The sequence below is a fragment of the Sminthopsis crassicaudata genome, chromosome 5 (genome assembly GCF_048593235.1).
Source record: "Sminthopsis crassicaudata isolate SCR6 chromosome 5, ASM4859323v1, whole genome shotgun sequence".
NCBI classification, from domain to species: domain Eukaryota; kingdom Metazoa; phylum Chordata; class Mammalia; order Dasyuromorphia; family Dasyuridae; genus Sminthopsis; species Sminthopsis crassicaudata.
The window spans coordinates 260,728,753-260,872,931 of NC_133621.1; positions in this window are offsets into that span (position 1 = coordinate 260,728,753).

The following is a 144,179-nucleotide window of genomic DNA, read 5'->3' on the forward strand; positions in this document are numbered from 1 at the left end:
GTATTCAATAGGTAAAACTACATATATACCACGAAGGGTATAACATCCTCCAAAATCTACAAAGAAAAAAGGAGGAAGGGGTAGGTTAATGGGGAAGCAAAGGGTGAGGGAAGAAGACAAGAGAGGGAACTTTGAGTAATAGTAAGCCAAAATGTAGAATTTAATGAAAGAGTCATCAGGGACAGGAAAGACATGTAAATATGGGGTATAGTGTGAATTTATGTATGTATGCATGCATATATCTACATATTTGTACATAAATGTCTTTTCTTAACTATAGCTTGCTTGGGAGTTGGGGGGATAAAAAGGAGACACACTTTCTTAATTATAACCTGCTTTGAGATAGGGGGGATGAAAGAGGGAAAAAAGTTAAAAAAAAAGTGTAAAAACAATTTACAAGAAAGTAAAGAAAAGATGCACATATATATATATAGTGTGTATATATATATGCACATATATATACACACACATATATATATATATAATTTGCATATATATATATATGTATATATATGTATATATATATATATATATATATATATATATATATATATACAAATACCAATTTAAGAAAGTTTTTGTATGTATATATAAACTTTCTTAAATTGGTATTTCTTGTTATATATTTTGAATCCTTTCTGATGTTTTGCTGGGCATATAACAATGCTCTATTTGGTTTGTTTCATTTTATTTTTTATAAAAATGATTGTTTGAAAAGCAATTTTTTCTGTTTTTGTTTTATTCTGTTTCTCCAAATAAAATAAATTTGAAAAAAAAAAGAATTTAGAGTTAAAGGACTTGGTTCTGAAGTATACTGTTTATATGATCTTAAGCAACTCATTCATTTGTAAAAAAAAAAAAAAAAAAAAAAAAAGGATTGAACAGGATAATCTTTAAATTATTCTCTTACACTTTGGTCCTAAGGTTAGCAGACAAAACTTTCAACCAATATAATGGGCAAGTTGTTCATGCTTTGGAGTGGGGATGAGGGGACAAGAATGGAAAGTCAAATAATAAGCTTAATGTCTTAAAATGGTAATTGCAGCAGTGAGCCTTAAAACCAATGACAATGATTTTATATAGAAATTTTTGTTTTTGTTTTTTTTTTTTTTTGCATTTTGGGAAAATTTATTTAAGGAAAGTTTCTCTCAGTATTAATCCCCGATAGAAATATATGGATAATTAAGAATCATAGATGTATGTGACAAAGAATTTAGTAGGCTTATAGTCCAATCTCCCTTTTACTTGATCTGAAGATGAGATTTTTGTCCATGGCTTCCCACTAACTACCTAAACTACAAATTTTTATTTCTCTTAGCACCTCATACTTATTTGGCTGGGTTTATCCAGCCCTTTAGCTTTTGAAGGTCCCTTGACTCCTGACAGTTTAACTAGCTATGGAAATTCATTCATCTTTTGATGTTTCCATGTCAGTATTTGCAAAATGGAAATAATGAAATCTGGATCACCTATCCCACAGTGGGCTATTACCTTCAGAGATGATATTAGCATATGTCTATTCACTTTAAGAAATAGTTAATTGCTTTATGTTAGGTGCTAAGTAAGTGGAATTGAGGAGACAGTGGTTAAATCTGAGTTTAGCATTGATTTAATCCTACAACAAATAATGGTTTCCTAGTGATATAATGAATGGTGTATACTCAATGTGGAACATATAAGGAGGAGCTCTCAGGACCAGAAAGAACAAGCCCACTAGAAGCTCTGGGAGTCTCAACCAGGATTCAGTCGAGGAGATTCAGAAGCAAGAGAAGGCAGCTTAATCTCTACAGAAAGCCTCTAAGAAAAACTAGTCAAGCCCCAAGTGAAGTAGACAAGACTTTGAAGGAGACAATAAAGGATTTGAACTTTAATACCTTGGCTGCATTTGAGGCGATTACACTGAACTGAAACTAAGACTGCCTTCAGAAGCCCCCCAAGAAACCTGTTCCCAGAGAACAATATATTTTAGAGAAGAATATTACAGCTTTACACAAATAAGGTGTCGATATTATCTTGTATGTGCTACTTGGGGCTGGGTCAAAAAAGTCAGGAAAATTAAGCAGAAAGGAAAGGAAACTTATGTGATGTATAATCCCTACTGAGAGCTAGGGAAGGCAAGTCTGAAACAGAGAGAGCAAATGTAATTCAATAGTGGACAGAGTAGTCTGTTATGAGGGTGGCTGCAGGGGGTTGATTCCCAAAAGCTAGAAGTGAGTGGGTGAATGAATTTCTAGTCAGAGTTCAAAGCCAAAGGAATGTGTTAAAGATTAAAGTTATAGAGGCTAGACAATAGCACATCATCAGAACTCAAATTGTTTTCTGAAATTTTAGGCTTTATTTTATTCTTGAATTCTTCATACCACATACTGTCTGGTTGATGTGTTGCGTGGTCCCAAATGGTCCCCTGCTACATCCTGCTAATTCAACCATCCTCAATGAGTAAATAGCAGGATCTTTACAATCATTATTTGTGCTACAACTGCATTATTTCTTCTCAACAATCATTTTAATTGTGGTATCTTCTTACTTAAAAGCTTCAAATATTCTTTGTTCATGACAAGAGAAAATCCAGATTCTTTAAAATGATATTCACAATTCTCAATTAGCTTCCCAATTTTATCTCACACCATTTCCCTAATAACTCATCTGCCCCAACTAATTTATACTGGTTTAAAGATTGTGCTCATTCCAACCTTTAAACAGCAAAGAAAGCTTGGATAAAGAAGGAAGTTTGACTTTTATTTTTCTTCTAATACAAGGCTTTACACACTGTCTTATATTTTAAATATTACATGTTTACTTGAAATCTGAATCTAGTAAGCTCCTTATGTGCATGGATTGCTTTATTTATTGTACTTGCATTCCCAATAACTAGCATACTACCTACTATATACCAGGTGTGCAATAAATAATTATTGGTTGCTTAAATGATATCTGAAGCAGAAAGAACAGGGAACATAAACTTACAACTTCTATTCAATGGGAGTTATTAGGTCAGTAATCTCATTTCCCACCTGGTTGCCTAGTTCTGGGACTTCTCTGAATTCTTTCCCATGCCTTGCTATTGGATATGCTTCCTTCCTGCCCACTCTCCCATTTTCTATTTCTTATTATCTTCCCACACTAGATTAGAAGCCACTTGAAAGCAAAGACTTTCTTTAACTTGTATCTCCAAAATATAGCATAATACCTGGCATATGGTATATACTTAATAAATATTTATGTTTATTAATAAATATTTAATTTACTATTGAGTCCCTAGGACTATTACTTGGAATAGCTTCTCTTGTCTATTTAGTTCATTTTCATCTTTCAAAGTGAAACTCACTTTCCACCTCTTTTTTGAAACATCTCTTGACATCTCAAATATTTAAAAGTGATAATGGATCTGAGAACACTTTGTGATGAAAAAATCTATGTAAATGTGTAGTGGAGAACTGGGTAAGATTTTATGGGCATAAGTACTGTGTTCCGACTCACATAATTCCCCATGTAAATATCAAAATATATTTGATATTCTGTGATTATTCTTTGAAACTATCATTTAGTTGGTGTAGTGATTAGCATCTATATAGCATCTACATAAATTAATGTTTCCTCAGAAGATATTAAAAATGTGATAAGTATCAGAAATAGGTTTTCCACAGATATTGTCAGAAAAGAATGATGGGGAGGGATTAAATATCTTTTTAAAAAATATCTCCAACCAATCTCCTGTGGATTAAGGAACTAGTTAGACAACTAAGTTCCTGATAAAGGGGCTTAGCTTTAAAATGACCCAAATTAACTGTGCTCAGTTACAAAGGCAGAGTACTTTGGAGGGTGGGAATATAATCCAACCTAATTGCTATTTGGAAGGTAAATATGAACAATTACAATCAATACTGACTGTAAATCCAACCAATCCCAATCTTGAAAAGAGGGAGAAAGAATAGTTACCAGTATAAAGTTTACTCTCCTGAAATACTTGGTGTTTCTCATCCATGAATACAACAATTTCTCATGAACATCACTGAATAAAAAATTCTTCTCTAGTTCTAAAAAGGTTGTAAAAGTACTCCTGGACCAGCTTGTAATTGGGGAAGCAGTGGTCAATGGCGGTTCATGCTGGGCTTACTCCCCAATCTTTCTGAGTTCCAAGGAGTCCTTTGATAGCAGCAAGAATAAAACAAAATAACCCTCTGAACCATGGCATTTTCCCCGTTTCTGTACTTTAATTCCTAGGCAAAATGGCTTTCTAAATATAGCATTTTCTACAAAATGTTTGTCTAATCAAGGTCACGTCTAGAACAGTCTAATTGTTAGAAGAATTTGCTTCCTTTTTTGAAGAAAATATCTCAATATCCACAGCTTACAGTTTTACCCATCAGTACACTTGACTTTTCTAATTGCTAAACTCCAGGTGTTTTCTGGACTTAAGTTCCCAATGCAAATTAGTCTATTATTTTCCTTATTCATGTGGAAAAGAATATGATCAATAGAAATAGAAGCAATAACAGAATGATATGCTCATGATTTTATCTAAACTGGCTAGAAAGAGCAGACCACTGGCATTTTTACCTTCTGCAGATTTACAGAAGTTATTCTATTTCAGTTAGGATGTAGCCAAGATGGAAAGAGACCATACTAAAACCTTTAGAAACTTTCACATCTTTGAGCTTTAAAGCTCAATTCTGACTCGAAAAACCACTTTTAAAATTCTTTGCTCACCATGAACTAAGCAGACAGAAAACATTCAGAAAATATTTGCATGTGATCTGAAATCCTGTGTGGAATCATATGATGTCATATATTTTATCTAATACATATATTGGAATTACTCTGCATTAGTTCCTATAAATTCCTCCATATCCCTCTAATTTCTTCATTTCATATGAGATGGTGATATCATACTGTATTCATGAACCCAAATGTGTTTTGCAATTCCTCAAATGACAAACAAATATTGCCTTTTTTTTTTGATGAAAAAGACTACAATTAATACTTCATTAAATATTAGACCTTGTTGTCATTCTTTTACAATTTTAGACATTGCCTAAGAGTAGCATTTCTGGATTAATTATCACATGTATAATAATAATAATAATAATAATAATAATAATAATAATAATAATAATAATAATAATAATACAATGAATGTATAATAATAATAATACAATGAATGTATAATACAATAATAATAATACAATGAATGTATAATAAATACATTATAATAGTATGTGAAGAATAATTATAATCAAAGTACTTTGTGCATGCTCATAAAGATTATGGTTTTATTTTCAGATTATCATTAATAAACGTTATTATTATAATATTCAGTGTCAGAGAACTACAATTGGGATAAAGGAGCTCAAAGGTTATCTAGTGCAACCACTTTTTTTATTTTTCATTTTATAAATTACAAAAAAAAAAAAAAAGATGCACATATGTCATCTTAGTTGTCCAAATTCATCAAATCAATGCACATCATTGCAGGAGGATTTGAATCCAATTCTTCAGTCTCCAGAGTCAGTATTCCTTTCCAATATAGTCTTCATGTATTATCTGTAACTCAGATTTATCATGGAATCAGGCATGCTGGTATCGCCTTCATTGTTCTTTAATTTTGCATGTGCTCATTTATATTTTTCTGCTGCAACCTTTTTTTTTTCATCATTTAGTATTTTATTTTCTTCAGTTGCATGATAAATAATTTTTAACATTAAAAAAAAAACTTTTGAGTTCCAAATTATCTTCCTTCCTCTCTCATCATCTCCCTCTCATTGAGAAAACATGTGAAATCATGCAAAACATTTCCATAAAATTCATGTTTTGGAAAAACAGACCACCCCCCCCAAAAAAAAAACACTCAACAAAAAAGTTTAAAAAAGGTATGCTTCACTCTGTATTCAGTCACAAGCAATTTTTTCTCTGGGTATGGAGAGCACTTTTCATCATAAAGTCCTTTAGAGTTGTCTTGAATCATTATATTGCTGAGAATAGCCAAGTCATTCACAGCTTATAATATTGCTATTTGTAAACAGTATATCTCATTTTGCATCATCAGCTCTTGGAAGTCTTTCCAGTTTTTGTTGTTGTTGTTTTCTTAGAGCATTCTGCTCATTATTTCTTGTAGCATAATATAATGTATATACCAAAATTTATTCAGTTATTACCCAGTGGATGGACATCTTCTCAATTCCGAATTCTTTGTTCTGATAAAAGACCTGCTATAAATATTTTTGTACAGATAGGTCCTTTTCCTTTTAAAAAATATTTTAGTTATATGCCTAATAGGGCTATTTCTTCATTCAAACAATATGCATGTTTTATACCTTTTTAGCATAGTTCCAAATCACATTACAGAATGGATGAATCAGTTCACAATTCCACCAATGGGGTTATCATTTTTATTTTTTAGTTTATTAGCCAATTTAATAAATATGATATAGTAACCCAGAATTGTTTTAGTTGCATTTTTCTAGCCAATATTGAATTAGAATATTTATTATCATGTGGCTATAAGTAGCTTTGATTACTTCATCTTTTGATTATTTATCAATTGGAGAATGGCTCTTATTTTTTAAAAAATAAATTGGCCTAAGTTCCCTATAAGTTTGAGAAATGAAGCATTTATCAGGGAAATTTCCTGCAACTAATTTTTAAGGCCAAATGACCAGTTTCTGAATTGTGTATTTAATACACAGGATAAATTTCATAGAATTAGAGTACAAGTCTAATTGTCAGGAAGCCATTTGTACCAAAAAAAAAAAAAAAACTGCCAAAAATTACAAGTGTGATTCATTCTAGATAACTAAGTTAATCTTTATCAAAATCTCTTTTTAATATGTAAAATTATTCATGACATGACAATGAGGATTCTTTAATGTTTCTGTTTTATGGCCTTCTACTCTCTTTCCATCCAATTCTCAGTCTTTTGCAATCTGACTGCCACTAAAAAAAATCAAATTGTTCTCCCAAGGGCTACCAATGATCTCCCAAGTAGCAAATAAGTTGCCCCTTTCTTAGACCCCTCAATAGAATTTTATTCTGTTGACAATTTTATCCTGTCACTTTAATTCTATATCCCATATAAAAATAAACAAAAAACAAAACCTGTCATATGTTCCCCTTTTCCAATTTTTTTCAACACCAATCTCCTTCACCCATTTGATTTTACAGTCAAATTTGCCCATTTACTACAACATGTAAATTCCATATAGAGATATGTTTTCTCTAATATTTTTGAAAGCTTATGTTATGCCACAGTCTCCTTGAGCTGTTCTGCCTCAGTCCCCTTAGTTGTATAACCCCCTGGTTCATTAAGACTGAGGACCATTTGCTCTAAGGTTTTAAATTGTCAATGGGAGATAAGGAGCAGATCAGACATCCTGGCTCCTAGCTCCCTCTGCCTTCAAAGAATTTCTAACACTGTCCCTCTAAGAGATAAGATCATCCCGGATACTTCAATTGATATCCTTACTTATGTTTCCTGACTCTGGTTTTCAGTAAGAGTTTATTTCTTTCCCCATCCTGACAGAACCAAATGGGCCCTGTAAGAACTTTTCCCACTCTTCTTCTTTTCTTTGTCTGAAAGCTATAAAAGGTTTGTCATTCCCCCATTCATCACTGGAGAGTCCTGTCCAGTCAATTAAACTCTCCAATTAATAAAATATTAAAAACTCTCTAATCTCTATCTTGCCTCAGTTTCTCCGGCATTACACTTACCATAATAATCTACTCATTCCTCTTAAATTCCTAGTGTCCTTCAACTCTTCGCTCTATTACCATTTCCTAGACAGCTAGATACCATATGGTTAGATGTTTGAATTTTTAGTCAGGAAAACCTGAGTTTGAATCCTACATTATAAGCAGCATGATCATGGGTAAATCAAATGACCTGAATTAGCATCAGAATCCTCCTTTGTAAAACTGAAATATTAGTAGCACCTAGCTAAACAAGTATTTCTGTGAAAATCAAATAAGATAACACATATAAAGTATTGTGAAAGTCAACATTATAAAATTCTATCTCTTATTAAAATGTAATCTTCCTTTTTCTAAGAATCTGTACAGTTGTTTTCTTCATCATCTATTTAACTTTAATTCTGTTGGATTTTTCTTTTCTTTTGCAAGTGTAAGTATACTAGATTTTTTAATGTTTTTTTTTTTTAATTCGGGCACCATGCACTTTAATTTGACATAAGGAAAATGAAAAATTGCAGACATATATGAAGTAGATAATGTTGCTTATTTGATTTTATGAAGTAGTACACAGTGTAAAGAAATTATTGGTTTTTAGTTTCTAAGCTCAAGTAGATTTGTACAGTAGATGCTTATTCACTTGTTGACAACAGAACAGATGCTTATTCATTTTTAAATGATAAGCTACATCTTAGGAGTCATAAAAAACAAAGTGATTGCAAAATAAATATTTTACCTTTTTCTCATGTATATTGATTAATGCATTTTCTACATTAAATATACTCATATAACTATGGGAAAAATCCCCTTCCACATTTAAATTTGAAAGTCACCATTCCCCAGTAATTTCTTTATTTTTTTTTTTTTGTATTTAGTATTTACTTCTCTCTATAAGTACTGTTCCTTTAATTTGGACAATGTAAGCTTTTTAAGGTCAGAGATTGTTGAATTTTTGTTTTTGATTCCCCAGAGTCTACTATAATGCCTGGCATCAATATGAGCTTAATTGTTAAATGAATCAATGAATGATTCAATGGAAACTTTCTTACCTCTCCTTTAAAATGGCATTTATATTCAGGAAGGTAAATTCAACTTTTATTTGGTAAGATTCATTTTATATAAATATGAAATCTAGAACAATGGGTGGAAGAAAAATTAATAGATGAGTAAATGAGCTCTTTATCTGAGGCCCAGAAGTCTTTCTAGTATTTTTGTTTATTTGTTTGTTTTTTGGAGAAGAGTTAGGGTTAAGTGACTTGCATAAGTGTCTGAGATTATATTTTAACTCAGGGGCTCCTGACTCCAGGGCCATTGTTCTAGCTATCCTTTTTTTGAGAAGAAAAACAATGATCTTATCAGAAGGAGTCTCTAGGCTGATAGGTGACAGGAATTCAGGGACATGCCTATAATTCTAGTCTTTCTATCATTTAAAATGTAATACTTGTCTCATGCCAGTCTTTCCTTACTTTTTTACTGAAATCCAGCCCCTCTCTAGACAGCATCAAGATCTCAGCAGTCTTTCAACCAATTTGGAGTCATTTCTGCTTCCATGTACCAACTAGAGAATTACAGGGTTAAGGACAACTAGATAGCACTTGTGGTTGGTGCACTGGCCCTGAAATCAGGAGGATTTCAGTTCAAAGGCAGCCTCAGACACTTAACATTTACTAGCTGTGTGATCCTGGGCAAGCCACTTAATCTCAGTTGTTTTGAGAAAAAAAAGAAAGCCATACCAGGTTTGATGAAAAACAAAGTTACATAAATAATGGCTTCTTAATGGGTAGAGATGTTCAAAAAAGAATGAACTATCTTCACAAGTAATGGATTTCTTACTCTTGAGGTCTTAAAACAAAGTCTGTACTTCAACAACTTAGTGGCTAGGATCTCAGTGACGTCAGAGGCAAATTAAAATATAATTGGAAAATATTTAACAAAATTAAAATATGATACAACAAATATTTCATTGTAAAACCAAGTCAATATACAGCCATTATGGATCTTAATGCAATGATAAGTTGTCCCACTTCTATTTGAGTTTGATATCACAATTGTAGAAAGAGCCTTTCTCTTTACTTTACTTCCCTCCCTCACTTTATTTTAGCTTCCATCTTGTCAGTTTGCTTCCAACTTTGATATATTCTGGTTATGTTACTTTCAAAATGGATTTACTTATATTCTCATAATTCCTCATAATTTTTTGAGTGAGTACTTTATAAAACTTAGAACATTATAGGAATTATCATTAATTTGTGGAATCAGGTCCCAGAACACCTATTTTTGGAGGGTAGCTATCTTTGTACTGTTTATGTATAGTTCTAATTCATTCTCAATGTGAAGATACTATTTCACCAAGCTATTCTTACATTGTATCTGGATTAATCAGAAAAAGAAGGGAAAAATTATCTAAGCTATTGTGATTCAATGAAAATTTAATTCAATCACAGAACTAAAAACTCTAAGCATAATAACACTATAATCATCTTCATGGATGGATGTCCCTATGGGTCATCAGAAATTGCCTTTATTCTTTAGCAATAAGCAATGGAACTAATTCATACTGAACCATGGATTCTACAAGCTGCCAAATTCTTGTTCACTAATTGACAATTAATGAAGGCTATGCTCCCTACTTGGCATATATCATAAGGAAAACTCATTTTTTTCCAATATGATAGTAGAAATATAGAATTCTACTTGAATAATCATAGCCAGCAATAAAAAAAAGAAAATTGTATGTGTTCTTTTGTAAAATAGTAAAAATAAATATTTAAAATATATAGGTAATTTTTTAGATCATAAGATCATGGAATTAGAGTTGAGGAAATCTTTAGTGGTCATTTGATTGAACCCACTTTCCTTACAGATCAAGAAACAGAAAGGATAAGTTTACACAAATAGTTAATGGCATAGTCATTATTTGAAACGACGTCCTCTTATTTCAAATCTATTGTTCTAGATTGCTATTATTACCAAATGTATATAATTGATTTTATAATAAATATTTAAGTATATACAATGTAGAACTTTCAAGTAAAAGAGTAAACAGCAACATTTTAAAGGAGTCAACTTTAATCATGTCAACAAAATCAATAATTGCATATACAACATATATCTATGATCAATGAAACTAAACAGAATCCACCAGAAAAACCATTTGCCCAGTCCAGAACTGTACATGAAAATGGATAGAAGTCTGTCAGTGCTTCAATAAAGATTGTGTTAGGAAAGGAGAAGTCAATTCAAGTCCCTATAGATGGCATTAAAGGGAGTATAGTCCAGACCATATCTTGTGAGAGCAACAAGGTATAACACCAGATCACAGTTCACACAAGAAGAAGACAAAACCCAGAAGCTCATGTATGCCTTTGTCTTCTTCAAGTTAGTGCTGCTTCTGAGAAATAGCAGAAGAAAAAAAAAAAAAAAAAAAAGAAAAAAAAGAAATAGCAGAAAAAAGTACTAGTACCACCCTTGGGCAGCTTGTGTAATATCTTTCAAAGTTGTTAAGATTTATAATTTTCTTAATAATTTTAAAGAGTTATTATTCTGGTTCTATTTCTACTCTGCATATATTCTTATGACTTCAAGGATTTGTCTGAATTAGTCCCAATCATTAATTTGTTTTGCAGAAAAATATTCTCTTAACTTACGTGTTTTAGTGCTGTCAGCAGGAGACATTTGCCCACAAGAGTCAAAAATAGAGGGAAAAGGCCCAAATGAATACAACTACTTATAGCATCATTGTGTGTTGTTAAAAGACTTGAAAATAAAGTAGGTTATTGTCAATGTGTAAATTATTGAACAAATGATGGTATAATAATTTGGTGATCAACACCAGAATAATGAATTAATTAATGATTAGAGAAAATGTAAAGGCAAAAACATTGAAATATTCAAGAAGTCTTATCAATAGACTTACCAACCACTGTAGAAAACTAATGATAAATTGATAAATTCTATTATATGGTTTGGGGGAGACATGTGTTGACTAAAAATAGAATATATATATATATATATGAGTATATGCATATAAAGGTATATATTTATGTATATGTGTATTATATGTCTTGGGACAGTTAGGTGGCACTGCAGAGTCAGAAAGATCTGAGTTCAAATCTGTCCTCAAACACTTAACACTTACTAGCTGTATGACCCAAGACAAGTCACTTAACCCAATTACCTCAATTCCCCCCAAATTACGTATGTTTAACATGTGGTTTGCATAGATGTAATAATTTATTAAAATAAGAGAAAGTTTTTGGATGTCTTAGGAGTATAGGGAGTCCTAAACATGGAGGGATGTTTAATGAGTACTGATTTTCATACAAATAAATAAATAAAAAACCACCAATGAAAAAATTTAAAAACACACAATAAATAGTAAAAGTCCAAAAGAAAAAAAAAATAGAAAAAGGCATTATTTCAATTCAATATTTTTTAAGGAATGAGATATGTATGATGAAGATTAAAGGTTTTATATATAATTTTCTTTCCCCCACTTTATCAAAATTTTCATATGTTTAAACTAATAGGAGCAAAAAAATCAACATAAGGTAATAGAAATGACAATGTAAAATTTAAAGGACAATATTTTAATTCTTTCTCTATTTGCTTTGTCCTTACTGTAATAGGAAATGCCATAAGCAATACCTGAATTTCCTGTTTTTAGTACAAGTTCTTATGAGATCTGCTACCCATGAATGACTGATTTAGATTAAAGAAAGATTCAATACAGATGTGTTGATACCTGAATATTGCAAACATATGTGGAGAATCTGCCCCTAGTCCTATTAATGCCTTTCCTTCAATAGGGAATACATTAAGAATCCATTTTATAAATATTGAGTTAGTTACTAATATATTCACCTCTTGTCCCATGTTTTTGACATATATATGTGTGTGTGTGTGTGTGTGTGTGTGTGTGTGTGTGTGTGTATGTATATATATGCCTTTTTCTATTTTTTTTTCTTTTGGACTTTTACTATTGTGTATTTTTAAATTTTTTCATTAGTGGTATTTTATTTATTTGCATGACAATAAATTACACACACACACACACACACACACACACACACATATATATATATATAATTTATTTATTTTTATATATAGTTTATTTTTCAGGCAAAAAGTATTATCAATTGTTTTGGGACTTTAGGATTTCTGTATTCTGTTTCTAGGCATATAATCATCCTTTTTGACCTCATGTAGGTGTAAAAAATGTATTTACTCAGATACAATGGAAAGTCAGCCCTCCTGGGTTTTCAGAGGTACTGTTCCAGTTTTGGCTACACAGCTGATTAGAAATGCTCAACTACATGTTATTATCCTATTCTTTGAAATTTGGTTCACAGAAGATGAGATAAATTAAAGAGTGCTAAATAATCCTTTTCCCCCCATAGATATGTGTCAATAAAGTATCTATGAAGTAGTAGTGGAAAGCCAACTATCTTTGACTTCCAAATATTTAATTAAAATTCCTGCTTCAGACATTTACTGTGTGAAGTTGACCAGTCTTGTAACTTCATTGTTTCCAAGTTTTCTTCACAAATACACAATTTATTGGTATCTCCACAATTTCCAGTTTTTGCCACTAAAAAAAAAAAAAAAAAAAAAAAAAAAAAAAAAAAAAAAAAAAAAAGTTGTTCTAAATACTTTTGTGCATGTCAATACTTCACCTCTCCCTTTGTAAATATTTTGGGGATATAGACCTCTCAATAACATTGCTTGATCAAAGGTTATGCACAGTGTTTATTACTCTTTGGGCATGGTTCCAAATTGTTCGCCAGAATATTTGGATCAATTCATAAGCCCACCAATGATGTTCCAGTTTTCTTGAATATTCAACATTTATCATTTTCCTTTTCCGTTAGCCAATTTGACAGAATGACACTTCAGAATTGTTTTAATTTGCATTTTGCCAATCAGTAGAGCATTTTTTTCATATGTCAACATATAGCTTTAATTTATCTGAAAACTACCAGTTTGTATCTTTTGATTATTTATCAATTGAGCAATGATTTTTATTCTTATACATTTGACTTAGTTCTTTATATATTTTTGAAATGAAAACTTAATCTGAAATATTGTCTGTTAAAATTGTTTCTCAGCTTTTTGTTTCCCTTTTAAATTTGGTTGCTTTGGCTTTGTTTACACATATACTTTTGAATTTAATGTAATCAACATTATCTATCTAGCATTTCAAAAATGTTCTCTATCTTCTCTTTGTTCATAAATTATTTCCTTTGTCATGGATCTAACAGGTAAATTATTCTTTGCCTAATGTGCTTGTGGGATTATGCTTTATGTCTAAATCTTGTACCCATTTTGTCTTAACTTCCCTAAGAATGTGGATACTATACTACTTATTGGATATATATTTGTAACCTCCCACCAAAGCTACTGATTGCCAAGGCCATACATACCAATCGTCCCCAGAGACACATGAAGACGAGCAGATGTTAAGGAGCCAGACAGCCTTTCTTTATTGGTAACCTCAGCAGGGGTTAGCAGAAAGCAAGACCAAGTGTATGTACGTCTCTGCATCTCTCTTTCTGCATCTTTGAATCTCTCTACATCTCTGCCTCTCTCTACTTCTCTCCACATCCTTCACCTATGGACTCAAAGCTGGATGGATATTTATATTTACTCTCCTCTGGTATTATTCCCATGCCTTACCTACTCAACACCATTGAGGTAGATCCTTAAAAGGGAGACACCTGGAGTCAAGGCTTCTAAGAAAGCTAACCAGGCCCCAGAAAAGGAGACAAGATTTTGAAAGAGATAATAAAGGGTTTGGACTTTTAATATCTGGGTGTACTTGTAGTGATTATACTGAACTGAAATGAAGACTGCTCCCAGAGAACTCTAGGAAACTGAACCAGAAAACATTACAAAGAGGCAGAGCCAAGATGGCAGAATACTTATAGTTGGGGTCATTAGAAGGATCTCTGAAAACAGGTGAAAAAACTTCTGATCCTTGGGACAATGTGTACTCCACCCTGGAAATAAAGCCCTACTTTTTTCATATATATATGTGTGTGTGTGTGTGTGTGTGTGTGTGTGTGTGTGTGTGTGTGTGTGTGTATCTGTGTGTGTGTGTATATATATATATATATATGTATGTATGTATATATATGTGTGTGTACATATGTGTATCTATGTATAGATACACATATATGTATGTATACATATATCTATATGTGTATATATATGTGTGTGTATATGCACATATATGTTCAAAATTTTAATAATAGTTTTTTTTTTCAAAATACATGCTAATACAACCTTACAAAATTTTGTGTTCCAAATTTTTCTTCCTCTCCTCCTCTGCCATCCTTTACTATATAGCAACTAAACCAATGTAGGTTAAACATGTGCAATTCTTCTAAACATATTTCCACATTTAACATGCTGCACAAAAAAGAAAATCAGATCAAAAAGAAAAAATAAACAAACAAGCAAACAACAACAAAAAAGTGAAAAATGCTACCTTTCAATCCACAATAAATCCCTATAGTTTCCTTTCTGGATGTAGATGGGCTCACTCCATGACAAAGTCTATTGGAACCGGCCTGAATAACTTCATTGTTGAAAGGAGCCAGTTCTATCATAATTGAACATCACATAAACTTGGTCCTTTGTACAATGTTTTCTTGGTTCTACTCACTTGCTAAGCATTCATGATGTAAATCAAAAGAGCCTTATTTTAACAAGGGGTTAAAAGCTAGAAAAATGAGGAGGAGAGAGAGCCAAGATGGTGGAAAAGGCACACACGACTTTCTCAGCTTCTCTCATACCCTCATTACTAATTATTAAAATCAGCCTCAAAAATAACATTTGACTGGTAAAATTCATGAAAATTGGAAGTACAACAATTTACCAGCCGAAAATAATCTGGAAGATCGCCAGAAAAGGTTTGGTCTGAGCACAAGCTGGAATAGAACCAGAGGCTAGCTTCTGGAGCAGACCAGAGGCAGGGTGACCTCCATGGTTGGAAAATTCAGAGAGGACTCTACCATATATTTGGCTGTTCTGCTTTGGTTGCAAAGCAGTAGACCAGCAGAGAAATTAAAGCCAAAGGTAGGATGTACACTAAAAAACACCAGGACCTAATAGGATCTGGCTATATCTACCCAAAATCAGAAGTGAATGAACTAGAATGGGCCACCACACAGCTGTGCAGTTGCATTCTGCAGCAGGGGCTTTCACTGGGGTAGCCACATATCCCCATTTAGGGGGGTTCAGCCCGGGGCAGCCTCTAATCTGCACAATGAGGGCCTGGCCTGGGACAATAGCATTTCTGCACCATGACTGTGCTCGCCAGGCAGAGATACTTCAGGTGCAGTGAAGGGTATGGCAACTGCTAATACCAAAGTGGGCTTTGGGGTGGGGTGGGGGGCAGTGACAATTCCACTGCTCAGCCTCTAACCCTAAGGCAATCCCTAATCCTCACAACAGGGTTCTTTGCAGGGCACTTCCACAGCTCGGCCTGGGCTACACAAACTTGAGTCAGAGTCACTTCCAGTGTGGAGGTTTTCCCAGAGCAATCCTGCTGCTCAGCCACTTTTTGCAGCTTGATTGCAGAAAAGTTGTTGTCCATATATCTATCCCTACTCTGCATAGGAAGCTGGTAACATTCTTGCCTTGAAGGCAGATTCTACAGGCTTTAAAAAATGAATAAAAAAGTCAAAAGGATGATCAATAGCTTCTATACAGAAAGAGAGGAGAAATTAACAATATTGAAAGTAAAAAACTATTGAATTAATAAATAAATAATAAATAAAACTAAGAGTTGGTTTTATGAAAAAAACAATAAAATAGATAAATCTTGGTAAATCTGATTAGAAAAAAGAAAGAGGAAAATCAAATTGTTAGTCTTACAAATGAAAAGGGGGATCTTTCCATCAATGAAGGGGAAATTAGAGAAATAATAAGGAGTTACTTTGCCCAACTTTATGCAAATAAATTTGATGACCTAAGTGAAATGAATGACCACCTCCAAAAATATAGGCTTCCCAGATTAACAGAGGAGGAAGTAAATTTCTTAAATAGTCCCATTTCAGAAAAAAAAAAAAAAAAGAAAAGAAAAGAAAAGAAAAGAAAAGAAAAGAAAAAAAAAAAAAAAAAAAAGAAATAGAACAAGCTATTAATCAACTCCCTAAGAAAAATTCCACAGCACCAGATGGATTTACGTGTGAATTCTACTAATATTTAAAGAACAATTAGCCCCAATGCTATATAAACTATTTGAAAAATTAGGGAATGAAGGCTTCCTACCAAATTTATTTTATGGCATAGACATGGTACTAATACTTAAACCAGGTAGGTTGAAAACAGAGAAAGAAAATTATAGACCAAACTCCCTAATGAATATTGATGCTAAAATCTTAAATAAGATGTTAACAAAAAGACTACAATTGAAAATCATGCCAAGGATAATTTACCATGATCATGTAGGATTTATACCAGGAATGGAGGGCTGATTCAATATTAGGAAAACTATTAGTATAATTGACCATATTAATAACCAAAATAACCAAAATCATATGATCATCTCAATAGATATAGAAAAAGCATTTGATAAAATTCAGCATCCATTCCTATTAAAAACACTTGTGAGTATAGGAATAAATGGACTTTTGCTTAAAATAATCAGTAGCATCTATTTAAAACCATCAGTAAATATGATATGTAATGGGGATAAACTGCAACCATTCCCAATAAGATTAGGATGAAACAAGGTTGCCCACTACCACCATTATTATTCAATATTGTATTAGAAATGCTAGCTTCAGCAATAAGAGTTGAGAAACAGATTAAAGGAATTAAAGTAGGTAATGAGGAAACCAAATTATCACTCTTTATTGATGAAACTTAGAGAACCCAAGAGATTCTACTAAAAAGCTATTAGAAATAATCCACAGGATTAGCAAAGTTGCAGAATACACAATAAACCCACATAAGTCATCAGCATTCTTATATATCACTAATAGAATCCTACAGTTAGAGTTACAAAGAGAAATTCCATTTAAAGTAACTACCAATAGTATAAAATATTTAGGAATCTATCTGCCAAGGGAAAGTCAGAAACTATATGAGCAAAACTACAAAACACTTTCCACACATATCTAACCAATTGGAAAAATATTAAATGTTCTTGTATGGGGAGAGCAAATATAATAAAGAAGATTGTACTACCTAAACTAATCTATTTAGCACTATACCAATCAGACTCCCAAAAAACTATTTCAATGACCTAGAAAACATAACAACAAAGTTCATGTGGAAAAACAAAATGTCAAGAATTTCAAGGGAATTGATGAAAAAAAAAAATCAAATGAAGGTGGCCTAGCTGTATTAGATCTAAAATGATATTATAGATCAGCAGTAACTAATACTTTTGGTATTGGTATCAGTGGAATAGGTTAGGTTCAAAGAACAAACCAGTCAATAACTTTAATAATCTAATAATCTAGTGCTTGACAATCCCAAAGATCCCAGCTTTTGGGATAAGAAATCACTGTTTGACAAAAATTGCTGGGAAAATTGGAAATTAGTACGGCAGAAACTAGGCATTGACCCACACTTAATACCATATATCAAGATAAGGTCAAAATGGATTCATGACCTAGGCATAAAGAATGAGATTGTAAATAAATTAGAAGAACATACACTAATTTACCTCTCAGACCTGTGGAAGAGGAAGTAATTTATGACCAAAGAAGAACTACAGATCATTATTAATCACAAAATAGAAATTTTTGATTATATCAAATTGAAGTTTTTGTACAAACAAAACTAATGCTGACAAGATTAGAAAGGAAGCAATAAAGTGAGAAAGCATTTTTAATAGTGAAAGGTTCTGATAAAGGCCTCATTTCCAAAATATATAGAGAATTGACTCTAAATAAGAAACCAAGGCATTCTTCAATTGATAAATGGTCAGACAATTCTCTGACGTAGAAACTGAAACTATTTCTAGCTATATGAAAAGATGCTCTAAGTCATTATTAATCAGAGAAATGCAAATTAAGACAACTCTGAGATACCACTACACACCTGTCAGATTGGCTAGAATGACAGGGAAAGATAATGCACAATGTTGGAGGGGATGTGAGAAAACTGGGACACTGATACATTGTTGGTGGAATTGTGAATACATCCAGCCATTCTGGAGAATGATTTGGAACTATGCTCGCAGTTATCAAACTGTGAATACCCTTTGATCCAGCAGTGTTATTACTGAGCTTATATCCCAAAGAGATTTTTAAAGAAGGGAAAGGGACCTATATGTGCAAGAATGTCTGTGGCAGCCCTCTTTGTGGTGGCCAGAAACTGGAAACTGAGTGGATGCCCATCAATTGGAGATGGCTGTATAAATTGTGGTATATAAATATTATAGAATATTATTTTTCTGTAAGAAATGACAAGCAGTATGATTTCAGAAAGGCCTGGAGAGACTTACATGAACTAATGCTGAACACTGGGAGATTATTATATACTTCAACAACAATACTATATGATGATCAATTCTGATAGACCTGGCCTTCTTCAACAATGAGATGAACCAAATCAATTCCAATAGAGCAGTAATGAACTGAACCAGCTACACCCAGCGAAAGAACTCTGGGAGATGACTATGAACCATGACATAGAATTCCCAATCCCTCTATTTTTGTATGCCTGCATTTTTTATTTCCTTCACATGCTAATTGTACACTATTTCAAAGTCCAATTCTTTTTGTATAACAAAATAGCTCTATGGACATGTATACAATATTGTATTTAACTTATATTTTAACATATTTAACATATATTGGTCAACCTGCCATCTAGAGGTAGGGGTAGAGGGAAGGAGGGGAAAAGTTGGAATAAAAGGTTTTGCAATTGTCAATGCTGAAAAATTTCCTATGCACATATCTTGGAAATAAAAAGCTATTATAAAAGAAAATCCCAAAAAGTAATTCAAAAACCTACTGGAAACTATTCATAGTTTTAATAATGTTGCATGATATTAAATAAACCCAATTAAATTATCAGGATTTCTTTATATTACTGACAAAGCTCATCAGGAAGTGATAGAGAAATTCCATTAAAAATTACTGTTGACAAAAATAAAATTTGTGGCAGTCTACTTATGAAGAAAACACATGAACTATGTGAACATAATTACAAAACACTTCTTACAAAAATAAAATCAGATATAAACAATGAGGAAAATATTAAATGTTCATGGCTAGACCAAGCTAATATAATAAAAATGATAATTCTGCCTAAATCGGTCCACTTGTTCAGTGCCATACCAATCAAACTACCAAAATATTATTTTTTAGAAATAGAAAAAAATTATCTGGAAAAAATAAAGGTCAAGAATATCAAGGGAATTAATTAAAAAAAAAAACACACAAAAATGTTGTTTTATAAACTATATTTTTTTTGTTTTATAAACTATATTTATTTGTTTTATAACTATATTATAAAGCAGAAATAATCAAAACCCATTTATTACAGGTTAAGAAATAGAGTTGCTGAAATATCTGGAAAATAGTATGTCAGAAAATTGGCATAGACCTACATCTCACATCCCATACCAAAATAAGGTCAAAATGCATACAAGATTTGGTCATAAAGAATGATATTCTAAACAAATTAGGAGAACAAAAGATAATTTACCTATCAGATCTATGGTGAAGGGAGGAGTTTATGACTAAAGAACTAAAGAATATTATGAAAGATAAAATGGATAATTCTGAGTACATTAATATAAAAAGATTTTGCACAAACAAAACCAATAGAAACAAGATTAAAAGGGAAGTACAAAGCTGGGAAAAATTCTTTTTTTTTAATTTTGCATTTCTAATTTTTATTAATTTTATAGTTATAATTTTTTGACAGTACATATATATGGATAATTTTTTTACAACATTATCCCTTGTATTCACTTCTTTTCCAAATTTTCCCCTCCCTCCCCTAGATGGCAGGCAATCCCATACATGTTAAATATGTTACAGTATATCCTATATACAATATATGTGTGTAAAACCAAATTTCTTGTTGCACAATATGAATTGTATTCTGAAGGTAAATGTAACCTGGGTAGAAAGATAATAGTTTTGCATTTCTAATTAATAATAATAATAATAAATCACTAATTAATAAACCCCACCCTCAACTAAGCTGATTAGGGGAGGGGCAAATCTATACAGCATGTCACCTAACAAAACTGATCCTGGATTGGTATAGAAAGTGCTGACTCAGTCTTTCATTGACTATGTTGTAAAGAGTTTAGCTTATGGAATGAATAGCTTTTAGAAGCCTTAGAGAGGATACAAATGATTCCAGATTATTTCAAGGACCAGCTTAAGACATGAGGAAAGATAAAAAAGAATTCTGAAGAAGAACATAGCAGAAGCCAAAAAATGAGATCTTCCTGATGTTCAGATTATCTCCCTAAGTGCTACATAGAATTTCCCCCTGTAATGAAATAGAGGACTCTCTGGAGCTGACATAACATCTCATTCTAATCTAAAAGCATTCATTTGCTTTTTTGGAGGAAAAATTCTTTACCCACAGTATTTCTGATAAAGGTCTCATTTCTAAAATCGATAAAGAACTATCTCAATTTTATAAGAATGAAAGCCATTCCCCGATTGATAAATGGTCAAAGGATATGAACTAACAATTTTCAGATGATGAAATTAAAGTCATTTGTAATTATATGAAAAATGCTCTAAATCACTATTGATTAGAGAAAAGCAAATTAAAACAACTCTGAGGTACTACTTTACCACCTCTCAGATTAGCTAAAATGACAGGCAAAGATAGGGGGTATGAGAAAACTGGTACATTAATGTATTGTTGGTGGAATTGTGAAAATAATCTGGAGAACATTCTGGAACTATTTCCAAAGGGCTATAAAACTGTGCATACCCTGTGACTCAGCAGTGTCATTGTATCTAAAGGAAATACTAAAAGAGGGAAAAGGATACATACATGCAAAAATGTTTGAAGAAGCTCTTTTTGTGGTAACAAAGAATTGAAAAAGAAGTAGATGCCCATCAATTGGGGAATGGTTGAACAAATTATGGGTGGGTACATGAAGATAATGGAATATTATTGTTCTATAAAAAATGATGATCAAGCTGATTGTAGTCAGGCCTGGAAAGATTTACATGAACTGAAAGGGAAAGAAGCAGAACTGAGAAAATTTTGTAGATAAAAACAGAAAGAATGTGTGACGATCAATTATGAAATGCCTGGTTCTTCTAAGTGGTTCAGTGATCAAAAGCAGTCCAAATAGACTTTGGACAGAAAATGCCAACTGCATCCAGAAAAAGATCTGAGGAGACTGAATGTAAATCAACACGTGCTATGTTCACTTCTTTTTTGTTGTTTGTTTTTAATGTCTCCAATGGTTTTTCCTTTTGCTCTGACTTTTCTCTCCCAACATCATTAATAAAGCAATGTGTATTAAAATAATAAACTTACCAATAAATAAATAAATGTCTATCTGTATATGCACACGTGCATGTATGAGTATAGATTCAATATCATTGACTTGTCCAATAAAACATAAGACCCCTGAAAGCAAAAAAATATGCAATCTATTATGTACATACTAATGTGAGATGATCAATAGCAATACAGTGCTCTAAGAATACTGTGAAAGACTTATTAAGAAAAATACTATCTATACCTATAGAAAGAATGGATTGTATCTTAATATATATTGACATATTTTATTTTTGTTTACTTTATGATTGAAAGTGTTTTGTTTTGTTTTGTTTTGTTTTTTGATGAGGGGCATCAATGTTTTATTTTGCTACATGACTTTTGCAGAACTTTTTTATATAACTTCACATATGTCTTCTTAAGGGAGGCTAGGGTTGAAAAAGAAGAGAGAGAATTTGGAACTCAAAGTTTTAAAAACAAATATAAAATTGTTTTACATGTACCTGGGAAAATATTAAATATCAAATTTTAAAATATGCTGTCTAAGCTCTTTTTTTATTATATCTTTTAGACAGTTCAATAATTCTTAAAAATATCTCTTCTAAATCTCTTTTCTAGATCACTTGTTTATCCAATGTGATTTTTTATATGTTCTTCTATTTTTTTCATTCTTTTGGTTTTATTTTAGTTATTTTTGGTGTCTCAAAAAGTTTTTAGCTTCCATTTGCCCAATTCTAATTTTAAAGGAATTATTTTCATCAATTAACTTTTGCATTTTCTTTTCCATTTGGCTAATTCTACTTTTAAAGGAGTCATTCAGTGTAGTATTCCCCATGGTCAATTGTAATTTTTATTGAGTTGGGGTTTTTTTCATCATTTTTCCCTTCTTTTTCCCAGCTGTTGACTCTTTCTTGCATACCTCTCATTTTCCTCCAGTTTTTTCTTCTATCTCTTTTATTTGACTTTTAAAGTACTTTTGGGGATCTTCCAAGAAGATTTTGGCCTTGAAACCAATTCATGTCTCACTTTCATGTTTCACATTTTATTCTGTAATGTTCTTTTCTCTAAATTGTAAGTGTTCTATGGGAGCAGATTTCTTGGAGGGCTTCTGGAAACATGCTTAGTTTTAGTTCAGTTCATAAGCCCAAATGCAGGCAGGCGTTAAAGTCCAGATCATTTACTTTCTCCTTCAAGACTTGTCTCCTTCCTTGGGCCTGGTTAGCTTTCTTAGAGGCCTATCTCTCTCATTGGTTCCCTGAGAGCTCTTGTCACTAGTTCTTTATCTCTGCCAACTTTAGCCTCTCTTCCTCCCAATGTCTCCAGCCAGCACAAAGGTGGAATTTGGAATGACTCTTGACTCCTCCTTCCAGAGAATGGGCTTCTGGGTTTCAATGGGCTTGTGGATCTCCCAGAAGTGAATCCTAGTTGTGAAACTCCCACAGTCTATCCTAGTTGTGAATCTCCTAGAAGTCCATGAGCAGGCTTTTCCTTTCCTCCTTATATATGCTCTTTAAAGATGTGAAGTCTAATGTATGAACCAATGAGTGAACTCCTTTAAAAGTATAAACTCCTTTAAAGGTGTGAACTAAGTATATTACCTTGCCTCAAGTTCTGGACCATAACATCTCCTTGTAGGGTCAGTTCAATCATACTGAACCATGCTAACTTAGATAATTATACTCTCTTATCCATTCCAGTGACTTAGCACCTTGTAAGAATCCTAACATCTTCTAAGTTGGTGTTTTGATATCGCCTGTCACCACAGTCACCACAAACTTCTTTTTAGTTTCTTACACATTGTCTCCCTATTTCATTGCTGTTAAAGTTGAGGTCTGTTCCTAGGATACAGGGGACATTTCTAAACTTCTTGTGCTGGGAGACATGGACAGCATCATTGGCTTTGATTGCTGGGGCTTTGGGTGCTGATGTGTCCAGATAAGTATGCAAGAAAAATAATAAAAATTATATTATCATCAAGAATCAGATAAGAATCAGAGATTCCCCTAATGCTAGTTAACTGACATGTAGAAAAGCATCTCAGATAAAGCAAAAGACAAATCCAGAAAACACTAATAAAGAAAATAAGGAATGAAATTCCATTTAAAAACAATCACTCTTTGATTTCAAAGAGGCCTGGAGAGACTTACATAAACTGATGTTAAATGAAATGTGTCTAACCAGGAGAGCATTATAGCAACGAGATTATGTGATGATCAATTCGGACAGATGTGGCTTTTTTCAACAGTGGAGTAATTAAGGCCAATTCCAATAGACTTGTAATGGAGAGAGTCATCTGCACCCAGAGAAGGTTCTGTGGGCACTGAATGTGGATCATAACATAGTATTTTTACTTTTTTTGTTCTTGTTTGTTTGCATTTTGTTTTCTTTTTCATTTTTTCTTTTTTGATTTCATTTTCCTTGTGCAGCATGATAATTTTAGAAATATATATAAAATTGCATAGTTCAACATATATTGTATTACTTGCATCTAGGGGAGGGTAGAAAGAAGGAAGGGAAAATTTTTTGGAATACAATGTTTTGCAAAGTTGAATGCTGAAAATTATCTATCCATATGTTTTGAAATAAAAAGCTTTAAATATATATATATATATATATATATATATATATATATTAAAAATAACTTTTAACAAAAAAAAAAAGAAAACAAAAGAACTGTCAGGTAGAAAAAGATACATTCCATTGATCTACTTTGTCTCTAGTAGTTGGAAGTTGCAGAGAAGCAAATATAGGCTTAAACTAAGGGAAAACTCCCTAAAATTATAAATGTGCAAAAGCAAAATGCACTTTTTAAAATTATTTTCCTGAAGAAAATGCATTCCCTTCAGCAAAAGCTAGATAATTGCTTATTTGACTTGTCATAGGGAACATTCTTGTTCAGAGCTAAATGATCAAATAAATGCTAAATGCTTGATTAATGAGAAGAAAAAAAAAGCAATCTGCTGAAAGCAACAAACCATTTCATCATTTTATCTAATTTTTGCCTATCTCAATAGAGAAATGCACCAACTTGCCACGTGATTTTTCGCCAGATATTCTACTTCTAAACAGCACACTAATCACAGGCTTTTCCATCATTACATATTAAAGAAATCTTGGGTCTCTAACTTTCTACATGAACTTTTGTGAGCCAACTACAACATGTTGCTTATATTTTTCTTCTATACACATTTCCCTCCTGTGCTGTCACTGTTTACATTTAATTTGACACATATGTATTCTCTTAGTATATCAAAACTCCTGACCACCCACTTTGTGTTTCCCTATGGTCAGTATATGTTAAGAGGTAGTTAAAGTGGATAGTAATTGATTTTAAAATAGTACATATGCATTTATTTCTATTTTTCCTCAATTATACATAAACAATATATACATATATATATGTATATATATATAATTTTGTTTTTCTAATTTTCTGCTCCAAATTATCTTTCCTTCCTTTCTTGAAAAGACACTCAATTTGATATAGGTTATACATGTGCAGTCATGCAAAACATTTTCACATTAATCATGTTGTAAAAGAAAACACAGACCAAAACCAAAACAAAACCTAAGAATAATATATATATATATATATATATATATATATATATATATATATATATATATATATATATATATATATATATATATATATATATATATATATATATATATATATATATATATATATATATATATATAGTATTCTTCAATCTTCATTCAAACTTCATTAGTTTTTGTTTTGTTATTGGTGTTGTGGTTTCCTATAGAGGCAGATAGGGTTTTTCATCATTAATCTTTCACATCATTGTATTGCTGAAAATAAGTAAGTCATTCACAATTGATTATCACAGAATATTGCTATTATTGCTTATAATGTTCTCCTGTTTCTTGTCATTTTGTATCAGTTCATGTAAAATATTCCCAAGTGTTTTGTTTGTTTGTTTGTTTTTAACCATTCTACTACATCACTTAATAACAGGATTCATCTAGACAATTTTTTTTTTTCCATTTAATTGATTTGGTAATTGAAACTCAATTAACTGACACACTATTCAATCACTGGGTCATAGGCGGTAGAACAATAATTCATCCTATGATTTTACATTCCCATTGACCCCTTCATGCTTGCCCATTCCTTTCTATATGGAAAGACATTTCAAACTATAAAAGTTTTGACAGAATTGAGAAAGTATTTTATTTCACTAATCTTTGTGCAATTTCTATTTCACTAAGTTAACCTATATGAATAAGCAATGAAATTCTGCTTAGATTTTGCTTTTCCTTTTTCTCTTTTCTAAGGATTGAAGTTCCACAATTTATCTGGATTTTGAAAAATGAACAGATTTAAGAGCATCTCAGGAAAATTGATGAAAATATTTAAAAGAACAAAGGATTGGATTTGCATTGAATAGGAATGACTAAAGAAATTGTGGTATATAGATATGATGTAATATTACTGTGCTATAAAATTACAGATGTAAAGAGTTCAAAGGAAAAAGCTATTAACAGATACAGTGTGAAGTAGAACCACAAAACTTTTACACAAAATGACTATAGGATGAAAATGAAAAGAAGAAGAAGAAGGAGAAGAAGGAGGAGTAGGAGGAAGAAGAGGAGAAGGAGGAGGAAAAAACATATGGAATTTATATATGTACATGTGTATATTCATATGTACACATTCATGTATATACACAATACATAGGCATATGAAGGTGCACATACATATGTATAGATTCATATATATATATATATATATATATATATATGTGTGTGTGTGTGTGTGTGTGTGTGTATATGTATATAAATACACATACACAATACACTACACATATATAATGATAAAATGCCCTTACTTTTTTTTGCACAAATGGAAAACTATGAATATGAACTTTATCAGACTTGATTAGATGTTTTATGTCTTTGTCTCGCTATTATTTCTTTGTCTCGCTGTCTCTGTCTATGTCTCTATCTCTTCTTCCCCCCCCCACCCCGTTTCTGTCTGCTTTTTTGTCTTATTTCTCCTCCCACTCTCTTCTTTAATACTCTGTTTTATAAAGCATAGATTTTTGAATAAGGGAGAAGAGAAAGATACTTTGAAAATAAAAGTGATATAAAATACATGACTATACATTTTAGAAAAATCAAAGTATTTAAAAGAATTTCAACAAATTTTAATATACATTTGGGGAATAAGATAGGAGAAGAGATCCATAATGGAAATCCTTTCCAGCAATGCAGATCTGCAAGTCCACTGTAATGAATTTTCATAGAAAATTATCTCAAGATCCTGAGAACTTAAGCATTCTTTACATGGTAGAACTATGTTTATATCAAGGGCAGGACTACAAGTGATACGTCCCTGACTTCACAACTTTTTCTCTATCTATGACATAATACAACCCCTCTTTTCTTTTAGAGAGAATATCCATGAATCATTAGTCATGAATAAATTTTCAAATTATAAATCATTTTAAAAGTTTAATAACCTCTAATAAAATGACTTTTATTTAAAGTAATTATCAAAAAAGTGTAGAAAAAAACTTAAAAATAGCCTTATCTCAGAATATAGGAAGAAAATTATGAAAAAAAGTATCATATTCTATGCTTATATTAAGTGTTTAATTAAGGAATTATTTAAAACAATGCAGTTTTTAATGCCATCTAGTGGATTTATTAATTTAAAAAATGTTCATCTGGTATCTATGTTTTTTACCCAAATATGAAACATGTGAAAAGAAAATTTTAATTTCTGTATCCTATTTTTAGGGATAATAAAATTAAATACATACTTAATGTTTTATCTATTAACTTACATAAAGATAAATGAAATATTTAGCCTAGATTCAAATAAAATAACTTCCTCTACATTTTTATTATGTGTTTAATCAAATTTAAAGGCTATTCTTTAAGATCTCTGGCGGTGTCTTCATTATACTTTGACTTGAGTTGTTATTATCTAGATGAATAGTGCTTCCTTTGGACTTTCTTATTGGGCATTTTTTAATCAAGAAATCATTAGGTTTTTTCCTAATGCTGAGAGAGAAACAAAATTCCAAAAAATTCAAGGCCCTGTTCTTTTTTTCTTCTTCATATTTACTGAGAGTCTTGAAAGCACTAGAATAATCTCCCTATTATATTGCCAGTTGATTTTTATTAAAATCTGAGACTACTTGATATAATCATTTAGCAAGTAAGTCATTAATTTATAAACTCCTACTACTATTTTCCCTTTGAGATTAAATCTCATTAAAGAGAATAGGCATCAGGTCCAAGTAACATATATTAAGATGCATGGAGGCCAGAAGAGAAGTATGTCACATCTATCTACTATTTTTTCAGCTACATTTATATTTTAGTAAAATATAATTTTGTTGAGAACAGGGATTGTTTTACATTTGATCTTTGTATTCCCAACACATGACATAGTTCATTAGAAAATAAGCATTTAATAAATGCTGATCAGATACTGTGATTCTCTTGTCCATTCTTTGCTATAAATGAGAAAACCTTTGGCATCTCTAGTTATTCCTATGAGTCTGGAGTTTTAAATGTTGCTCTATGACATTTAAAGGATTTTTTTTTTAATTGCCAATTTCCAAGGAGGAAAAAAGAAAGAGAAACAAGATTCCAAGTACCTTATATTCTCTTAAGAGTGTTGAGGTGGGTGTCAGAAGATCACATGCAAAAGAAAAAAAAAAAAATTAAAAGTAAATTAAAAGTAACAGGTATAAAGATTTGGCATTTTATTTATTTTGCTTGTTTTCAGAAAGATGAGTGATAAGAACTCAGGAAAGATCTTTAAAAGAAATATCTTATTATTTCTTTGAAAATTTGAAAATAAGGATTTCAGGAAGCAGAGATATGGAGAAAGAATATCCATATGAAGGACAACCAACAGAAATGTATATCTAAGAGTTGAAGTGTTTAGTTGTATAGGCAATGGAACAAGGGCCAATTGTATTGGCATGTAAGATATATGAGGGAGAACAATATGAATTAATAATAAAAAAAAGCTATCTGAGTCAGAAGGTAATTAGCTTAAAATGCCAATCAGACAAATTCTCTAATTGATCATTATTAGTTTTTGTTATTTTTGCTTGTTTGTTTTTTTAAGTGGTTTAAAAATTACACAAAACATTGGTATTTTGCTTTCTCTATCTTAAAGATATTTTCTTAACGAAATCCCAAGAATACATTGCAGGGGTTTTGTGTGTTTCTTTATTTTTTATACAACAAAGTAGTCATGGAAAACTTTCATTCTACTTAAATCGGCTGATATTTTCTAGATGAAAAGCTAACTAATTAGGTCTATTATTATAACTTTTTATTGACAAAACATATGCATGGGTAAATTTTCAACGTTGACCATTGCAAACATTTATATTCCAACTTTTCCTTCATTCCACCCCCTCCCCTAGGGGAGTGGGGTGGAGGCAGTCCCATACATGTTAAACATGTTAAAATATATGTTAAATGCAATATATGTATGCATATTTATATAGTTATCTTGTTGTACAAGAAAAATTCCAGTCCCATACATGTTAAACATGTTAAAGTATATGCAAACAAACAAAAACAGAAAGAGTGCAAATGTTGTGTTGTGGTTTAAACTCATTTCCCAGTGTTCTTATGCTGGGTGTAGCTGGTTCTGTTCATCAATGATCAATTGTAATTGATTTGGATCTTCTTATTGCTGAAGACAACTACACGTCCATTAGAATTGATCCTCACATATTATTGTTATTGAAGTATATAATCTTCTGATTCTCATTCTTTATGTCTAGATCATGAACCTGTTTTGACTTTATCTTGGTATACAGTGTTAAATGTGGGTCAATGCCTAGTTTCTGAAATACTAGTTTTCAATTTTCCCATCAGTCTTTGTCAAATAGTGAATTCTTATCCCAAAAGTTGGGATCATTGGGTTTGTCAAATACTTAATTGCTATAGTTATTGACTATTTTGTCCTGTGAACCTAACCTATTCCACTGATCAACTAGTCTATTTCTTAACCAGTACCAAAAAGCTTTGATGACTGCTGCTTTATAATATAGTTTTAGATCAGATATAGCTAGGTCACCTTCAATTGATTTTTTTTCCACTAATTTCTATTAAATTCTTGACTTTTTATTCTTTCAGATAAATTTTGTTGTTGTTGTTTTTTTTTTTTTTTTCTTTAGGTCATTAAAATAGTTCCTTAAGAATCTGATTAGTATAGCACTAAATAAATAGATTAGTTTAGGTAGTATTGTCATTTTTATTATATTCACTCAGCCTATCCAAGAGCACTTTATTTTTTCCAATTGTTTAGATTTGACTTCATTTGTGTAGAAAGTGTTTTGTAGTTTTGCTCATATCGTTCCTGACTTTCCTTTGGCAGATAGATTCCCAAATATTTTATACTATTTAAAATTATTTTAAATGGAATTATCTTTGTATCTCTTGTTCTTTGATTTTGTTAGTGATGTGTAAAAATGCTGAAGATACATGTATCCTGCAACTTTGCTAAAGTTGTTGTTTATTTCTAATAGCTTTTTAGTAGATTTTCTGGGGTTCTCTAAGTATACCATCATATTTGCAGAGTGATAATTTGGTTTCCTCATTACCTTCTCTAATTCCTTTAATCTCTTTTTCATCTCTTATTGACAAAGCTAACATTTCTAATACAATATTGAATAGTAATGGTGAGAGTGAGCAACCTTGCTTCACTTCTGATTTTATTGAGAATGGTTCCAGTTTATCACCATTACATATGATGCTTACTGATAGTTTTAAATAGATTCTACTAATTATTTTAAGGAAAAGTCAGTTTATTCCTACACACACACACACACACACACACACACACACACACACACACACACACATATATTTCCCTCCTTTTCTTAAACCTTTCCCTTAGAATTTCTGTATTCCCTTCTTTTTAGCCTACTCCTTCTCTTTTCACTTTTCCTCTCCCACTTTTCAGTGAGGTGAGGAAATTGTAAACTGCAAACCAAATATGTCTAATATTTTCTCTTTGAGCCTATTCTGATGAGAGTAAGATTCACACTCCCTTCTTTCCTTCAGATATAATAGGTTTCCTTTATCTCTTTGTGAGATGTAGTACCTCAATTTTTCCCTTTTTCTGGTACAATTTCCTTTCTCTCTAGATCCTTTTTTTATATTCTAACAATAAAACCAAATTATACATGTACACTTTATGTACTCATAATAGAAATATAGTTCTCAAGAGTTCTTTTTACATTGTTATGCTTCTCTTGAGTCTTGTATTTGGAGGTCAAACTTTTTGTTTAGCTCTGTTTTTTCATCAGAAATAAATGAAATTCACCTATTTCATTGAATGTCCATCTTCTTCCCTTGAATAAAATTCTCAATTTGACTGGATGAGTTATTCTTGGCTGCATACCAAGTTCCTTTGCCTTTCTGAATAACAGATTCCAGGCCTTTTAAACCTTTAACGTGGGCACTGATAGATCCTGAGTAATTATTGTGGCTCCTCTGTATTTGAATTGTTTTGTTGTTGTTGTTGTTGTTGTTGTTGTTGTTGTTGTTGTTGTTGTTGTTGTTGTTTGTTTTGTTTTTTTTGTTTTTCTGGCTGCTTGTAGTATTTTTTCCTTAGTCTGATAGTTCTGGAATTTAGCCACAATATTTCTTGGAGTTTTGATTTGTGGATGTCTTTCAATAGGTGATCAATGAATTCTTTCAATGTCTATTTTTCCTTCTATTTCTATTATATCTGGGCAATTCTCTTTTATGATTTGCTGAAAAATAGTGTCTAGGCTCTTTTTTTCAATCATGATTTTCAGGGAGTCCAATAATCCTTAAAGTGTCTCTCCTAGATCTATTTTCCAGTCTGTTGTTTTCCCAAGTAGGTATTTAACATTTTTTCTTTTCTTTTTTTTTTTTTTTTAATTTTGCTGGACTAATTCCTGGTGTCTCCTCGAGTGATTAATTTCCATTTGTTCAAATATGATTTTTAATGAATTATTTTCTTCATTTTCTTTTTACATTTATTTCTGTAATTGTTCAATTGAGTTTTTAAATGAATTTTTTTTCATTTCACCAATTTCATTTTTTAGGGAGTTATTTTCTTTTTTCCAATTCACTAATTCGGTTTTTCAGGGAGTTGTTTTCTTTGTCCACTCTCTCTTTTAATGAGTTACATGTCTTATCCAGACCTTCTTGCAAAGCTTCCCTTTCCTTTCCCCATTTTTCTTCTATCTCTTTTTAAAGGATCTTTTTAATTTCTTCTATGAGAGCCTTGTGTGATGGAGACCAGATATTATCACCATTTGGAACTTCATCTAAAGACAATCCGTTTTTAGTCTCCTCAGAGTTTGAAGTCTGTTTTCTTTCATTATAGAAGCTATCTATCATTAGAGCGCACTTTGCCTTTTTACTCATTGTAACAAAGAAGAAGAAGAAGAAGAAGAAGAAGAAGAAGAAGAAGAAGAAGAAGAAGAAGAAGAAGAAGAAGAAGAACAAGAACAAGAAGAACAAGAAGAACAAGAACAAGAACAAGAACAAGAAGAACAAGAACAAGAAGAACAAGAAGAACAAGAACAAGAACAAGAACAAGAAGAACAAGAACAAGAAGAACAAGAACAAGAACAAGAACAAGAAGAACAACAAGAAGAAGCTGCAGTTGGCTTTTGGTGCAATGGGACATTACCAAGCTTCCTCAACAGACAATAGGAAGTAGCAATGAAGCAGCAGTGGTACTGCAATAGCTATGTTGGGATTAATGTCTATGATGGGATTAGCATCTGAGCTGGGGTCAGTGTCTGCAATGAGTGCTGAGATTGTGCTGAGTCCCTCCTGGTGCTGGGTGGGTGTAGACAGGTCCCAAGTGACTCTAGTGTTTTGGGGTTATATTCTTTTCCCCCTGTGTTTATAGCTTCTCTGCTGATATACTGGACTGCTGCCAGAGCAGAGTAGCTGACACTTTGGAAAAGTTCTCCCCCAAAATTTTCAGCCTGCAAGGACCACACCCCACCTCCCTCTGGTCTGCTCAGTGTGAGCTGCTTCCTGGGCTTTCACTGCCTTTTTGCCTGTGTTTTCACTTGGCTTAGGCCTGGTCCATCTCCTCAAAAAAGAACCTTTTCTAGAGATTTTCGAGATTATCTTCTGTTGGTAATGTGTTGTACTCCCAATATTCATAGGTTTTGACAGTCAAGCACTAATTCCAAGGCTGTTTTTCATAAAAAATAGTTTGAAGATAAAGGAGAGCTCAGAAAGACTTGAGTGTCCTCTGTGCCATCTTGGCTCTGCCCCCCCCCCAATTAAGTCTTGACCATATTGTACTTGTGAAATAGATTTCTTCCACAAAGTTTAATGGTTTATATTTGCCATGCAGTATTGCATAATACTAGTTTCAATCCAATTTTCTAGCCTCATAAGAAACATTTATATCTTTATTTTTTCACACAATGTGGTAATTATCCCTCCTATTTTTGTGTTATATAAAATTAGATAAACACATCATCTAATTCAAGTTATTGCTAAAAATAGAAATAACAGTGAACCAACCACAGACTTCTGTACTATTCCATTGGAAACCTCCTGTGAATTTGTTATGAAAACCTTAATGACTATTATTTTAGTCCAACCACTTGATTAGATATGAGTGAATATAATTGTACTATTGTTTAGCCCACATTTATTCATTCATAAGAATATCATGAAACACATTACTAAGTGCTTTGCTAAAATATCAGTAAACTTTTGGTACAGTATTCAGTAAGCTGCTAGATTCATAAGTAGTTGGGAAGAAACAAAACACAGAGGAAAGGGAGGGAGGGAAGGAAGGAGGGAGGGACAGAAGGAGGAAAGAAGAGAGAGACAGAGACAGAGACAGAAAGAAGAGATAGAGACAGAGAAAAATATGAATGGTCTATTGTAACCTATATATAATATATGTAAATATAGATTCATATTTGTACATACATATATACACATGTATTTATGTAAGCATGTATACACGTGTTTGTGTGTAAATATGTACATATAGAAAAATCTAGAATTAGAGGGATATCTATGTATATCTAAATTATATATTATATATGATGATTATAAAGGAATATATATTATATATATTTACTTTTTTAAAAAATTAAGAGAAAAAAAAAGAAGTGATGAGAGGAAAAAAAGAAAAGGAAGGAAAAAAAAAAAAAGGTGAGAAAGTGTGTTACCCGGACATCCAAAAGACATTTTAGACACATTGTTATATTGCCTCCTTATGAAAATATTTCACAAATACACTACCTTTTTATCTTTATCACCTTGTTTTGTGCTCGAAGATTGCATCATGGCCTCCAAATTTTATGTAATTATCTTTTCTTTGGAAACATTTTAAAGAAAAAAATTAAAATCAATTACAATCACTTCTTTCCCTCCCCAGATAGTGAGAAAAAAATCTTAACATTTGAGTAGACAGATTCTGTCTAACTTTGACTTTATATTTATTTCTAATTATTTCCTAATGTCTTTATGTTTTGAATAATATCTAAATTATTGGAAACATTGGATTGCGAAGGAATAGATTACATTATGGAATAGTGGAAAAGGAAGTTGGTTAAATAACTGAACTTTTCACAGAATTTTCATTATTTTAGGACTTCCTGCTTGACACAGTCTCTCAAATCAAGACTTCAAATTTTCTATCTCTAATTCTGAAATATCTCCTTCCTTTTACACTATTTCTTTAGACTGTGACCAGTTCTCTTAATTAATGATTTTATTGATTCAAGGACATGTACACATCATCATCCTCAACATCTTCATCATTTTTTTCTTCTCCTTTTTTTTCCTCCTCCTCCTCCTCCTTCTCCTTTAACATTGTATGTATGACAGGCATTGTGTTAAGCATTTTACAATTGTTATTTCATTAGATCTGTGAAAAAATACATATATAACTATATGTATAAATGTATGCACATAATAATATTTATTATCATTGTTATTTTATTTAGCATCTATTATGTCAGGCTCTGCACCAAGCACCTTACAATTATTATCTTATGTGATCCTTACAACACTCTTATGAAATATGTATATTATACATGTATGTGTATATGGACACATTTATATGCATGTGCATTTGATTAATTTGATGTTTTTAATATATTCATCCAGTTACATATTTCTCACATTATAGTCCCAGGTTTGTTTATATATATATATGTATATTATATATTTCTTAATTTCATTCTTAAATTTCCTATCATTCTCAGAAGACTTCTATAGAATTATAATTTTGCTAGACTATATATTTGTCCTATGAATACTAAAATCTATGGTACATCCTAGACTATATTTAGCTTTCTCCTTCTCTATCACCACTTGTATGCAGGAGTAATCACTTTCCCCAAAATTTCCATCATTTTCATTTTATAAATCATTTTTCTGCATGTTAGTAAAAATGAAATCCAGAATAGAATTTCCCTTTTTTATTGGTTATAAGACTTATATGTTATAGTTAATAACATTTGGCTGGTTCCTTTAAACTAACACAATGTAAATTTAATTTATACCTATTATTAATTATCCCTATGCATCTTATTTTAGTCCCTCAGAATAGAAATAAGAGATGATTTTAGTGGCTAAATTGTACGAATAAGCTTAAGCTCACCAGTAGAAGTTAATGGAATCCTGCACATCTGTTTCAGGTTGATTCATCCTGGGCTGTAAATACCAGTACCATTAAGTATCATCTAAGCTATTACTAGAGTAGCAAGGATCACACTGAGTGGCTTGTAAGATTTATTTTACTCACTTCTAAAACAAAATTATGGGAAGCACATTGAACATTGACTTGGGAAATTCTCTGGAAGAAGAATGAGAGCAAATAGGACCTGGAAGAGAATCATTTGCCTTGAGGTTTTCAAAGAGATTAAAAAATGTGTGTTCTTCAGCCAGAAAGAATGATGTTAGGGGAAGAACTTGGGCACTAAGTACATTGTACAAGGACAAGCAAAGCATATATATAGAATAAAATCAAAGAAGGTTGAGGAGTTTATGAAGAGGTAAAATGATGAACAAGCCCCCAAGGAAACTTGATATTAATATGCATAGTAATATATTCAAAAGGCTAGCATAAGTAGATGAGGAATGTTGAGCTTTTGGTGCACAGAGCCATGAAATCCCCAAAGCTGGCAGGGAGTTAACCATCAGACAAAGCCTGAAGTTGATCTGAGTGGGGTGAGTGGGAGGGGGTGGGAAATGCAATTCTTAGAACTAAGTCCAGTCTAAGGAAGAAGGTGAGGGATTGCCATCTGGCTGAGTATTTTAATTTAACATAAACAATCAAATTGGATAATCTTAGTTCTCAAGTAGATGGCTTTTGGATAGATTTGCTGGGCTTTTTTTTTTTTTTTTTTTTTGCATTAATCAAAATGACCAGATCATTTACAAATCTTCTTTTGGCCCTTGGCTACATATAGCACATTGTTCTATATCTTAAGTCACTAAATTGGATCCCAGCCTAGCCAAAATCTTTCAATATGATAATGAAGATTCAGGATCTTTGACCCAATCAGGAGTGAACCCAATGGTACATTGCATGACTCTCTGCTGATGCCAAAGACTGGCAACATTCAAAATGTATGTGCGTGTGTCTGTGTGTGTGTATGTATGTGTACAGCTTGCACATGCATGCACAAACACATACAATACTGAGAGGTCAAATGTGACGACAATTGTAAAGATCATATTTTTAATCACCCATGTAACAGGAGTGTTGTACCTATGTAATGGGTAAAGTATCCTTTAGTTCTAACTAAAATTATTACAATATTTTAAAATAGAGAAATTTATATAGATAATTCCTCATGAGGAAACTCAGTTTATTAATGCATATTTGCCCTTCTGCAATTTATATTTTTAGAATACTCCCCATAATCCTGAGGGACTAAATGGTTTACACAGAGTCATGTACTATAAGAAAAACTTGAACAAAGAACTTTTAGATTCCCAGGTCAGCTTTCTTTCTTTTACATCATATAGTTTCTAGTTAAGATAAATATTTTATATTACATTAAATGTCTTAATATGTTATTTTCATATTTTAACAAAACTTTTAATCCTTCTAGAGCAAAAACAATTAGTATAAAAATGTCATTTTTAAATTAGGAAGATTAAGATGATATCAGATGAGGTGATTCTACCACCAAGTATTACCTCTTTTATCAATCCTTCTTTATTCCTCAGTGTATACAATATCATAAGAAATGGCCTTATGGTAAACTAACATTCTGGTTATCTTTCTGGAGGTCTTTGGACCAGCCTTCCTTTCAGCTGACAAGAGAATAGCCAGACATAAAGTCCAAAAGTCTTTATTGTCTTTTTCATAGTCTGTCTCCTTGCCTGGGGCTCAGCTAGCTTTCTGGAGGCCCTTCAGATGGGCCTTGGTCTAAGTGGGGGAAGCAGGAGGACAGGCCTGCAAGCTCCAGCCTCTAATTCTCTATCTTCTCAAAATCTGTGTCCAAGCCTGTTCCAGTCTGTCTCTAGGTCTGACTCTGATTTCTCAAGTACTTTATTACAATTAAATCCATTCATCATGGGTATAAGCCAATCATTATAATCACTAGGTAGGGAATTTGTTATTCAATCATACTGAACTTAGAGAACTACTAATCATCATGCTAAACTAGATAAGCATTGTCTTATTAGTTCCACTGAGTTAACACCTTGTTGTAAGAATCCATGTTTCAAGTACATTTCTCCAGAATTATGGCCTATTACATTAAACTATACTCTTTGCTACCTCTGCAACATGAAAGTTTTGTCAAGTTTTTCCCTCACAGGACTAGGATTGCCTCCCTCCCCACAATGCATAAATTATTATTTCATTATGTATTTCATTCTCTTTACCCAGAACTTCCTTTTTTTTTTTTTTTTTTTTTTTTTTACAAGTATAGTTGTTTCTATACTTCAACCTACAATTTGGTATCTTTGTCCTTGATATTTTGAACTCAAGTACATGACTACTTTTTCTCTATTAAATTTCAGTTTCTTAGATTCAACCCATAATTTCTTTCTTTTTTATAATTTATTAATTTTATAATTATAATTTTTGACAGTACATATGCATTTTTTTACATATATTTTTTTACAACATTATCCCTTGTATTCAATTTTCCAAATTTTCCCCTCCCTCCCTCTACTCCCTCCTCTAGATGACAGGCAATCCCATACATATTAAATGTGTTACAGTATAACCTAGATACAATATATGTATGTAAAACCAAATTTCTTGTTGCATGGTAAGAATTGGATTCCAAAGGTATAAGTAACCTGAGTAGAAAGACAATAGTGCAAACATTTTACACTTAATTCCCAGTGTTCCTCCTCTGTCAACCCATAATTTCTCACTGTCAATGTCCTTTTTTTCCTCCTGTCTCTACCATCACATGGATTTGTTCTCTTTCTCAGTCTCTCAAACTCTCCAAACTTGATAAGCATTCTGCCTATGTTTTTATGGAAGTCATTAACAAAGAAAGAAATAAAGATTTAAACCAGAATCAACATGAGATCCATAGGGCATTCTGTTAGTTAACTATCTTTCAGTGTGATGGTCTATTAAGGACTAGTTTTTGTATTCAGTCATTCAAAAAATGTGTGTAAATCTACCCAATTACATTATCTTAAAGATCCTTAGTTGCTATTTGCAAAAATATCATCAAAAACTTGGACAAATACTTTGCTGATGTCTCTAGTCATATTATGTCTATCAGAGTCCCCTAAATCACTAGCCAGTAATTACGTTGAAAAATAGAAAAAGAAGACAATACATGAAATTTGACTACCTTGTCAGGTTTTGGTGATCCCTGCTAATCTTTGTAAATACTCACACCACCATCATTTAATGAAGCAGCTGCATAGTGTGTGGATATAATATTTGACTTATAAATACTCCCAGAATCCACTCTCTACCTGCATGGGCAAATTGATCAATAATCTCTCTTACATTCCAACTTTTTTTTAAGCTTTTTATTTTCAAAACATATGCATGGATAATTTTTCAACATTGAGCCTTGCATAACCTTGTGTACCAAATTTTCCCCACTTCCCTCCACCCCCTTCCCTAGATGGCTCTTTTAATCACAAGATTATTGGAACTGGCCTCAAACATCTTATTGTTGAAAACAGCCACATCCATCAGAACTGATCATGATATAATCTTGTTGCTGCTATGTACAATGATCTCCTGATTCTGCTCATTTCACTTTGCATCAGTTCATGTAACTCTCTCCAAGCCTCTCTGAAATCATCCTTCTGATCATTTCTTAAAGGACAATAATATTCAATAACATTCATATACCATAACTTATTCAGCCATTCTCCAACTGATGGGTACCCACTCAGTTTCCACTTTCTTGCCACTACAAAAAGGGCTGCCACAAACATTTTTGCATGCATGAGTCCCTTTCTTTCCTTTAAGATTTCTTTGGGATATAATTCCAGTAGCAACACTGTTTGGATCAAAAGGTATGCACATTTTATTTTGATAGTCCTTTGTCATAGTTCCAAATTGCTCTCTAGAATAGTTGGATAAGTTCACAACTCCACTAGCAATATATTAGTGTCCCAGTTTTCCCACATGCCATCATTATCTTTCCCTGCCATCTTAGTCGATCTGAGAAGCGTATACTCCAAAATTTTAATGACAAAAGTATATATCATTTTCTCCACAGTATAGAAATTATGTGCATTTATATTCCCTTCATTACATATATATTTTACTCAATGAAATATATGCATGTGTTCAGTTCTATAAAAACTGTGATTAATTATTAATGACTCACAAACTCTGTTTCTTGGGGTTTTTCATTCATTCAATCATGCGTGACTCTTTGAACCCAGTATAGGATTGTCTTGGCCATGATACTGGACTGGTTGATGATCTATCTCAATGGCTGACTTAATGGTCACTTATATGGGTTATGATCCTCCTACAACTTCTGAGAAGGATATTGATAAGAAACTGAAATCTCATGATTGTAATTTCAAAATATAATCAATTATATAATGCAAGAAGAATTGCACTGAAAAAAATTAATAGAACATTTTAAGCCCACAATATAACATCTCTAAGACCAATATAATTGTTTCTGGTCTTAAATTTACATTTAAATCTAAATTTCCTCCTCTACTTTAATCTTTAAAGTCTGTAATTCATTTTTCCATTATACTTTTATAAACCCAATTTCCCAAGTTTTCATTTTTAAGAGTCAAGATCAAAGTTGAAACTGATATGAGGTAAGCTCAGCACTGATTGTGTTTGAATTAACATTAACTTGTCTTCTGATTTTTTTTTTTAAGTCTCCCAGCTTCCAATCCAACTAACTTTTACTAGCTCATATTTAAAATGAATGGCTTTGCATAATTTTGTGCATGCATAATTTTGGCACATTTTTATAGAGTCCAAAAGATAATTTTCTTTTTCCCCCTTTTTCTTCTGTGTTCAGATGTAAAAATGCCTTGGTTGTTTATCAAAGAAAGATTATTGTTATTGTTTTTTTAACCCTACATTGACAGAACTGCTTGGATTGTAGTTTATTTATAAATCCTTATATTCTATGACTTTATCTATGTTCACAAAATCACATTAGATGGGATTATCCAATTTATTTTGCATGATTTTCCCCCAATATTATGTTGACAGAGAGCTAAAACCATGGGTGCTATTATTATTCTCAGAAGTAGAAAGCAACTCAGAGATGATTTAGTCCATTTTGTTCTATGTCATACTAAGCAAATAATAATCCAACTTTTTTTTTTTCAATAGTTATGTAGCTTTTTAAAAAACCTTCTGGTATCAAGGAACCATTCACCTACTAGGCAGCCCAATCCTTTTTTTTTTTTTTTTTTTTTTCTTTTTCAATTATTTCTATCTCATACAACACTATGACCCATTTTAGGTTTCTTAGGGAAAGATACTAGAGTGGTTTACTATTTCCTTCTTTAAATAATTTTCAGATGAGGAAACTGAAGGAAAATGACTTATTCATGGTCACATTGCTATTAAGTATCTGAGAGAAGATATGTATTCAAGATGATGATTTTCTGCATTCCAGGACTAGCATTCTATTAATTTTGCTATTGTGTGGGATGGGGTTCTGGTCTCCCTTTATCCAAACTGACTACTTGGAGGCATCTCCAGGTAGAAACAGAAAGCCTTGTTTTTTTTTTTTGTTTGTTTTTTGTTTTTTTGATTGTTGGAAAAAGTGGGCCACCACACTCTCTATGCACTCTAATAGGGTATGGCACAGTACAGAGGCAGAAGCTGGGTTTTATAGCCTTAAAACCGTGGATTCTCCCTTTATCCTGCTGATTTTTAAATTCATTGATGAACTGAATTTTTTAGGAACATGGAAGGGGTTATTGATCAATGTATAATAATGCTTCCTTTTTTGGCATGAGCAGGGCTGATGTATAAGTGCATTCCTTCATAGGAATATTATGACTTCCTGAAATTTAGACTTAGCATCCACTCTACTTTACCCTACATCTTCTGAGAAATCTATATGTATTACTTCCAATCCTTCCTCTTATTGATAGTCACATAAAGATTTCTCAAACCAATAGTGATACATATTTTCTTCTAAGCTCTCCATTGTCTGGTTAATTTTTTTCTTCAGTATTTATGGGAATCCACCTTTGTCCATTCAAAACTAGTATCCTTACATCAGCAGAAATCTTTACTGAGACCATTTTAGCTGAAGAATTTCAAACTGTCCTAGAGATTAGTTGTATCATACAAGGCAAACAAATAGATAAGACAATAATAACAGCTAGAACAATAAGCAAAAACCAAAGGATTTGCTTCCACCAATTCCCATCAAACCAGGACAACCAGAATGCTTTAAAGGAGGAGGATCAATTCTGTACAGATACATGAGGTAATTTCCTAATATCTTTGGTGATTTCTTTTACTGATTTCCCATTGTCATTGATTTTCATACAGCAAATTGACAGATTTAATTTCCCACAGACCCCACCTTCTTCTGCTAGGAGATCATCTAGTAACAGTCTGTGCTATAATAGGGCTTCCTTAGTTTAAGTGGCTTGGTCTACCAGTAGGTTCAATGCTTTGGCTATTTGGCTAGTGATAATCTCATCTACAGCTAGTAATCTTATGGTTACAACTTCCATCCTGGGCCCAAGTGACCAGCCCATATGTCTGGATTATCATTTCAGGAGGTCAGGTGTCTGCCCATCGATTTGCATCCCCCCTGTCAATGAGAGATATATCTATACTTTTTTTTATTTCTTTTTAAGTCGTGGTATAATTGGATGTCTAGCAGGTCTCCTTGTCCCAGTAAAAAGAAAAACTTGGGGGCCAAATTAATACTATGTAAACAGGCCACGAAATGTTGATGTTCAGATGGAGATCTCAAAAGACTGGGGTCACAGACTGGCATCATGAGGTAATGTTAAAGAATTTGCAGGCCTTTAAAGAAATTGCAGGCTTCCAAGTCAAGAGGCAAAGTCTATTGCAATTCCAATGTCAATTGAAGCAGGCCAAGCTCCAAAAGCATTTAGCTAGGAGACAAATTTATCCAGTTCTTCATCTAGCTGATATGCTAATTTTATGGGCCAGAGGAAGAATTGAGGAGTGGTCTCAGGAATTTGGTTATCAATGACCAGCAGATAATCCTTTTTACTGTGAGTCTTAGAAGGCTTTAGATTAATTGACTTTGTTAGAACAATAGCACTCCTAAGGTCAGGGAAATTTAGGATTATTGCTATATTTTCCTTAAAAAATATATGCTACCATTCCCCTCTTAGCAGTTTTAAGACCAAATTCGTTTGGGACAAAAGTTCTTCTGGAATTGTTTCAGGCTGATAAGGAATGTAGAGCTGATTCTGCCTAATGGGGTCCAAGCTGAGAAAAGGCAGCACATGATTTGAAGGTGGCAACAGTAGCATCCAGGGGATGATGAGTGTCATAATTAGATGTCATTGGATAGTCAACTTGACCAAGTAGTTGGAATTTTATGGCTTGGAATCTGGAAGAAACAATTCTCATAAGTAGATTAGAAATGCAGCGGCCAAATATGGGCAAAAATAGAATAATTAAAAGTGGATTTTAGTATAGGGGTTACTAGGGACAATAACCAGGAACCCCATCGAGAGGAAGACTTGGGGGAGATATATGAAGCTATTAAGAATGTTTCACATCCAGACAGATTTTCTTAGGATAAATATCAAAGAACATTTCCTCCATAATCCCTGCTTTTGTCTCTTCAAAGGAGTAAAGGTAATGGGTAGACCAGAGGCATTATAAACAGTGAAAGGTGTGCTTAGGATGCAAACACTATAATGTTTAAAAGTCAATAAGCATTGGGTAAAGAAGATGACATGCAGAGTAGGGATAATAAGTGGATAGGATCTCCTTTAGCAAAAGCTCTGAGCCATTTCAGTCCTGCAAAGTAAGGCTTTTACCCAATTAGTAATCAACAAAATGCAAAAGCAGTTTGAAGCCCCTTTGAAGGGACATATGTGTAAAATCTGTCTGCCAGTCCTTCCCTAAGTATGTATCCCTCCTCTAAATGGGTTTTAGGATTGGGGGGGGGGGGGAGGGTTAGCAGCCCTTTCAGAATTTATGTAGGCATAAACCAAGCAGGTCTGACAGACCTGATTGATTATTTCTCCTACCTTGTGATCAGTGAAAATTTATTTCTCAAAGGGTTTGGAAAGCATTTTTTTACAAGTATCTTGGTATAAGATAAAGAGAAGTTTCCTTCTGTCTGGCCTCTGGGATTAGACATTGGTCTGAAGGTGTTTGAAACTACCTAAAAGGGGAAAGCAGGTACCCCCTTTGTTTAATAAGGACTTGTTTCTGGGGACTATAAGAGGTGTAGGAGTAGGGGTGTTGGAGAATTAAAGGTGCCATGGTCAGGGGCAAACAGACAGCAGTATGAGTAGCTGAAGCTGCAAGCCTGTTTCCCTTGCCCTGAAGTGAATCCTCTTTCTGTTGTCCTTTACAAAACATGACAGAAACCTCTCTAGTTCCATAGACAGCTTCCAATAATTGTAGAATTTCTCCTGCATGTTTAATGGAAGATGATTTATTTGTTTATTTATTTATTTTTGCTGTCCAAAGTCTCCTTTCCATATAGTCCTCATAAGCATACAAAACATTAAAGTCATATATTGAGTCAGTAAACATGTTCACTTTCATTCCTTTCCCCAATTTTAAAGCTCTGGTGAGGGCAAAAATACTCTGAACCTGATAGGGAGTTCGAATCTCCAACAGTTTGCCTAGGGTGAGCTTAGAAGCTTCCTCGATTTGAAGAGCTATGGTAGACATTGCTCTAAGTCAGGAGGGTCACCCCAAAGATACCAAATTTCTTTGAGAAGGCTAGAAAAATCCAGCCATGCCCAGCTATGAGGCAGGTTCAGAGAGGGATAAGATTGTCTGCAGGAGATGGGAGTTAATTCAATACTTAACAGACTGATCATCAATATGGGTCTTTAGACAAAGAAACTATCATCCCAGGAAGCCAGAAAGTTAAAGATTTGTATGGCTGCAGCCACAGAAGCCTCTTTGAGTGTAGCTACACATCAAGATAACATCCTCATACTGGATAGCCAGGGCCTGGCCAAATATGTGGGGGCTGTCAGGGAAGCTGAGTTACGCCATGTTATGGACATGACTATTCATGTTAATTGGTGGGGATTATGTTCCCTTGGATTTGCCTCTTTAAAGGCAAAAAGAAATTATGAGTCTTTATGCAATGGTAAGCAAAAGAAAGAATCTTTAAGATCTAAAGTAGAAATCCATTGTATGTCTCCAGGGATACTTATACTATGTTTATGGATTTTACTGAACACTTGCTCTGATTATAGAAATTTGCTGTAAGGAAAAAAAAAAAAAAAAGCAGGGACATGTTCATAATTGTGTCAAAATGGGTACTTCTGGCTTCAGCCTGAGAGCACATACAAGACAGGATAAAGTATAGCTCTACTTGACAGCCAATCATGGAGTAACAATTTCACCTCATATTCATTCAGGAATAATCAAGTGGGAAACAAAGAAACAGAACCAGGAAACTGAGTCAGTAGGATCCGACTTTGAGCAGAGACTAAAATTGTCCTCTCAGCTCTTGCATCCTTTTGAGTAACTTAGGATATCTATCTTAAAAGTGGATTGCTGACTTAAAGATCAGGCAATTAAGTTAAAAATTCAAAAAATATATCAGTTATAGACTCAAGAGATTTTATCTCTAATAGCTAATTCTACTAAGCGCAACTTAAGGCTAGATACATTATTTTTTAAAGTTTACTAGGACTCACACATGTAGAAGATCTTGTTTAATATGTTTTGTATGTTTAAACTTATCCTGTTGCAAAGGATCAATCATTAAACAAGCTTAAAGATTCTTAATAAACACATTCTTTTTTTAGGAATAATACTTTATAACAGGCTTATTTCTCAAGACTGATGACTTTGCTTACCATGATGGTTTCAAGAAAATTGGCAAGCTTCAAATTAAAGTGAGTTGACAGATACCCAGGGAAGGGGCTGAGTTTGCTTGTTGTCCACTCCAACTATTCTTAGTGTTTTCATGAGGTGAGCTCTTTGATACCCCTTCCTACTCTGTGAAGGGGGTACTGCATACCCTCATAGGGGTAAACTGATAAAGTTTTCACCTCATCCTTGTTCCATGCATAGTAATTTCCAATTTTAGGTTTAACATGGTGACAATAACTCCAAATAACTTAGTTAACAATTTTAGAATTTTCTTAAAAAGTAACCAAATAGTTTTAGCTGGAATTTTCCTCTTAATTTTGTAGCAAAGATGAAAATACCTAATTCCTTAAATTACATTATAAAATATTATTAATAAGCTAAATAAATTTTCCATCTTCTTTTAATTGTTCAGTTTATTCTGTCTCCAAGCTGTTACAGCTTTGCAAGTTTTCAGGGAGGATTTCTATTCCCTTCTTAAATAAGTTTTCCTTTTATTTTAGGGAGAAAACAAGACAATTCTTAACACTGAGGTAAAACAGATTTTAAAATTGACAATTTTAGTTCATGAGATTCTTTAAATACTAATTAAATGTCTCAAACAAACTGAATTGGTATTTTATAATTTTTCAATTCACACAAACCATTTCTCTTTTGTGAGGCAGGAAAAAGTTCAAGTATCACTTTTTTTATTGACAGCGTTCTCAGAATTCTGACTCTAGATAATGCAAAAGCAGGCTGTTTGCTACCAGAGTTTTTAACGTATAGTAAATTACTTTTCTGTTTCCTAAAATTCCCAAACTCTTAAATCTTCTGTCAACACCATCAGTGCAAATAGATTACAATTTGCATATCCCTTTAGTGAGCTTTGATTAGAGCTTCTTTAAAACTGTTTTTGCTATCATATCTCAAATAACAAATTTCATTGAATTAAATATATTTTCTTTCTCTTCCTCTCACCCTTTCATTCATGAATCCTTCCTTGCTGCAGTTAGAGAAAGAGGGAAGAAGGGGAATAAATAAAAGAGAAAGAGATTCTCTTTCCTTTATGCACTATACTCGTAGTTCTGGGGAGGTTTGATTTCCCTGCCCCCCACAATTATCTTATTCTTTTCCTTGGTAATTCATTCCAATTGGGTAGCCAGCTGTCTAGTGGATTATCTGGTGGTATTTTAGATTTTTTTTCTCCAAAGATTAGGGCTAGGACTGCTTCTTCTCATTCTGCTGAAGGTTTCCCTTCTGAGGAGAACAATTACAATTTAATGACTTGTGTTCCTGTAAAACACAGAGCCCATTTCTCCACTTTGAATATGAATTCTGGTAGGGTCCTCCCACCAAGCAGTCATTCAGAGCGCACTTCCTCTGTACTGTTTATCAGAATGTCCTCCTAGATTATTAGGTGCCACTCCAGAGAACCCAGGATCCCCATTCAGCCCAAAGACAGTCCAAGGGCACAGGTTGTACTCACACACAGTGCTTATTTCTGGGTTATATGGCATGTTACCTGACTGTCCTGTTGATGACCTGTTGGGCTTCTTTGAAGACTTTACTTTTGCTTTTTGTTTTAATCGAGTTCTTCTCGATTGGGCTAATACTTTACAAAGAAAAAGGCTCAAAGTCAGATCCTGAAGATCACTGGAGAAAACTCTCAACTGGCACCTGTTCCCATATCAGAATCTCAACCATCTCTCAAAGTCATGTGATACTGGGCAAACCCCCATAAACTGTATAGGATGGGGGTGTTAGATCAGCCTTACCCAAACTGACTACTTGGAGATGTCTCCAGATATAAACAAAAAGCTTTCGTTCGGTTCTTGAAACACAATCAATAGGCAGTCTAATAGATCATGGCACTGTACAGAAGCAGAAGCTGGGTTGTATGGCTGAAAAATCCTCCCTTATCATGCTTATTTTTAAATTCACAGGATGGACTGAATTCTTCAGGAATACAGAAGAAGTACTGATCAATGGACAATAGTTCCTTATTTGGCATGAGCAGTGCAGATTCTGCTTCATAAGGGTCTCATGACATCCTGAAATTTAGGCCTAGGTTCTGCTCTACTTTAGACTACATCTTCTGAGAAATCTTAATTTATTCTATTCATTACTTACCTTCCTTAATCTATTTTCAGATAGTACTAGTTCTTAGACAGTTACTTTCTTTCTTAACTAAAGTCTGTTTTAGCTTTATTAAAAATTTTGATGCATTGCTCCTAGTTTGTAGATTTAAAAATAGGTTAATCTTTTTTTTTTTTTTAACAGATCAAGAAACTGACATTTGATCATCTAGCAAATGTCAGAAACATGATTGTAGCCCAGAGAAATCTTATTCATTCTGAGACCAGCTTTATATCTATCATACTTCCCTACCTTTAAAATCTAGGAAAACACACCAGCAGTATCTTGTGCACTACCAGATTTAAATTTTCACACTCATAACTACTTTGACTCAGGAGTAGTTTTCTTCCAAGGGAAATAAGCCTTAAATATTTGTTATTGTTTTCTTGAAAATGGGTATACAATAACAATGTTTCAGGAACTTAGATATCTATTATATGTGCCCTAAATCTTCTTTCCTTCACCCTAAATATCTCCAGTTCTTTCAATCAATTCTCATTTCCTCAAAGTTGCTCTGATTGTCTTCCTCTTGAGACTTTCTGTTTTATCAATATATGTCCTTAAGTGTGTCACCAAGAACTGAATACAATCCACCAGGTTTGGTTTGACCATGGCAAAGTAGGGAAAGGTTATTATATTTATATATACACACATATGTGTGCATGTATACATGTGCACATACATGTGTAGATACACAAATGTGTATGTGTGTACATCTGTATACATATATTCATGCATACATGTATGTATATATGCATATATACATGTATGTGTGTGTGTATCTTGGATTTGGATAAGATTTTGTTAGTTTTCATAGCTGGTACACATACTTCATTCTGACTCATTTAGTGAGATTCACTAACATCCCCCTAACCTTATCAATAGTGAGTTTTTGTTCACTTGTATTCTATTTGTGTATTTTCTTAAGTATAAACTTTTACACGTATCTTTATTAAATGATTTCATTTTTTATTCAGTCCAATATTTCAGCTTTTTGAAGTCTTTTTGAGTCCTGTCATTCAGGTTGTTACCTATCTCTCCATGTATGTGATTGCTTTACATTTGATAAGAATGACATCTATAACTTTATTTACCTACAAATTAAAAGACTAAACAGTATGTCAAGAACAAAATGCTTAGGAGACACTCCTGGAGATTTTTTTTCAGCTGATAACCAACTATCAGTGACTACTCTGAAGGCTATAATTACTTTAGCTAAGTGAAAAAGGCTATTATGTTCCCATTGGTCTCATTACAATACATATTGCCTTAAACCTTAATCACACTACTCTTTAAAAGTTAAATAATAATGGCTATAGGATCCTATTAATTTATATATGTATGTGGAACAGAAACACCTCATAGCTACTATCTAAAGCACTGTTTTAGAAGCAAAAATATATCAAACACTAGCATAAAATATAAGAAAACCATAATCAAAAATGCTTCCAAGAAATAACCTTGAGTAATCAAAACATTATATTCATTGCATATAAACCAAATCTTGTTCAATAATTTGTAAGACTTTTTAAAGTAAAATTGGTGCTAAAGAGTTCTATCCAATCTTAGAATATAATTCCAGACTTCTTACAATTTTGTTTTAAAAAGTATAATTTAAACAAAATTTGGTTGGGGAGAGGAAGCACAAAACCCATTTCTACTGTGTTTCTCTTTCTTATTCTAATTCTACTTTCTTCATCTTCAAAAGAGTATAACATATCCCACCTCACATCCCCAAAGGTTGGTGGATTTGATTAGAACTGGTGTGTGTGTGTGCGTGCGTGTGTGTGTGTGCGTGCGTGTGTGTGTATGTGTGTGTATGTGTGTGTGTGTGTGTGTGTGTGTGTGTGTGTGTGTGTGTGTGTGTGTAATTATTCCTCAAAAGGGAAAGGAAAAAGGAAAGAGGGGGGAAAGATGGAAAGTGATAAAAATCAGAGAAAGAAGAACAAGCATAACAAGAATGACAAGAAGAACAATAAGGAGAACATCAAGAAGAACAAAAAAAGAATAGAACAGGGACATCAAGAAAAAGAATAATAAGAACAAGAGCAAGAACAAGAATGAAATAAGGAAAGAAGAAAGGAGGGAAAAAGGGAAGACGGAAGGTTAGAAGGAAAGAAGGAAGGAAAAAGAGAGGGAGGAAGGGAGGGGGGAAGGGAGGGAGGAAGGAAGGAAGGGAGAAAGGGAGGGAGAAAGGGAGGGAGGAAGGAAGAGATGGAGACCACAAGTAGACTGGGGCCCAAAAAGCTCATAAAAAAGAGAGAGAGAGAAGAGAGAGAGAGAAAGAGAGAGAGAGAGAGAGAGAGAGAGAGAGAGAGAGAGAGAGAGAGAGAGAGAGAGAGAGAGAGAAAGTGAGACAGAGACAGATAGAGACAGAGAATATTTCATTTTTCCAAACACATATAAAGATGGTTTTCACCATTTATTTTTATAAAACATTTTGTTTAAAATTTTTCTTCCTCTCTTACATCCCTCTTCCTTATATAGGGAAGCAATCTAATATAGATTAAATATGTGTAATTGCTTTTAAAATATTTCTATATTTGTCATGTTGAACAAGAAAAATCAGACCAAAGGGGGAAGAAAAAAACTATGAGAAAGAAAAAACAAACAAACAAATATACAAACAATAACAAAAGGTGAAAATACCATGTTTTGATCCATATTCAGTTTCAGTAGTTGAGAGAACAATTTTGGATCTCATCCCAATATAAATAAAAACAGGAGAGAATTGTCTGAGACAGTGGAGGAGAATGATGTATTCCTATTTCCTTATCATACTAAGAGCAGAAAGCCCCTGCCAAAGAAAATATTGTGAATTCAACCATTAAATGCCAAACCTAAAAATAGTAGGGTCTGATCTAAAGACTCAAAAATAGAAATAATAGTTCCCATTAGTGAGCATCTGTCTTCATACTTGTACTTGGCAAATGAATTGATTCTCCTCTTTCATCTCGTTGTATTTATTTTTATTTCTGTTTGATAATGAAATTGGTAGCCTAGTTCTGGTGAATATTAATATCAGAATCCTAGGATGAATAATGGTTAGCTGTGTAGAGCATGGCATATTTGAGCAAGATTGTTGCTTTGTATGAGCAATACCTATTCTTGGTGGTGTTCCTGCTGTTAATAATACTAATCCACAGGAAGCTGGTTAGCAAAGAAACATTAAAGGACTCCCTGGACTTCTTCTTAGATGGCATCCTATCACTTTTAGGGAAAGATTAATTTTGCTAAGTAACTGAGATAGCCAAAAAGGGAAGGTTGTTATCTTTTCAATTCATAAAGAGATGTAAAAGAAATTCATTTACACTTTTTCCTGGATTTTTATTAAAACTAAATTACTCCAAGTAATATTCTAACTGAAATGGTTAATACTCAAGATGTTAACTCTCTTAAAGTAAAAGAACAGAGTATACAAACAAATATTGAAACTTCTAAAAAAAGTTAATAAAATATTTACATTTATAAAGGACTTGAAGCTTTGCAAAACACTCTTTGTACATTATCTTATTTTATCTTTTCCACTTCCCTAGGAAGTAGGTACTCTCATTATACCCATTTTATAAATAAGAAAATTGAGATTGATACTTTAAGTTTCTTGTCTGCACGTCTCAGTCATGTAGGATAAGGGAAGAGGCAAGTTCAGATCTTCTTAATTCCAACTCTAACACCCTGTCCACAATACCATCTAGCAGCTTGGATGAGCCATCACCCCCAAAATATAAAAACAACAATAATCTGATGCAGCACAAAAAGCTGGAAGTGATTAAATCTCTCATGGCTTACAACCAGAAGAATTGAGTAATGTAATTTTGGAAGAGCACAATAGCTTATAAACTATCCAATGATGTGTAGAATGCTTGTGATATTGAGTCTGTTTTAAAGTATCTGAATAGAAGCAATGATATCTGTAAAAACCTAATCTTGTGACATACAATAGATGATAACATGTACACACACACACACACACACACACACACACATATATATATATCTCCCTCTGTGTGTATAACACATATCTGTATGTATGCATATGCCATTTGTGTGTGTGTACATGTTTCTGTGTGAGGAGAAGGGGGATGAAGAGCAAAATGAAAATTCAACATCAATAAGTACTTCCAGAAAAATAAAATCATTTTAGATGGGCAGCCACTTTATAGTCACTGGAAAACTTTTATTGGATTCCACTAGATTTCCCCAACAATGTGTTGTTCTATTGACTGGGGATATATTTCAGACCCTAAACCCAAATGATAGAAAATATATATGATTTAAATTTCATGGTAATACTACTTTTGGTCATAAAAATATTAAAATTAAAGATGAAACATTTTGATTTTAAAAATGATTGTCAAATTATGTATAACCTTGAGAATAATCAAAATAGAATTATCCCTCTGTCCTGACTCTAGGCAAATAGAGTTGACATCATAGAGTTTATTTTCATGTGCTTTATGTTTTCATTTGGAAAGTTCTGTATATGCATTTGGAGCTGCATTTAATCCTGTTCTTCAGTAATTTAGAGGGGTTTTTTCCCCCTATTGGCTAGATAAATAGAATGCTATGAACTTTCTAATTCAATCATCCAAACTATATATTTGAATATGATTGCTTTAATATCACACATCAGTGTGATAGTGTGACATTATGGATAGATAACACTGTATTGCAACAAAAACAAACAAACACATAAATAAATAAATTAAAATCAAAATAATAACTGGGTTTGTCTCACCTCCAAAACATGCTGACTATGTGACCATAGGCAAGACACTTGAGGTTTATCTCTAGGTTACTTCTATACCAGAGGTGTCAAAAGTACAGATGAGATTGAAGCATAATGGGGAAATGTTTAACAAAATACATAAAATTTACATATACATATGCATAGAAAATAGATACCCATGCATGTATATATACAGTATAAATAAGCACATGTGCCAACATGTATGTGTACACATAATACGTGTATTCACATAACAATAAATGCACATATTCATATGCATTGTTACACTGTGTATATGTAGATTATCTATGTGTCTGTTTATATGTATACATGTACCCTGCATGGTGGTACATATACATTCTTACTGTACTTATAATACTAGTTGTCATTTATACTGCAAAAAGAATAGATAAGGGAAAAACAGAATTCAGAAATGTGGGGGGAAATAATACCCAAAAAGACAGACAATTCTTCAAATTCAAGAAGAAAAGGGTATTGTGGAATTTTGCTAACAAGAATTCTGGCTCCTTTTCCACTTCTGTGGTAAGTATCATGAAATCTACTCTGAATAGTACAGACAGGAAGGTCATAATATTATAACTATGTATAGTGAAGTTAGGAACAATGGATGTAAAAGAAATACCAGTTCAAGCCCCAGAAGGTATTCCCTAGACATCTTTTTCAGGCATCTGCCTTTGTTTTTAATGCACATCATGAGTATTATAAAAATTGCAACTTGACATTTAAGGAAGGAAAAATGAATCCATTCATTCAATAGAGGAGCAATTGTGGAGCCTGGAAATGATTACTGTGAGAAAGAAATATGTATGTTGGTAAAATATTTGTTTCAAAACACCACCCTGTAATTGGGAGTCTGTTTTGTCATGAAGGTATTCAAATTTTCCAGTCTAGTATAATAGTAAAGCTATGTCTAGAACATTATGGATTTTTTTTTTTTTTGGTTTTTACTTTTCTTGTTATTTTGTTATTTCTTTTTCTTCTAGCACCATTTTTGATGCATTCCTGTGGTAGTTGCAAGTGGCCAATACAATTTAAAATTTTAAATAACTCCTGAAGAGATATTTATCTCTTAAAAGATTGAGATTGACATATAGGTAGATAATTAGATAGACAAAGATAGGTAGATAGACAGAAAACAAATAGACATATATATGCGTATATGTGTTATTGAACACATATATAATACACAGGCATATAGACACACACAGATGTTAGTTGACATAGATAGAAATACACACACAAATATATATATATATATGTGTATATATATATATATACATATATATATTCACATACACACATAAATGTCAACTACCCTCGACAGACACACACAAATATATCAATTAACATTGTTAGATGCATAGACAGATAAGTAGGGAGATAAATAAAAATGGAGTATTTTTTCCACGTACTTGAAGAATAGTTTTTATCAGTGGCACATTAGAAAGTTGGCCTCAGAATCAAGAAAATTTTATTTCAAAATTTTCCTCAGGTATTTACTGGTGAGTTATTATAAATAAGTCACTTATTCCTTCTCAACATCTGTTTCTTCAACTATAAAAAGAGGAGATTGGAATTTATTATTTTAAGTTCCATTCCAGTTCCAAATATAGTCTCTTTTCTTCCTTTTGACAATTTTATGCACTCAAATGCCTTTAATGTATTTGTAAATGACTCACCAAACTATATCATTTTTCAGAATAGTGTTCCCAACTATTTGAATGTCCAGTAAGCACTACATAGTCAATAAGTACAAAACTTGAACTTGTTTCTATCAATGGTTAAATGATCCACTCATTCACAATTAATGCTACCAAATATAATCCAATTACTTCAAATTTTAATAATTTGTAATTTTGTCATTATATCTATTCTTTTCGATAGTTTGGAAGAGAATGAAAAGAGACTAAACAGATGTATCAATATAAATTACTTTCTTAAGGAGTTTAAGAAGAGTTCAGATAAAGGACAACAGTTGGTAGGAATGGTAAATGTGAGATTTTTGTTTTGTTTTACTTTTGTTTTGGTTTGTATTTTGGGGGTGTAGGGAAAGCCAGAGACATGTAGAAAAGGAAGCAAGATTCAATCCCTGGATAAATTAAATAGATCATCTTGTAATTTAACAGAAATACAAAGCTACCATTTAAATATATTTTATTGAATTTTAGGCATTATTTTCTTTGTATTCTTAAGCTTATGGATGATCTGAAATGAAAAACCAAAGAGTGATATTGAAATGGAATCCTCACATTAATGATACATTGAAGAATTGAAAAAAAATTGAATTTTTGAAATTTTAAAAGCATTGAACATTGAAATTTTGGCTTGAAAAAAATAGTTCTTTACTAGGTGCAATCTTGAAAGGCTCATTGTTTCCTTATGGTTTGGTATTATTGACTCTATCATGCTATGACTTCATTGAGACAGTCAGTCACTTGGAAAGTTTAAATTCCCTTTTATACTTATTCCCATCCTCTTTTCTTCTGAGACAGTAATATGAAACATTCATTTGCCCTTTAATCAAGAAATGTTGACTGAAGAGTAGTAGGCTCAATGATAAACAAGCCTACTACTCTTCAGTCTGAAGGTTAAGACTTTTAGTCTTAAGCATAGGAATTTGATTGTGGTGTTGTTATAATAACCATTCTTTCTAAAACTGGATACATATTCCTAACAAATGTCTTTTGTTTTATTAACACAATTCAATAAACAGTAAAATATTCACTACTAATTTTATTTGAATAGAAAGTTAGCATTGATTTTTGACAAAAACCGAAATTAGTTTTTGTACTAATTTTAAGTTCATGAAATTTTTAAAAAAATATCATCTCATTAGTATATGGCAAGTTTTTTGGTTTTTTTTCCCACAACTCTAATCACAATTTTTCAGGTTAATTTCTAAAAAAAAAAATCTAAATAAAAAATACAAACCAGCATTGGTTCATTATAATATTTGGAGATATGCAAACCCAATCTTAATGATATCTTTTTTATTGAATTTAATAAATTAATGGTTTTTGTAAATCTATGTTTAACACTATTGAGTTTTTTATTTCTTTTTCCTGTTTAATTATCATTTGAAAGAATACATTGCTCCTAGGAATTTGACAGAATTGCTCCTAGGAGCATGTATACAGAAATGTAATTAAATAGTCATTTTTAGTCCCTCAGATTTTGCTTAAGGTCTATTTTCTCCCTCTATTAAAAGCAGAATGAATTATTTGATTACTTTCTCACCCTTGGGCCACTCTTAATAGTCTTTAGAAGTTCTCAGGACATTTCTATTTCTAAGTATCTGAAACTATTTAGATAATAATCTAGAGTCATATGTCATATGTTAGACATATAAAAGGCTTCTTTTCAAAGTTTCTGTCTTTCTATCTTTCTCTCATCTGTTTCATATTTTATTTACTTACATAGCTATATACTTATTTTACTTATTCATTCATCACTATTTAAGCTTATATATCAATCAATGTATTTATTTCTTATGAATTGTAAGTTTTGGAAGTAATAATATAGATATTAGCATTTTAAACAAAAGGTCAATAAAACCCTGTCTTTGAAAAATATAATTTAAAGAGAAATGTCAATGACAAGTAAAGGCTTTAGTAATATTTATAAGATTTGGAAGTATATTCTTAATGAGTCTATAGATTTTGATTTTTCACTACAAGTGAAATTGAGGAACAGAAGCATTTTTTTGTTTTGTTTTGTTTGGGGTGTTTTTTGCAAAATTAAAACATTTTTTTCAAAAATTAAAAAAAATAGTAATTTACATTTTTCTGGAATTATCTGGTTTTACAATAATTTCATAAGAATCACTTTATTAACTAACTAACTGGTTGTTTATGGTAATAGAGGAAAATAATCACCAAGCAATGAACACTCTAGGAAAGGGGACAGCAGGAAAAGGACCGTCACAATGCAAAAAAAAAAAAAAAAAAAAAAAAAAAAAAAAAAAGAATTGTGGAAATAAAGGGAAGAAAATTATGTAAATTAGTAAGTAAAAAAGATGAGCGAGGAATCCTTTAACTTCTCCACCAATCAGTATATAGTTGCTGCCTAATAATTCACTAGTTAATATTTTCCCTGGAATTAAGATTTTTCAGCAACTTTTTCTTCAAAGACTGGCATTCCTGAAAGCAAGCATGAGTGTCACACAACTGATTGATTCTTTATTAAAGATAGGCAGCAATCCTTCTTCCACTGAGTCTCAGATGAGAGATAGAATGATAGTAGTGAACCTCTTCTCATCCATCGTCCAAGACTCCAAAGCACTAAGAAGTAAACTTGTGTGTTAGTCAAACAGTAGGAAGTATGGACTAAAACTCCTGGCATCAAACTCAGTAGGAATGAGCTAGAGTCATGTTTTCACAGCAGCATCAGCTAATGCAATCTCTATGTGGATTTTGGAACAGAAAAAGACATGATGTAATTGATTTTCTTCACTGATTCTATGGAGAAGAAGAGCCATTTAATGTATATGAAGTCAGAATTGTTAACATTCAAAATGCACTAGCCAGGGGCAGCTAGGTGGCGCAGTGGATAGAGCACCAGCCTTGAATCCAGGAGGACCCGAGTTCAAATTTGATCTCAGACACTTAACACTTCCTAGCTGTGTGACCCTGGGCAAGTCACTTAACCCCAGCCTCCCCCCCCAAAAAAATGCACTAGCCAATCTGAACAAGAGATAGTTCATTCTTTTTTTCTCTTTCTCCATATTATTTGAGTAAATATGTCAACCTCCTGAATGGGTGGTGGTCTACCCTCTCATTCATTACTTTGTTGTGCTTATTTTTTTCTTTTATTTGAGGAAAAGTGGAGAAAACTACAAACTAAAAGTTTCAGAGTTAAGTTACCAGAGACCAGTGGTCTCTGATCAACTTTGTTAAAAGCTTCATGATGAGGAGTAAAGTCCCTAATTAGACTATCATCATCATCATCATCATCATCATCATCATCATCATCATCATCATCACATATATTGTTATCTTCATCAAGGACAATCAACAAAGAAAAACTGGTTAAGTATTGTAACATTCATATCAATTGATGATCCATTCTCAAAAAGAAGTCACAAAATCTCTTCTCTTTGATCCAGATCCAATTTTTCCAAGTTCATTTTACCTCTTTCAACAGAAAATACTGAAATACCTATGCCATTTCATCCACATTAACCATGCCACTGATCTCTTTCCAGGAGTATTCCTATTAGCATGTGTTTGTCAATAATTCAACAATATTTACTGTTTATTATGTGTCAGACTTTCTATTAGGTACTGGATAAAGAAAGAAAAACAAATAAACAAAACATATCAAACCTACTCTAATAGGAGTTAGAATATTATTAGGCTGATGACTATCCATACAGGAAAGCAATCTCAGAATCATAGAGTACAAATTAGACATCAATGAGTACAATTATTTTAGAATCATAGGCTTTGAGCAGAAAGAGATCAGAGAGATCAATGGGATTAAATCCTTTATTTTAAAGATGAAGAATTGAATGGCAAATGGCTAAGTGCCTTGACTGCAGTCACTTATTTAGCAAGTGTTTGAGTCATGATTTAATCTCAGGTCTACTTGATTCCAAATGCAACACTCTATTTAATGTTCTACTTAGTTATCTTATCATTTCCAGAAATGAAGCTCCAGACTTATTTGTGACAAAACATTTTAAAGACAAAGAATTCTTTTCATCAGTAAGATAGCAGGCCTTCCTATCAATGAGTCACCTACTGGCAAATACAGAGAACTACTGGCAGCCAGCACTGTCATATCCTAAACACTCTTAGCTGGCACCAATTTGTATAACCTAAAGGGTTTAGTCATATGTGCTAGACCACAAAGTGGTACAAGTGTGAGAATTTATAAAAGTTCTTCTCATTTTTCTCATCTCATTGATCTCCAAGTGGTGCCAAATGATTCATATTAGACAGTGAATTTTGCCTTTCTATATTTTTCAACTATAAAGTCATGGGGAGGATTTTTAATAATGATATTTCCCTTAATAAGTACCTGATAATAGCCACTTAATACCACCAAAATATTAAGATTTCAATGATTCCTCCATCATGACCATTAATCACTATCATGGAAATAGTATGTTATTCTTATAATTGATAGAAATGCTGCACAATTAGTTCTTATTTAACAGTAAGGTTGAAACCATGACATTCATGATATATTTTATCAAAGCAACATTTTCCATATATATTTTCAATACTTTTCTGAACATGTTGAGATATTACAGGCACACCACTATTTCTACATTTTTCATATCACCAACAGTTTTGTTTTTTTTTTTTTTTTTTGATCTGAAGGCCCTGCCTTTGCAGGGCCCAGTTGGGGCATTTTTGGTTGCTTTTTGTTATGTTCCCTATTAGTATGTTCTTACTCTTCATTAAGAATACCTTAGCTTTTAGTTTATATGTCATGGACCTTTATTTAAAGGCCTGATAATCTGTTCTCTGAGACCACTTGAATAATCCATCCTACAGTTGAAACCAATGACTATAAAACCTGAGATGGCACTGGTCAATGGGGAGGATCATAAATAGATAGGTAGGCTTTTGTCATTATTCTTGATCTCACCATGAGGTTCTAAAGCATTGATACTTGGTCAATAGTAGAGTAATTAGTGATTATTTTTCCAGTGCCTTCTACTTTTCAGTTATATTTTTGGGGATCTCAGATAATAAATGCCAAGTAGCTCATAAAGCTTTATTATCCATTATACGTTTTCTTCTCTTATTTTGTCAATCTTCTCTTACGGAGAGTTGATATGATAGGGTTTGATGATGATGATGATGATGATAATGATGGTGATGGTGATGATCATAAATAAAATAACTAGTACTTATAACACTTAACGTGTGTCAGAAATTGTGCTGTTTTGTAAATACCTCATTTGAGTCACAACTCTGAGAGTTCAATGACATAATTACATCCATTTTTCAGTTAAAAAAAGGAAGGTAGACAGAAGTCATGTCTTGTTCAAGCTCATACAATTTTTAAGTATAGAGACAGAAATATAGAGACAAGGAACACTCACACATGTCTTTTTATCTCAAGTCTTTCTGCCTCCAGGCCACTATTCTAGCTGCTTGTGTTTAAAACAAAAATCTTCCAATTCTTTACTTCCATAATCTGTGGGTATACACACAGATAAGTCTTGATAAGTTTCTAGTCCTGGAATTAAATATCATTTACTTTAAAAACTAATTATAGTGTTTATTCATACAATTTCACAAGTACACAATATGAAATCATTACAAAGCAGTGTCATTTCAGCAAAGTATATATATATATATATATATATATATATGTATTATTTCAAAATAGCATATACTGCTTCGTTAAATTAATTTGTCTTGTAACTTGCATATTTTAGTTTTCATAGAGAAAAAAAGGAAAAAGGAAAGAAAGGAAAGAAGAAAAGGAAAGGAAAGGGAAAGGAGAAGAGAAGAGAGAAGAAGAGAGAAAAGGAGAGAAAAAAAGAGAAGAGAGGAGAGGAGAAGAGAGGAAAGGAAAGGAAGGAAAAAGAGAAAGGAAAGGAAAGGGAAATGAGAAGGAAAGTTGTGGGAATAACATGAAATAACATCTGTAAAGCATTTCACAAATCTTAAATTAATATATAAAGATTAAGTTTATGGCAATACTTCCAAAAGATTCAGGAGAGCATATGAAAGAGTCATAAGGAAAGCACAATGTGGCAGTGACCATACAATGTTTTCTAAAAGGATGAAGTAAGTAGAGTGATAGAACATGGATCAGAAACCAAGAAACTTGAGCTTTAATTTTAGTTTTGCAATTAAGTAGTTGTGTTCCCTTGGGTAAGAGATTAACCTTCCTATGGATTCAGTTTCCTTATCCTTAATGGAAGGGTATGAACTAGATAAGACTTTATTATATTAACCAACTCTAAGATTCTAAATTCAATTTTTTTAATAATAGTGTAAATGTGGTCTCACTCACTTCTGGAATCACCCTGGGTTATGAATCAATACACAATCAATACAAACCAATAGATTTGTTTTTTTTTTTTTTTCTCTTCCCCTCCCCCCAAAAAACACACTAGCCTAATCTCTTCTCTTACCATTAGACCAAGTTGGAAATATATCTGGAAGGAAAAATAGCAAAATAAACAAAATGGAAAAGTCATGGAATAAAATTATTCTCCCTTATACAATTAACTCTCAAACAACTGGTATGTACAGTCACATTACATTGGAGAAGGCAACAATCCATTTCCCATGCACTATAACTGGATAAATCTCTTCTACCTAAAATCTATTCATTCTCCAACTCAGAAGCCAGTTAGACTTTCTCTATTATTCTTGGTTTTCACCCCCACTGAAGCTGACTTTTCCCTCTACCTTCAAAATTGCCACTCAAAACTTCTTTGCTTCATCCCTCCTGCATTAAGTAAGCCTTATTACTTTCAGTGTGAAACTAGCTGTACCACATGTCATGAGCGTAATCAACAAATATTCAGCTCTGACTTTAAGCTAACTTAGAATCCAGTTTGGATAGAGTACACAAGGATCACTCATACATGTATAAATCTTATAGAATCATCCTCTTTGATTCAAGGTCCCCAGTCTTTACTGTTAGCTAATAGGAAAAGTGAATTTAATTCATAGAAATATACTGCTAGCCCCTCCTATTCAATCTTTAAATTTGGAAATAATCACATCTTTTTAAAATTTCCCCTTAGATTTCCATCAAACATTACAATATGTAATGCTGAACTACAAAAAAAAAAAAAAAAAAAAAAAAATATATATATATATATATATATATATATATATATATATATATATATATATATATATATATATTTCAAATCTTCAAAAAAATGTCAAATAACTAATAAAACTATTGGATGAGATGCCCCAGTCTGGTGGCTAACCCTAAACATTCTTATTGAAGTAAAGCTTTCATCATGATTATGGCTGGATATTTACATGTCAGAAAAAAAAAGAGGATTATTTAAAACAATAGATACAGCACTGTGCAGCAAAGGGGGAAAAAAAGGAAGGAAGGGAGAGAAGGATGGTAGAAGAAAAGAAAGATGGAAGGAAGAAAGGGACGGAGCAAGGAAGGAGTAAACATTTAAATGCTCACCATATTTCAGACCTTGTAATGAGCACTTTATAGATATTATCCTACTTGATCCTCACAATGACCCTGGGAGATAAGTGATATTAGCATTACTATTTTGCAGTTGAAAAAAAGTAAGAGAAAGATTAAATGATTTACCTAGTGTAACATAGCTAATAAATGTCTGAAGTTAATTTTAACTCAGATCTTCCTACTATGAGATCCAGGGCTTTCTCTGCTGTGCCAACTGTTTGCCCAGTGCATTTAAATATCACCTGTGACACATACACCCTGCTTCTGTGGTCTGAAACAAATCATTTGATTTTTCAATGTTCTAGACAATCTCTCTAAAATGATAAATGTAGAAAAAGTACCGACTTCATTATTAGTAGAAAGAATTTTTCAACTGTCACTCATTGTGTCTGTCTCTGACTACATGTCTCTGTGTATGTGTCCCTCCACACATACTCACATGTATCTATATGTATATACATAAACACACACAGACACACACACATATATATATAATATATATATAATTTTATATATATAATATATAATAAAAGTATAAAAAGAAAAAGAAAAAAGAAAGAGAAAGAAAGTGATATATATACACATATACATATATATTTACATATATATGCATATACATATATATATGCATATATATTTATTTATTTATTTATACACCCACACACATATAAGACTTTGACATTCTGGAGACTTCTGGTTGTTCATTTTAGTCCCCAGAATGACAATGACAAATTGCAGTGCTTTCATTCCTTTCTAAATAAATGATCTTATGAATGTATGTTGACATTTCATACACACAAACACAGAGAGTGTGTGTGGGTTTCTATGATCTAATCTGTGGTTAATATGTTATGCTCTTGAATCTCAAAAGATCCTTCCAGCTGTAAGTACTATGAAACATTTTTTTGCCACTCCAACAACTATCACTTTGGGAATGAAAAGGAGGCCACACAGAACTGAATTCAAAATATTGTCATTATACTTTCTTAATATGTTTAACTTTATTTTTAAAAATATTCAGTGTAATAAAAAAAAACTTTTATCTGAGATTGAGTTTGTTTGATTCTTTTAATTCCCAAGCTCCAAAAATTAAACTTTACAGCATTTTTTGCTTTGCTGGGCACTGAGGGTCTAAATTTGAAAACAATCCCTGATTCATTTCTCTTTCTCATCTTTCACATCTAAGGAACTTCCAAATTCCATTAATTCTACCTATACAATACCAAATGGTTCCATCTCTCCTCTGCCCCCATACCCTTTTATTCTCACTAGAACAATACTATTTTAGTCTCTCATTTCATCTCTCCAGCAGTAAAGCAAATCATCTTGCTGGTCTTCCTATCTTCCATATCTCTATTTATACAGTCCATTCTTCTAGCTGTCAAAATCAATTTCAAAAGTTACAGATCTGATCATGTTATATATCAACAACTTCAAAAATCTTTCCAAATCCTCCAAGACAATATAAAAAAACCCTCAAATGGATTTTCAAGACCACCTATCTTTCCTCTTATTATTGCATAGGACTTTAGAGAGTAGATTGAGTCTGTGGATATCTCCTTGAAGAATCTAGTCCATAAATATAACTTTCAGGTTTCTTTTCAATTATAGGGGATTGACTCAAAAAGAGTTACCAGGACAAGTGACTAATATTTTTTCCCTTTTTTCTTTCTTTCTTTCTCTTCCTTCCTTCCTTCCTTCCTTCCTTCCTTCCTTCCTTCCTTCCTTCCTTCCTTCCTTCCTTCCTTCCTTCTTTATTTCTCTTTCTTTCTTTTGCTTTCTTTCTCTCTTTATCTTTTCTTTTTATTGTTTTTCTTTTTTCTTTCTGTCTTTTTTCTTTTTCTTTATTTCTTTTTTTTCTTTCAAAAGAAAAGTTTTTCTTCTCATAATCTAGAAATCTTAGGCTCTCCTACCCATTTGCTTACTTTTTGGCAGAACCAACACTTACATTACTTAGGCCTTAAAAATATACTGGAACTGGGGGGTGGAGCTAAGATGGAGGAAAAGGCACACACAACTTTCTAAGCTCTCTGAAACCCTCATGACCAATTATTAAATTCAGCCTCAAAAAAAACAAACAAACAAACAAACAAATAAATAAATAAATAAATAAATGTTCTTGACTGGTAAAACCCATGAAGATTAGAAGTACAACAACTTACCAACAGAAGATAATCTAGAATTTCTTCAGAAAATGTTTGTCCTGAGGGGCCAGAGCAGACCAGCACAGGCTGGGGCAGAACTAGAGGCTAGCATATTGTGTAGATCAGGCGGGGGTGGCTTCTGGCGTTAGAATAATTACAAAGATGATTCTGGCATAGGCTGATTGCTCTGTTCTGCTTGCAAAACAGCAGATCAGCAGAGAAATCAAAGCCACTCTAAAAAATTCCAGAATCTAACAGGATTTGGCTATATCCACCCAAAACCGGAAGTGGCTCAGCACAGATCACAGCACAACTATGCAGTCCCAATCCACAGTACAGAACTTTTCCTTGGGTCAGTTGCAAACCTGCACAGCAAGGGGGCACAGCCCAGGGCACCCTCTAATCTGCACAATGGGGGGTCTTGGCCTGGGGCAATAGAATTTCTGTAGCACAACTGTGCTTCCAGGGACAGAGACACTTCAGGTCCATTCGGGGCTATTCCCTGGTCAGCTGCTAATATCCACAACCTCACAGGAGGCTTTGGCCTGGCCTTTCATTTTTCAGCCTCTAGCCTCAGGGCAGCCTCTAGGCCAAACATTGGGGGTTCTTCACTGGATACTTCCAAAGCCCAGCCCCTGCTAACCAGCTCTGAATCACTTCCTGTGGGGGGATTTTTTTTCCCAGAGCACTCCCATACCTTGCTGCTCTTTGCAGCTCATTCACAAGACAGCTGCCGACCATATAACTATCCTTGTTCTGCAGAGGAAGCTGGAAACCTCCTTGCCCTGAAGGCAGACGCTACAGGCTTTTAAAAATGAGTTAAAAAGTCAATAGGACAATTTCTTCTATACAGAAAGAGAGCAGGTTTGCAACCCCAAGGAGACTAATAGTAAACATTCTCTAGATAATACCTCAAAGGGGATTATTACCTGGCCCAAATCACATAACTCTCTCCTAGAAGAGACTATTAAAAACCTTAAAAGAGAGTTAGAAGAAAAATGGGGAAAGGAAAGAGAAGCTATGCAAGAGAGTAACAACTTCCTGAAATGTCAATTGGAAAAGATAAAGAATTCCCAGGAAGTGTAGGGAAACAGAATTTGTAAATTGAAAAAGGGTAAAAAATCCCAGGAAAGTAGCATTTGTGAATTAGAAAAGATAAAGAATTCCCAAGAAAGTAAGATTTGTGAATTGGAAAAAGAAAATAAATCACTAAAAAAAAAAAAATAGTGAAATGGAAAAAAAAAATCCATAGAGCAAAACAACTCATTTAAAACTCAGTTGGGCATATACAAAAAGAAGCAAAAAAAGCTAATGAAGAAAATAACTCATTAAAAATCAACTGAACAAATAGAAATGAATGATTCTTTGAGACATCAAGAATCATTCAAGCAAAACCAAAAAAAAAAAAAAAAAAAAAAGAAAGAAAAAAAAGAAAAATTAGAGAAAAAGGTCAAATATCTACTTGGAAAAATGACAGACCTGGAAAACAGATCTAGGAGAGATAATCTGAGGATTATTGGATTTGCCAAAAATTATGATGAAAACAAGAGCCTAGATACTATTTTACAGGAAATCATCAAAGAGAATTGTGCAGATGTAATAGAATCAGAAGGCAAAATATATGTTGAAATACTCTAAAAGAAAAACTCCAAGGAATATTGTGGCAAAACTTCAAAACTATCAGACTAAGGAAAAAATATTACAAGCAGCCAGGAAAAAAAAAATAATCCAAATACCGGGGTGCCACAATAAGGGTCACTCAAGATCTGGTTGCCTCCACATTAAAGGATCGAAGGGCCTGGAATCTGATATTACAAAAGGCAAAAGAACTTGGAATGCATCCAAGAATAAACTACCCAGCTAAGCTGAGCATTTTTTTTCCATAGAAGAAGATGGACATTTAATGAAATAGATGAATTCCAATTGTTTCTAAGGAAAAAAAAACAGATCTAAACAAAAAATTTGATCTCCAACCATAAGACACAAGTGAAGCAGGAAAAGGTAAAAGGGACTCTTAAGAACTGTATTTCTGCTGTGGTTATACATAAAGACTATGTGTATAGTTTGATTTTATTGATATACTATTAAAAAATGGAAGTAGGAATGGAAAGGGGATATTGTCAGAAAAAAAGGTAAGGGAGGATAAAAATAGGGAAACTACATCCCATGAAAAGGCAAAGGAAACCTATCATATCTGAAGGAATTTAGAGAGGGGGAGGAACACTGTGTGAATCTTACTCTCATCAGAGTTGACTCAAAGAGAAAATAATTGCCATTTGTTTTACAGAGAATTTTCTCTTACCTCATTAAAAAAGGAGAAGATGAAAAGGGAAAAGGAAAAGAGTAATAAGAGAAGGGTACCAAAGGGGAAGAGATTCAAAGAGGGGAGGGAGGGATCCTAGAGTGGGTGAGCGGCATGACACAAGTGGAGCCCATAAGAGGGTTGGGGGGACAAGAAAAAGAAAAGTGTAATGTGGGGATAATAAGATGGCAGGAAATATAGAATTAGTCATTGTAACTGTAAATGTGAATGGGATGAACTCTCCCATTAAGCCGAGGTGGATAGCAGATTGGATCAAAAGTCAGAACAAGAAACACATTTAAAGCATGGAGATACATACAGAGTAAAGGTAAAGGGCTGGAGCAGAATCTTCAGGTGAAGTAAAAAAAAGCAAGGGTATCCATCCTTATCTCAGATCAAGCAAAAGCAGAAATTGATCTAATTAAAAGAGATAAGGAAGGAAACTATATCTTGTTAAAGGGTAGCATAGACAATGAAGCAATATCAATACTAAACAAAAATGCACCAAGTGGTATAGCATCTAACTTCCTAAAGGAAAAGTTAAGAGAGTTGCAAGAAGAAATAGACCACGTTTACTATTTCTGCCTTCCTGCAGCTAATTTTGAAGTCTTTATGTCCTAATATATGGTCAGTTTTTGTATAGGTTCCATGAACTGCTGAGAAGAAAGTATTCTGTCATCATTCAGTTTTCTCCAAACATCTATCATACCTAATTTTTCTAATATTCTATTTACCTCTTTCTTCTCAGATTTTTTTTTCAGATCATGATGCAATAAAAGCTACATTCAACAAAAAGTTAGGGGTAAATAGACCAAGAAGTAATTGGAAATGAAATAATCTCATCTTAAAGAATGATTGGGTGAAACAGGAAATTATAGACACAATAATTTCACTCAAGATAATGACGACGAGACATCACACCAAAATTTGTGGGATGCAACCAAATCAGTAATAAGAGGAAATTTTATATCTTTAGAGGCTTACTTGAATAAAATAGAGAAAGAGAAAATCAATGAATTGGGCTTGTTTGGAAATTTCAATGCTGTAAAATTACCCACACATATAACTTGTAAATAAAAAGCTATAATAAAAAATATATATACTGGAACTGATTTTTGAAGGAATAATGCTATAATACTTGGTGTCAAGAATAATCATATAGTCATTTTTTTTTTCCTTTTTTATTTTGATAGCTTCCATCAATCAAATAAGGCAGTGAGGTAACATGATGATTAGAGCACTAGATTTGGAATGAGGAAGACTTGATTTTAAATTTATCTCAGAAATATAATTAGCTCTATGATCTTAGGCATGTCACTTAACCTCTACTTATTTCTGTTTTCTTATAAGTGAAATAAGAGTAAAAACAGCACTTATTTCTCAAAATTGTTTTGGGTTTAAAATGTTATCAGATTTACAAAGCACATTAAAACCTTAAAATGCTATATTAATTCTAGTTAATATTATCAACTTTGGTATTGGTATATATTTCTCATAATTTTGACCTTATGAAACACATCCACTATCTGAAGAATTTTATAATTTGCATTCAGTTTGAGTGCAGTAACTTGTGTGAATAAATAAGAATTCTTAAACAAGAAGTCTCATTTCTTTTTGCTAAATAAAATGGGATGATATTTTAAAGTGCTTAAGACATGGTGTCTGGCCCATTTTCATCATTTAATAAATTCTTTTTTACTTCCCTTTCTTAATGATCACTAAGTGATACAGTAGGTAGAGTACCAAGCTTAGAGTCAAGAGAACTCTATTCCACAAATGGGCTGTACACAATTACTAGCTGTGTAATCCTGGACAATTCATTTAATCTGGGTTTGCCTCCATTTCCTCAACTATAATATGGATATAACAATAGCATGCACCTCCCTTAGTTGCTGTGAAGATAAAATAAGATTTGTAAACAACTTACCACAGTGCCTGGCACATATAGATGATATATAAATATAAGATAATAGTAGCAGCAGCAGCAGCAACAACAACAATAATAGTAGGAGAAGGAAGAGTATCAGCAGCAGCAATAGTATGAGGAGGAAGAACAGCAGCAGTAACAGTAGCAAGTATTAGTAGCAGCAGCACCAGCAACAGTAACAGTTATAAGAGGAGAAGGAACAGAAGCAGCAGCAGTCATAGTACTAGTATGACCCACAGCCACAGCAATGGTAATAGTAGTAGAAGCAGCAATAATAAGAATAATAGTAATAGAAGTAGCAGCAACATCAATAGTAATAGTAGTAGCAGCAGCAACAGCAATAGCAGCAATAGCAATAATAATAATAGGAGAAGGAGGAGGAATATCAGCAGAAGTAGTAATAGTAGTAGTAGTAGCAGCAGCAGCAGCAATTGTAATAGTAGTAGTAGAAGCAGCAACAGTAACAGCAGCAATAGCAATAGCAATAATAACAATAGGAGAAGGAGGAGGAATAGCAGCAGAAGTTGTAATAGTAGTAGTAGCAGCATCAGCAACAGCAATTGTTATAGTAGCAGCAGCAGCAATAATAATAGTAGTAGTAGAAGCAGCAATAGCAATAGCAGTAATATAATAGGAGAAGGAAGAGGAGTAGCAGAAGTAGTAGTAGTAGCAGAAGCAGCAGCAGTAGTAATAACAATAATAATAGGAAGAGGAAGAATAGCAACAGAAATAGAAGTAGTAGCAACAGCAGCAGCAATAGTAATAGCAGTAACAGCAGCAAAAGCAATAGCACAGTAGTAATAGTACTAGTGTTACTATTAGTAACATTAGGACTTGCCTATCAAGTTTTACCTGAGCTAGCCTTCCTTGAAAAAAGTCCAGCTCATTTGTCTGCCCCAACAAAATCAAAATCATTCAGAAAGAACTAATTGACATAAAGGCAAGAATGTTTGACCCAGAATGAGGGAGCCCTGAGCTTATAACTTGCCTCAATTACTGGCTAGTTAAGTGATCTTAGTTAAGTTTTAACCTAACTTAACCTCTTTCAATTATATGTTCTTTTTATTTACAAAATGGGCTAGAGTTCAATAGTATTTATCTGGCAGAGTCATCTTGAGGATAAGTAGAGGACATAAAAGTTCAATATAAATGTTAGTTTATTATTATTTTAGATGTTTCCTCAAGCCTAAAAAGGCTATAGTTTTCTTTGTGTGATAATGAACATCTAATCTACTCTTCTTTCTTAGTCCCATATTTGTGGTCCCTTTAGAAAAACCAACATAGAAGCAAATGGAATGTAAAAGGCATACTCTAAGATATTTACCAGTTACTTATTGAATCTGTTGTATCAATTGTTCCTAAGTTGGATTCTTGTGATAAAAATACTATCCACCATCATTTCTCCTCAATGTGGATTAGGCCCAGGCTGCTTTTCAGCCTGACGCTATAATTAGTTTTTCCTAAAATATGACAAATTGGATTGACCTTTTCTTTTCTTGATGTATTTCCCTGTCACCTAAGGGAAATAAAGTTCTATGTTCTAAAAGTCTAGGCCTCTCAGACTCGTGGATTCTTGAGACCTCTCAAGTCACCAAGTCCTATTCTGCTATTGACCACATTGCTATTAGAAGGCAAGGACACTAAAGTAAAAAAATAAGTACTATGGTATTTTTATTGAATATCTGTCCTGTGTTAAGACACAGCAAACATCCCTTTTGCTTATAATTCAATGATTTATGAGTGCCTCCTTTTTCTCCAAAAATTGAGTCTAAACTGGAAGTTTTAGAGTCAGCCTATATTCTAACAACTGTAAAGATAGAAGGATGGACTAGCTAGTCTAGAACTGAGCTTAGAATCAAGAAGTTTCTTATCCCAAAACTGTTAGTAATTAATTATATGATCCTGAGCACATCAAATAAAATCTGTTTATGAAAGGAGCCTCCTTAGGTTTATTCTATTAAGATATATAGATGGGTCCTGCTTAGGATCAGCAAAGGAGAATTCCCCACATGGGAATTCCTCACTGAGGATAACCCAGCTTCTCTTAGTCTTCAAATAATAATGTCACTCTGAGTTTAAAGACTGAATCAGAAACCAATATTGCAGAACTCTCAGGTCACATGACTTAATTTAAAATTGTTCAAGAATTTCTCCATTTCCTTCAGTTTTAATGCTTAGAGTTCAGAGCAATAATGATGATATTGAATATCCTCTGGGATTTGTTGAAATGTTACAGAAAATCCTACATGTCCATTTTTAGTTTTCATTACCTGAACTATACCCAACCTTTTCAGGCATATCTAACTTCCTCCCCAGCAATTATAATTTGGTGATTTACAACATGCTGTCATTTTTGGCTGGGGAGAAATGTATTATAAATGATGTCACACAGTTTTAAAACATAAAGAGTGTTCAGAAAATATTTCCCCTTTTTTTACATCTTGGACTTGCTTATTCACATGTATCCTCAGGAGTTACTGGCTTGAAGTAGAATTTTCTGGCTTAAATTTCATTGAATTGGTACAAATAACCTTGGAAAGTATCTTTCTCAGAAACTTAGTAAGATATTCAGGTACTCCAAGTCTCCAAGAAGATATCAAAGATGAATTCCCAGCTGAATTTTTAATTGACTCAAAAGGTCATGCACTTATATTGAATAGCACCGGTGAAATTTGAAAGGTGATTTGTGATCTCCATTTATTAACAAAAAATCCCAATATTTCATAGGTTTAAAATCCCTTATGTTATGGGAAAAAAGATATTGATTCTTAGGATAAAGCCCTATTTTGTCCTTAATTTATGTATGTCCTATTATTCCTTTTAAAGAGATGGCTAATTTTTTTTTGCATTTTTTGTTCTTTATTGCAAAGATTTGGTCTCTGGGAGGAGAAAAGGAGGGATGCAATTAGAATTGAATGTGTTATAAATAAACAAAATCTAAATAAGCACCACATATAGTAAAACAAAAAAAAATTGAAAAATACATTTAAAAATTACTGTCAGTTTAAAGAAATTATTTATCTCTATAGGAATTGTAGGTTTTTATCAATTTATCTAGGGTAGCGAGGTAGCACAATGGACAGACTATTAAGTCTGGAAGTAGGAAGATTCATCTTCTGAAATTCAACTTTGACATCACTGAGTAGCAGTGTGATCCTGGGCAAGTCACTTTAATTCTGTTTATTTCAGTTTCTTTATCTGTAAAATGAGCTGGTGAAGGAAATTGTAAAACTACTCCAGTATCTTTACACACACACACACACACACACACACACACACACACACACACACACACACACAAATAGTCACTACTCAATGTAGCGGGCTGTCGTCTCTAGAAGCTGCCGGATCACTCTCTGGGAAGAGATCTGCTGTGTCTTCTACTCAAATCTCTCCAACAGATTCTTCTTCCTGTAGCGAACCGTTGTCTCCAGGCAGTTGCTGTTAACTCTTGTCCAGAGAAGTGACTTCCCTTCCTGCAGAGAGCCCCGTCAAGCCTGATGCAATGCAGAGTCTTCTCCTTGAATCCTGGCTCTGAATCTCCTCCAGCTCTTATCCTTCTCCAGGCCAATCTGCTCTCCGGGCCCAATGTTGTGTCTTTTATCCTCCCAGAGAATGGGCGTGGGATAATGCAAGGGCTTCTGGGAAGAACCACTTCAGCCAATGAGCTTGCTCCTTCTATCAAGTCAACCTGAGTTCTCACCTTGTAATTGTCCAGACAACCTGATTTCTCACCTTGTCACTGTCCAGACAACCTGAGTTCTCACCTAGTAATCCTAACATCTCCCCGTTTCTTTTGATTTAGAACATAGGACAGTCATGATCTTGAAACATAAATCCATCAATATGGGAAGTATTACACATAATTACATAAATTACATAACCACATAGTAACATAGTAACATAATACATGCTAGAAGTATATGACAAATAACATAATCAAATAATCATAAATTGAAAATTTATAAATGTCCATAAATCCATTGTCCATTAGTCTCATCTTGTGTGAGGAAGTCCAATGATTCCTGCTGGTTTTTAAAGTTCTTTAACAGTCTTCTTATTATCCATGCTCTTTCGGTGTAAGATGTTTCTTAGATCTTCTCCTTTATTTTGAGGTCTTTCTCTTTTTCTGTCTCTCTCCAGGTGCTTGTTGCCACCCATCTATTTCCTTCTTCATCTGTTTTCTTCTATCTGTTAAAATACAAGCAAACCCTCTCTCCCAGGCAGTTAACCTATCTAATTTTCTTCTATTTACCACTTTCTAAATCTCTTCTCATCATCTGGCAATTACATTGAAGTTGTTTGCACTGGACACAGCCCTGTTGGTTTAAAAGGCCTGTATTCTCCCTAAGTGTAATCCATTTTTGCAATCTGATTGCCTTTTGGCTCACTTATCAGGTAATCCCTTTCTGCCATGTGATTGCTTTTCTGCTGGTTGATCACATCAGAGTCCTGACCTTCTAAAGGCTCTTTGGGTATAACATCAGCTGCCATCATGCCCCAAGTCTTTTTTGCCTGGGGCCCTGGAGCTGGGCCCCTCATCCCATTTCCCTGAATTATTCTACACTCTGATGCCCAATGGAGTCCTCTGTTGCATTTTGGAATTGGGGTTTTAGGTCTTCTTTCACCCTGTCTTCTCACTGTATCTCCATACCTACACTGAGCTCTTAGATGCCCAATTTTTCCACATTGAAAACATCGCCGAGTTTCTCTAGAAGGCCCTTGCCAGGAGGGACCCTGTCTCTCCACGTTCATCATTGTCCGGGTGTAAAAAGCATTTGTTCCCACTGTAGCACAGCGTCTTATGATCTCCTCTAAAGGAGCATCTTTGTCTAATCCCCATATAATTCTTTTGCAAATCTCATTGGCATTTTCCTTAGCCATATGTCTGGTCATTATTTCTGTAGCTGCATTTTCTCCAATAGTTCTTTTGACAGCAGTTTGCAAACGTCCCACAAAATCTGCAAAAGGTTCATTGGGACCTTGCTGTATTTTAGTGAAAGCCTCTCCGCGATCTTTCTGTCGAGGGAGGACACCCCAAGCTTTTATTGCAGCCTTAGCAATTTGTTCATATATTGTCATGGTATAATCAGTCTGTTCTGAATTCTCTCCATACCGGCCTTCACCAGCCAAGTGCTCAAAAGTGAATTGTGTGTTAACTCCTATTTCCAAATTGCATCTGACTTGAATTTTACATAATTCATGAAATTCCGCAAGTCATAATAAATTTTCTCCAGGTTCCAGGCATATCCTTGCTATGGATTTCCAATCATTTGGGGTTAGGACTTCATAAGACAAACCATCTAGTAACATTTTGACATAAGCTGATGTAGCCCCATAAAGGGTACAACCTTTTTTCAAATCCTTAATTTTATTCAGGTGCATATCTTCTCCTTTTTTTACCTACAGAATCAATCTCTTCAATCACAGGATATGCATGTATAAAATCACTTATATCCTGTCCTTCTCTCTTAGCTTTAACCAATGCTTTTTCTAATCTTGTCATAGGCTTAGGCTGCTTCACAGGAAATTCTGTTTGTGTTTCTGCCTCTTCCCCTCTTTCTTCCTCCATCTCTGAAGGTGGGGTTGATGTGGGCCTGTCAATAATCTGTTCTCTAGGCAGGGTTGAAGCTTCTTCAAGAGAATCATACCATAATTCCTCATTTAAATCCTCTTGCTCTAGGGAAAGATCTTGATCTTTCCTTTTTTCCTCACACTTCCTCCTCTGTTCATTTTTAGAACTTTTCCTTCTCCTACAACTTGCTTGATAGTTTAAGGCTAATTGAACTATGTTGTAGATATAAAATACTTCTGCAGAAATTGAACGAGGCCCATTTTTTGCATGAAAATTTTTCATTTCATATCCCACTAGCTTCCATTTATCTACATCTATCTTTTCTTCCTCTAAGAACCAAGGGGATGTGCGTCTTAATGCAGCCAAGAGTTTAGCAATCTGTACCCAGCAACAATACTACCAAGATGATGTTTGTTATATTTTTCAGAGTTTTGATAAGGACGGAAACTACATTTTGTTAAAGGATACCATAGACGATAAAGTGGTATTGATATTAAATACATATGTACCAAGTAATACAGCATCCAATTTCTTAGAGAAGAAAGTAAAGCAATCACAGGAAGAAATAGATAGTGAAACTATACTGGGGATAACCTCAACTTTCCCCTCTCAAAAATAGATAAATATAAGCATAAAATAAACAAGAAAGAAATTAAGGAGATAAATAGAATCTTAGAAAACCTAGATATGATAGCTCTTTGGAGAAAATTGAATAGGGATATAGAAAGGAATATATATTTTTTTCTCTGTAGTAAGTGACATCTACCTAAAAATTGAACATGTATTAGGCCATATAAACCTAATAATCAAATGAAGACAGAAATAGCAAATGCTTCCTTTTTAGATCATGATATAATAAAATAATATTCAATAAAACAATAGGGAAAATAGACTAAAAACCAAATTGGAAACTTGACAATCTAATCCTAAAGAATGAGTGGGTCAGAGGCAGAGCTAAAATGGCAGAGTAAAGGCAGGAACTTACCCAACCTTTCCCCTAAACACTCACAACTCCTTTAAATAATGACTCCCAATAAAATTTAGAGCATCAAAACACCCAAAAAGACAGAGTACATTTTTCAGGCGAAGGCAAATTAGAAAGTCAGCAGAAAAGGTCTGTGATAGTAGAGTGGGAGTCCAGCATACCTGGTACAGGCCATGCCAGTGCAACCCCAGACCCAAATCCAGCCTCATCCATGGGCCAGCCCAGACCCCAACATTATTGAGTTGAGACACCAGGGAGGATTTGACAAGTCAGAAAAGATCATTTGTGGCAATTGGGTGAGCCAGTGGGCAATCAGCACAGGCCACACAGGCAAAGCTCCTGATTGGACCCTAGCAGCTCCAAGATTGGCAAAGTAGGATTCTGTTGCTATAATACACTAGCTCTTATAGCTACAGTGGATCAAGGAGACTTCTAACAACTCCAGAGTAGAAAATAATATGTGTGGTCAGGTCTTAAGAAGAATCTTTGAAAACAGTGTACAAAACTCCTGAAGCCTGGGACAGTGGTACCTGGAAATAGAATCTAAATTTAACAAAAAATTAAAAGCTGAGTAATAGGCTAAGAAAATGATCAGATCTTTAAAAAATTGTTTCTGACCATTGAAAGATGTTATGTTGATAAGGAAGAGCAAACACACATGTTCAGATTACAACAAAGTTAAAACTCTTACATCCAAAATCTCTAAGAAAAATAAATATTGGGTTCAGGTCATGGAAGAGCTCAAAAAGGATTGTGAAAATCAAAAGATATAGAGAGGAAATTAGAAAAGAATTGATAGTGGTGCAATGAGGAAAAGAATATCTTAAAAAGCAAAACTGACCAATGGAAAAGGAGGTACAAAAGCTCATTGAGAAAAATAATTTTTTTAAAAATAGAATTGAGCACATGGAAACTAATTACTTTATGAGAAATCAAGATACAATAAAGCAAAATTTAAAAAAATATTATAAAAAAAGTGAAAAATCAAATTGAAAAAAAAATTGACCTGGAATTAGATTCAGGAGAAATAATTTAAAAATCACTGATCTACCTGACATTCATGATCAAAAAAAGAGCCTGGACACCATATTTCTTTTGTTTATTATCTTTATTCATTTATTCATTCATTCATTCATTTATTTGTATAGAGTTTTTTTTATTTTCAAAACATATGCATAGATAATATAACAATTTTGGCTCATGTAGCTTTGTGTTTCATATTTTCTCCTGCTTCCCCCCACTCCCTCCTTTTGATGTCAAGCAATTCAATATATGTTAAACATGTTAAATACATGTAAATAAACATGTATTAACATATTTATACAATTTTCTTGCTGCACAAGAGAAATCAGATCAAAAACAGAAAGTGAATGAATAAGAAAACAAAATGTAAACGAACAACAAAAAGAGTGAGAATGATATGTTGTGATCCAAATTCAATTCCTACAGTCCTCTCTCTGGGTATAGATGGCTCTCTTCCTCACAAGATCATTGGAACTGGCATCAATCATTTCATTATTAGAAAGATGGACAATGTCTTTCAAGAAATTATCAAGGAAGGTTGTCCTAATATTCCAGAAACAGAGAGTAAAATAGAAATTAAAATAATCTTTAAATCACTTCCTGAAAGAGAACCTCAAATAAAAACTCCCAGGAGCATTATAACCAAAATCTTGAACTCCCAGGTCAAGCAGAAGATATTACAAACTTACAGAAAGAAACAATTCAAGTCACAGTCAGGATAACACAAGATTTAGCTGCTTCTACCTTAAAGGACTGGAGACCTTGGAATGATATTCCAGAGAACAATGGAGCTAAGACTGTAATCAAGAATCACCTACCCAATAAAATTGAATATAATTCTTCAGAGTAAGAGGTAATCATTCAAAGAAATGAAATTAATTCAAGTATTCATGATGAAAAAAAATCAGAGCTGAATGGAAAATTTGATTTTCAAATGCAGAACTCTGGAGAAGCATAAAGAGATTATCAGGAAAGTGATATCAAAAGGGACTTCAAAAGGTTTATCTCTTTATATTCCTATGAGGGGGGGAATGATACTTGTTCTCATTATGAGAATATTCTCATTATTATAGCAGTTAGAAGGATTATATATAGACAGAAGTCAGGTGTGAGTTGCTTATGAAGAGATAATATGCAATATTTTTAAAATAATGAAATTAAGAGGTGAAAGAGGAAAGTGCTAGGAGAAAGGGAAAGGGAGAAGTGGAAGAATGCAAGTTATCTGCCATATAAAAAGAGGCAAGAAAAAGTTTTACATTGGAGAGGAAGAGGGGAGAAGAGAGGGAGTGAGTGAACCTTACTCTTTTCAGTGTTGACTCAAAGAGGAAATAACATATCTACTCAAGAGGGATTTATAAATCTATCTTACTCTGCAGAAAAACACGAGAGGAATAGGATGAAGGGGTGAGGGAGACAAACGAGGGGGCATATTGAGGCAAGGAAGTAGTCAGTGCCAAAACACCTTTGAGAAGGAACAGAGTAAAAGAAAAAAAGAATACATTGAAGGGAAATACAGTTACAGTGTTTTTTAATTTTATTATTGTAGCTTTTTTATTTACAAAACATATGCATGGGTAATTTTTCAACACTGACCCTTGTAAAATCTTCTGTTCCAAATTTTCCTCTCCTTCCCTTCCTTCTCCCCGCTATGGCAGGTAGTCCAATACATGTTAAATATGTTAAAGTTTATGGTAAATGCAATATATATTTATATACATAGTTTCACAGTTATCTTGCTGTACAAGAAAAATCAGATCTAGAAAGGAAGAAAAAACCTAAGAAGGAAAGCCTAAGAAGTTAATTACAGAAAGAATGGAAATGCTATGTTGTGATGCATACTTATTTCTAGTAGATCTCTCTCTGGATGCAGCTGATTGTCTTCTTTACTGAACAATTGGAACTGGTTTGAATGACCTCATTGTTGAAGAGAGTCACATCCATCAGAGTTGGTCATCATATAATCTTGTTGTTGCCATGTATCACCATCTCCTGGTTCTGCTTATTTCACTTAGCTCCGATTCATATAAGTCTCTCCAGGCCTTTCTGAAATCATCCTGCTGGTCATTTCTTATAGAACAATAATATTCCATAACATTCATATACTACACTTTATTCAACCATTCTCCAATTAATGGGCATCCATTCAATTTCCAGTTCCTAGCCACTACAAAAAGGGGTGCCACAAATATTTGTGCACATTTCCTTTCCCTTCTTCAATATCTCTTTGGGTTTTAAGCTCAGTAGTAACACTGCTGGATCAAAGGGTATACACAGTTTGATAACTTTTTGAGCATAGTTACAAATTGCTCTCCAGAATTGTTGGATTCATTCACAACTCCACCAACAATGTATCAGTGTCCCAGTTTTCCAACATTCCTCACATTCTTTTCCTGTCATCTTAGCCAATCTGAGAGGTTTGTAGTCATATCTCAGATTTGTTTGAATTTGCATTTCTCTGATCAATAAGGATTTGGAGCATCTTTTCATATGAGTAGAAATAGTTTCAATTTCATCATCTGAAAATTGTCTTTTGATCATTTATCAATTGGAAAATGGCTTGATTTCATGTAAATTTGAATCAATTATATATTTTGAAAATAAGACCTTTATCAAAACTTCTGAATGTAAAAATATTTCCCAGTTTATTGCTTCCCTTCTCATCTTGTTTGTATTAGTTTTGTTTGTACAAAAACTTTTTAACTTCATATAATCAAAATTATCTATTTTGTGATCAATAATGGTCTCTACTTCTTCTTTGGTAACAAATTACTTCCTCCTCCACAAGTCTGAGAGGTAAACACTCCTATGTTCTTCTAATTAATTTAAAATCTCATTCTTCATGTCTCGATCATGAACCCAGTTTGACCTTATCTTGGTATACAGTGTTAAGTGTGGATCAATGCCTAGTTTCTGACATACTAGTTTCCCAATTTTCCCAGAAGTTTTTGTTTAATTGTTATGGGCCAGAACTTGAAACAAGGTGTTAAGTCACTGATAGAAACAATGCTTATATACTCAGTTCACACCGTTAAAGGAGTTCACACCTTTAAATGAGTTCACAATTAGTTCACACGTTTAGAAAGCATATATAAGGAGGAGTTCACAAACCCACTAAATGACAAAGCCCACTCTTGGACTTCCAGGAGATTCACAAGTCAGAAACCTACAAGCCCACTCATTCCAACTTCCACCTTTGTGCTGGCTAGAGACATTGGAAAGACAAGAGTCTGAACCTGGCAGAGACAAAGAACTAGCAGCAAGAGTTCTCAGAACCAAGGAGAGAAATAGGCGTCTAAGAAAGCTAACCAGGCCCCAGGAAAAGATTCAAGATTTTGAAGGACTCAATAAAGGATCTGGACTTTAACTCCTGGCTGAATTTGGGGTGATTATTGAACTGAATTGAAACTAAGTCTGCCTCCAGAAGCTCCCCAAGAAACCTGCTCCCAGAGAACATTACTATTTAGAGAACACTACATCAAATTGTGAATTCTTATCCCAAAATCTGAGTTCATTGGGTTTGTCAAACATATTGACTATTTTGTCCTGTGAACCTAACCTATTCCACTGATCAACTAATCCATTTCTTAACCAGTATCAAAAGGTTTTGATGACTCTGCTTTTATAGTGTTAGATCAAATACAGCTAGGCCACCTTTGTTTGATTTTTTTTTTTCTCACAGACACAGACAGATGGCTAAAACATACATGTAAGTATAAGTAATTAGTCATAGCATAATAAGGAAAGGCAGAGAGCTTAAATTACTGTTTATTCATTCTTTATACTGTAGTGAGTTATAGAAAAAAGATAAAGTTCTTTGGAAATAAGGTACAATGAAATTTCATGGGGAGTTAAGAATTTATTCAAAACATCTGTTTCTACAATGTCATATGCGCTCTCTCTCTCTCTCTCTCTCTCTCTCTCTCTCTCTCTCTCTCTCTCTCTCTCTCTCTCTCGTGTGTGCTCTTTCTCTTTCTCTCTCTTGGTCCCTTTCTCTCTTTCAATCTCCATATCTATATTTGTATATATAATATACATATTTATGTGTGTATATAAATATATAAACATGAACATATATATATAAATAATATTTATATAGATAAATATGTAGCTATATCTAGACACACATGGGTGTGTTTTTAATGTATGTGTACAACTTGTACTTTCAAATATATTCGAGTATTTTAAATTCAAACCATTTTCTGTTTTATATTTTAATTTAAATTTTAATTCTAAACCTGTGTTTTTTATTAAACATGGAAAGTGACAATAAGAATATTACCTTTGTTCATTCAGTTCAACACCTGTGCTAGGATTTATCATCTTAGAGAATTTTATTGCATAAGTTAAAATAAAATAAATTTTTAAAAATTGACTTGTAAAGGTCAAGCAACCAGTATATATGAATAATAAGATTTGAATATAAATCTTCTCATTTCTAACCCCTACAACCTTGTAATTTTCAAACAGATTACTTTGAATCAGACCAATCAAAAGGTTCACTCAGTAGATCTGGTCTTTCATTGTTTTATCTTATTTTCATTTCAAAAAGGAATTTTAAAAAACAGTGCCTACTCCTGTAATGTCTATGGTTTAGGGCCTAGCTGAGGAAATTCTCTCAACTAGTATAATTTGAAATTTTCTCTGAAATTTATGATTTTAGAATGTTACCTAGTACACGGTCACATTGAAAGTATGTAAAGAAGAAAGACTTCAATATAGATGTCACTGGTGAATATGAAGGCCCTCCATATATTCTTCCACATTCTCCTTACTAAGAAAGTACAACAACAAAAATTGACCACTTAGTATGTTGTTATTAGACTTTCCATCTCTTGAAATTTACCAAACTGACATCCCCAAATGTAATACTGAAAAACTTCCTAATTTGATAGGAGAGAGAAGTAGGTTTCACCACTGTCCTTGGAGCAAAGATTTTTGTAGATAATTTTTTTCTTCCACTCTCAGTTCTCACTCAAATGTCAATCCTTTGATTTAAATCTTATTGGCTTCCCATCAGGCCTGTTACAATGACTTTTCCAGAAGCTATACTCAAAATTGTACTATCCTCAAGATAACACAATCCTGGTACTATCCAATTCTTCCCCCTCTAGCACACACATGCACACACACATACACACTCTTACAACAAATGACTTCATTTCTTCCTTTACTAAGAAAATAAAGTCCTCTTGCAATCCATCTCCCATGCTTCAAAACCTTTCTATGATCTCATCCTATCTCTACTTTCCTAAATCTTCAGAGGTAGAGGTGTCCTCCATTATCATCTTGCTGATGCTAAAAGTTCCAATTTTCCCTTGCATAAGCTTTTCTCTTATTTTATTCATCTTTTCTGTAACTTTCTCTATGAATTCTTTCCATTGTCTATAAACATGTTCAAATTTCCTGTATGGTAAAATAAAACACAATCATCCTTCCCTAACTCCTTCATACTCATGTTATTATAGGACCATAGATTTCAGAGTTGAAAAGAAATGAAAAGGTTATCTAGTTCCATTGCCTCAATGTACATTTGAAGGAACTGAGATCAAGTCCTTTGTTTTATAGTTAATGTTGTTTCCATTCATATTATCAAAGTCATTATGTAGTGTGTTTTCCTGGTTTACTCATTTGATTTTAACTTTTCATACTTCTTTGTGACCATCCATGTTTGTCATGTTTTAGTGATATTTATTACATTCACATACAACATTTTGCTTAGCCATCCTCAATCAATAAACCTCTATTTTTTTTTCTTTGCTAGCACAAAACTCTAGCTATAAATATTTCGGTGTGTGTGTGTCTTTCATTTTTTTCATTGACCTCACCAATTTGTAGAATCTCAGGCTTGAAACTATATGGACTTTATCATCACTTTCTGTATATAATTCCACAACACTTTCCAGAATGGTTGGATTCACTCACAGTTCTATCAACAGTATCAATGACATGAGAATCTCTCATACTATTAATCTTTTTTTATGGAATTTTCAGTGACTATGGCATTTCATTCTTTTATTCCTCTACTTTTAGATTTATTTTCCTTATTTTTATTGTATATTACTGTGTTTTAGGATTTATTAAGGTATCTCATATCAAAGGATGACAATACATTTTGAGACTCATCAAGAAAGAGTTTGATACCAAATATTAAATTTATTTAGCCATAGCAACTTAAAATACAGTTTCTTAGAGGGAGCTGATCTCCAGTATTTCCTCCTCCTCCTCCTCCTCCTCCTCCTCCTCCTCCTCCTCCTCCTCCCTTCTCCTCCTCCTCCTCCTCCTCTTTCTTCTTCTTCTTCTTCTTCTTCTTCTTCTTCTTCTTCTTCTTCTTCTTCTTCTTCTTCTTCTTCTTCTTCTTCTTCTTCTTCTTCTTCTTCTTCTTCTTCTTCTTCTTCTTCTTCTTCTTCTTTCTCCACCTCCTCCTTCTCCTTTTTCTTCTCCTTCTTTCTTCTTTTCTAATTTCTCATTATCATTTTCCTTGGGCCATTCAATCATTGTTTCCCTTTTGTTACCTATAAACATCCAAAGTTTTATTTTGTTTTTTCTTGATAGTATTCTTTCCTCTTCATTTCCTTTCCTTATGCTTCACCTCTGTACACATTATTTAAAGCTTTACCTCTAGAAATATTTCAAAATATTTGTGTTCAGCATTAGTCCCTTCATTAAGGTCCAGTCCTATGATCCTACTTGCCTTTTCAGATAGACATTCCCAGTCACATTTCTCACAATATCTTAAACTCAACTAATCCCAAAATAAGTTTATCATATTCCGCTTTCCAAATTGAACCTGTCCACCATCCTTTTCATTAATTCTGTTATGTATCACCATGACTCAGGCTTGAAATCAGTCTTTTTTTATTCTTTTACTCTAACAACCAATCAGCTCTCAATTCTCTTGATGCTCTCTTCACAAAAACAGTGATAGCTGTTTCTTTCTATACACATGCTGCTGCTTTTGTATTTCAAATCTTCATCAATTCATGACTAATATAAAAATAGTCTCCCTAAATCCATTCTCTCTCTTCTCCATTGAATGTACATCCAGTTGTAATTTCTCTTGCAATCTTCTTAAATACAAGGGTAATAATATCACACACACCCTAGTCAGAAAGCTTTGGCCGGTGACTTATTTTCTCCGCAATAAATTACAAATTCATCATGCTGACTTTAGTGATCTCCACAATTTATCTTTATTCTACCATTCTAGCTTTATTTCACAAATCTCTCCTTTGTACAGACTTATTAGTTTGTTTTTTTGTTTTTTTTTTTTTTTTTGGTTTTTTTTTTTCAATCTGACCCATCACTTTTAATCTTGTACCCTTGTATTCTGGTATATTGTGTCCCTCATGCCTAGAATGCACTATAATATCATTTTTCCCTAACTACTAAAATTATTTTCTTATCTCAAAGCTCAGCTCAGCTGTTTGTTTTCCATGTTCTCTTCATTCTTTCACTTAACTTATTTATTTATTGAATATTTATTCACTTGTCTTATTTTTCATAACATATATTCCTGGAATACTTATTCAGTGTTTCTCCATTTTTATAATTTATATTTAGTCATTGTTCCTGTAGTATATATTTATATTTTATATTTACTTATGTACATATCAACCAAATACTGAACTTCAATGTACTCCTTGAAACTAACTCCTTCAGGGAAGGGAAAATTCAGCACAGAAGGGAGTTCAAGGAATAATGTTGTAAAAAATTAACCATGCATATGTATTGTCAAAAAAAAGTTAAAAAAATAAAAAATAAAATAAGTAAATAAATTTTAACAAAATAAACTAACTCCTTCAGATAGTGACTATAACATTTTTTTTTTGCATTCTCAGGACTCAGCATAGTGCCTCATAATTAGAAGATTTGCTTAATTAATTTGTCAAATTTTTTCACTATAATTGCAAGGCAAAATCCTTAAACATTGCTAGAAATATACACATCTCCAATAATTGGGAAAGTTTCAACTTTACAAAATATATATCATTAGATCAGGGAATAAATATGCCTTGGTAACTTTGATATAGACAGCCAATGAAAGAAGAGAATGATGACAATTTCTGCCTGTGCTTCCATAAACAAAATATACCTAACTGAATAATATTTAACACTGTGCAATGAAAAAGAGTTATTGCATTTCAACAGCTGTCACTGTCTGCCTTATGTGAAATAATACACATTCTTGATGCTATTTCTTTAAGCATCTTAATTTGAATGCCAAACTGAATAAAAATTGCATTGCTTAAAAGCTGCCTTATACTGTTTTTCTTCTTTCATTGCTAACATTATGCTAGTAAGATAAAACATTTACCTTATGAAAATTCATAAAAAGGAACTTATTCTATTTATGAGATCATTTTCCCCCCAAAAGAAGTCTTGTCAAGAAAGTGAAGTTCACCTCAAAACATTTTAATTTGACATAATTCTTATTCAATAAGCACTTTTTTCCTAAAAGAGAAATACTTCTTTTTAACTTTTAAAGTTTCTGTTAATCTATATTTTAAAATACTTTGTGAAGGATTCATAAATTTACTTTGGATTATACCTATTTTCAACATTGACTAGTCCTGTGTGCTGTCCAATTTCCCCCTTTATATTTATGTTTACTCATTTAATAAGAATGCAGTGTCTTCAAGGCCTATAGCAATCTAGAATTTGATAAAGACCCAAACTCCAGTTTCTGGAATAAGAATTCACTATTTGAGAAAATTGCTGGGATAACTGGATAATAATATGTCAGAAAATGGGCACAGACCTACATCTTACATCCTATACCAAAATGAAGTAAAAATGGATACATGATTTGGGCATAAAGGATGATACTAAAAACAAATTAGGAAAACAAGTTATAATGTACCTATCAGATCTTTGAAAAAGGGAAGAATGTATGAACAAAGAAGAACTAGAGAACATTATGAAAGGCATAATGGACAACTTTGATTACATTAATATAAAACGTTTTTTGCACAAACAAAACGAACAGAAAAGAAAAGATTAAAAGGGAAGTACAAAGCTGGGAAAATATTTACACCAGTATTACTAACAAAGGTCTCATTTCTAAAATAGACAAATTCTGTGTCGAATTTATAAGAATGTAAATAATTCCCCAATTGATAAATGATTTGCAAAGGACAATTTTCATGTGATGAAATTAAAGCCATTTGTAATTATATGAAAAAATGCTCTAAATCACTATTGATTAGAGAAATACAAATTAAAAGAACTCTGAGTCACCACCTCACACCTCTCAGATGGACTAGGATGACAGGAAAAAATAATGATAAATGTTGGAGGGGATGTGGGAAAAATGGGACACATGGATTTTTGATGGTGTTGTGAAATAACCAACTATTTTGGAGAGCAATCTGGACTATGCCAAAAGCACTATAAAACTGTGCATACCCTTTGACCAGCAGTGCCACTACTGGGTCTGTATTCCAAAGAAATCATAAAGGAGGGAAAGGGAGCCACATGTACAAAAATGTTTGTAGCAGCTCTTTCTGTGGTAATAAAGAAGTGGCAAAGGAGTGCATGCCCATCAATTGGGCTGTCCACAGAGATATTTAATGATATCTACCAAGGAGGTGGACTTTGGAATAAATTTATATTTCAATGCAACAATGTAGATTTTTTTAAAATGCTTTTTCTACTAGGAGAGTACAATTTTCTAATAAATGTAAGACATGCATAATTCGTTTGAAACTAAATAATATCTGATAAACACTTCTCACTCTATTAGGTTTGCCATGATGTCATGTGATATATTATTTCCCAATTCCAAACTTCACAGAAAAACTCACATTAATAAATTAACAGATAACAAAAGATTAGCCATTTTCATCTCTTTTGTTACATTTGCCAGGAATAAAGTATGAAGGGAGCAAGACTAGAAGAACTAAGATTTCTGATCTAAATTCTGATGAACATGACTCTCCAAAAATGAGATGATTGATGCCAGTTCCAATGATCTTGTAATGACTACACTCAGAGTGTGGATCACAACATAACCTTCTCACCTTTTTGTTGCTTGCTTCCATTTTTCTTACTCATTTACTTTCTTTTTTTAACCGATTTGTCTTTTGCAGCAAGAGAATTATATAAATATGTTTATACATATTAGATTTAACATATATTTTAACATGTTTAACATATATACACTGGATTGCCTGCCATATCGGGGAGGGAGTTGGGGAAAGGAGAAGAAAGTCTGAAATACAAGGCTATATTTGTCAAGGTCAATGATGTCAATTATCTCTACATATGTTTTGAAAATAAAAAAGCTTTATAAAAAAAGAATTTCTGATCTAATTGGGTACCTTATGTCCTTCTTTTCTGATAGATTATTCAAAATCTTTTTAGCAATCCCTCTATCATGTAACATCACATATTCTTCCTGATAAATGTAATTTCAAACATGAAGAACAAAAGAGAGATTATCCTTTAATAAGTTATCATTTATCTTTAATTCAAACAAGTCCAACCCCAAAACACTCAGGTGATATGTTCCAGTTGGTCCCAGTCCATGATTCATTAGTTCTTTTCCTTCTTGTCTTTTCAATCCTTTCTTGTTTCCTTGCTTTTGTATCTCAATCACATAGCATGGCTCCTGACATATGAAAAAGTTTAATAAGTACATTACCTATCTTTCTTTACTCCATTTATGGCATATAGCTACTAATTTTCCTATACTGAATTATTTTGCCACCTTCTCCCTTCAATATAGCCAACAGACAACAAAGTCCTTTCAATGTCTGAAAAGACAAGTTCCTTTAATTTGAGGTATCAGCAAAAGATAATGTAATGTCCTACCTACATTTAATTTTTATTAATGTGCTTTTACAACTGTGGTGGAAGTCCAGAGTAGTATGGTGGAAAAAGCTTTGAGTGTAGAGTCTTGGAAACTGATTTCTTATTCTGTCCCTGAGATATATTACCTATGGGACTTTGGGAAGAGTGTGTAATTTCTCTTGGGCAAATAATTTCTTTGGGGGGGTGTTTCCTTTGTATCATAAATTGTCAGCTATGCCTGAAAAAAAAGCAAATGTTCAATAAATGCTTGTTATTAGAGTGACCGAGTCTCTGTTGGTCTCAGTTTATTTATCTGTAAAATGGAGAAGATGGATTAAACTATCTCTGATGTGACTTTTAAGTATAAATACATAGTTCTTTGAATTAATTTCTTGAGAATGAATATATGTGCATATAGACAAATATATGTAACTTATCCATATTTAACTCTCTGTATACTTATGTAAATATATGTGTGTCACACTGCTTCATTTTGTGGTCATACCTTTATTTTAATTGTTTTTTATTTTAATTTTAATTAATGTTTTATGGATTCTATCTTTCATTTGATGTTCTTTTTCTTTTTCTCCAATTTTTTCTTTTTTGTTCCATTGCTAACATTAAAATATCGCAAAATTTGGCCAAGAAACAAGTCTATGGAATTTAGAAATTTAACCAGTCCTATGAGAATGGAATGAAATCATTTCCCTATTGTGGTTTCTAAAATTCCAGTTAGACAAACTACTTGTGTGACAAAGACATTTTAGTATTAGACAATATTACAAGCTATCTACATGAGTAAATGTCAGAAGGAAGAATCCATGTTCTTTGTCACACTTCTAAACTGTCTGAATCTTACTATTGAGATAATAAAATAGAGGTGTTTGGAAATGTTTGATTTAGTTAAAATAATTGAAGAAATGTGGTGATTTATAAAAAAAAAATCTAGTGACTATAGTAGGTGTTCCTATCTATTCTGTTATCATCTTCACTGGTCTCCCATGGGATAAAAAAAGATTCTTTATCCCCTTGCTCCATTTCCCATAGACTCTTCTTTTCCTGTCTGTCTGGAAAAAACTGTAAATGTTTGAAAACATCATTTCATCCCTTTAGGGAAAAGAAGTAAGCAGCTCAACTTGTACTTCAGCCAATTCCTTACAAAAATTACTATAATAACCTCTTCCCTGCAATTTAACTGGAGTTTGTGGAGGCAAACTAATCTAATGGGAATTAACTCCAACTTTGCTACTCAGAAGTTTGACAAATCACTTAACCTCTATGTGTCAGTTTCCCTACATGTAAGAAGGGATAAAACTATTTGTCTTTTCTTGCCAGGATGTTAAAGATAAATACAATAACTTAAGGCAAAGTTCTAAACAATAGGTAAATTTAAAATAAATAATATGCATCCAAATGAGTATTATCCTTCAAAATAATTGCCTTGGGAAGATATATGTTTATTGAAACAATCTTATAATGCTCTCTGTCACCACTCTAAACTTTTCTGGCACTCTTCTTTTGGAACTGATTGTTAGAACATATTTATAAAGACAGAAACAAATGAGAGAAAGAAGAGAAGAGAAGAAAAGAGACAAAAATCAAGGGAAAAAAGGAAGGAAGGGAGGGAAGAAAGGAGGGAAGAATGAAAGGGGCAGTAAAAGATTCAGAAAGTGTTTATTTCTTTTAGAATTCTACTATTATAAAACTAATAGTTCATAATGAAATGTAGCATTAAGACTTCATACAGTAAAAAGGATATCTATTTGTTAACTAGTATTGTTAGCTTATAATGTCAATACTTTTCAAACTTTCAAGTGCCACATAGATGTAATGCTATTATTACCATCCATTTCCTGATTGATCTTTTTAATGTTTTTTTTTTTTCCTACCTAGATCAATATTGAAAACAGGCTGAAGCCTATCACACATATCCATATTGACCTTTAGGTTGTCTGTAATTTCAAATGTTTTCAGATTTTGTTGTTCCATCAAAGCTATACAACATCACCATGAAAAAATTGTATTTAAAAATATTGGACTCGTAGCAGAGACGAATATGAAATTATTTTTTAAAATATATAGCAAATAAAATTTGATCCCAGATTTCATAGTACATGGACTATAACCAAGAAAATCAAAAGTAGAAATGAAGGTGTTACAAATATAAAAGAATGTATAGCAATACTTTTTACAGTAGTAAATATCTGGAAATAAAACAAATGTCTAATGATTGGGAAGTAGATAAACAAATTGGATCACATGCAGGTAATGGGATATTGCTACTCCATAAGAAACAGTGAATGTGAAGAATATTAATTATATATAGAGAGAGAATAAAGAATTTTAGTTCTAATGAAATATTAAAGTATACGGTTTAAAATACCCTCCTTCTAATATCCCTTTGAGGTACATAGTTCAAGTTTGAGTTTCCCAAGTTGCAAATAAGGATAATAAGCTCAAAGGAGCTAAATTACTATCCATGATTCACACTTCTAGTGTCAAAATCAAAAGTTCAATCTAGCTCTCCTATATCCAGATTCAGCTTTACTTTTACTACATTGGAGTCCCTAAAAAATTCAGACAATAAAATTATAGTAATAAAGAGATGAATTTATCATTCCCATATAAGATATGTGTCTGAAATTTTTATTTTGATATCTTTTGTGGACCATAAAATGTTCATGCAATTACATTGATTCAGATATATTATCAATATTAGCTTTGCTTTGTAGGATATCAATTCAAGATAATAGAAATGAAATATTAGGCTTTTGAAAGTTCTGAAATATATGAATTAAATATAATGTGAAATATGTAAATAAAACTATATATATATAATGAAAAGTTTCAAAGAATAATGAGAGCAAACTGTCAGTTGTACATCTCTTAAAGGTGTACAAAGTATTTCACAAATATTTCATTCTATTCTTACAACTAGAAGATAGATGCTATTTTATCCTCATTTTACAAATGAAGAAACTGAGGCAGACAAGTTAAGTTAATTGCCCAGAGTCACACAGATATTCTTTGAAGCCAAATGTGAAAAAGCAGGTGTCCCAGAATTCCATACAATTTGCAACAGAGCAAAACTTTATAGCAAGTTTTTATTCTTTGAATACTTAATATGTAAATGTCAAAGATATAAAAAGACACCATTTGTTTTGTCACACAACTATTAGCAAGTTTTTTTTTTTTTAACATTGAGTTCTTCAAACTATTAAAATAACATTTAGCTTATAAAATGTAATAGGTCCATGAATTTTAAAGTAATATTTAAAGGAAATAATTCTTGTTTATTATCTATTTATTTTCAGTCAGTAAATTCTTATTTAGTATTTGCTATTTTCTAAGTCCTGTCTAAGTGTAAGGAATTTAAGTGAGGAGGGTGGGGCATACAATAGATTAAATAGATAATATATATATAGAATTCATACTAAGTAACATGGAAAATATAAATTGTTGAGGCAGCAGAATAAAGAAAAAAATTCTGAATTTAGAATTGGAAGACATATTTTATTCTGTTTTTTTGAGATTTACTACCTATAAAATTAGATTACATTTATCCTTTCTTTAAATTAGGTCACATTTATTCTTTCTGTGTCTTCTTTCGTATGGATGGATATTGTTGCTGTTTTCTTTAGTTTTTCCATGTAGAAAATAAAGAATCTGAATTAGCTGATCTCAGAATTTCTTTCCAATTTTTGATATGTGACTCTATAATGATAACTGGAAGATACAGAGATGGCATTACATAGAAAGTGTCATCTAAGTTGATTATTAAGGAAACTTGGGATCTTCAGAGGTGGAAGTGAGATGAAAGTGCATTTCAGACACATTAGGGCAAAGGCATAGATGCAGAAAAATAAACAGCAACGTTGGGCAGACTAGAGGGTCTCAGAGTGGCAGGATACCTATGGTCATTAAACCTGAAAATATAATCTCACTAAAGCCAAACTGTTCAAGAACTTTCTTTGTCTTTCTGTGTCTGTCTCCCTCTGTCTTGGTCTCCTTCCCTCACTCCCTCCTTTTCTCCTGCTCTCCCTCCATCTCTCTCCCTCCTTTCTCTCTCCCTCCCTCTCTCTCTCTCTCTCTCTCTCTCTCTCTCTCTCTCTCTCTCCTCTCTCTCTCTCTCTCTCTCTCTCTTCCTCCCTCCCTCCCTCCCTCTCTCTCTCTCTCTCTCTCTCTCTCTCTCTCTCTCTCTCTCTCTCTCTCTCTCTCTCTCTCTCTCTCCCTCACTTTATCTTTAAAAGTGTTGCTTCTGACTTCAGCCTCCTCCATCACTTCCATTTTATCAACAAATCCCCTTTCTTATGAAGAAAAAAATTAAATTTTATCACCAGCTAAGTGTGTAAATTACTTGAGAGGGCTATTGTTAAGGAATATGTTTCATTTATCAATGAGCAAGGGATATGGGGCAGCTAGATACAGTATATAGAAAACAGTCCTGGAGTCAGTAAGACTCATCCTCTTGAGTTCAAATCTGGCCTTAGACAATTAATAGTTATGTGACCTCAACTAAATCACTTAATGCTGTTTGCCTCAATTTTCATCATAAATATATATATATATATAAGCTGGAGAAGGAATTAGGCAAATTACTTTAGTATTTCTGCCAAGAAAACCACCCAAAAGATCACACAATTTCAGACATGATTGAAAAATTATTGAACAAGAGCAAAGAGTATGCTCCATTTTCCCATATGTATTGACAATACCCAAATTATGAGATCACAAATCTAGAAATGGAGGGACCCCAGAAGTCTTCTATTCCAAACATTTCATTTTGCAGCTTAGCAAACTGAGAGGCACAAAAATGAATTTATGTCCAAAAATACATATCAGAAATGAGATTTTAACTCCTGTCCTCTAAGTCCCAATTTAATGCTTTCTCCACAATGCAATGTCCCCTTTCAAATAACCCATAAATATATTTTCAGTGAAAATAATCAAAAATAAGAATTCTGCAATTTTTCTAGACAATGAATTTTATCAGTTCCCAAAATTAGAACCTTTAAATTCAGTACCAAATCTAAAATTTTCTTGTTGCAATATGTCTATTTCCTCTGGCCTCATCCTCAGTGGAATGGGGAAAAGCTACTTATTGCCTACACAACATAACTGAAGATTATTATTAAGTTTTTTTGTTTGTTTAACTTTCTTTTCTAACATATGTTAGAATTACATTATTTATTCATTAGTTGCTCATTTAATGAATATTTATTATTTTTTTATTTTTATGAATACGTATTATTATAAAATGATAGAAACACACTATGACAATTGTTCTACAGCTGACTTACAGGATAATAACTTAAATACAAGTCCTTCATGTGGTATAAACTGGCTGTGTGAGTTAAGAAAATCATTTAACCTCTTAACCTTGAGCTAACTCAAACTCAAATGGAAATATAGGCCACTAAACTCTGCATAAAGATACCTACATGTTGTATGCTGGCATAGTTTACAATGTAATCAATAGATGCCCATCAATTGCAGAATGGCTGAACATGTTGTGGTATATTAAAATAATGGAATACTATTGTGCTATAAGAAATGAAAAGCATACTATTCTCAGAAAAACCTGGAAAGACTTACATAAACTAATGCAAAACAAAGTGAGAAGAACCATAAGAACACTATAAACAGAATAAAATATTGTGATGATGATCAACTAGGAATGACTTAATTCTTCTCAGCAATACAGTGATACAATATAATTTCAAAAGATTTATAATGAAAATGCTAACCACTTCCAGAGAAAGAACTGATGGAGTCTGAGTGCAAATTAAAGTGTACTTTAAAAAATTCCTCTTTTTTCTTTCTTTCTTTCTTTCTTTCTTTCTTTCTTTCTTTCTTTCTTTCTTTCTTTCTTTCTTTCTTTCTTTCTTTCTTTCTTTCTTTCTTTCTTTCTTTCTTCCTTTTTTTCTTTCTTTCTTTCTTTCTTTCTTTCTTTCTTTCTTTCTTTCTTTCTTTCTTTCTTTCTTTCTTTCTTTTCTTTTCTTTCTTTTTTTCTATTTTTGTTTCTTCCTTTCTTCACCTGTGTTTTATTTTATAACATAGATAAAAGGTAATATGTTTTGTATGATTGCACATAAATTATTGGTTGTCTTCTCAAGGGATGAGGGAAAGGAAAGGAAAGAATTTGGAACTTAAAATTTTTAAAAGTGAATTTTTAAAATGTTTGCATATGCAATTGGGAAAGCTAATTTTACAAAAAAGAGACAAATATAATCTATATTTTATAAATGTTATTTGTGTATTATAGAATTTTCTTTTATTAAATATTTCCCAATTTTATATGGTTTGGGAGTATGGGAGACTGCATGCAGTTAGGGCAGGACATATGTTTGATATCTTTCCTTTACGCAACTTCCTGAGCAGATAAATTTCAAATAGAGTGCTGGCCTGCATTAATAAAGGGGATTGCTTCACCTTCCTTTATATGAATGAAATCATAAGTCCATAATCTATCAGTAGCCCTCACTAACTAAAATGATTAGCTTCAACTTTTCCTTATTAAAATCAGCTTTAATCATTGAATAGGCTCCAAATCTGTCCTTTCCTCATTAAACTATTAACTGAACACACATTTCTTCTGGAAAATGCTTGTATTACCAAAGTGATAACATAGTCACATATGTGTAGTGAAAGTGACCTTGGAGTTTATCTAGTCTAAATACTTCACAGAACAAATGAAAAAAAAAACTGATTTTCAAAGGATTTAGGTAATGTTCCCTTGGTCATATACCCAGTGGATTGGAGAAAGATGACTAGAACTCAGGTTTGCACACTGTTAGTTCAGAATTCCTCCTCTGCATCATGCTGTCAAGTGTATATTGTTTTTTCTCCATGTAATATTTTCCCTTGAGAGTTACCTAAACCAAGGTCAATTTTCAACTATTTCACAATATAAAATTTTGTAAGTTGAATTATATAGTAGTTGGTGTCTTTTCCAATTCTCAAATTCAGTAATAATGTTATTTCACATAATTAATTCATCATATATTTATTGCATGGTTATACTCAGTGGAAGATTCCTCATTCTGTCATGATGTCACTTTGTTCTAGGAATTTGAGATAGAGACAATCAATAAGTGAAATAATTTATAGGGCTATTAGCCCGTTTGATTTCTAACATATGTTAGAATTACATTATTTTTTAAGTGATCTCAATTTGCCCTTTTGCATCAATATCTATGTTTTTAACCCCACTATTTTCTAGTATGTTGCATGGTTGTGAATCAGACAACTGAAAAATGCTCTTGAAGGAATCAAAATTTCATCAGTGTAGCTATAAAGGAAGAAACTAGTGCTGCAGGCTACTTGTGTTCAACATGTTACTAAGATCTGCATGGTTCTTACACACAGCACTTCATCTCCCATCTTTGGCTTTTGCACCATCAGTGCCCCACCCCTACCACCACCTTCATCATCGGAATGCATTCCATCATCATTTCCATCTGATACTCTCATTCATTTCTCCTATATGAGGGTGTACTCTCGGTGGAGAAAACAAAAAAGGAACCCAAAGAGGCTACCTTCAAGACACAACACAAATTATACTTTTTACCAGCAACTTTATAAAATTCCCCCCAAAAAGAACTTTACCTACATTCCAAACTTCTTTATATTTCTTATGTTTTCATTAAGTATTTATTTGATATGTGCATATTATCTCCATTCTATCTCTCAGTAAGATGTAAACTCCTTGAGATCAAGGACTATTTTTTGTATACTTAGTTTCAGGCTAGAATGTAGTATATACTTTATATATGTTTATTTATTGATTGATGAGATAAGTGATATAAAAAATCTAACAAATAAATATGATTGGTTATACGGTAAGAGAAAGTGATAAAGAATAGCCTAACTATTGAACTGGTTACATGAATAGAGAGCTGAATCTGGGCTTGCACTGGACCTTAATTTAAATACTTCTACAGATACTTACTACCTGTGTAACTTTGAGCAAGTCACTTAATCTCAACTTTGTTACGATCGAAATGGAGCTAATAAGCTACATCTCACAGTTGTGGTGAAGATAAAATGAGATAATATTTGCAAAGAATTTTGAAAATAATATAACATTACAAAAATTCATAATGATGATGATGATGATGGTTTATATATACTGTATGAAGAAATTTATTATTAGATGACATATACACTTATGTAGGATGACATGGTATAGAGTGCTTATAATGTGCCCTAGTAATTCCACATTAATGTGATAACTAAAGCATCAAATGCTTAAATAAATGTGTGGAAATGAATATTATGCTATATAAAATAGAATGTAACAATATAACATTTATCAATGCATATATCTAAAATATTATTTATGTTAATATTTTTCGTACTTTTTGAGCTGCAAGGTATATTAGAAATTATCAAACCCAACTGAGACTACAAGAAGTAGGGACTTAAAAGGAAATCATAAAGAAAGCAATTGTTCAAGTCAAAAGCTGAAGTCACATTCTCCAAATCCTATCCTACCTGCATTATGCTCCCTCTGTAATCATTGTTACATAGTAGGAAATATTTCTTATATATATAAAATCATCTATGAATGCAATGGTAGTAAGAAGTCAATCATTTTATAGATTTTATTATGGGAAAATTCTAAATATCTTTTCTCACTTCATAAAATGGTTTTAGTTCTTCCACATTATATTTTATGTGTGAAAGATAAAATTACTATGGAATGATCTATGTTACCATTATATTTCTCATTTGAAGGCACATGTAGAACATTTTATCTCCTAATCTTAAAAAAGCTACAACTACATATTCTAAATATGCAATAAGATAAACTTATGTTTCACACGCACACATACACACACACACACACACACACACACACACACACATACACACACACCCCAATTACATTTTCCAAGAATCTAAAAACCACAAGCTTTTAATACTATATCAGAATCAAGAAAGGCAAAAGACCCCTCAATCTCTTTTAAAAGTAAGGATTGCCTATCCATATGAACTCATTACTTTATCACATCTTTCTTATCTACTCATGAAGTCAAAATACATACATTTGAGGAAGCTGGTTAATTCCTAAGATATATCACCTTGCCACATTTCTCCACAGAGGGGAAAAAGAGGCAGGGAAAAAGAATCAGTACTCTGTTGAAGATGGCTGTTTCTTATTATGTAATGACAGATGGAGGACATCTTACTTTGTCTTGAACATCTTGCCATATCTTAAATAACAACAGATGAATCAATAGATTTTCCAAATAGAGCTGGACCTGCTATTTTGCTTATTAAACATATATAAGATTTTCCTTTACTCTAATTCTTGTTCTTTTGAATAGACACAAGAAAGGTAGGTATTACAGAATTAATTAAATACCAACTTCAACCATCATAAACATATTGCATTATAAAACAGATATTTAATATGGAGTAGAACAAACTTCCACTAAGGAATTAACTCCAGTAATATAATCTAGTAAATTCTTTGTCATCTATAGTCAGAGAAAGTTTTCTCCAACACCAAAAAGTTAAATGATTTACTCAGAATCATAGAGCCAGTAGGTGTCAGAATTGGTACTTGAACTCTGATTTCTCTGTGAGTTCAGCTGTATATACACTACAAAATACTTCCTTTCTGTTAAGGGAAGGCAAATTATTAAACACAATTTGACATTCTGTAAAGCAAGGAAACTTGATATTCTAGAATTCTGATGAAACCAATATGTCAGAATTTTAGAAATTGATTTCCTCTAGTCAACATGGAAATACTACATATCGACAAATGTTCTAAAAACATGAGTTTTCTGTGTCATTGTATATAAGATGGAGATACGTGTTTAATAAGAAAGCAAGAAGTTAATATAATGGTCATAACCATTGTTTAGGTTTTTGTTGTTGCTATTGTTTTTGGACAGAGGACTAATATTATGGGGATTTTTTGTTTGTTTGTTTGTTTGTTTGTTTGTATGATTTTTATTCTGAACGCATATAAAGAATATTGGATTTGGAAACAAAGGACCTAAAAGTTAAAATACTCTGGTCAATTACTTTTGCTACCATAGTCAAATGTGAAAAAATAGGAAGGAAGATAGGATTTAGAGAAGACAGAGAGGACCTGGGAGCAAATTCTGATTTGTCATTTACTATGATGTAATTTTGGGCTAATCACTTAATCTTTCATGGCCTCTCTTTCCTCATATGTAAATAAGAAGGGGAAGTAGATTAAGCCTAGTATCTTTCTAAACCCATAATCCTATGATATTTTTTTATCATAGATTTTCATAGGTCTATGAACTTGGATGAGCAGCTAGATGGAACAGAAGATAGAGCACTGGGTTTAAAACCAAGACATCTTCCTGAATTCAAATCTGACCTCAAACCCTTAGTATCTATGGGATCTTACATAAGTCACTTACCTCTGTTTGTATCAGTTCCCCACTTGCAAAATGAGTTAAAGAAAGAAATGGCAAACCACACCAGTATCTTCCCACAAGAATGGAGTACTGGACTTGGATTCAGGAAAACTCCATTTCAAATATGGCCTTAGGTACATACTAACTGTACAACCCTGGGCAAATCACTTAACTCTGTTTGCCTCAGTTTCTTCATCTCTTAAATTGAGCTAGAAAAGGAAATAGCAAACTAGTATGCCAAGGTTTTCTTTGCCAAGAAAACCTCAAATTGGGACAATCATTACTACAAGCAATTGAATGACAAATTAGCATTCATTAAGTTCCTATCCCATTTTCCAGGATTATTTCATGTCTTTAAAAATTAAAAATTAATAATTCGACAAAAATGTTCATATTACAAACAGTAAAATCAATGTTTATAGATTAATATATATATTTATATATGTACATATGCATACTTATATCTGAACAGCTAGAGATTTTATATAGTAGATTTGCTTAAAGGGAATTGGAAAATGGGATTTATAACAGTGAATGTATACAGTATTATTTGCATTTTTATTTCAAATGAAAGCCCGTACCAATCTCTACCATGTCCAACGTTTTAAAATTCAGCTAAAGGAGACCCTTTTCATGAAGCTTTTCCTTACATTACATGTTGAAAATAATTTCATCTTAATCTAGTTTCAGTACATTTTTTTATTCCTCTCATGCTTTTATCTCATGTGAATTTTTATTATCTGTGTATCTGAAAAAATGCCATCACCAGTTTGACATGAAAGTGATATAATTTCTTGAAGTATATGTCTATAGATTAAAAGTCATGAAAAATAATTGTGATTATGTGTGCATGTGTATGTGTGTGCAGCATGTAATGTATCCTAATTAAACCAGGAATTTTTCTAAGAGTTAAAATTTTATTACAATAGCTTATCTTTTTCAAATAGGTAAGAAGCTCTATCAGGGAAATATGTTTTTCATTTAATTTTGTTCCTCTCTCAATGCTGAACATTTAAAAGGCACTTGAAAATGTTGCTAAATTTTTAAAAAGATGAATTATTCATGTATTTAAAAACTGGGTTTTCTTCAATTCATTTTGACTATTATTATTATTATTATTATTATTATTATTATTATTATTATTATTATTATTAATAGACAATTAATTTAGCCCTGAGTTGGGGCAGGGGAAAGGTTACAGGCATACACAGTTTTGATCGAACATATCTTTTGCCATCATGAATTTTGCAGTACTATTTGCTCAGAGTTGTAAAATTCAAATAGAAATGAAGGACACTAACTTTACATTAGAATACCTGCAAATTACATATCAATTTGGAAAACTACATATTAACATTATCTAGGCTATAATGTATTTGTATTTATTTTGTTAAACATTTTCCATTTCTATTTTAATTTCACACCACACTTCTGAATATCATGGGCTGGTTGTTTGATATATATGTAGTAGAAAAGTGAAGCAAATAACAACTGTATGTTACCCTGGAGTTCAATAGATTCAAGACTGTCTTTCTTGAAAAGGATTTGTGGATATCTGTGCATCCCTGAACTTGGATCATGAAAAAGTATTCCTCTTAATCTTCCTTCATATCTTTGTAATCCTAAACATTCTATTCCTTCTAAATTCTAAACATTCAAACATTCTAAATTGTATTCATTATTTTATTTTAATGTTCTGTAAGGTAGAATGCATAAATTCTTTACATTAGCTTAATTAAATAAATGTCTATACCTTCTCTACATATATTCTTTACATTATTTTATGCATTTAAAAAATTCTAGATGGGATTCTCCACATGAACAAAAGAACCTATTAAGTGGATAAAAGCAAGCTGAGAATACTAGGAAGGTAAATGACTTTCTTAGGGTGACACACACAAAAAATTTATTTTTGTTTTTGTATTTCAAATAGAAGGAAAATTTGAATCTAAATCTTACTATCTTCAAAGTTGGCTTTCTCTCCACCATGTAATCCTGCTAGATTTAATAATAAATATTTAAATTTATGAGGGATAAAATCAAAGTGATGAGTTAAGAGAAATAAAAACCAAGAGAAATGAAAGTCAAAGGGATGATCATGTTCTAATGGAACTACTTTGTTTTTTAAGGGATATTGAGGTATAAGTCAAAGTATGAGAAATAAGGGAAGATTTGACAGGAAATTGAGTTGTCTATTATGGTGGTGTGTAATATGGGATGAAAAGAAATTTAAGATATTCTAGGAGAGAAGGGACATCAAGAAGCATGCTGGATACATAGAAGAGGTATTAAATTACCAAACTGAAGGTACATTGTGCTGACTTCATTGTTGAATGCCTGTGAAATCTGAACAGTAGTCAGGAAATTGAATTGCTTTCATTTGAATTGTCTTAGGAAAATTCTGAACATTACCTGGGAGGAAAAGATAACAGAAACTGAGGTCCTTACTCAAACCAAACTACAAAATATTCAAACTCCACTGCAAAGAACACAACTTCATTGGACTGACCACATTGTTTGAATGTCAAACAGATAGATGCTTGCGGAAAAGACTATTTTATGGAGATTCCACAAAGAGCAAGTGTTCATGTGGTGGTCAGAATAAGAGATACAAGGGCATTGTCAAGTTCTCTGAAGAATGTTAGAATTGATTGCATGACATAGAAGAATGCCTAGCATGATGTCCATCAATTGGAGAATGGTTGGGTAAATTATGGTATATGAAGGTTATGGAATATTATTGCTCTGTAAGAAATGACCAGCAGGAGGAATATAGAGAGGCTTGGAGAGATTTGCATCAACTGATGCTGAATGAAATGAATAGAACCAGAAGATTGCTGTACACTTCAATGTTATATGAAGATTTCTTATGGAAGTGGATATCTTCAACATAAAGAAGATCCAACTCACTTCCAGTTGATCAATGATGGACAGAAACAACTACACCCAGAGAAGGAACACTGGGAAGTGAATGTAAATTGTTAGCACTACTGTCTAACTACCCAGGTTACTTATACCTCTGGAATCTAATACTTAATGTGCAACAAGAAAATTGGATTTACACATATATATTGTATCTAGGTTATATTGTAACACATGTAAAATGTATGGGATTGCCTGTTATCAAGAGGAGGGAGTAGAGGGAAGGAGGGGATAATTTGGAAAAATGAATACAAGGGATAATGTTATAAAAATTACTTATGCATATAAACTGTCAAAAAATTATAAATAAAATTTTTAAAAAATGAAAGTTGTTTTAGAAGTGTGTTAAAAGCATTAAGTCTATATTCTTATGGTTTTAATGCTAAATTTCAGTTGTAACATGATTATGTGAAAATGAAAAAGAGTATTCATTTTACTCAAAAATTTAAATGAAACTCTCAAAAATAGTAGTGGTATAGCAAAGAATTGGAAAATTAATAGATACCCCTAAATCGGGGAATGGCTGAAAAAGTTGTGTTATATGAAAATAATGGAATATTACTGTTCTATAAAAAATGATGAACAAGCTGATTTTAGAAAGACCTGGAAAGATTTATATAATCCAGTGCTAAGCAAAACAAGCAGAACCAAGAATACATTGTACACAATAACTGCAAGAATGTGCAATGATCAACTATGAAAAGTTTGGTTCTTCAGTGATCCAAAGTCCTAATAGACTTTGGACAAAAAAAATTCCATCTACATCCAGAAAAAGAACTAAGGAGACTGAATGTAAATTGACACATGATATGTTCATTTCTTTTTAAATTTTTTTCTATTTTTTTAAATCACTCCCATGATTTTTCCCTTTTGCTCTATTTTTCTCTCCAAACATGATTCATAAAGCAATGTGTGTTAAAATAATTAATTAATTTTTAAAAATTAGTAGAGGTAGTGGTGATAAAATGTGAAATGTTTTAAAGTCAAGAATACTTTACTTTAAATCCTGTTTCAAATACTGGCTTGTGGTTTAATCCTTGGCCTAATCACAATTTTAGTTTTCTTATTTATACAATGGTAGTAATTATGATGCATATTTCATGGGGCTACTTTTGAATTTCAGCTTTGACTGAATCCATAGCTATCATCCTTTCAAATCTCCCCTCTTCCTCCCTGGGGGAATGGGGGGAAAAAAAGTAGCCTAAGAAAGAAAGAAAACCAAATATTTTATACCTGTAAATTTCTCCTCCTTCACTATTAGCACCTTCCCTCTAAGATTACCTCACATTTATAGTGTGTATTTTGTGTGCAATGTCAGTTTTGTTTTATCTTCCCCACTGGAATGTGAGCTCCTTTTTTCATATCTGCAGAGCTTAGCACAGGGTCTGGTACATAGTAAATGCTTAATACATGTTTCTTATTTTTATTGCTGCTGCTAATAATGATACTTCTGTGGGAGAAAGATGAAATGCCTAAGTATGAAACAAAAGTTTGACCTTCTGAGCATATTGATTTATTAAAGCCATGCACATCAATTGTCTAAGAAATTGGCACAAGGCCTTCCTCAATTTAGGCCTGAACCCCAAATGTTAATGGAGACAAAATTTTATATATGAGAAAAAAAAGACTAAATTTGACCATTTAATGAAAAAGGAAACAATACATCACTAGGTAATCTGGCTTCTAATTGGATGAAAGATTAGGAAATTTCCAAGTTGAGAGAGAGGTTAAACACATGCAATACCCTGAATTGAGAAATGGAGCTGTTTTGATCTAGAATCACATGCAAACAATCAAGATAACATGTAAACATCTGGTGATTAGTCATAAGGGGCTAATTTTCAGATAAAACATGGAATGCTTTGCCTGATATGTTTTAATTGTAAGAAAACTTTTTGCATCAGTTTTTGTATCTGGCTGGATTTGAGGTTAGCATACTGTAAGTCTTTAGGTAAGTGACTCTCACCAGTAGGGGAAGGTGGTCCAGTTTTCTAGCCACCAAAGTCTGTGTTCAAATACTGCTATAAGATTTTCTCCCAATTCCCACAAGAATAACATTTTCTCAAAGACAGAAGCTGGACTAAAACCAAATTTGAATAGAAACTAATTTTGCTTCAGAATTGAGTCACAAGATGAAATTGGGTGTGTTCACTCAAATCTCATAATTACCCACTTGGTAATCTAATCTCCTCAATATTGCTGAGAAGAACTGAGGGCTATAGGAAAAAATATGAGGATACAGTGGAAGATGGAAGATGAGAGGTAGAAAGAATGAGTAGTTGTTTGAAGAGAGCGTAATAACCAAGTGTTGAAAATGGAAAAAGATGGAATCAAAAATTCAAATAGTGGAGTTCACCTTGATAAAGAAAATAGCAATCCTACATTTAGACTGGTGGAAATGGGGGGAAACTGGAGAATAATGTCAAATAGTTTTAAGAAGAAGAAAATGTGGAAAAGGGAACCCTTATAGCAAGTAAGCAAAGAAATCTTTTTACTTCACTGAAGATTCATTGTATTCCCTGAAAGATGATGCTGAATCTTGCTTAGTAGTTAATTACTAATTCTAACCCCAGTTGCTTTGCCTATGAGAATATGGTATCCTAGGCCCTCCTATGCTTTGTTGTAGAAGCTGCCAGATCCTGAGTAATCCTGATGGTTGCTCCTTGATATTTGAATTGTTTTTATCTGGTAACTTGCAGTATTTTTTCCTTGAGATTATAATTTTTGGAATTCACAACAGTGTTTCTTGGGGTTTTCCTTGTGGGATCTCTTTCCAGAGATGACTGATGGATTCTCTCATTTACCTTTGTGCTTCTAGAACATTGGGGCAGTTTTCATTAATTACATTTTGTAGAATGCTATGCAGGCTCTTTATTATTATTATTATTATTATTATCATTATTATTATTATCATTATTATTATTATTATTATTTTGGTCCTGGCCTTCAGGTAAGCCAATAATTTAGAATTTTTCTCTTCCAGATTTATTTTCCTGATCCACTATTTTGCCAATGAGGTATTCATATTTTCTTCCATTTTTTCAATTCTTTTTAGTTTGTTTGACTGATTCTTGCTTTCTCACAGTCTTTCTTAATAGAAATGATGGTGTGTATAATTGATATAATAATGTTTGCCTTCTGATTGGGAGGGTGGAAAATTTGGAACTCAAAATTTAAAAAGAAAATAAAATTTGAAAAAAAATAAATTGAAATGCTAAAAGTAAAATAAAATAGTTTAAAGAAAAAAGATATCATGGTGATATGTGTGTGTGTTTGTATAGTTTTTCTTTAAAGGACATTCAATAGGATAAGAATGAGGTTGTTTATGAGGAAGTGATTGTTATCTCAAAACAAAGCATACCAATAAAATGTAATACATCAGAAAAATGCTTGGAAATAAAAAATATTTCTTCTATTTCCATTTATAACAGTTAGTTCCTTCTAATAACAATTAGAGAGTAGTCAGTTCTGTCTTTCATCCAAGTAATTAATTTTATGGCTAAATGAGAAGAGATTCTTTTAGATGTACCCCAATGCTCTAACCCCCACCTGAATACTTTAGGTTAGTTGCAAAATCTAAGAACACATCTAGGTGTTCTTGACAAGTAACAGCTTTCAAGTGTCTGCCTGAAAAGTCACAGGGCACTTGTACCATTGGGGTTGAGGGGAGTTCAGTCAAAGATCCTTGTTTGGGAGCAGAGGAGAACATTCCAGAGTAAATGTGAAAAACAGCAGAGCTTATATGGCATAGTACAGATGAATTTAACAAATAGGTCCCTCCCCTACTGCTTCCTGCCATTGCAACAAGCACACCCCTTTACTTGAGAAGGAGCAGATGTAAAACTACATTTAAACTTCAAGAGTGAATTAATAAAAGTCTAAAAATGCCTTTTGTTATCATTTTTAACAATAAATAATACTTTCAGAAGCCTATGAATAAATACATTTTGTACAAAAATTTTGAAGTATTGTATCATGAAAAAGACTGTGGATTTGGAACCTGATTATATATATTCAAATTTCAGTTTTTTCCAATTACTTCCTTGAGTTGGCATTTATTCTTCCTTAGGTCTCAAGTTCTTTATCTGTAAAATGAGGGATATGAAATTGAAGACTTCTGAAATTTGTTCCATAGCTAAATCTATTATCCTAACATTCTATGAGTTGCTAAAAAGACCACTGCTAAGTAAATGCTTTTTAAGGCAAAGATTGGATATAACTAGTAACATCTGAAGGTTAATTAATATTAATTAAAAATTTTGATAAACAATGTTTTTTTAATTTAATTTTTATTTTTTTTAATTTATTTTTAAGCATTTCTTACTTTGAGCCTTCTAATTTCTCTAATTAGGTGTTAACTCTTTTGAAATTAGCAATCATAAATAAGCACCAAGCCTTTTAATTATTAGTAATGTTAAGATTAAAGTAATGTGAGTTAAAACTTATGGGTTTTTTGGACTCTCAGAAGAATTTAGGATTTCTACTGAACTCTATCATCCACTGGTTTCTATAACTTGCTGGATTTACTGCTCCTCAGAAATACAAAATGTTTATCTTAAGATCCTTTATCATTTTCAGTTAGAACTATTTCCAGAAACAATTTAGCATCCTAGGGTTAGTGTTGAAAGGAATTACAGAGGAAATACAGACCAAATCCATTTTGCAAAGAAAGAAACTAAAACCCAAAGGAGATCAAGAGGCTTCTCCAAGGTCAAACACAGACTATGATAATGCTATTTTTTTCTGATATCCTGTGCTACCTCCATCACCAAAAATTTTCTGAACAAAAAGATACATGTGTTACTAAAATAGAATCATAAAAATGAATTATCTGGGACCCCAAAGACAATCCAGACCTGGCCTTTCATTTTACAGATGACAACTCTGAAGGACAAAAAGGTATTGATTTGTCCAAGTTTACATAATAAAAGTCAGCAATCAAATTTGAACCTAAATATTCTGATATCAGAATCAATATTCTTCACACTTGACCACTTTATGTCTCAAGGACCAATTCAAAGTGAATATGTTAATTCAAATTGAAATCTAACATTAAAATTCATTTAAATATTTCAGTGAATATTGGAAGACAGAAAGTTTTGCATCAAAATGTTGCACAAGTAAATATAGTAGTTTGTTTATTTTTAAAATTCTTGATAATGTTGACATATATATGAACTTAGATTATAGAAACACTTTGTCTTAATAATTTTACTAGTTTCTTCCTTTCAGGGTACTTTAGAAATTTGACTTAACATTTTTAATTATATTCCCTTCATAGATACATGAGTAACCAATTCTGTTCTTTTTAAATTATTCAATTATTAGCCAGATCCCCCCTCTCAAGGAGATATTTCTATGGAAGGTATATTGTACTTGCACCTCTTCCTCATAAAGCAAAGAATGCTTCCTTTTATTCCTTCTTAAGTTCATGACTCCTAGAATTAGCTTGAAAATAATTAAGTACATTTTAAAGGATTGTTAAAAAAAATTAAAGAATAGATCAAGAAAAAATTTAAGTTTGGAAATATACTCTATACCAAGAAGAATTTAAATAACAGTATATTTAGGAGAAAGATAACAAAAATCTAATTTGATATTCAGCTTTATTCATATTTTTTATCTCATTCATCTCAACATACTCAATGGAACTTTGATAGAAATTGTCTGGGATAATTATCTATTTTGCCATATCTCTTTTTTTAATTACATTGTCATTAGATTTATTGTTGTTCTTATTGAGATCCAGTAAAAACTGTCTGATGAAAAGTTGATATTGCATTGTTATTCTTTAATATTTAATGCCACTAACTGGAAACAAGTGGATGCCCATCCTCAGGGGAATGGCTGAATAAATTATGGTATATGAATGTAATGGAATATTATTGTTCTATGAAAAAATGATCAGCAGTTTGACTTCAGAATGGCCTGGAGAGAGTTGAATGAGCTGATGCTAAATGAAATTAGTAGAACCAAGAAAACATTGTACAAGGTTATGTGATGATCAACTGTGATGGAATTGGCTCTTTTCAACAATAAGGTGATTCAGGGAAATTCCTATAGACTTGTGATGGAGAGAGCTATCCAGAAAGAGTACTATAGCACATGAATGTGGAATACAACATATTATTTTCACTTTTATTGTTGTTGTTTGCTTTCCTGTTTTTTTTTCTTTCTAATTTTTTTCCTTTTAATTTAATTTTTTTTTGTGCAGCATGACAAATGTCGAAATATGTTTAGAAGAATTGTACATGTTTAACCTGTATTGGATTGCTTGCTGTCCACTGGAAGGGATGGGGGGAGGGATGGAGAAAAATCTAGAAGACTACATTTTGCAAAGATGAATGATGAAAACTATCTTTGCATGTATTTTGAAAAATATAAGCTATAATTATAAAATATTTAATGTCATTTACTTATTTCCTATGCTTTGTTTAAGTTGCATTTTGTTTAATTAACAGAAATCTTTTTTTCTCCTCTCTATTTTCTCTCTCTATTGGGGGAAAAAAGGAAAACAAATTTCTGATGGCAAAAATGTATGGATAAGCCAAAAAAAAAAAAAAAATCCCTGTAGACAATGGTTTAAATATGTCTAATTATGCATCCTTAAATTATTGAGTCTCTGTCATGATGAATAAAATAGTAACTCTTTTTTGTTCATAAATTATAAAATTATTATGTAAGTTGAAATTTAACATGCTTAATGGAAGCTTTTGATTTTTTCGGCAAAAAATCCAGTTACAGAGTGTAACAAGAACAATATATACCTTATTTTGTTTCCACATCGTTTAAATGTACTTTCCTAATGTTCATAGAATTTGAAGATTGTAGGGTTATATTTGTCAAATTTATATAGATCATTTTTATATGTAGACAGCAATTTTTTTCTATGATAATGTTTCAGTTCCTGTAGTTTATTGGATGAGTTCTAAAGGATTTTTTTGGTATTTAAAGTAGAGATATTTTTCTCTTAGTTTGCAAATGATAAAAATTGTTTTATTCAACATACCTGTTTTGTATAATTCGAGGCATCTGATGCTATATTTGTATGCAAACTATATTAATAATTTGCACAATTTCCATCATTTGATTACACATATATACCGTCAGTTATAAACTGTTATAAAATGTTATAAACATCAGTTATAAACTGCTTTTAAACACTGTACATAATTTATACATAAAATATATATATAAATTACATATATATATATATATATAATTTGTTTTTACCCATTTTTCTTTGATTTATTTTGGATACAGATATACTAGTGATAGTGTGTGGTAAAAGGGAATATAGAATTTTTTAACCCTTTGAACAAAGTTCTAGTCTGTTCTTCTGAATGATTGGACTATCATAACTCCAAGAATACATTAATGCCCCAATTTTTTCAAATTTCCTTTATATCTATAATGGTTTCCTACTGTGTGCTGTGTACCTAATCTATACCATCAACCAAAATTATTTTTATTATCCAGCACCAGATTGCTTTGATAATTATCATGTTATAAAATAGTTTGAAATCCAGAACTACTAGTCCAATTCTCCTCACATAATTTTCATTTATTCCTTTCCTATTCTTGTGCATTCTTTATGAGATTAATTTTATTACCATTTTTCTGGTTCCATAAAATAATTTTTCACATCATAATTTTATAGCTCCGATAAGTAAATTAACTTAGCTAGAATTATCATATTTATTATATTGGTTCAGCTTACCCATGGATAATTAAACTTTTCCCTAATTGTTTAGATCTATCTTTATTTCTAAGAAAAGTGTTTTTATAAATATGTTCATAAAAATCCCTGGATTTGTCTTGCCAAGCATATTCCCAAGTGTTTTCTTTTCTGTTGTTATTTTAAAGGAAACATCTCTATTTCTTCCTGTTGAGTTTTGTTGTTAGTATAAATAAATAATGATTCCTGTGATTTTATTTTATATTCTGCAACTTTGTGGAAGTTACTTATTGCTTCATCTAGTTTTTTAGTTGATTCTCTAAATTCTCTAATATGTCATCATATCATGTAAAAAGAGTAAAAGTTTTGTTTCCTTATTACCTATTTTATTCATTTATTTTTGAAGCTGTTTTAACTTCATTGTTTTCTAAATTTAATAAAAGTGTCACCATATTACCTCTTCTTAGTCAGATTATTTTTGTTTTTGCTGTTTATTTTCTCATTGTATTTCTTGACTTGTAACTTTATATTAATGTTGGGCTTTATTCCTAGATTGAAGGATTAAGGAGCTCTGTCTCAAACTTCAGACATTTTTACATGGATGTTTTCAAAGCTAGCTTTTAAGGGTTGGAAAATATTGGTGCTTCCAAGGTGATGTGATATGGAGTCTGCCCTAGACTTTCTTCTTTTATACTTTCACTTGGTGATCCCATCACTATATTACTTGTATTGTCATGCATATGATTTTCATTTACAATATAAAAATTAAATCAGAGTTAAGATAGAAAGATGGAGTAGAATTTATTAAAGCTAAATTTGAATACAGGAAAGCAAGAGCAGAAATCATGGTTTTGACTAAGGAAACAATAAAAAGGTAGATGGTTGAAGAAATAAAGAGAGATATTATATTAACAATAAGGGCATAACATATAAATAAATAAAAGTAATATAAATAAATTTGTATTGGATGCATAGCATTTAAATATTCAAAGGAATAGTTCATGGTAATAATAGATCATAGGTAACAATAGATAATAAAAAAACTAAATAATAATTCTGGAGACTTTAATGCTACCCTTTTAAACAGTCAAACCTAATCAAAAGTAAATAACAAATTAAATATCAAAGTTTATTTTTGGAAAGTTAAATATGATAAATCTCATATGACTATAAAAGTAAAATTATAAAACACACTTCTATTTCTCATATTTCCATAGCCTTTTAAAATATATAATGCATAGAAAATATAAACAAATACATAATAGGACAAATATTAAACAAAAATTTATTTACAACAAAATAAAATTTATCAATGAGTGATGTAGATAAAGTAATCACAATTAATCAAAATAATCAAAAATAACATAATCTAAAGAATAAGATAGCCAAAGAATGTCATAAAACCAATAGATATCTTTATAAAAGAAAAATATAAAAATAAAAGAATAATAATAAGTAAATATCTTAGAAAAGATTTGATATTTAAGATAGAGCTAAAGCAATTTACATTCTTAAACATATTAACCAACAAAAAAGCAAGAGATTAGGCATGCAAATTAAAATTTAAAACTAGAAAGAAAATCAATTCCAAAAATAAAAAGGAAACAGTGAATCAAATAATAAATTGAAGTCATAAGTTTTCTATTTTTATAAAAGACTAATCAGTATTAGACATACTGATAACTAATTTAGTTTAAAGGAGGAGATAAAGTTAAAGTGAAAGGAAAATATAAGAAGTAATATTCCAAGATTCTCTTAAATCTCAGGTATATTTTAGTTCCTTACTTTCTCTACTATTACTGGATTTTTCCTTAATAGCCCTAATTTCTGAGCCAAATACCTGCTTCCCACCTGTAGTCTATAAAAGATCATTCTGTCACCATTGTTTTCCTTATCTAGGCATTCCTGTGTTCTTAAGGTTCTCATTTGCCTTCAAAAAATGTTCTTTAAAAACTAAAAGAACATTCACATCTGAATCCAATTACTGAATGAGGAAAGAAAATATCCATTCACCTTATTCTGATTGCTTTGCAATTTTTCTAAATCTATTAGCAAGAATAAGGGGAAACTGGCTGAAAGAACTGGGGATGTTTAGCCAGGAAAAAAGAAAACTTTGGGGGAAATAATAGGCATGTTCAAAGTAATTGAATTACTGTTATATGAATAAGCATTTAGAGTGGTTCTGTTTTATCCCAAAATGCAGAAAGAAAAGTAATGTGTAAAAATTACATAGAGATAATTTGTAATGTCAGAAAAAAGTCAGAACAAATAAAAATAATTAAAATTAAAATGTGATGTCATTGGAGGGAACAGGTCATTCCATTTTTGGAAAACAAGACATATTTGTGAGATTTCTCATGATTTTTTAGGCATGAGTAAAATTAGATAAGCTAGTAAAGGTAATTCTTAGTCATATATTCTATGACTGGTTAAATAAATTGAAGTAAATTAAAAGGTATGGGACATTACAATATCATTTAGCTAAATATAAGAAATAAATGCAAATCTTAAAATACTTTATTAATATCAAGTGAGAAGGGCAGAATGAAAAGATAAGAGGAAGAAAGTGGAAATGAATAGATGAAGTGAATATTGATAAGCACATAAAGGAAGTAACTAAAATTATGATGTATACCATTGTGATTTGATGTAATTATCTAATGAGGAATATACTTGTAATGATGCTCAGAATTAAATTTTAATAAATAATTTACCACAAATCTTAAAATAAATTTACTAATGTGAAAAAAAGACACTGATCAATTTTGAGTTTAAGAGAACAGACACAAGTATTTGGAAGCAAAGGTAGATACACACGTGAGGATATAGGATGACATGAATGTATGATAATATTTCAAAAATATTAGAGTTGGAGCACATGCAGATTAGTTGTAAATGATACCATTACTCAAATTGTTCTATGAGATTTTTTGAGTGTCATTTCCTTCTAGTGATCAAGGTCATTATCCACTCATTATTGACCATCATATATTTATCTCTTAACAATTTACTCCTACAAGTTAACCTGTGGGACACTATATGCTATTTAGAAACTGTACCTCAATTTCTCCTGACATGATGACAGCACCAAAAGAGTACCAATCCTTTTTTTCATTTTCAATAGTCCATCTTCTTTTGATATCGTGAAATTTTTGTAGTATATGAATATTATGGAATATTATTGATCTGAAGAAATGACCAGTAGGATGAATACAGAAAGGCTTAGAAAGATATACCTGAACTGATGCTGGGTGAAATGAACAGAACCAGGAAATCATTATACACCTCAACAACAATTCTATATGATGATCAATTCTGAGTCTGCTGTATATTTCTTCTTGCATCTCTCTTAATTTCTCCTCTAGGTATTTCCATGCTATACAAGTTGTTGCATATATGTTTAGTATTGATATTGCTTCATTATCTACGGCATCCTTTAGTAAGATAATAGTTTTCTTCCTTGTGTGTTTTAATTAGATCTATCTTTACTTTTACTTGAAATCAGGATTGCTACCCCTGAAGCATAATATATTCTGCTCCAGCCCTTTACCTTCACTCTGTATGTACCACTATGCTTAAACTGTGTTTCTTGGAAAAAAACATATTGTAGTATTCTGGTTTTTAATCCAGTCTATTATCTGCTTGCATTTTATGGGGGAGCTCATCCCATTTACATTCACACTGAAAATAACTAATCTTGTATTTCCTGTCATCTTATTTACCCTAAGTTATGCTTTTCTCATTTCTATCCCCCATATCTCCTCCCTAGTATTTTACTTTTGATGATCACCTTCCTCAAACAGTCCTCCCCCTTTAGAGCCCCTACCCCTTTTTTTTACATCTTTCCCCCAATTCTTCTGCTTTTCCTTTTATTAGTCTTTCCTTCCCCCACCTTTACCTACTTCTTTCCTCTTAGGTGAGACAAATTTCTTTAAGATACCAAATATATCTAATATTCTCTCTTAGAGCCAAACCTTATTAGAGTAAGATTCACACAATGTTCATCCCTCTCCCTTGTTTCCCTCAATTATATAGGTTTTCTTTGCCTCTTTGTGAGATGTAATTTCCTTTATTTTACCTCCTTTCCCTTCTTCTTCTAGTATAATCCCCTTTCCAACTATAGTTTCTTTTTCATATTATCATAATAAAATCAAATTATACCTGCATTCTATAAGAATACCCATAATGGAAATAAAGTTCTCAAGAGTTCTTTCCTTTTAACCTTTTTTACTTCTTTTGAGTTCTGTTTTTGGAGATCAAAATTTTCATTCTGTTCTGCTCTTTTCATTAGAAATAGGTGAAATTCACCTATATCATTGAATGTCCATTTTCTTCCCTGAATGATAATGCTCATTTTAGCTGGATAGCTTATTCTTGGCTGTAATCTCAGTTCTTTTGCTTTTTGGAATATTAGATTCAAGGCCCTTCAATCCTTTAAGGTGGAAGTTGACTAGGCTCTAGGTAATCCTAATTGTGACTCCTCAGTATTTAAATTGTTTATTTCTGGCTGCTTGTGATATCTTTTCCCTGGTATGATAGGTCTGGAAATTAGCCATGATATTCTTTAGGAATTTAATTTTTGGGTCTCTTTTAGGAGGTGATTGGTGGTTTCTTTCAATGGCTATTTTACCTTTTGTTTCTAAAATATCAGGGCAGTTTTCTTTTATGATTTCTTATAAGATAATGTCTAGGTTCCTTTTTTCATCATGGCTTTCAGGAAGTCTCTCTTAGATCTATTTTCCAGATCAGTTGTTTTTCCTAGGAGATATTTCATATTTTCTTCTATTTTTTTCATTTTTTTTGTTTTTGTTTGACTGATTCTTCAATTATTATTGAGTCATTCATTTCCATTTGTTCAATTCTAATTTTTAGAATTATTTTCTAAAATTTAAAATTATTTAGCATTATTTTCTTCTGTTACCTTTTTGCGCTCCTTTTGTAAATTGGGCAATTAATTTTTTTTTGTTTTTTTATTTCATTCTTTTGTCATTTTTTCCATTCCTTCTTGCAATGATTTCATTTCATTTCCCCATTTTTCTTTTAACTCTCTTTTAAGATCCTTTATACAATCTTTGGAGAAAATCTTGTGAAATGGGGACCAACTCATGTGTCTCTTTGGGGCTTCTTCTGGAGTTGCTTTGACTTTAGGAACCTCAGGATTTGAGGTCTGTTCTCCACTCTCTCCATAAATGCTGTTTATTGTGAGAGTTCATTCTTGTTTTATATTCATTTTTTAAAGCTTGAAGTCTATTTAATGCAAAGGGGTGGCAGCTGCTTTAATTTGCCCTGGCCAGTTCTGCTGATTGATTTCCAGTGCTGGGTAATGGCAGCTAGGTTCAGTGTACTTCTAGAGCTCAGTAGTTTACAATTTGCCTTTTACAAAAGGAAAATCTGCCAAACCACCTGCTTGCAATCAAGATAGAGTGGCCTAAGAGGCTCAGAGAAGATTCCCAGGTGCATGGAAGCTACAACACCCTGACTCTCTGCTCCAGCTTCTTTCCCCACTCTCCCTATGCTGTGCTCTGTGTTCAGCAGACTATCTCCCTGCCTGACTGAAACATACCTGTTGTGAAGTTCTTCCAAGGTATCTTCTTCTAGAAATGTGTTGTACTCCAAATATTTGTGCATTCTTTGACTTCAAAACTAGTTTAAAGGTTTAATCTGTTTTTGGTTTGAGAGAAGTTTAGAGGACCAGTGTCTGCTCTCTTCCATCTTGCCTCTGCCCCTGTAAGTCCTAATTAAACATTTTTTAATACACAAAGTATTGAACTAAGCATTAAGTACTGAAATAGAAAAAATAAGACAGTCTTTACTCTAAAGAAAATCACATTATAATAGGAGAGACAACAAATAGGAGATTTGAGCTGCAAATCAGATGGAAATATTGTATGTTCTTTATCATACAATGGTCAAAGGGATGATGATTCTTAATAGATATAAGAGATTAGAATTAATGGGCAATATTAATCTCAAGGGCTCACAGATTTTGGAGTCTTTAGCATAGAGGTGACAGATGAAGGTACAAAAAAGAATGATCTTGAGAAATGATGAATAGTATTGTTTTAGAAAAACCTTGGAAGAGTTGTATGAACTGATCCAAAAGGAAATGAAAAGAAGTAAAAGAACACTGAACACAATGATAACAAATTTTTATTATGATCTACTGTGAATAATTTAGTTATTCTGAACAATTTAACGAGATGAGACAATTCTGATATACTTAGGATTTTTAAAATGTTATCTACATCCAGAGAGAAATCTGAAGTATAAGAAAAAATTGAAGCTTTTTTTTACTTTCTTTTTTTAATTGCTTTTTTACAACATTGCTTTTTTTGGATAACATAGAAATATGCTTTGCATGATTTAACATTTATTATTAATATATATTTTTTGCCTTCTCAATTTGTGGAAGGAAGACAATTCAAGTTTATTTTTAATGGATGCTAAAATAAGGAAAAAATTTATTTAATAATTTTTTTAAATTCTCAAAAATAATGATCTACTGAGAGTGTAGAGAAAAAGCATAACAGCATTGAATGCAGAAACTTAAGGAGTTCCAAGTGTTACCGCCTAAGGGGTAATATCTCCTAAAAAGGAACAAAGGAAACAGAAAATAAATGACCAGAATTTGGGAAAACAACCAGAAATTGAGAGTAAAGTGACATGGATAGAAGCCCCTAAGCTTAAAAATATCTAAGCTTTATATCTTTAGTCCCTGTGGGATTTTAACAAATGTAATTTCAATGAAATCAATGTTTTCTACCTGTTTTAACCTACTTAACATCCTGTCTAACTATGTTAGACAACACTTATTGTTATTATGTCAGTCAACACTTATTGAGTGTCCACTGTGTACATATCTCCATAAAGAGTAACCAAAAAAAAAAAAAGAAAAAAAAAGTTCCATAGAGCCCTTGCTTTTTAGGAAACTAAAAGCTACTACTCAGTTTCACCTTTGGCAAGGTTGAATTTTCAGTATACATTGCAGGAAGTTTTTTATAGCTTCCTAAATTTTGAGAACAGTTTTTCTTCCTTTTAATAATTTCTGTCTATTGTTATTGTCACAATGTTCATAAAAATATTATTACAACAACATGTGGTAGTATAGAGTTTTGAATATTCTAACCACTTATACCTTTGATCCAAATCAACAGATGTCCACAGTTCTAGTTTGCTGTTGCAGGAGCAAAGGGTAATTGACTTTCCCAAGATAAATTAGTAATTTAATAGCAAAACTAGGAATTAGAAGCCAGCATCCAAGAGCCTATCCTGTACTTAAGCTATTCAATCATATTAAATAAGCTGGCACTTCTTTAAAAATACTCCTTAAAGTGCATCTATATTCAACTAAATTCAACAAATTATAGGGTTACCACATAAAAGAGCCTGCAGGTTTAATTCTGGAGAGAGAATTTCACTTACACTCAGAGAAAAAACATAGTGTTTACCTCAAAGCTTCACCTGGAGAGAACATGTGGGTGACCCTTGCTCTCTTACAGATAACTAATCCATGTTAATGATATTTGATTGTTTTTCTTCAAAATTTCAGTATTTTAGCAAATTCAAAACTATTTTATTTCTAAATAAATTTATTTCTAAAACTCCAAATTGCAGAAGTTAATAGTATATATTTATAACTATGAGCATGACCTTAATGACTCTTTTTTCAGTTTCCAAAATAAGTACACAAATAAGCATTATTTACATTTAAATCGCAAGTTTTCTAAAATGTCATATTAAGGTTAACTTCAAAACTGTCTTGCACAGAAATCTCTTCTCACTAGGGGCCTTAAAAACCAGAGCCATTGTGGTAGAGTACAAAGGGTACTGAACCCAGAGATAAAAAATTCTTCTGAAAATTAAGGGTTGACCTAAATAACACAAACTAATTAATATGATTTCAATATTAAGCTCTTCAATAATCTGTAGAGCGATTTAAATACTAGAAAGTGGGTTGTAACTATACAAATAATGCTTTCTACATATCTTTCAATATCATAGTCTTTAATATATTAAGAATTCCTGGAAGCAAGGTCCATGGATTTTGATTATTTCCTTAATCTGTTCGTTTTAGATGATTTTCCCAGATGTGTATGAATGTAAATATGACCCCAGTTTCTGGATCTTATTTCAAAAATGCTCATTGAAGTATTAGATAATTTTAATAATACCAGACATTTTAATAATACCAGACCTATTATTCATTAGTTATGGTTAATGCATCTGCCAGGAGACTCTATTCTGACACACCAGGGTATTCCACCATGCTGTGTACTTAGGATTTTGTTCGACCTTTTGGCAATTAAATTTGTTTCATAAGAGCCAGAGGCCAGGTCTGCTCATGTATTAAATGCCTTTTTTATTCCCTTTGTAAAGCCAATGAAAATAGATTATCACTCTGGATGTCATTCCCTGAAATTTTCCTGTTTGTAGTATAAAGCAATGACCATTCCTCCATAGAAATTTGCAGGTGGCAACATGTCCTGACAAAGAACTGATATGCAGAATGACATACATCTTTGGACATGCTCAATTTCAGAATTTGTTTAGTTTTATTGTACATATCTGTTATAATCATTCTTCCTCCCTATCCCAGTTGTATGGCAATAGAAAGAAGGAACAAGAAATATCTGTTAATTGAAAAAATACAAAAGAACATAAAGTAAAAAAATAAAATAAAATAAACATACTAGTGACATCTAGTCTCAACTTTATCATTTCCTAGTTGGGATAACACGACCAAGTTATTTACCTGTCTAATCTTCAATGACTTCTATAAAATGGGGACTGGACGTAGTGGTCTCTAAAATATTTTCTGGGTAAAAAACCTATGATCTTATCAAAATACATGATCTGTCTCTCTAAACAGATTGATTTGAGAATCAAAAGAGATAAATACATTTGTTCAACATTTTGAAACATAAAATCACTTAAAATGATTATATGATGGCTGTAACAATAATGATGATGATAACCAAGAAAAAATTTGTGGTACCACTATCCACTTAAGATGGCAGGAAAAGATAATAATGAATGTTGGAGATGTGGTAAAACTAGGAAACCAATACATTGTTGGTAGAGTTGTGAACTGATCCAACTATTCTGGAGAACAATTTACAATTATGCCCAAAGGACGATGCAACTGCACATACTCTTGATCCAGCAGTGTCACTACTGGGTCTGATTCCCAAAAATGTCATAAAAAGGGGAAAGGATCCATATGTGCACAAAAGTTTGTAGAAGCTCTTTTTGTAGGGGCAAAAAATTGGAAACTAAGTTGATGCCCATCAGTTGAAGGATGGCTGAATAAGTTGTGGTATATGAATATTATGGAATATTATTGTTCTATAAGAAACAATTGCAGGATGATTTCAGAGAAGCTTGGAGAGACTTACATGAACTCATGCTGAGTGAAGTGAGTAGAAGTAGGAAATTATTGTGCACAGCAATAACAAGATTATACAATGATCAATCCTGATGACAGATTTTTTTTGTTTGTTTATTTGTTTTTTCCAACAATGAACTGATTCAGACCAGTTCCAATGGACTCTATCACAAGATAGAGTCATCTGCACCCAGAGAGAGGACTGTGGGAAGTGAGTGTGGATCACAATACAGCAATTTCATTTTTTATTGTTGTTTTCTTTCTATCTTTTTTTTTCTTTTTTGATCTGATTTTTCTTATACAGCATAATAATTGTGGAAATATGCATGGATGAACTGATCATATTTAACATATTGCTTCCCTTGCTGTCTAAGGAACAGGTGGGAGGAATGGAGGGAAAAAAGGTTTGGAATGCAAAGTTTTACAGGGGGTGAATGTTGAATGTCTATGCAAATTTGATTTTACTGATATAACATAAAAAAGAGAAGTAAAAATGGAAAGGGGATAGGGTCAGAAAAAGGGAAACTACATCTCATGAAAAGGAAAAGAATAATAAGGGAAGAGATTCAAAGTAAGGAAGGAGAGATCCTAAAGAGGGTGAGCTGCATGAAACAAGTAGGGCCCATAAGTTTAATACTGGGAAAGAGTGTTGGGGGGCCAAGAAAAAGAAAAGCATAATTTGGGGATAATAAGATGGCATGAAATAAAGAATTAGTTATTTTAACCATAAATGTGAATGGGATGAACTCTTCCATTAAGCGGAGGCAGATAGCAGACTGGATCAAAAGTCAAAACTCTACAATATGTTGTTTACAAGAAATACATTTAAAGCAGGAAGATACATACAGAGTAAAGATAAAAGGCTAGAACAGAATCTATTATGCTTCAGGTGAAGTCAAAAAAGCAGGGGTAGACATCCTCATCTTAGATCAAGCAAAAGCAAAAATTGATCTAATTAAAAGAGATAAGGAAGGAAACTATATCTTGCTAAAGGGTAGCATAGACAATGAAGCAATATCAATACTAAACATATATGCACCAAGTGGCATAGCATCTAATTTCCTAAAGGAGAAGTTAAAAGAGTTGCAAGAAAGACTTCTGGCCAAGATGGCGGTGAGGAGGAGCACAGCTGCTTGAACTCCACATTTTCTCTCAAAATTTACTTTAAGAGAAGCCTCGGAATTAATGCTAGATTGGAAAAAAAAACCCACAAATAATTACCAACAGAAAGACATCTGTGAAATTTGCGAGAAAAGGTCTGTGTTTGCTCAGCGGAGGGGACAAACAGACTGGGCACAGGCTGAGGGCAAGCAGTGAGAGAGAGGCAGGCATCTCACACTGCTCAGACCAGAGGGGGAAAGGGTGTAATCTCTGCTGTTTCTGTGGAACGACCTTTAACCCAGTGTGGGTCCATCTTGGCAGCAAGCCAGGATCAGCAGAGAAGGTGTAAACACAGAGGTAAAAAATAAAATCCCAGAAAGCTAGAGTCTCTCCGGACCTGGCTACCCCCGCCCCCACCTAGAGTGACTCAGCACATTTTTAGAGCCTCAGAGCACAGACACAGCCATCCCTGTCCTGTTAGTGCCCCGCTGCTGTCTCCCACATTCTGTAGAGAAAGCCTGGTAACACCAATCAGCCCCATCCCCTTACCCAGAAACAGACCAATTGTTTCTCTTGTCAATTTGTTTTCTTTGATTCTGCTATGACAAAATGAACAAAAAAATTAAAAGGGCTCTAACCACTGACAGCTTCTGTGTGGATGGAGAGTAGACTTCAAACCCTGAAGGGACTAAATACAGACTGTCTCCAGAGGAATCCCCTAATAAACAAGACTCTCATAGAGGAAATCAAAAAAGCTCTCAAAAGAGATCTGAAGAGAAATTGGAAAAGGAAAAGGAAGCTTGGCAAGAGAGCCTATAGAAGTCTTCCAGAGTGGATAAAGAGATCAAATCATAGAGAAATAAAATTAGTGAGTTGAAAAAAAACAAAGCAAACAAACAAACAAAAAAAATCTCTCAAAAAAATAAAATTGATAAAATGGAAAAAAAAATTCCATAGAAGAAAAAAACTCACTTAAAAGCTCAATTAGACAATTACAAAAATATATTAAAAAAGTGAGTGAAGAAAATACATCATTGAAAATCAGAATCGAACAAGGAGAATTGAATGACTCAAGGGAAAAACAAGAAGAGTCAAACAAAACCAGAAAAACAAAACAATGAAAAAGAATGTGAAGTACCTTATTGGGAAGACAACAGACCTGGAAAACAGATCTAGGAGAGACAATTTGAGAATAATCGAACTCTCCGAAAAATGTGAGGAAAAAAAGAGCCTGGACACTATTTTCCAGAGAATTATCAAAGAGAACTGCCAGACGTTTTAGAAACAGAGGGTAAAATAGACATTGAAAAAATTCATTAATCATGTACTAAAAGGGACCCTAAAATCAAAACGCCAAGAAATATGGTGTCCAAGTTCAAGAACCATCAGACAAAGGAAAAAATATTGGAAGCTGCTAGAAAAAAGCAATTCAGATATGAAGGAGCCACAATAAGGATACCTCAGGATCTAGCAGCTTCCACATTAAAGGAACAAAGGACCTGGAATATGATATTCTGAAAGGCTAAGGAACTTGGTATGCAGCCAAGAATAACTTATCCAGAAAAAATGAGCGTAGTTTTCCAGAGAATAAGATGGACATTTAAAGAAATAAATGAATTCCATCTATTCTCGATTTAAAAAAAAAAAAAAAAAAAACAGATCTACACAAAATGTTTGATCTTCAAATACAGAACTCAAGAGATTTCTAAAAAGGTAAAAAGAAATCTTGAGAACTATATTTCTGCCATTAAGATATATATATATAGAACACATGTATAATTTGCCCTAGAAACCAGAGATGGAAGGGAAATTATATTATTAAAAAAAGGGTAAAGTGGTGGTTCTATATCTCATGAAGAGTCAAAGGTAAACTATTATATCTGAGAGAAAGAAAGGAGGGAGATGAACATAGTGTTTATCAATAGACATATTCGATTTATTATGAAACTTCTTCCACTTCCTTGAAAAGTGGGAGGGAAGGAGTAAGCTAAGGGAAAGGGATACAGAATTTGTGAGGAAAAGGGGTAAAATAGGGGGAGGAACTTTAAGGAAGGGGAGGGATACTAAAAAACAAAGGCTGTGAAAAACAAGTAGTGCTCACAAGTTTAATACTGGGGAGAAGGGTAAGAGGGAAGGAAAGGAGAAAAGCATAAGCAGGGGTCAACAAGATGGCAAGCAATATAGTATTAGTCATTCTAACCATAAATATGAATGGGGTAAACCACCCATAAAGAGGAAGCAGTTAGCAGACTGGATTAAAAGCCAGAATCCTACAATATGTTGTTTATAGGAAACTCCTGAAACAGAGTGGTACATTCAGAATAAAGGTAAAAGGATGGGGCAGAATCTATTATGCTTCACTTAATGCAAAAAAAGCAGGAGTAGTCATCCTCATCTCAGATCAAGCAAAAACAAAAATTGATCTAATTAAAATAGATAAGGAAGGGCATTATATCCTGCTAAAGGGTAGCATAGATAATGAAGCAGTATCAATACTAAACATATACACAACAAGTGGTGCAGCATCTAAATTCTTAAAAGAGAAATTAAGAGAGCTGCAAGAAGAAATAGACAGCAAAACTATAATAATGGGAGATCTCAACCTTGCACTCTCAGAATTAGATAAATCAAGCCACAAAATAAATAAGAAAGAAGTCAAAGAGGTAAACAGAATACTAGAAAAGTTTGATATGATACATCTTTGGTGAAAGCTAAATGGAGACAGAAAGGAGTACACTTTCTTCTCAGCAGTTAATGGAACCTATAAAAATTTGATTATATACTAGGACATAAAAACCTCAAAATCAAATGCAGTAAGGCAGAAATAGTAAATGCATCCTTTTCAGACCACAATGCAATGAAAATTACATTTAATAAAAAGCCAGGGGAAAATAGACCCCAAAAAATTGGAAATTAAATAAAGTCATGCTAAAGAATGACTCGGTGAAACAGCAAATCATAGGCATAATTAATAACTTCACCCAAGAAAATGACAATAATAAGACATCATACCAAAATGTGTGGGATACAGCCAAAGCAGTAATAAGGGGAAGTTTTAGAAGCCTACTTGCATAAAATAGAGAAAGAGGAGGTCAATGATTTGGGCTTACAATTAAAATTGCTAGAAAAAGAACAATTTAAAAACCCGCAGGCAAACACAAAACTTGAAGTTCTAAAAATAAAAGGAGAGATTAATAAAATTGAAAGTAAAACAACTATTGAATTAATTAATAAAACTAAAAGTTAGTTCTATGGAAAAAGCAACAAAACAGAAAAACCCTTAGTAAATCTGATTAAAAAAAGGAAAGAGGAAAAGCAAATTGTTAGTCTTAAAAATGAAAACGTGCCACTAATGAAGAGGAAATTAGAACAATAGTTAGAAGCTACTTTGCCCAACTTTATGCCAATAAATTCGATAACTTAAATGAAATGGAAGAATACCTTCAAAAATATAGCTTGCCCAGATTAACAGAGGAAGAAGTAAGTAGTCCAAATAGTCCCATTTCAGAAAAAGAAATAGAACAAGCTATTAACCAACTCCCTAAGAAAAAATCCCCAGGACCAGATGGATTTACATGTGAATTCTACCAAACATTTAAAGAATAACTAACTCCAATGCTATATAAACTATTTGAAAAAATAGGGATGGAAGGAGTCCTACCAAATTCCTTTTATGACACAGACATGATACTGATACCTAAACCAGGTAGATTGAAAACTGAGAAAGAATACTATAGACCAATCTCCTTAATGAATATTGATGCTAAAATCTTAAATAAGATATTAGCAAAAAGACTACAGAAAATCATCCCCAGGATAATGCAACATGATCAAGTGGGATTTATAACAGGAATGCAGGGCTGGTTTAATGTTAGGAAAACTATTAGTATAATTTACCATATTAATAATCAAATTAATAAAAAATGATCATCTCAATAGAGGCAGAAAAAGCATTTGATAAAATCCAATATCCATTCCTACTAAAAATGCTTGAGATTATAGGAATAAAAGGACTATTCCTTAAAATAATAAGAAGCATGTATTTAAAACCATCAGTAAACATCATATGTAATGGTGATAACTGGAACCTTTATCTATAAGATCAGGAGTGAAACAAGGTTGCCCACTATCACCATTACTGCTCAATATAGTACTAGAAAATCTAGCCTCGGCAATAAGAGCTGAGAAAGGAATTCAAGGAATTAGAGTAGGAAATTGTTAGGATTACTAGGTGAGAACTCAGGTTGTCTGGATAGTGACAAGGTGAGAATTCAGGTTGGACAATTACAAGGTGAGAACTCAGGTTGATTTGATAGAAGGAGCAAGCTCATTGGCTGAAGTGGTTCTTCCCAGAAGCCCTTGCATTATCCCACGCCCATTCTCTGGGAGGATAAAAGAGAGGACACCCAGAGATAGAAGAGGTCTCTGCATTACATCAGGTCTGACGGGGCTCTCTGTAGGAAGGGAAGTCACTTCTCTGGACAAGAGTTAACAGCAACTGCCTGGAGACAACGGTTCACTACAGGAAGAAGAATCTGTCTGAGAGATTTGAGTAGACACAGCAGATCTCTTCCCAGAGAGTGATCCAGCAGCTTCTGGAGACGACAGCTCGCTACATTTGGCGCCCAACGTGGGGCAAGGACTTTTGCTTATCCTGACAAGAGGAGCTAGACCAGACCTTCGCAATTTGGCGCCCAAACAGGGACAGACACGGTCCTGATTCCAGTGGAAAAGCTTCCGATCTAGATCTCAGTCTCTCTGACCCAGAACCGTGAGTAACGAGGAAACTTTGTTAAAGATTAAGTGAGTGTGCTAATAGATAAATAAGGAACTTAACTTGTTAAGGGCTAAACCAGGAATCTCTTATAGCTGAAATGGGGCAGATGTTAGCTATATTCAATCCCTGGACCTCAGCCAACTCAACCCCAGCCCCAGAAGCAACCTCAGCTCCACCCCCATTCAGGAGTGGTACTATAGAGAGTATAATCAAGATAATTGAGGAGCAGAGTTTACTTGTAACCTGGGTACAGATTGCTAAACTCTTGGCTGCATTAAGATGCACATCCCCTTGGTTCTTAGAGGAAGAAAAGATAGATGTAGATAAATGGAAGCTAGTGGGATATGAAATGAAAGAATTTCATGCAAAAAATGGGCCTCATTCAATTTCTGCAGAAGTATTTTATATCTACAACATAGTTCAATTAGCCTTAAACTATCAAGCAAGTTGTAGGAGAAGGAAAAGTTTTAAAAATGAACAGAGGAGGAAGTGTGAGGAAAAAAGGAAAGATCAAGATCTTGCCCTAGAGCAAAAAGATTTAAATGAGGAATTATGGTATGATTCTCTTGAAGAAGCTTCAATTCTGCCTAGAGAACAGATTACTGACAGGCCCACATCAACCCCACCTTCAGAGGTGGAGGAAGAAGGAGGGGAAGAGGCAGAAACACAAACAGAATTGCCTGTGAAGCAGCCTAAGCCTATGACAAGATTAGAAAAAGCATTGGTTAAAGCTAAGAGAGAAGGACAGGATATAAGTGATTTTATACATGCATATCCTGTGATTGAAAATATTGACTCTGTAGGTCAAAAAAGGAGAAGATATGCACCTTTAGATTTGAATAAAATTAAGGATTTGAAAAAAGGTTGTACCCTTTATGGGGCTACATCAGCTTATGTCAAAATGTTACTAGATGGTTTGTGTTATGAAGTCCTAACCCCGAATGATTGGAAATCCATAGCAAGGACATGTTTGGAACCTGGAGAAAATTTATTATGGCTTGCGGAATTTCATGAATTATGTAAAATTCAAGTCAGATGCAATTTGGAAATAGGAGTTAACACACAATTCACTTTTGAGCACTTGGCTGGTGAAGGTCAGTATGGAGAGAATTCGGAACAGATTAATTATACCATGACAATATATGAACAAATTGCTAAGGCTGCAATAAAAGCTTGGGGTGTCCTTCCTGGACAGAAAGATCATGGAGAGGCTTTCACTAAAATACAGCAAGGTCCCAATGAACCTTTTGCAGATTTTGTGGGACGTTTGCAAACTGCTGTCAAAAGAACTATTGGAGAAAATTCAGCTACAGAAATAATGACCAGACATCTGGCTAAGGAAAATGCCAATGAGATTTGCAAAAGAATTATATGGGGATTAGACAAAGACGTTCCTTTAGAGGAAATCATAAGACGCTGTGCTACAGTGGGAACAAATGCTTTTTACACCCGGACAATGATGAATGTGGAAAGACAGGGTCCCTCCTGGCAAGGGACTTCTAGAGAAACTCGGAGATGTTTCAATGTGGAAAAATTGGACATCTAAGAGCTCAGTGTAGGTATGGAGATACAGTGAGAAGACAGGGTGAAAGAAGACCTAAAACCCCATGTCCAAAATGCAACAGAGGACTCCATTGGGCATCAGAGTGTAGAATAATTCAGGGAAATGGGATGAGGGGCCCAGGTCCAGGGCCCCAGGCAAAAAAGACTTGGGGCATGATGGCAGCTGATGTTACACCCAAAGAGCCTTTAGAAGGTCAGGACTCTGATTTGATCAACCAGCAGAAAAGCAATCACATGGCAGAAAGGGATTACCTGATAAGTGAGTCAAAAGGCAATCAGATTGCAAAAATGGATTACACTTGGGGAGAATACAGGCCTTTTAAACCAACAGGGCTGTGTCCAGTGCAAACAATTCCAATGTAATTGCCAGTGCTATAAAATTACCCATGCATATATCTTGTAAATAAAAAAATATAAAATAAATAAATAAAAATGAAAATTGTCTATGCATATGTTTTGAGAATCAAGAGCTATAATAAAAAAGAGAAAAAAGAAAAAGTTTGTGGAAACTTAGGAACAAAATAATAAATATAAAAAGTATAGCTGGGGTGAGACAGTAGAAATCCACAAACATCATTCCCTTCATTTGATAGATAAACAAAATGAAGTTCAGACCAAAGATGCATAATTCTTAGCTTCCCAAATCAGGAAGAGATCCCAAGTGTTCTGATTCCTATGTGAATGGATTTTTTTCTTATTTATCATGTTATCAGCTTTGAAATAGTAAAATATTTCATTATATTGTATAAAGCATTGTGCTAAGAGTTAGGGATCTAATTAGAACAGTAAAATTGTGTTTTCTCTTAAATAGTGTCAAATTGTGAAGGAGATGATAACATATGTAAATGGTTTTGCCTACAAATCACAATAATAGCGCCAGTGATTTTTAGGGTGCATTGGACAAGCACATTGGAATATCCCTGTTTTCATGCCCTTTTATTGATAAAAATCTTTTTAATCTCTGATGTTGAATCACCATCCAACCAGTCCTTGGCCAAACTAAATGACTTTAGTGGCAAGAACTTTCCCTTTTGGATCTTTAATATCTGTGGTTGGGAATTCTTTAGCATCAGTTTTCTTGCTGAATTTCTATACTTATTGCTTCTCTTGGTACAAAAATGCTGAAGAAAATAACACCTTGAAAAGACAGAAATGGTCAAATTGTGTGGAGAAGAAGAAGAGGTATAAAAAAATCACAATAGAAACAATTTCCTTTAAAAGTCAGAGTTACATTTATTTTCTTTTTTTTTTTTTAATCTGAATTCTCTTGTGCAGGAAGAGAACTGTATAAATATGTTTACACATATTGAATTTAACATATATTGTAAAATATTTAACATATATTGAATTTCTTGCCACCTAGGGGAAAGGGTGGGGGAAAGGAGGAGAAAATCTGAAACACAAGGCCATGAAAGGGTCAATGTTATCAAATTATCCATGCATATGTTTTTAAATTAAAAAGCTTTATCTAAAAAAAAATTTAAAAATAAGAAATAAACATAGCACTTAAAAATAAATCAAAGTTATATAAATGGGAGTAGAAGAAAAAAAAAGAGGGTTGTCGTGGAAGAAAGGGGAAGGGAGGGAAAAATGGAGAAGAATTTACCTTACACAAAAGAGACATGCAAGGAACAGTTTTTACAGAGGAAAGATAATGTTTAGGGAAGGGCACAGTATTTGAATCTCACTCAACTCTAAGTTGATTTAAAAAGGGAGAAATATATACATATATATATATATATATATATATATATATATGTATATATATACACATATGTGTGTTTTACCCAGCAGGCAAATAGGAAGAGAAGGAGATCAGAGAAAGTGAGAGTGATAAATGGGACGGTACACAAAAGAACAATAATCAGAAGCAAAAGAGACTTTAAAGAAGGATGGAATAAAAAGAAAAAAAGGATAAAGACAAGAAAACAGACTAGATGGAAATATTTAGTATATGCTTATTGTTACAATCTAAATAGAAAGAACAATATTAAAATTATCAAATGTTAAAAACTTATAAAGATAAATTTAGGCCTCTCAAAATAAATATAAGGAAATATATCTCCCAGTTCTCTTGAGAGGTAAGAAAAATGTTCTACATGTCTATAATATTATATATATCATCTGATTTTTTAAGAATATAATTGGTATTGTTTATTTATTGCTCTTTTTTCTTTAAACATGTTTTTTTTTTTTTTTTCCCCATAGGTGTAACTATAAGCATATAGGGGAAAATTAAACATCTAAAACAAAAGAAAAGTAAGATATGTTTTGAAAAAGCAACTACAATACCTCTTTTAAATTTAAGAGAACATAAAATTAAGAAAAAATTATATGAGGAATTCTTAAAATGTTATTAATATAAACTTATATGAATAGAAATTTTGTATCAGTGAAAATAAGAATTATTGATATTCACTTGAAAAAATATGAAGCTAAGATTAATTGTGAATTTAAAAGAAACCTTAAAAATGTTACATACAATTTTCAAATTAAAATAAACCAAAAACAAGAAGGTGATGTAGAAACTAGTACATTCATGAATTGCTGATAGGACTATAAATTTATAGATTTATTTTGAATAACAAGGTGATTCAAAACATAATAAATTCCTAATATAATTCCACCATTTCACCCAGTAAACTTCAATGTTGAGTATATACTATTAAAGTAGTAGTAACACCAAGAGTGACAAATGAGTAGCAATACTAAAATAGGGAAAACAAATTAAACAACTAACAATGGGGATGGGGAGAGTAAATAAACTTTATTATAATGATGTAATAGAATACTATGGTGCAAATAAAAGATTCTATATATTAAGAATATAAATAAATCTGGATATTTTTGGATTTTTTGGCAAAACAAAATCAGCAGCAACAAGAACAAGCAGAATCAGAAAAATAGCCATAATAGTTAACCTCATGAAAGACAATAATTGATAAGAATGTATAAGCAAAATATAAATCCTGCGGATATGGAATAATGGAATAATGAAAAAAGTGTTATGTATTAAAATTAATGTATTAAATTAAAAAACATGCTTAATTAGTTTTACATATGCTTATAATGAATTATAATGAACACAACAATAACAAGTTTGTAATAATCAGTTGACTTCCCATAATATCATTAGTATATAAAAAATGTTTTACTCAAAAGGTATATGAAATGAGAGACAATGAAGAACAGTGTCTGGAAAGCTAGAGTGAAAAATGAGAAAGGTCAAGTCCTCCTACCTCTGTTGCATATTTTCCATGTAACCCTGGGCAAAGGCTTCCTGGTAAGCACTTAATTAAAGGACAATTCTCATTACTTTCCAAGTCTGAAATTTTCACTGAAGAAGCCAAGTTCATAGTGTAGAGAGAATTTCCTCAAGTAAGAATTCTTTATACTAACTAAATCATATTTCCTCTTATTATACTTAAAATACACTAAGTGGTTTAGTTTCCTTTAAGAAGTAAAAATACTAATTGTCAGTAGCAGACAAAGTGACTGAGTGTACATTTTCTAGCAGAAGCAGAAAAATTTTTCAATATGTCCTAAATCACCTTCCAAAGAAAAAGCAAATAGGTTAAGTAACTTTTGATTAACTAAATGTATTTCCATGATAAAGAGGATTTACAAGTTATATGTCTAGGAGACTATGTGGACTCTCATAAAAAAATAAATAAATTAAAATAAAAACTTAGATCAGTGTCACTTGGAAAGTCTTCTAATGATACTCCAAGAAAATAGATCCTGTGATATCCTTTGGTAAATAATCTCAGAGAGACAACAATAGATTAAGTACAAAAGCAAAGTCAATTGAAAGGTAAACACCAGATCAGTTCCTTACCTACCTCTTAACACTTCAAGACTAAAAGATCCAATTGAAGTGATAACCTCAGGAAAAGTGGTACAGGCCCAAGGTGTGATTTGTCAGCAGCTTTTGAGAAACTACGGATTCCTCTGAAGGTTAGATGATGACTGTAACTGAGACAAAAATCAAAAATAAATAAATAAGTGAATGAATTGATACAAGGAAGAAATAGGATGCCAAAGGCATTGCAAAGCTATCTGAGAGTATTGTTGGTGTTTTATAAATTCTTACTTTAAATTATACCATCACAGAAACTCAACGTGGAAAGTAATTTCTGAGTTCTAGTCCACCTTTGCCAGGATGATAGCAAGTTTCATAATCAAGCAGTTGGAATTACAGTTAGTCCTGGCATTGTTCAGAGTTCTTAAGTCATTCAATTTTTGTTCAATGTTTTAGTCATTTCACATTTTTTTTTCTGTTGGCTCTTCTCACTTTGCTTTCAATCAGTACACATATCACCTCAGATTATGATATTTACTGTTACATATTGATTCATTTATTTTTATGCTTTTCAATATTTTCAACAAAAGATAGTGTTGCATTTTGCCAAATATTTTGCATCAATTTATGCAATAATGTCTTGTAATTATTTAAATGTTAACATAATCTATAATTTTTATAATTTTCCTAATTTTGAAACAGCCTAATATTCCTGTTATTAATTGAATATATCTATAGTTTATTACCATTTTAATGAATTACTATGTTCTTTGATAATATTTTATTAAAAATCATCGCATGTGTTTTCACTAGGGACCTTTGACTAGTTTTTTAAAAGTTTTGTCTCATCCTGTTCTAAATAACAAAATCATATTTATATTATACAAACAATAATAGATATTTTCCTTGTTCAATTTTAACAAACTGCTCATGTAAAATAAAGATTGACTTTTGAATGTTTAATAGAAGTGATCTGTAAACCAATAAATCACTATTGACTCTTCTGTCTCCCTTTTTGAGTTTTTTGATTTTTGAGTTTGTTTTTTTTTTTTATTTTTGTTTCTGAAATTGTTATTTAAATTCTCTTTTGTTTTCTTATATTTTTATAAATGTTCACCCATTTCATTTACCATTGATTTTACTGACATATAAGTTGTCAAAACATTTCTAATAATTGTCTTTATTTCTACTTCATTTGTTTTGAAAACTCCTTTATTCATTTTTATGTCAGCAGTTGATTATTTTCTTTTCATGAAATGTTCATCTAATTAATTATTTTATTTTTAAAGACATCTAGTTTTTTCAGATGATTCTTTTTTGTTTTCAGTTTTTGAAACTTATTTGATTTTTTAGAATTTCTGTGTTTTTACATGTGGTTGAAAATTTTCAAATAATTTAGATATTCCCTGAGCATCTCTAATCTATATACTTATGGTTCCCTGTTATCCATTTGTGCTTAGACTGAAATTCACTGTGGGACGCTTTTTTCCATTGCTTTTATACATTTGGATGTATGGTTTTTAATCCTGGGATGAAAAGAAGCTTATACTCTGCTTTTGATATCTTCATCATTTTTTATTCTGTTGCATCTTACATATTTTTCACTGGAATATATACTCAGGAAGCAAAGATGCTTTCCAACCTTTCATGTCACCATCTTACTTTGAAACTTGGTTGGCAAAACCAAAGAGTTTATAAGCTTTCCTTAAGAATCAAATGTTAAATTATCAAGGTATCATTTCAACTCAAGCCATTTGATTTCAAATCCAGTACTTTGTACACTGTGAAGGTCACAATTATGGTGTATCTGCTTTAAGCATTTTTCCTTTAAGATACTTTTTGTACTGTTTTATTTCTCTTTACATTTTCACCTTAGTCATCAAAGGCTAGAAAAGAAAATGGAAAGATTTATGAAAGAAAATTAGAAGTACTTTGGTTTCCACCAAGAATTCAAATTTTATTCTTATCTACTTCAACAAAGCAGCTTAAAATATTTCATGAAAAACATTTCTTGTGTTTTCTGAAAATATTATTGTCAATAATGACATAATAAGTAATTTCCATTTATATGATATCAGATTCATCTATCCTTTATGCAGTATGCTACATTTTACTCTTCTGAACTACATAATGTTCTACTCACCATGAATAAATAGCCTTTGTAGCAATAAGAAGATGGAAGACAGCCAGTTCAATTGGACAGCCAAGAGTTGTCAATATCATTTTTCCTGCCTAGGGAGGCAGTTTGTTGGGAAGCCAAAATTGGAAAGTAGATATGAGATATGTGATAAAACTTCCTTTGATGTGGACCTCATTTTCTCATTATGTGTTATGATGTTTAAGTTTAGAACTCTAGCTAAACTGAAGAAGGACTTGTGAATATATAAGCTTTTTTTTTTTTTGGTAACACTTCCCTAGACCAAGTAGGCCCAGGGAATGAAGCCAAGGGGTAATTGCTTTGTTCATAGCCCAGTGGCAAAACCCCAAGGCTACTGGTAACTATGAGACTTGAACAGAGATAAGATATTCTAGCTGAGCTCTGGGACCAAATTAGATAAACTGTAGCTGAGGGACAAGGGATTCATTTACAAAGTCAGGTATTCATTCACACTTTCCCCCTCCTTTGCTGGCAATGTACTAAGTAGAAAAGAGTCAGAGGGAGTTAAGGGGAAGAAGGCACACAGCTCCATTTCAACAATAACAAATAGTTATTAGGTACCTTCTGTGTGAAAATATCTTGTTGCAATTATATGATAACCAAGTGGTTGGTGTGTGTGTGTGTGTGTGTGTGTGTGTGTGTGTATGTGTTTAATAGCATAATTCCTGATTTTAATGGCTAAGAAAAAGATGATTTCAGAGTGGGGAAAAATGATTTGAGGGTGGTTCAGAGTCTTTAGATACTCAAGAAAACCACTGAGTCATTCACATCTCATGTCCATAACTATTTTGCATTGGCCATTCATCTTTTTGAGCAATGAAATTCCACAAACAAACATAGATGTATTTTCTGGACTTATACTTGTGTCTGTACACACTTCAGCTTTGCTGGGACTTTATTGGCAAAGCCAGACCTCAAAATGAAGTCATGCAAAGAAGCCCGTGTTTGCATCTAATCAGTTCCATGTGGCAAATGGTCTTTCCCTCCCTAAATCGTGGAAGTCTGTCTCCTTCTTGGGCCACACAATGGATAGGCAATAGTCTAATAAAATTGAGTCTTTCTATTTTTCCTTCAAATTCTATTATTATTCTGTGTTTCCGTATAAATAGGGAATGGAGGCTTTGGAGACAGATTCTAATCTAATCAGTTTTCCAGTGGTCAGTTGCTCTTTATAAGACTTAAATTTAGCCTAGTCTGATAGACTTTTTTGTCTGAGGGTACAATTTTGTAATCTTAAGAATGAATATCAGTGATTTCCTTCTATAAGTAATTTAAGTTTTCCAGAGAATTATAATTACCTAGCACAAACAGAATTGAAGGAGAATGGGGCAAAACAAGAGTCATCTAAGAAATCCCTATAATAAATTGATAAAATAGTAAGCATTTATATAGCTTATTTATATATTTATATAGCAATAGTAAAGCATTTATATAGGTATATAGTATTTACATACCTGTGAGATAAATGGTAAGGTCCAGTTGTATAATATTGTACCATGATTTTACATAGGAATCTTAACTGTCTTTCATAGGACAAAAGTTGCTGCAAAAATGAGTCACATTCCATAAGAACAAAGTATACCGATGTGTGAAAGAAAGTCACTCTCTAGCTACTAGCACCCAAGGGAAAGCTTGTTCATTCTGTGGTAGTTAGAGTTCTAGATATCTGCCATGAGGTGAAATTCTAGTTTCTAAATAATATGGTTTTAAATTGTCACAGAAAATAATTTAGACTGACATGTGACATAGAATCTATACTAATTGTCCTTTTATATTATAAAAAAGCCATGTTGCTTTGTACAAATTTGAACAAGGCAACAAAAACAACAAAATATACACAAACAGAAGTGTGTTTACTGATTTTCAGGATTCAGATTCTATAAATTAAATTTTGATATTGAAACAAATCAAAGCACAATAAATAATCATAACACCTATTAGTTGTTTCTTTTTTTTTTTTTTTTTTTTTTTTTTTTTTTGGTCATTCTTTTTTCTTCCCTTGCAAGAGTTTTTGGATAACTTCCTAAAAGAGGCAAATCAAAGATCCTGCAATATGTGGCAGGCAGGGTTTGTTGAAGGAAATTAATAACATCTGTAATTGTGGAAACAGAATCTCACATGGTGGGCACTACTCATGTCATTATTGGCTGCAAGAAATATTGTATAAATAAAAATTGAAATCCATGGTGTAGACTCTTTTAACTCCCTTGCCTCAAGTTAATTTCCTCTTTATCCACTTTCCCACTGACTATCTATTGATGCTCTTATATCCACAAACACATTACTATTTCAGATGCTACTAATAGATCAGACACATGTCAGTGTGGTAGAAAAGCTGAAGATATGGTAATCTTCGTTCAGGATCTGAATATCATTCATGATGATATCCAGATAGGACTTTTAATCCCCATAAAATTAAGACATTAAAGTCTTAAAATAGTATCTTTTTGGACAAGCATCATGACTTTTTAGGATATCATTCATATCTACATGTCAAAGATATATTTAGGGAATGACTAACCAATACTGATTTGTGTTTTTACATTTCTTAAAATAAAAATATGTCTCTTCCAGAAAAATTTTTCTGAATAAATTTTTTGGCTTTATGTAAATGTCCCTAAATATCTAGTAACACTATCAATACATTCCTGGGCCAGAGTTAGGAAAGAATTACATTCAAATCTTACCTTTGACATTTTCTGTGTCATCATAAGCAGTTTAGTTCAGTTCACCAATCTCAGTCTCTGTTTTTATCACCTATTAAATGAGAATAATAATATAAATAGGAGGGCAGGTGGTAGGACAATAATAATATGTTAGGCCTGGAGTCAGGAAGATTGAGTTCAAATCTCATCTCAGACACTTGCTAGCTGTGAGAGCCTAGGAAAATAATTTAAACTTATTTGCCTCAGTTTCTTCATCTGTAAAAATCAGCTAGAAGAAAAAAATGGACATTTTCCAAGAAAACCTAAAATGGGAGTTATAAAAAGTCACACACAACTTTAAAATGAATGAACAAAAAATAGGTAGAACTTATTTAGTTGATTAGGCTTAAAAGATATCTTGGATGCTTTACATTTTGGAAACTTAATACAAATATGAATTATTATTACCATGCCCACCTTATTATCAGTGCTACATGTATAGTGGAGCTCCTACTCTGCTTTATATATACACTATCATATTTTAGCTCTTTTATACTCACCAGGGACATAGATAAATTAGAGGAAATATCAGTCTGACTTTTAAATAAAAACACAATATTATTGAAACCTATACACATATATACAAAACATACCTTTTCCATATGCAACTTAAGCTACTGATAGGTTATCCAAATATTACTTAATTAACTTAAAAGTAATTCAAGCTACTCCTAGGTTATCTAAATATTTAAATGTTCTAAGCAATATATTACATTGTAATGTAATAAAATAATTTTGGTGAATCAAACATTTATATTTAGGTTTTTAAATTATCACATCACAATTACATGAAAAATAGAAATACTAATTTGCTTTTGGAATCCTATTACATGTGTTGGCAATCTCCCATCATTTCATAAAAATATATAAACACACACATGCATATATAATACAGAACAATAGGACAGATGCTATAACTTTAATGACAGAAATTAAACAGTCCCTTTCCTCAAAGAATCTACATTTAATTAGGGGAAAGAACACATATACCAATAAATTACAACAAAGTAAAAATAATTTTAAGAGTGAGAGTGATCACCATGGTAGAATCAATACATTCCTGACAGGCAACAGAGGTGTGTTTTGAAGTAAACTTAGTGATATTCTAAAGAGGAATTAATACGATATCTATCCTAAGAACAGAAAACTAACTCTGGGAGGACTAATAAAATGATATGTGGAAAATACTTAACACAGTATCTGGCACATAGCAGGTCCTACATATAAGTTTATTCTATTTATCTATCTATTTACCTACCTACCTATCTAGATAAAGAGTAAGGCATGGAATTGATCAATGAAATTAAAAATTCGGCAATACTTCAATTCAACTTGATTGGAATAGAGAGAGTAAAGAGAGGATAACATGAGATAAGACAAGACAGGTTGATAAGAATCCAGTTTTGGAAATGCCTGAAAAGAAACCATATATTCCTCCCACACTTTTTTGAAGCAATAGGAAATTAGTGCAGATGTGTGTGTAAGCCTCATCAGATCTATGTTTTAAGAATATTGGTTTAACAACTATGTGAAGGATGAAATGGTGAAGAGAGAAAATGCAAGCAGAATAATTAGGAAGCTATAAATAAAATCCATCAAGAGTTTATAAGAGTCTAATATTCTGAGAGTTAATGGGACTTAAAATTCTGGCAGAGTAATAAATATAAAAAATGCTATGGAGGTGAAATAAACTCAAATTGGCAACTGAATGGACAAGGGACAAGAAGTGATAAAAGATAGAAGAATCTAAGGAAAGACCTTGATATCTGGAAACATAGTGGTGCCAATAGCAGAAATAGGAAAATTTTTATAAAGAGTAACTCCATAGAAATAAGCAATATTCTAGAGACTTTTATTAGACTTTTAACAAAATGGTTTTGTATGTACCAGAGCAATATTCTAATTGTATTTCTGCTATCCCTCCCTCAATACATAATGGTTGGTTTCATTTTCAGTCATACAAATTGTTGATGATGCCTTTCATAAGGTTTCTTAAGTACCAGTAATCAAGGAAATAATTCTAAAGCTAATTATACTTATCACACATCTTAACACTGAAATATAGGTCATTTGCAATTTGGATTTTTTCCCTGACATTGTGCTGTCCCATGACAGTCTTATCTGATCATGGGGAAGTATTATTTAAAGGAGTGACCTTTAGAGTATAATTTAGGATTCATGAAAGCATAATGATTTTTATGTTCAAGTGGAATGAAACCTGATCTCCAACTCTTATTTAAATCTGCCTGTTTCCACAAAAATATACATCCAAGATATGTATGTAGTTACATATGCATCTTTCTCTTTCTCTATTTGTCTATATTTCTCTATTATCTGCCAACCTATCATCTGTCCATATTGCTATTTACTCAACAGTGTACTAGTAATTATTAAATAGGTAGTTTTCTTTAAAGGCATGATAATGAACTCAAGTCTTCCTGTTTCAAGAAACTCTATCTCCTGAGTCATCTAGCTGCTTCTGGAGTCAGAAATAACTGACTTCAAACTTGTCTTCAGACACTGACTGTGTTTGTTTCCCTTAGTTTCCCTAAAATGAGGACAATTGACAGAGCCTACCTCAAGGGTTTTGCAAGGATTAAATCACATAATAGTTGTAACTCATTTAGTATGGTATTTAGCATGTAGTAGGTGCTATATGTTTATTCTCTTCCCTTAATCTATCAATCTAATGTTATTTCCAAGCATACTTCATTGTTATCAGATTATACCTAATGAACTGAGTAATATCATTTTCATCTCTTTCATGCTGGCTATGAAAGTAGAGAGATGGGGAAAATAACACTCTAGGTTTTATATCAAACAAAAGATACATGTATATTATGTATAAAACCTAAATTGATACTTCTCTCCATTAATATTTCTGAAATCCCCAGTGGACTAACTAAAAACTCTGTCAAGTCAAATATAAGTCATAATCTGGGCAAAATGCAAATGATTAGACTCAGGTATTTCTAATGACTATAAAAAATTTTAAGGATACCTTATATATGGCAGGTAATATGAACTAGAAAGCTGCAGTTGTTGAGTCATTCATTCAGTTATATCTGACTCTCCATGACTCCTTGCACCAAAATATGTCAGACTCTTCTATCTTCTACTATTTCTCAAAGCCTATGCAAGTTCATGTTCATTGTTTCCATGACACTTTTTATGCATTTCATCCTTTACCATTCTCTTTTTCTTTTGCCTTCAGTCCTTCTCAACATCAGCGTCTTCTATAATATGGCAAAGAATTTAAAATTCAACTTTAGTATTTGACCTTCTAGTAAATAACCTAAATTAATTTCTATAAGTAATCACTGAATTGATTTCTCTGTCACTTCAGAGACTTTCAAAAATCTTCTCCAAGACCACAATTCAAAAATGGCACTCAGCTTTCTTTATAGTTCAATTCTTACAACCATATTTTGTTACAGTAATGATCATTGTTGGCAAGGTGTTATCTATTTTTTATTATACTGCCATGCTAGAAGCACTACAATTCAAATACTCCATCATATAAAACTTGCTTTGAGAACTTGCCCAAATCATTAAAGCAATGCATCTATAAAATATTGATGATAATAGTCACTACCAGAAAGGATTATTGTAAGATTCACATGAGATGAGATGGATAAAGATAAAAGATTTTTCAAACTTTGAAATACTATAAATTGTGTTTATTAAGAGGTGATTTATCTAAGTATATAGAGAATGCTAGCCATGGAATCAGGGGGAAAATGGAATCAAATTCTGCCCCTTAGAAAGACTAGCTTATGATCCTGAGTAGATAACAATTTTCAGTATCCCTATGTTGCTTAACAATTGATGATCTTCCTTGTCAGAGAAAATTGTCTTACTCAGGATCCACTATACTAATAAAGTTGCATTCTATACCATTTAAAAAATATTTTAAATACCCTATAACATTCTAGCTCTTGATACAATAAATACAATAGCATTTAAAGACAGAAACATCGGTAGAACTTTGCAATCAATAATGATTCAGTTGAGCAAGTCTCTCTACTTTGTAACTTGCTCAGTGTTGATTCTCAAAAACTCAATGAACAAAATAATCACTATGGCAGCATCTTGGGGAATTTTGTATAATTTAAAAATATGCATAGCAAACATTTTGTTGGAGTGCTGACTTTCAGGTTACCAAGTTAAATGCTGCTTTGAATTCAGTAAACAATACATCCAGAAGAATGCTCTACTTTTTTTACCTCTGTAAATGTAGTCTGCTATAATCATTTGTACAAATCTATTTTCTCCTTACAAAAGTGAAATAAGACATGACTTTACATTAACTGATGTTTTCTCAATCTCCACTCCCATGTTTTATGATGTAAGAAAACTAATTGCACTTGTGTAGTTAGTCTTTTGTAATCTTTCTCTTGGGTAATCACTCACCCTGTTTTAAACAGAGAAGACACAGACTTACCTAAAAATGATCCACTTAATCAAAAGTATAAGTTAGGTATGAAGAAATTATTAATTTGTTTAGGAGAGGAAGGAAATAAGCATTTATTATATTTCTGGTATTTGGCAAGAAATGTGCTAAGCACTTTACAAACTTAGTCTTCACAACAATATTGTAAGGTAAATGTTATGAGTTTTATTTTCTAGATAATTAAACAAAAATGGAGAGAGGTGAAGCAATTTGCCAAAATTCATGCAGCTAGCAAGCATCTGAGGCCTAATTTCAACTGTGGATTGAGGAAAATTGATAATATTATTTAATGCCAAATTGAAAATACATTAAAATTGGTTGAAAAATTAGACACAATTCTGAGGTTACATCTATATCCGTCCATCTATTTATCCAGCTATCTATTTATCCAGCTATCTATCTATTTATTTATCTATCTATAGGAGTATAAGTGATATATATATATATATAATGTGTATGAATATGTATACATGTATGTATATAATATACACACAGATAACATGTGTGTATGTTTGTGGGTGAATATGTGCGTGTATTAGCAAGTAAATTCAAAATCTATATTCCAGCAGTCAAGGGTTAAATAGAGAGCAAGGAAATAATCTTAGATGAAGGGACTTGGGGAGAATTGAATTTTGTTCCCCATCAATGGACACTATGGAATTTATAAGGAAGGTTAAAAAATATGGAATGTCACTGGTGTTGGTAGCAGTGTCTCATTAACATCACTGATTGATAGAAGTTCCTGCTGTGGGTGCTAAGAGATCCATCTAGAACAAAATAAGCACAGCTTCAGGAAGGAAAGGCAGCTTCGGGATTCTACAAGATCATTTGCCATCTAAAACAAGGAGAGAACTGTATACAAGGTCAATTTTATAAGTCCCAAAAAGTTCCAAAGATCTGGGAGAAAAACAATCTTATTTATCCAAACCATAATACAAGAAATCTTTATTTCTTGACTATACTCAAGAAAGATTTAAAATAAATCATTTTTTGTAAACTTCACTCTCACTATAATACTCTGTAGTACTTTTCATTTTATTAAGTGCCTTACTTAAAATGAAATGAGTCCCAAAAGAGCACTAAAATATACTGATTCCTCTTAGAGACTTCTTGGACAAAACAATTCTTCTTTGTCCACTACCAGGAGGTCACCTACCGCAATACATAACCCTAGGGACAAATCTCTGTTCTGATTATGTGCTTGATCTGCAAGAGGAAGGAAAAAAAAAAAAAAAAAAAAAATATATATATATATATATATATATATATATATATATATATATATATTTCAAAATAGCCAGTGAAACAGTATAATAAGCAGCCTTTTTCATAGTATTCCTTTAAAATTTGAAAGTCTTAATTTTAAAATATGTATTTTCCCAGACCTTAGCTTTTAGATTTAGCCTACTATTTAAATATTTTGAGGGTAAATTTTTGCTCTAAATTCTAAGCTAATTGAATAACAAAAGTGCAATCCAGGAATGAACAAAAATTTCTTCTATAGTCTTATCAAAAGCAGGCTAGCAAGGATTTGCTAAAGGCTTTAAACTAGAGGGAGTCAACCACTTCTCAAAGCATTTTCCTCTTCCTTTGTATAATTCTAATGGTTAGGAAATATAGTTTATCTGCTTGTTTACTTGTGTTTTCTTGACATCAGACTTAAATTTGTATTTCCTGTATCTTCCACCCATTTCTCCTGTTTGGCCCAAGGGGGCAAGGCAGACAGCCAGCAAAAGAAATTCAAACTCAAAAACATCTTCAGACCAGGCAGGATTTCCAGCTGAATGGAAAGAACAGTACAAAGACTATCCCCCTCACACCACATGGGCTTTTCACCCAAAGAAACCTTTAAAGCATAAGTAGTTATTCCTTTTTTTTTTTTTAATTGATCCTTCCAACTTTCCCCCTTTGTTAGTCAAAACTAAGGTTTTTCTATGGGAGCTAGTTGGGTGAATGCCTTTCTTTCCAGATGCTTTTTCTCAAAGTTTCACAAGATCATTTTCCAAATATTCCGTCATGTTTCAGGGGTTGTCATGGATTGCCTAAGCCATTGATTTTAGCTGACACACTTTCAATTGTACACTCCAGAAGGTCCGTAGCATTTCTTTGCTTTCCAATCCAGTAAGGTTTTCTGAACATTTGGCAGCATCAAAGTAGCAGCTGCTGCTTTGGTTTCTGTTAATAGGGACACTCATCAGGAACTTTTGCATCATGCTTAGTTTTAGGTCGTGCTGAAAGCCCAAGAGTGAGAACAGGCTGTGGTTTTGCATTTTTGTTTTTGGTACTGCTGCTCAGCCAGAAATTTTATGCAAACTATTCCCCTTCTGATCCAAGCCTAAAGATTGGTCAGGATATGCAAGAATGGAGTTATTCTCAAACCTCTCAGATTTCTATGTATTCTGTGCATGCAATGAACATATATTTCCCATGCAGCATACATAGGAAATTTGATCTGAGAGAATTATGGCAAAAATAAAAGATAATTTTGAATTATATATACATTGATAAATATGATGAATAGTTGAACTGGTTTCTAATCAAAATTAAAAAAAATAAAAGTAGTCTTTACTTATTTCATTTTTTAACTAGACTATTTTTGAGATAAAATAATTTTATGTTTCATTCCAATACAGGAAAAATGTTCACTATTATCATAAGACCTTATAATTTTAAATTATCAAAATAAATAGAATTATAGATTTAGAGACCATCAAATCCAAATCTTCCATTTTACAGATGGGAAAGTTGAGGCTCAAAAATAAAAGATAAGTGATGTGTTCAGGATCACAAATTAATAAACACCTGAGGCAGAATTATGAAGTTCAAGCTTTTTGACTCTACTTATATCCAATAATCAATGTATTATGAATTGTTGTTATAACATCCCATTTTTCTATAATGATAAAGAAATTAAGATGAAATCTGTTAAGGAAAATGGAAAGCTTCACACATCTTCCTAAATAATCAATTTTACCACATTTCTCAAATTAGAAGCTCACTATGGATAGCCGGTATGGGACAGGGAAATGGGCTCAGAGTTACTACCTGGACTCAAGTTATATCTTTAATAAATACTAACTGTATAGCTACCAGCTAAATCAACTAATCACAGTACTACAGGCAACTTTCTAACATTATAAGTGACAGAACAAAGTCTTGTTGGAATTAGTAATGAAGTTTCCAAATTAAGAAAGTCATTTATTGGTGAAACGAAAACACTTGGCTAGACAAGAAAACAAAAACAATATAATCTATCTCAAGAGAAATATGATTTCTTAGAAAAAAAAGAGGTTGTTGGGCCATGGTATTTTTTCTGGGTCAAAGCACATTCATTGTATTGTGTTCACTTAAAAGTACCTTGATTTAAGAAGGATACTGATAAAGTGGTGTGGATACCAAAAGAGCCAAAGTATTTTGAAGGACCTCAAGCACATGACATTTGAAATTGTATTGAAAACTAGGCATATTTAAACTTTGTGAAGAGAAGCCTGGTGAAATGGGATAACTGGATTATACTTCTGAAAGACTATCACATGGAAGAAAGATTTGATATGTTCTGCTGGGAGCAATGTATTTTGAGACTCAAATATAGTCACTGATATAAAGCACTTTACCAAGTATAAAGTACTATAAAATTTCAGTTATCACCATTAGCACTATTATCACTTATTATTGTAATTAATATTATAATTATTGACATTATTATTATTCTTAGCATATATTCACCAAACCTGGCAATGACATTATTCCTTGGGCCTTCTGCAGTACTGCTACTGAGCTTAAGCAATGTTTATAAAACAATTCAGAAGTTTTCTTGTATATTAGCAATGAAATTCTCTTAGGGGGAAGAACAGCTACTCATAGACACTTGAAAATAATAATTAATCTGAATTTTTATCAATTCCTTAATTCTGGAATTTGATAACATAATTAATCAAGGCTGGATTTGTAAGGCTTGCACTGAAGGTTTAAATGTTGACATTTTAACAATGTTTCCATTTGGAATTGACTTTAGCACACCCTGACATGGAGGTAAAAATGAGGAGAAATAGATGGAAGTTGGAATATTGAAATTCTTTGTTTTTAGAATTCATATAAAGGAAGAGAAGAATATTCTCTTTTTCATTGCTCTCCTTGAAAGCAAAATTGAAGCAGGTGAATGCTTAATTTTTAAGTCAGACAATGGGTTTCATGTATCTTGGAGAGATGAAAATCTGAATTTTTTTTGAGAAAAAGGAAATAATGCAATAATAAACAAAATATAATTTTATAGTTCTGGATTAGAGGATAACTCAGAGGTAACCAATTGTAATTTCTGAGATGATCCCCAAACAAGTGAACACCCAAAATCTCTTAAATGTCATAATGAAAACCAGCCATTCTACTAAAATATTGTGGTAATTTTGTAAAATATCCATTAACTAACCATTTAATCTAAGCTTGATTAGATTCAATGGTGAAAAATTGACTACTTCTGAAGTACTCCATTAAATCTGGGGACAGATATTATTATTAGGAAATTGAATTACATCAAACTATTATATGAGACCTTGTCAAATAAGATTAATCAAACAATGCATGTATGTATTAATGCTGTAAAAAGGCAATACACATACACATACATACATACAAATACATATAGATATTTCCTCTATGCTCTCCCAACTTCCTAATGCACTGTTCTGTCATGCCATGATCCATCTCAAAATAGAAGGGGGGAAATAAAAAAGAAAAGTAGAAAAAAAGGAAGGAAGGAAGTTAAGGAAAGAATAAAAAGAGAAAGGAAGAAAAATCATTATTATCTATGATGGGAGTTATTGATTTGGAGTTTATGGACTGGCTTTCAATATTTTGATAACTACATTTTCATGTATGTGTTTTCCTTTGTATCCCTCCCATGTATATTATTTTACATATCTACTTAAATCTGTTTTTCTTACTTTCCATTTTATTAATCTCCCTTTTTATTTTCAGGATTTCAAATTTGGTATTTAATTGAGGTTTTTAATTTGTTCTTTTTCTAGCTTTTTTAGTTGTAAAACAAATAAATGTCTCTTTCTCTATTTTATGCAAGTAATCATCTAGAAATATAAAATCTCCTTTATAACTGCTTTGGATATATCCCACAAATGCTGGCATGTTGTTTCATTATTGTCATTCTTTTGGATGAAGTTATTGATTGTGTATATGATTTGTTGTTTTACCCATTCATTCTTTAGGATTAGATTATTTTGTTTCCAATTAATTTTTAGTCTATTTTCCTCTGGATTTTTATTGTATTTGGTTATTATTGCATCATGATCTGAAAAAAATGCATTTACTATTTCTGCCTTCCTACATTTGATTTTGAATTTTTCATGTCCAAATACATGGTCAGTTTTTGTATAGGTTCCATTAAATGCCAAGAAAAAAGTATACTCCTTTCTGTCTCCATTTAATTTTCTCCAAAGATCTATCATACACAACTTTTCTAAAATTCTGTTTGCCTCCTCAATGTCTTTCTTATTTATTTTATGGTTCGATTTATCTATCTTTGAGAGAGCAAGGTTGAGATCCACCACTAGTATAGTTTTGCTGTCTATTTCTTCTTGCAGTTCTTTTAACTTCTTCTCTAGGAATTTGGATGCTATATTATTTAGTGCATATATGTTTAGTATTGATATTGCTTCCTTATCTATAGTCCCCTTTAGCAAATATAGTTTCCTTCCTTATCTCTTTTAATTAATTAGATCTATTTTTGATTTTGCTTGATCTGAGATCAGGCTCTTTTGCTACCCCTGTTTTTTTTTTTTTGTTTGTTTGTTTTTTGTTTTTAATTTCACTTAAAGCATGATAAATTCTACTCTAACCTTTTACCTTTACTTTGTATGTATCATTCTGCTTTAAATGTGTTCCTTGTAAACAACATATTGTGGGATTCTGGCTTTTAATCTATTCTGTTATCCACTTGCGTTTTATGGGAGAGTTTATCATATTCACATTCACAGTTAAATTTATTAACTATTTCTTGCAATCTTGTTTTCCTCCAATTACACCTTTCTCTTTCCTTTCCCCTTTCCCTTCTCCCCAGTATTTTGTTTTTTATCACTCCTTTCCTCAAGCAGCCCTTCCTTTTTGCAGCCCCTTCCCTTTTCTTATCCCTGTCCTCTGTCTACTTCTGTTCTTTTTTCTATTACCCTCACCATTTCCTTTCCTCTTTCCTCTTCCACTTCCCTAAAAGGTGAGACAAGTTTCTCTGTGAAACCAAATATAACTAACATTCTCTCTTTGAGCTAAATCTGATGAGAGTAAGATTCACACAATGTTCACTCCCCTCCCTCTTCCCCTCAATTATAATAGGTCTTCTTTAACTCTTCATGAGATGTAAGTTCTTTCATTTTACCTCAATTTTCTTCATTTTCCAGTACAGGCCCCTTTCTACCTCTTGTTACTTTTACATATTATCATAATAAAATCAAATAATACTCTCACTCTTAAGTATACCCATAACAAAAATATAATTCTCAAGAGTTCTTTCCTTTTTTATCTTGGTATGCTTCTCTTGAGTTCTGTGTTTGGAAATCAAATTTTTGATTAGCTCAGGTCTTTTCATCTGAAATAGATGAAATTCACCTGTATCATTGAATGTCCATCTTCTTCCCTGAAAGATGATGTTCATTTTAGCTGGATAGTTTGTTCTTGGCTGTAATCCAAGTTCCTTTGCTTTTCAGAATATTTGATATCAGGCCATTTGATTATTTAAGGTGAAAGTTGCAAAGTCCTGGGTAATCCTGATTGTGGCCCCTTGGTATTTGAATTATTTCCTTTTTGGATGCTTGCAATATTTTTTTCCTTGGTTCAATGGTTCTGAAATTTAG